The sequence below is a fragment of the Catharus ustulatus genome, chromosome 2 (assembly GCF_009819885.2).
Source record: "Catharus ustulatus isolate bCatUst1 chromosome 2, bCatUst1.pri.v2, whole genome shotgun sequence".
Lineage (NCBI taxonomy): Eukaryota > Metazoa > Chordata > Aves > Passeriformes > Turdidae > Catharus > Catharus ustulatus.
In genome coordinates, this window is record NC_046222.1 from 43,168,692 (window position 1) to 43,312,870 (window position 144,179).

At 39.6% G+C, this 144,179-nt stretch overlaps 2 protein-coding genes across 5 annotated transcripts; both read left to right on the top strand.

The window, feature by feature from the left end:
* Window positions 1–4,649: 4,649 nt before the first annotated feature.
* Window positions 4,650–25,190, top strand: CFAP300 (cilia and flagella associated protein 300). The gene is made up of 7 exons (XM_033052554.2): window positions 4,650–4,798; window positions 5,217–5,298; window positions 6,925–6,997; window positions 12,210–12,376; window positions 14,526–14,698; window positions 19,949–20,015; window positions 24,805–25,190. The coding sequence occupies exons 1-7, from the start codon at window positions 4,689–4,691 to the stop codon at window positions 24,934–24,936; spliced, it is 804 nt and encodes a 267-aa protein (XP_032908445.1). The 5' UTR covers window positions 4,650–4,688; the 3' UTR covers window positions 24,937–25,190.
* A 485-nt stretch (window positions 25,191–25,675) lies between these two features.
* On the top strand, window positions 25,676–112,925 carry YAP1 (Yes1 associated transcriptional regulator). Of its 4 annotated transcripts, none has more exons than XM_033052715.2 (9): window positions 25,676–26,317; window positions 29,247–29,494; window positions 76,416–76,531; window positions 84,804–84,917; window positions 97,075–97,268; window positions 98,772–98,819; window positions 105,838–105,968; window positions 109,978–110,090; window positions 110,703–112,925. In XM_033052715.2, exons 1-9 carry the CDS (start codon window positions 25,994–25,996, stop codon window positions 110,939–110,941), a joined length of 1,527 nt encoding a protein of 508 aa, XP_032908606.1. In that variant the 5' UTR covers window positions 25,676–25,993; the 3' UTR covers window positions 110,942–112,925. The 4 variants fall into 4 exon arrangements, with proteins under 4 accessions (XP_032908606.1, XP_032908607.1, XP_032908608.1 ...); XM_033052716.2 differs by having other exon boundaries at window positions 25,677–26,317; window positions 97,075–97,256; XM_033052717.2 differs by lacking the exon at window positions 98,772–98,819 and having other exon boundaries at window positions 25,677–26,317.
* Window positions 112,926–144,179: the final 31,254 nt, after the last annotated feature.

Genomic DNA, 144,179 nt, shown 5'->3' on the forward strand with positions numbered 1-144,179 from the left:
CACATCAGTAGCCTGGTTCGGCTGTGTTTAGGCACATACAGGGAGATAAAGAGCATTTTAAAGGAATTTGTAACAGAACACCTTGAAGTATGGCTACACAAATAATAAGGGAAAAAATTAGCCAGAATAAGTAAAAAACATTTAAAAATAGGACTTCTGAAGAATTCAGGCTTAAATCCAAGATTACTTCAGTATCTCCTATTAGACAGGCAGTCATTGGATAAAAGTAATAAAGAGTCTTTTGGAACTCAAATAAGTCCAGAGTTCTCCCCTCCTTCACAAAGTTCTTAATCAAAAAATTATAGGTACAAATTCATGTTTATGTTCTCCAGCTACTACAGTAAAATGTGATTTTCTACAAAGTGAAGCAGTTTCTGAGACACAACTACCCAGACACCTTGTAAGCTTTTGTATATAAATGTGCAGTAAAACTGTGTACACAAGTACATGTTTGGCTTGTGGGCCTAGAAGAAATGGGGTATACTGCTGAACTCTCAAAGCATAGGGTGAATTTAAAACCTCGCATCTCAGTTGTTGTTTGTGTTTATAGTAAACTCATGTATTGCTTGAAAAGAGGATTAGCAGCTCAGAAATCCTTTTTTTCTTCTGCTTGTTTTAAAAGTAGCAGCAGCCCATATCTAATTTAGAGAAAATGTTCAGACACCAGCCTTTGAAGAAGGCAGTGAATCTTCAGGAGAGTATATAAATTGTAACTGAGAGATGAGACTCAAGTGTGTGAATCCTCTTCCTTTCCCTCTTGAAGTGGGGGAATAGGCCTGGATAGTTTCACACACACTGTGTTGAGTTTCCTGGGCCTCACTCTAATTCTAACTGTGCATCTCCAGCATCTCATGTCTCTTTCTTGAGGACCAAAGAAAATCTAGACTTTGCAATGCTTGTTGCTTTGATACCTAAACTCACATTATTATATTATATTATTACACCTATTACTGTAGGTATTAAACCTTACATATTTGCTTTACAACTTATTTCTAAATACTTTTTAAGTTGCAAATATTAAATTATCTATAATTTAGATGCGTATATAACTTTTTGAATTAAGCTTCATAATAGGTTGTAGTGCATGTACAAAGCAATGTACCATGCACCCTTTGGAAGCAGAGGCTATTAATGGTGCAGTCACTCAGCTATATGAAGCTGATTAAACTAAGACAGACATATGGACAAATCTTCCATAAACATAACAACCTTTTAACCACACACTTGTGTGTCAGGCAGCTGCAAGAGGGGGTTGGTCTGTAAAATCAGCTGAGCTGGCAGCCAAGGGTGACAGTGAAGTTGGTAGGGCAGTGCCCTCCCTGATACAGCCCCATCCCATAGCACCCTAACCAGCAAAGCAGGTCTGGTGACAGTGACCATGCCCAACCACAAGTCCAGATCATGAGACCAGTTCAAAGACAGGTTGAATCTGATGTCAGGCTCAGGACTGGTGGGTTTATGCCCAGGCACAAGCATGCTGTCCATGCAGCTCCAACAAGAAGCTAAGGCAACAAGTGGGGCTGAAATGCAGTTCCCAAGCCAAGAGGATTAGGATCCCATTGAGGTGCCTTACACTTATGTCCCACCCAGCTGTCTAATCCAAGGTCACAGTAGAGTTAGCCTTGAGTGCAGCACCACTACCACTAGGAAAAAGTGGCTGCTGAGTCTGTGTAGGGTCCTGACACTGATCCAGAAATACACTTGCTAGGACAGCAGCAGGTTAACTCAGGATGTGACAACAGCCCTAGTAGTTGAGGCACTTGAGAGCTAAGAGCTTTGAGCTTGGATTTCCTCAGGCTGAAAGATGGTAAAATCCTGATCTTCCTCTTCTTGAGTGAGGCCTCCAGCTGGTCGTCTTTCAAAAGAAAAAAAGGTCTCTGCAAGCAGAGGTGTTAATTCCTGCCCTCACCTGCGGATCCAGAGTCTGACTCTGGAGCAGACAATGACTCCTGCCTTGCAATCTTGAATTACTGAAGAGTAATGTTTGGGGTAGTGGTGGAGAAAGGGGGAAATTCAGATATACCACAGATGATTTAGATACATTTTTATTTGGCTTCTAATTGGCCTCTGTCTCTCACAGACTTGAACTTGGAATCTTTTATTAGTGCGAGTGCCTAGAATTGGACACTGATACCCCATAAATCTTCTGCAGAAGCTGAACTTCACTGTAATGTACAGTGCCTTCTATGCTGGGTGGTTCTAGTCCTCATTACAGACTGGATGCAGGACCTGGACTTTAATTTACTCTCCATCAGACTTATCCTACAGTATTTTAACACTGGAAAAATTAATTTATTTCACAGATTAATATATAGGCTGATAATTATCCCTTTCCTCCTCCATTTGGCTAATTCACATGGCTTAACTATCCCTCAGCAATGCTGAAGACTTCTACAGGAGGGAGGGAGGTGCTGCCATTCAGGTTCTTCACTACCACCCCAACTGGAACAGGCTGCTTCTCTGTCACCAGCTGACCTTTGCCTTAAAGACTGATGCACTTCACAGAGGTACAACACGGTTGGTCCTCTGTTATTTGATTTTTGTTTGCCATGGAAAGGCTGGTTTGTTTGCTTTGCACTTAGGGCCTGCAGTTTATTCAGGACTGTAAAACTCTTCAAAATCACACATAAGTAAATAAGTGAAAAACAAACAATGCTGAAAATTTGTCTGCTTAAAGGGGAGTGACTACTATTGCTTAACAGTATATACTTACCAGACTTCATTTTACAACAGAAAAATGCATTTTCCAACATCCAAATGTCTTCTGTGAGATGAAAAAATCCTCAACATCTTAAAAAAACCAAGTTCAGTGTCTGTGTTTAAAAGAGTACTGTGCCTGACTTTCTTCTTCAGGCTGTTGTTCATGACATCAGAGGATACTGAGGTCAGTGTTTAAACTGAAAGTCCCAATTTAGCATTTATTATTGTACACTGCTTAAACTGGAACTACTGAATCATAAACTATGATAGGTAAATGGCACAACATTAAAGAAATTAATTCCATAGTTTAGAGTTTCCTGTCCTGATCCCTCTGGGTCAGTCCTGAAGTCCTTGCTCATTTCCTTACTCCTGATTCATCGAAGTGTTTAAACACTCTAGATTTCTGTGGGGTTTTGAGGGCATGCTAGTTGATTCAACTCTTTAATCAGATAAAATCCTCACTTAAGTCAGTAGGAATTTTCTTCCTAAAGACCTAAAGTTTCAGTCTTTTGTTTGCTTTTTAAATCCTGCATTTGAGTCCACACAACTTGAAATTATGAATTTATGTTTGGTAGTTGTTGCTATGCATCACTCCCTGCCCAAACCAGTTCTTTCACTTTGGCTATTTAATCACTGGCTAGTAATATTAGTGGCAAGAGGAATTTAACAGATGGGGTAGTGCTGGAGTAGGTGGAGACTTGTTGAGAAGAAGGTTATAATAATTTCTATCACATGCTACCACTTTACATTGTATTTAAACACTGAGAAGAAAGGCACACTTTTTCTCTATCCCCTCTTGAACTACCATTAAAAATTTTTAACCATTTAAACATCTTGAAGTATACCGTAGCTTTATTTTCCCTCATTGCTTAGGTATGAGCAAAATTTATTAGAGAAATAAATGGAAGTTGCAAAACACTTGGAGAAAACAGAATGGAGAAAACACAGGGGAATGGCTCCTTAAATCTCATATACATAGCTGCTATACAGCAACTTGGTCTGCTGAACTGCAGCCCAGTGCACTGTTAGAAAATTTAGTGAGTACATAGTGAGCAATGAATTCTACTGAAACTATGTTAACACAGGGCTTATGATTTCAATTTCTTCTGAATTCCTTTGGTACAAGCCTGTTTAATGAACATCTCACAGGTTAAATCTTTGGGAGTGTTTTAGAGGCCAATGAGACCAGTGATGTGCGTTGGCAGTTTTGACTTCTAATCAAAGATGTGGACCGGCTTAATTTTTAATTCTTTTAATTATTTTTTTTTTTAATTAGAAACCAACAAAAGCACTGCCAAACTTCTTAGACATGGGAATGCTGCTAAGCCTGAGGAATAGATTAATGAGAAAATTACAATTTTGGAAATTTGTGGCTAAGCAAGCACAGACTTTGGAGGGGGTGGGTTGCTGAAGGATATAGCATGAGATGTGCAGCAGAGTTAAATTCTCACTGCTTTCCCTGCAAAGGGCAGGAAATCCCCCAACCTGCGCAAGGTGTCCCTTGCTTTACTAGACTTGAAGAATTCATTTCCTGTAGTAACAATGGTCTTTCCTTTAATTTCGACTGGGAAGAGTTTGAAAGCACGGCTTTGCTATTCCCAAATGGCTCTGCATCCTGGGAAGCGAGCAGCAGTCCTGATTCGCTTGAAGTTCATAATCCACAACTTCAGCATTTTCCTTCGGCCTTTTAGGTTTGGTGTCATGACACACTGGGGTGGCCTTGGCTAAGGCAGCAATGGCAGACCCTGCCACGGCCTGCTGGGCAAGCCTCAGTTTTCCCAGCGGGGACACAGGAAGAGAGGGGAGAAGGCTGGTGCGGAATGAAGGGATTTTGTAGGGAAACAACAAGGAGAAGGGGGACGGCCGAGCCGGCCGCGGGGCGGGCGAGGCTGCGGGGCCTGGCGGGCGGCGGAACGCTCGGGGCGGGCCCGTCTCCCCGCCGGAGCGGCACCGCCGCGTCTCCACGGCAACCGCCGCGCCGCCGCAAGATGTCCGCGGAGGGCGGGCGGCGTGGGGCCAGCGTCCTGTTCCGAGCCCTGCCGCAGAAAATCTTCTCCTGCCTGCAGGACAGGGACATCGCGGGCCGGCTCCTCAAATGGTGCGGGGAACGCCCGTTGCGGGATGCGTCTGTCCGGAGGCGGCGGGGAACAGGGGCGGTGCTGAGGGCTGGAGCCATTGCTGCACCCGCGGGACGCCCGCTCCGGTGGCGGCGGGTCCACATCTCTTTCTCTTATTTTTAATTTTTTTTTAATTAATTTATTCCCTCAATCCCTTAATTTAAAATCCCCTCGATATTTTCCAGGCGGGCAGGCCGCGCCTTCCGAGGTGTGAGGCGTCTGTCCTCGCCTCCCACAGCGAGCCGAGATCTATTTCAGCTCCGCAGCGGGGCCCCAGCGCAGCTCCAGCCCTCCAACCGAGGCTTGGAGGCGCTTGTAACTGAGAATGGGGAGGGGGAAAAAGGTATAATTGGTCCGAATATGTGTTCAGAATATTTAATCTCATTTTTTTCATTTCAGGTCCATGCAAGGCAGGATCACAGCACAAGCATTCAGTTTTGACCAGCAGTTTAAGCCCTATCAAAAGGATGAGTTTCTTATGGTAGCTCTAAATCCTTTGTATTATCCCCATGAAATTATAGCTACTGCATAACTGCATAACAGCGAACAATGTAGCAGTGTTGAATGCTATTTGTCTGCTCACTGTCTCCTTGAAAGGAGGTGATTTAGGTGTGGTGCTCAAGTTATTGTGGGTTAACTGTATTGTCCAGTAAAAATATTTTAGTCTGTACTAATGTTACTCTGCTTTAAGAGGGAACAATTTAGCCTTTCAGGATTCCCAAGAATGGAAATACGAACTGGATGCTGATCTTGGCTGCAGTGCTTAATGTTGAGAAGTCCACCTAGTGTGACAAACAGTGTACACACTCACAGCTATCAGTAAATTTCTCACAGTAAATTCACAGTGCAATTAGATGTGCATGAGCACCATGTATCTGGAAATATAACTTTTGAAAAGTATTGGATACCATTGCTTTATACTAGAATTTTGACCTCCCAGCTTTTTGAGACTCAAATCTCTTGCTGATTTGGTGTCCTCCATTTCTGTTGTCTGCAAAGTTAAATCTCTTCATCTGTTTGCGGACAGTAAAAACCCCAAACCTAAGGTTTTAAAAACAACGTGATTTTTATATCTGTTGTTCTAAAAACAACCCTGATATTTTGCATGTCTACTTTATATTGTTATCCTGCATGAAGAATTCAGCCTCTTTATATCTTAAAGAAATTCACACAGAAATGCACCAATATTTACTTCATCTTCCACTGATAAACATTTAAATTATTGAAGTTTACAGAATACCCATTTACCCCCTCAATGCTTGTCTCCTTTAAATTAAAAATGTAAAGATATCACTATGAAGTTGTGAAATCTGAAGAGCTGTGAAGTAATTGGGAAAAAAAGGACCATTACATGTAATATCTGATCTCTCTGTATCCCAGAGGGGTGATAAAGAAATTTAGTGATACAGAAACTGAAAGAGCCATCATTTCATTTTCTTAGCAGTTTGTTCAGTGATTATTCACTCTGTGTGCATATGCATGTATGGGTTTTCTTAGTTGCCTTATCTATCATGGAAACTTGCCAGCTATCAACATTACTATGGATGTCCCCTTTTTTTAAATTGATAAATCAGTAAGACGGAATTCTTCAATTCTTGCTATGGAATATATGCTCCATCCCTTCAAAAACTAATGTATCTCCTCTGTATCTGTTTAATAATTTTTGTGTGTCTCTACATTTCATGAAGCTTCACATTTATTTAAAAAGAGAAAATTTTAAACTCACACTTGGCACTTCATTTTTAACTTCAACAACATTGTATGCAGAGATAGAATGTTTCATCTCTTCCTCTATTTTCTGTACCTCCATGAATTTCATACATTTTTGTGTGTTCTTGGAGTAAAATTACTTTACTATAAAACTTTAATTCTACATATATAGATATGCATCTGAAGATATCTTCTATGTAAAAAGACACTGGCTACACTGAGTTACAAAAACCCATGGATTTGGTGGTCTGATATTTAGTACAGAAACTGGTAGATCATATGGAATCTACTTACTAATTGGAGCCTTATAATTTGGATTGAAAGTGTCCAAGGCACTATAATTGATGATTCTCTGTTTGATTTCATTAACTTGTATTCTCTTATTTGCATATTATAGGCATTTTTTAATGATCAAAGTGTGAACTCCAGTTTAAAGTTGCTGTCAGCTTCAGGACAATGGACTACATTGGGTAAATTTAGAAACAATCTTAAATAAAAAAGTCTGTGTTTTAACTATTCTGCCCTAATTTCTTACACTTCATATATGTGTATTTTCAGCTAGTTGAAATATCTTGAAGAATTATTTCTTTTACTAAGTAATAGGATGACATCCTACTTCTGGAACATAATAACTAAATTGTCACCTTTTATGCCTTTTTTCCTTTTGACTTCTACATTGTTCCATAAATCAAGCACCTGAAGCTGTTTATAAATGGCTTGTGACATCCAGGTGACCTGATTATGTATCCAGACATAAACAACTGCATTATTTGTGGAACTATAGTAGTACCTTAGTCAGATAACATTTGGAGAAAGGCATTCTCCTATAGATGCAATGACCAGGGACATCTCTGAGAAGACTGCTCTGTTACAAATCAAAGCTGAGAGCAGAGGATTGGTAGAGCACACCTTGAGCTTTTGTGAATCTGCTGTCTGTACATCCGTGGTGATGGAGGCACAGAAGAGCCCCATGGGGCAGGTTGCTCCACTTGCAGCCATGCCATGAAGGTCCCTTCAACTTATTGCCATACCAGAAATTTCTGAACATGCTCCATTATGTCTGGAGATGCAGATGAGACACTAAAGCAGGAAGGCCAAAAGCAAACAGCAAATTTATGGCACCACTTTGAAATTGCATTTTTCATTACGTAAATGGCACACAAAAATTCATGGCAATTGCATGTGATAATGTAATGGTGTTTTATGCATAATGTGATCTCTGATATTGCCAAAGTGTTTTTTTTTCCATAACAGGAATATCTTAAAAGAGCGTAATGGGAAGCCTTTGTTTCTTTTGGTTTGTCTGCAAATATTACTGTGTGTAAATATTTAGTGAAGCTTTGGGAATTTTCTAACTTTCCCATTTCAGCTCTCTGGAATTTGCATAGGTTTTTCCCACTATATACAATGACATTAGACATTGCCACTTTTTTGTTAGCAAAAATCCATTTTCAAACACTTCACCCAACTGTTAAAACAATTGAAATATATAAAATGCAAAAAATATCTCAAGTACCCCTTCAGGTACCTCTTTCTCTAGCAAGCAAAAAGAAAATATATGTATTTAAGCCAATAGTAAACCTTTTCTTGCTTTAGAAAAGATTTTTTTTAGGCTATCTGTCTAGTCTACAACTTGACAGTCCCTGTAGTGGAGGTCAGTAGGTTACATACCTTGTGTTGAGAGTGGAGGGTCTCTTGCCAAGTAACCCAGCTTAACTCTTGGTTCTGCTCAATCTTCTTCTGCACAGAAGCAAAGCATTTTGTCCCAAGGACTGGAAGGGTTCCCTTTCTAAATCCTGAACAGCTGGTATACCCTGTTTGCTCTTAAAATTTCATCTTCCCATTCTTTGCCTATTTTTGGTGAGGAATGTTGGCACATTTTTCTATACTTAGTCTTCATGTGCATTTTTTGAAAATATAGTAAGAATCAGCTGTGAGTGGGAGGAGGTAAAAATCATCTTCTAGTGGTTTCTTCTTCAGGCGTGCTGATACATTAATCCAGATGTATCATTCGCTTATCACTGTGAAGTAACTTTAAAACAACATTCCTGTTGTTTAAAAAATACTGGAAACATGCTTATTTTGCTTTTTAGAAAATTTGAAGAAAATACATAGTCTACATTGATTTAAATACTGCATTTATTCTGTTGCAAACAAAAATGTTAGTAATTTTTTTTTTCTTTATGGGGGAGATAGTTTGGATGCATAATACAGGTGGAATTTAGATAGATCCATAGAAACTTCCCTTCTCCTGGACCCACAGAAAGATGTCAGCATTCTAAAGGAAATTAATGAAACATCACAGTAGTGTTTGTTTCATAATATTTTTTTTCTTTTTTAAGGCTGTGGTCCTCTCTCACCTTTCACTTACTATGTTTTTTGTCCTGGTAGAATTCCACAATAATACATTGTTTCAAGGACTCCAGCTTCAATTTTGCTTGAAATAAAACATTTTAGGTAAATGATACACAAGGATATTCTCTAGTCTGCTTCCTCTGATCAGAAAGATACTTTATGAGCTAGTCTCATACCAAACTTTTTTGCCTGTTGTAGTGGGATATTTTCCCCCTCCTTCTGCTGCATGGCAGAGTATCTGATATTTCTTACGTGCTTTAATCCACCTATTCATCTGTTACTCTGATATTTCAAAAATAGAAGCAGCAAAAGGAACAAATTTGATGCATACCCATTTATGTATTGAGTCTTGTGCTTTTTAAATAGCTGCAATGAGAACTAAACAGTCGTTTTTCCCTGGATACATTGCTGGCCTTGCACCTGTCAGCAGTCTTAGGGAGGCAGGACTGTATCTGCTTAAGCTCAATTAACACTTGAAAATTTATCTTCATGGGGTAAAGTTAACATCCATTTGCGTAAATAAAAAATTAGGATTTGGCTAAAAAAGGATTCTTGAGTTTCCATATGTGCTTGAAGCTTCAATGATTTCTGTCTGTTAAATGGTGTTTTGAAATCCGGAAGGTAATCTTAAATCAGCAGTTTTTAGACTACTGCTATAGCTTATAATTTGTGAAGAATTTTAGATGTCATATGAACCCATAAATCACTATCCTACACCTTTTACTTTTGAAGTACCCTATTTTTAATACTGACCACTGCACTTGCATTATAAATAGACTATTTTGTAAAGAGTAAGTTACAAGATATTTTTCTGACATAAAAAACTTCCTTATATTTTTGGAGGAATTCTAAATATACCAATCCAGGATTTATCTGCCCCATACTAGCTATGCAATGTGTTAATTTAAAAGTATACTGGCAGCACTATATAGATATTCCAGAGTTGGCTGTTATAATAAGCCTAAACTATTTCAGGATTTCTCAGCTCTTTGTTTTCCACTTGTAGAGTTGTCAAGGCATTTACTCTTCTTCTTTTACTGCTTACATTTATAGTGTTATTAAAGCTTATCACTCTTGTCCAGGAAATTCTGAATTTCAAATCTCACCTCTCAAAAAGAGAGTGGGACCTTCCAGTGTATTTAAACTTTTCCATGTGTAGTTTGATTTTCTGAACTACTGAATAGATTACAAAGCTCTTGATATTTATTATTTTTCATTATTAAAGTTTACATAAAACTTTTTTCAGAGCAGTAGTCTCCTTCCCTTCCACCAATAAAATATTTATACTTTAAGGTTCAATTTCTTATATTTTTAGTTCAGTAATTAGATCTTTCACTTTTCTCAAGTCATGTAGCATCTGATGTTTGTTAGTTGACTCAGGTTTTAATGTTAATTTCAAAATAATTTATGTGAGCTGATTTGAGTTATACTAAATCCCTTATAAAATAAAAATTGAATCCCAGTGAAAGGGAGATGTAGAATTAGAAATTAGAGGAAACTGAAAGTGTGGGGGTGGGAGGGAGTACAAATAAATAAATATAAATCAGTTTGGAGTTTTTTCATAGGTTGTAAGGCTGTAGTTCATGATTTTTCTGACTTTTTTGGTCATGTAATACAATTATTTTTTATAGTCACTGTGTGTACAGGTGTAGGAGACTGTACTAAACCTTTTATTCATTAATGAAAGGTACCCTTTTTCATAACCATTGTCTGTAGATAGGAAGCCAAGCAATTAAATGCTGTGTTTTTGTCTTTAATAGATTTTCTCGACGTCACAATGGTCCAATAAAATAATTTTAAAATTTTCTGTCAGTATTTTAGCTTAAGTAGGAATATTTTCAAGCTATCAACTTATAACTTGTCTTTATTCTTTTTCCTGGTATTGATTGGTTGGGTGGTACTGTTTACCCAGGTTTAGGTATTAAAATGCCAGCCCTTCTTAATCTATTAATAAATAGTCTATGTAATAGTATATGGTAGAAATCTCAAGACTTTCTGCAACTGTAGGGGCAAGAGAAAATTTAGGTTATGCTGTGCTTTTGAAGATTAGGATTGGAGTAAAATGGTAAGTGGTCTTGGAAGCATCATAGTTCATGCATCCCTTTTTGGTATGTTTCTGCTCCTGAAATATTGTCATGTAGAGGGACATTTGGACATTTCCTAAATAGTAACGCGTAGTGATCCCTTAGGCCAGTTTGTCAGGAAAGCACTGAATTTTCTCCTTAATTGTATGGTAAAAAGACTTTAGATACTGTGATGTTGCTGGCCAGTCTCCCATGAAGGGAGCCTACAGCGGAGAAGAGATAAGAATAAACTCATGGACAGCTGGAATGTTGTGAATATTCTCTCTGCTGGGACACATTGCCCTTGTGCTGAATGCTCACTTGTGCTCTCCTCCCCTCTCCTATTCAGAAGAACTTTGAAGAGTTTTCAGGCAGACCTGGAGATGAGTAGAGAACATGTTCTAACATTTGGGCTGAACATTTGGACTGTGGAGAGCAGACAGAACTGGGCTGAGTCCAAAGCTTCTTAAACATGGGGCCTAATGCTCTTTGAGATGCCTAAGTTATCCAACATCATGCAGACAGATTTGTAGATGTAACACTGTATATAGAGAAGATATGTGCCCTTACGGACTGATACCTCTTCATGGAAAATACTGTAGGGCATCTCAAACAGCATTACATGTCTGTGAGCAACAGGATCCAGCTTGGATTATTTGCAAGCAGAGAGGAAAAAAATTATAGAAAAACATATTCTGCATTTAATGATTACAGAGATAATATTCCAGATTCATACAGGAAGTACTGACAGTACCTTTTTCATATTCTGAAATAGCTAGTTAATAAAACTCACAGTGACTACATAAGAACTTTTAAAAAGTTCAATATAATACTTAACAAATCAAAAATTCTTTGAGGCTATGTTCATTTTGGTTTTTACTTTGTGGGGTGCTGTTAGCAGCTATTGACTTCCGTACTTCATCATGCCAAATTTGGCATTAGTCCTCACATGCTTTAAGGCTTAAGCTGTGGAATATGATTTTCTAAGGGTGTGATCTAATGTGATGCTGGGTTCACACGGTGTTCCATCTATCCGTAGTTTCGGTTGATGGTATTTACCAACAGGGGGAGCAGACACATGAGCCTTAATGGAAAGTAGTATTCCAAAGTAGAGTAATTTAATGTTTGCTTTACACTTGTTTCCTTCTTAACTTTCTTTGGCTATTTTTTTTTTTTTTAGGGACTCTGTGATTGATTCATGCTTACATGATCTGTGGTCTTTTTAAAAACATGAAACATGCAACCAGCTCTCTATATCCTTCAGGTTCCAAAGTGACAAAAATTGAAGCTACAGTGGTACCCTGCACACAGATTTCCATGTCATTTTTTGATCGCCTGTACTCTGAAGGAATTGTTAGAGAAAGTGGAACTATTGTGAAATGTTATGATGACTATTATGATGATATCCTTATTGCTGATGAATTAAGGAAGGTCAGTATAGTAATGAAAAATTTGTTATCATTGTTCCTATTTACTCTATTAGGTACTAAAAGGACAGGTTTTTCAGGTTGTTTTTTTCTTCTGAAAGTGGTAAAAACAAACATTAATAGCCATGGTTTACAAACAGCTGAGGCACTGCAATGCCTGAATATGTGAAAGCAATTACTTGTTTTCCAGATGAGCCCTCTTTCATTTTTAGGTAGGAGAAAAAGGTAAAGTCTTCTACCCGCCTTTGTCTCAGGCAGTCAGTGCTGGGAGATGTGTGGGGAAATGCAGCTGCTTGTTTGCTTAGGCAGGGGAAGAAAGGATGCCAAAGAGAAGGTGCTGTGATACTCAGAGCTGTAGTGGATGAAATTCAATGTATTCAATAGCTACATCCTGAAGCGTTCCTGGACAGGAATGCTGATCATATCATATGGGAAGGCATTTAAAGAAAGCCTTCTTAATACATTTTCTCTAAAGCAAGAGGAACTATGAAAGAGGAAATTATTTTTCAGTATAATACTGTAAAATGACTAAAACCAACTCCTGAACAGGCCTACAGTATAAAACTTTGTTATACTGTAGTGGAAGTGTCAGCAGATTATCTGAAAAAGAATCTCTAACAGTGGCACCCTTTTAATCAATGTATGTCTTTACTGTGTTTCTTTTGACTTCATAAGCTAAAACCATTTTTTAAACTTATGTTTGTGTAGCATTAGCAAAGCATAGTGTGGGAGAACTGGATTTTGCTCTTCCTTGTATATATAATCAACATAAGTACTAAATAATTATAGAGTTGCACTCATTTGCACTTGGCAAATCCTTTGAAGGCAATGTATTTGAACCAGTGACACTGGTTACAGGATGTGGCCTGAAATACTGGTCTGTCTTGTGAAGTTCTGGGAAAAGGTGAGAACTCAAGCTCATGTTTGAATTTCAGATGTAGTTTGTAGCCTAGCAGTTCAAAATACTATGTATTTATTTATAAGTTGGGTGCATGTGAAATGTTTTCTGAAAATTAAATATATTTTGTGTAGGAAGGTTAGAGGCAACATTTAAAATTAGAAATTACTGGGGTTTCAGTAATTCCCAGTTTTCTTCCCATGGAAGTGATGTGTGTGTCAGCATTTAAAGTTGAGGTTTGACATTGGTTTGAAAAAAGGTGTTTCCTACTCCTAAGACAGCAGAAAGAGTAAGTAAAAATCCGGGAATGACATCAAAGCTTCAAATTAATTAGTCAGGGCTCTAGGAGAGAAGACTGTAGGGGGCACCAAACTGTCTCCTGGTGTCAGAGGGTGGCCCTTGGCTACAAGACTCCATGTTTCTTTCCTACCTGCCATGTCTTCTCTTTTTTCAGCCAAGGAGGTTGGGATATGTATGAGGTTGCCCTGGCCCCTTTTTACTCAGGTTGGTAGTTTTGTTATAAAGAGGGCCAGAGAGCAGTGGGCTCATGTCTTAAGTTTGTCTTAACTGGCATCTGCAGTTTGGCTGACATGACCCAAATGCCTTGCAGCCATTGTGAGTTACAATTCCTGTCCACATTTACATGAACCAGTATTGACACTAATCTAGCAAGTCCTCTGTGTACACATAATACCTCAGCAAAAGGCAGGTGAGATGCATGAAGGCAGCTGGATGCACGTCTGGCTAATCCAAGCTGCAGATCAGGGCTCACTGGAGTCTGCCATAAACAATGATGGGAGTTTGAGTGATCTCTTGGAGATCCTCAGAATTCCTTTACAAATGTGAAATAACTGTGTCAATTTACAAGTGAAAAAGCAAATGTTACCAAAACAGTTACCAATTGGATTAACAGCAACTGACATATCAAATATAGGCAGATTATTTTCAGATTGATGGTTTCATTAGCATGATAGATAATTAACCAGTGAAATAAGAAGACTTGAAAAATATTCCTTTATGTCTTTTGGGCACAAATCTGTTAGTGATTCTGCTTTATATTATTTGTAAGAATTTTGAACCTAATGGCATCATAGGAAGAAGTATTTAGAAACATGTATTTCTGTCCCTTATCCATATATTTTATATGGACGTAATTTGTGTGTACCATGCAGCATACTAGTTGCATTATTTATAAACTGAATCTTAGATAATTTTTTATCAATTTGACTTTGTTGTTTTTTCCTTGTTCCACAAGGTCTTGCTTCTGGAGGATTCCGACCATTATGACTTATTCACTCAATTGGATCGTGAGGAATTTCTGTTCTGTCTTTTTAAGCATTTTTGCATTGGAGGAACTCTTTGCCAGTTTGAAGATGTAGTTGACCCATACTTAGAAACTACGAAAGCTTTTTATAAAGACTTGGTGAGGTAAATTTTATTCACTTTTTGTACAACTGTGTACATGTACTGTCCATAAATACTTTGCGTCGATCTGTGTAAATTTATTGTACATTACTGCTTAAAAAATGGGGCTGTTATTTAATCCACCTGCAAGGTTATTTTTGTCCAGCTCTCAAAATACCGTGGAACAACGGTAGTAGTTCAGTGGCAAAATATATGCAATTTTAACTGTATCAATCTCACATCAGAACATTTTCTGTATTACATTTATGGACATTGATGGATTATAATTAATTTCAAATTCAAAGATACTTTTTTCTGTAATCATCTGCTGAAAACATGGCAACAGATTGCATTCTCACTATCACTGATAAAATATCAACAAATAAGTCTTGCCTTGGGCTTGGGCTACTTTCAATTGGACTGCTTTCAATTAATTAATTAATTAAAAATGGAAATAATTTGCTGAAAATTTCAGTTCCACATATTTTTTATCCCTGCTGTTTTTGGTTGGTTTTTTTTAAATACAGTTGAATTATGGTCTTCCTAGTTCTGCCAATACACTTCTCATGATACAAAGCTAAGGGTGATAGAATCTTGCTGTTGATATGACATGTCAAACAAACACACATTTTTTTATCAGGTTTGGTGTAAGGAATTGTTTGGAATTTTATGTGAAGGGTTTTTTTCCCATTGAGATTAGAGGTAATTGATCAGATTACAAACACAATTTTTGCCGTGCTTTGATATATCCATATGCTGACTTCTCTGATTGTCAAAACTTCGTATATTCTCGTTGCTGGGAAATTGAATGTAGTTATTTGGTACACAGACTCATTTTTAGTTAAGCTAAGATTGTAAAATATATTACTAAAATTTTTGTTAGTATGAGTAGTTTTGCTATTTTCATCTCATACATAGATGAGAATCAAGTAGGTTCTTCAGAAATACAGCATCTGAGGTTAAAGAATCCATCAATGTTTAACTCTACCCTCCCTCTTTTTTTATATTGTTCACTCTGCACTTGAATCAAGCTGCCTGTTCTTTCAGTCCTGGGCCATAGGTGACTCTGCATTGACTGCAGCTGTTTCTGCTCTTCTGTTGTTGAATTAATCTGGGACAAAGTGCAAATCCAGTCGGTTCCTTCACTTTACTGCTCCCCTTTGCTCTTGAGTTGTTTTATTCTAAACATGTTCAAGTTCTGTTCTAAGCCACTCATTTTCTTTACCTCCCTATCTCCTTAAACCTCTTTCCATTCTTTTTTCTTTTCGTGCTGTAAAATTTGATAAGGATGTCAAGTAGTTCTTATTACTTAAAACAGAAAAAAAAAAGTCCCTGCCAAGAACCTCCCACAATTTCATCCTGCTTTCAAAGTTTACTTTTTATCCTCAATCTGTTCCCTATTAGCACTTTGTATTTTCCTCTTCTATGCCACTTCTGTCCTTTATAAAATATTTAGGAGAAAATATTTCAAGATCTATTCCTTTGCTGTTTGGGTTGGGGGGTTTTTTGCCAGTTGGCAGATTGCTTTCTATCCTCCCAAGTTTTGAAGTGATGTAACTGATCTTCAGTATTTGTGTACCGTGTGTCTCTCCATTCCTGTACCTGTAAATGTCTGCTAGTTTTTCACTGCCAGAGGAGCTGGTGTTAGCACTGGTTACCTGTTGAAAACAAAACTTACCATTTCATTGAATCTTTTATCTTTCTCCTTTGGTATTGAGTTCTTTGTCAGTCCCATGAGAAAAGCTTTTGATCTTGACATTTCAGACCTTTCCTCCCCCTTCAGAATCACAGTTGTCTTTTTCTTGGTCACATTTCCCCCTGCCTCTGGTTTATCTAAAATGATGCTTCTGTTTTATTTCCACTGTGTTAAGAGATAAAAAGATAATGACAGGCTCTGAATAGGGACACTAATGGCAGTCTTGACTTAATTTCTAATGTCTGGTCCATGCTGTGCCTTGTGTTACTTCATTCTTGCACAAATTGCACCAGAAAATAAAGCAATTAAAATTACTTTCTTTTAGCCTCTTGTTTTCAGTAAAAGATTGCTAATGATAATAGTAATCTCTTAAATTCTGTTTGCCGAAAAAGTTCACCCTCAAATTCCTATTGAATACCAATTTAAATTCTTTTTAAGACTGCTATCCTTTGTCTAGCTTCGTTGTCTCTTGGATTACAGTTGTATTGGACACTTTCTACTCTTTGTAAAGTGATATTTAAAGCTTTTCCATGGTATTAAAAATTCTGTAAACTGTACTGTCCTTAAGGTTTAATTTTTAGGTTTGAGGATCAGAAGGCTTGGTAAAAAACAAATGGATACTTCAATAATTATTAGCTGCTGGCTGATGGTGTGCATTGAAAAATTAGCTGCCACAGATGAATTCAGTCTAATAACAGTAAGCTTATGGATATATAAACTACCACTGTTTAGTCCTGTTACAGTATTCCTTATGGGCAAGAGCCTTGGCATGAAGACTTCCACAGAAGTACCTTTGCTGCTGGGAGCAGCAAACCTACTTGTCTTTGTTAGAGCTGTTTTTTTCTGGCCCTACCTGAATTCCAACTCCAAGGCACTAGCATTCAAAGTAGTGTCAAAAGTTTTGAGGTTTCATTTTGCTAAAGCATTTCTAGGTACATTGCTTTATTATGAGAGAATGCAATAATCTTTTTGAAATTAACAGCTCTAGAACCCTGTCAAGCTAGGGACTTCCAAATACAGCTAATAAATAGCAGACATTTTTTTCTTTGCAAAAAGAATGATATATTCTTACTAAAAAATTAATGCACAACTTTTGTCTGTTACTAATCCATCGGTAATTAGTCTGTGATCAGTTGAATCCATCCAAAATTCTAGTGTTTAGTGTTATATCCTCTATAACCTAAATAATTTCAAATCCCTTGTTGTAGTACTTTGATTTAAATAATATACTTACATGACAAAAACTTGTTAATTATAATAGAATCTGTGAATCTCTGTTGATATATCTTGTCCTCTGTATTTAACCCCTGATTTTTCTGACACTGTCTCTCCATGGTGACAGCTGCTGTAGCATCTTGTAGTGATTGTTTTCTTCTCCTTTCTCAATCTCCATCTCCATGCCCTTTCCCCCATAATGAATGAATGTATGTGAAAGCTTTAAATTGTTCTTTTATTGTTTGGAAAGCCTAGTAAAATATTGCCAGTAAGGTTAGAATATAAATAAGACTCAAAGTGAGGATGTTTGCTCTTCATAAAAAGAGCAAATTAAAATGATGAACTACCATATCCAATGAATAGTTTAGAAGTTAAAGATTTGAAAGAACAGGGGGCTATTAACATTATTTTTAAGGAAATACTATAGTCTTCAAAAGGACAAGATAGTTTTTCTAAAACCTTTTAGGGGGCAAAAAAATAAATAGAGCCAATGAGCTTTTCAAAGGCAACCTCTTGGTTTTCTTTCAAGTCAGCAAAGGAAGAATCTCATCCGATTTTAACAGACACAATTTTTGCCTTAAAAAATAACCAAAGTACTCGAAATAAACATTCTGAAAAATTACTTACAGGAAGCTAACCACAAGGGGAAAATTTCTCAAGGTCATGGAATAAATAGGAAGACTTACTCCTTGTCAACTCTTACTTTGGTATCCTAGATAGATATATATAAAATATGAAAGTTAAGGAACCAGAAATTGAAAGCTTAGTTTTCTGGCAGAAGAATCTGAAGCCAGAGTAACTTAAATACAACTGTTGCTTTTGGGGGTGATGGTACATGGTAGAAGGCAATAATGCCACTAATCCTCCATGCCTTGTTCTGAAAGTTGTCACTCTTTCCACAGAGATGAAGAGTTTCTGAACTGCTGCAGTTACAGCCTGGTGTGTCAGCATAAAGTGACACCTGTGTTGGTTTGCCTTAATGTGCTGGTCCGTACACTGCAGTGGTTCAGAAGCTGAGTCGTGAGTAGCTGAGCTGTCCTGCGGGGAAGGCAACCATCTCTGGAGGGGTGGGAAGGCAGACAGCTGGGGTCAGTACCGATTTCAGCAATGCTGTCTTCATCCACTGTTGAGTATGTCAGCATGTCAGATGCAACAAAGTTCTGAGAAAGCCTCATTACTGACTGACCACAGGGAAGATCAGCTTCACACTATAGGTTCAAACGTGACTGTGTCATTACTCTGCAGATGAAATCAGTTAATTGGAGAGTCAATCTCTTTTATTGGTTATAGAGATTGAATCAACAAAGGTGCTGTTGGTTGATTTGGGGTTCCTTTGTTCTTATAAAAAGAAGCTTTGCCAAAGCGCTGGTAACAGGGGACTGCTGTCACAGCTTCCACCTGGTGTGGTGTTCAAGTGGGCTGTGTTTCACACATTCTCTTGTAACTTGTCTGTACTGGGACCTTTCTTGGGAATGGAACCTATTTGTGACAAGGCAGGTTTTGAGCTATGCATTTCTTGGAAGTGTGTAAGTATGGAAGTTTTAAGCCTCAGCTGTTCTACAGTAATTTAATGTAAATGGGAATTTGCAAAATTAGATAAATTAATAGCAGTTGCATGATCTAATTTCTGAAGAAATGTAAGCATCACTTAAAGTAGACTTGAGGAAAAATGATATATTAAAATACTTTAAATAGGTTGAGATGCCTGGGTTCTTTGTAATAATATTCAGTGTTATTAATAAATGTGATTAAATAAATGCAATCTTCACAGCAAACAGTCTAGAAATATAAAAGCTCAGAATTAATTCCATCCCAAGTTGCATAGCTGACTATATCTACAAAATTCCAAAGGGGAAAAAACAAACCTAAACTATAATTATATACTAATTAAAAATGAGCTAAAGAATTTATTTCTTCACCAGTACTGCCACTACTTCTTGTAGTCTGCATTAAGATGCATTTCACTTTGCAGGATTCTTTCTCAAAGAATATGTGAAAAGATTTTTATGAAATGTTTAGCTGCATGATTTTTCATATCTATCAAAATGAAAACTCTGTATTTGGAATCATCTAAGTCTGGGTAATATTGCTGTGATTTAGTAGCTGAGAACAGTGAAACCAAGTCAGATGAGTAGATACATTAATGTTTTTCAGTAAAATGTCATAATAACCATGTTACTAACAATGGCCACATAGCTTTTCATGTTTAATATGACATAAGTTAAATTTTAGCTATAAATTTGACCTTCATAAAATTTGAGCAAGGATACAGTTCATATGTTTAAAATGTAATTAATAAATTAAAGTGGAATTATCAGTACTTATGATATGTATTAAGTATGTGTTATACCCCTGTATTTCAGTGTTCAAAAGAACCCTGAAACAAAAGATATACATATTATTTCTACGGTCTTCAGAGTGTCTGCATATGTAAGTATTAATTTTTACATGGGATTTTACTGGTAGTAATATAAATAACAGGAAAATAATGAATTGACAAAGAAAATGTAATATTCCATTGTAATGGGTTATTTTCCCGTAGTTGTCATCTTTTTATTCATTAACTCTCTGATCTCATCCTGTTTCTCATCCTCTTTACTAACTCTTCATTAGGAACCACCAGCTAAAGTTTTATTTGGTAGCTCCCTAAAAATAGGTTTACTGGATTACAGTGGAAGCCTTAATAGTCATTCCGAAACTAGTTAATGAAAGAAAGAAAAAAAGTCTGAATAATTCTAGGTTTAGATAATAATAAAACTTGAGTTAACAGTAAAGATCAAGGATTCACTCTTGGCTTCTTATAGTTCTGTTTTTTGAAATGTTGCTTTGTGAGTAGCTTGTATTGCATCTGTTTCTATGAAGACTGTGAGGAAGTTTAGTATACAAAATGGCTGGGGTGGTGAGATGACTACTTACCTCTTTCCCCCTCCCTTGTCAAGTCTCATTCCTATCTGTTTCCCTTGCAAAATCATGCATTTACCATCAAGATAAGTTTAAGAACTGGATGCATGTTTACTAGATTCAGCATATCTGTCATTGAAGTTGTTACAGTAGGATGAACTACTCCAAATTCTTCTTGAGTAACCAGAATATGTGATAATTAAATGTCAGATAATGTACTGACTTTCAACAGAGTAGCTGATGTCATTTCAGACTGCATAAACTTCCCTGTAGGTTGCCAATAGCTCAGTTGTTCATCTGTTGGTCATCATCTTTTAAGTACTATGTGTGATTCATAAAAGGCTTTTGAAAATAAACACTTTATGGGTGCATCAAAATTTGTCTTTCTGCTAGGTTGCAGGCTGTAATAAAAATAAAAAAGCAAAATCCTGGTAACTGGATGTTCTTCTGTTATTCCTGATCCTTTCCGACCTCTGAATCAAAAGCATTGATGTGAACTTTGCAGATTTCTATGTTTGGTAGGTAGATGGACATTAAAGACCTCCCCTAACTCTGCTGGCTGTATATTAAATATCATCAGTACTACAAAGAAAACAACAACAAACAAACAAAGCCCCAGCCAAACTGTAGGAATTTTTTGTAAACAAAATAGATGGACAAAAGAAGATCCAGTGTAAATGCAGAAAAGGCTATCCTCCTTGTAGCCTTGAAGGAAAATTGGGCATTACTGCACATTCTGAAAATCTGTGGGAAGAAAATTCTGAAATTATGGTTTCTGTTAAAGAACATCCTGAAGAATTTTCTCTCAGAAAACAGAAAGGCTTAAACAGCGTGTCTAGACCGTTTGATGGTTATGTGGATCAAAACTACTCTACTGGCACTTACAGGAAGGACACTCACTGGAGCACAAATGTCTTGTGTTTGTGATGAAAAGTTTTTTCAAGGAGGCAGCTACATTTCTGCAGTGGATTTAGTTTCTGAGTTCATTTGATAAATAACTATGGAGTGTTATTATAATCCTTATGTTGAGGTGACAGTTTTTAAGCCAAGTTTTCTAGGTTTGTATCTGGATGTAAATATATAAATAATTTTTAAAAGAAATAAATTTTTTAAAGCTGATTTCATAAAAGTGACTTTGGCAGCTGAGCACAATTAAAAAATGGTATCTAAAAAAGCACACTATTAGAGACGTATATATATCAAGGTTTTAAGTTACAGTTCACAGAATCAGAGAATATGCTGAGTTAGAAGGGACCCACAAGGAGGCTCAAGTCCAGCTCCTGGCCCTGCACAGCACCATCCCCAAGAGTAATCATGTGCCAGAGAGTGTTGTCCAAGCACTTCTTGAGCTCTGTCAGGCTGGTGCTGTGACCACTTCCCTGTTCCAGTGCTCGACCACCTTCTAAGTGAAGAACCTTTTCCTACCATCTAACCTAAACCTCCCTTGTCTCAGCTTCGTGCTGCTGCCTCGGGTCCTGTCCCTGTCACCACAGAGCAGAGATCAGTGCCTGCCCCTCTGCTTCCCCTCACGAGGAAGCTGCAGGCTGCAGTGAGGTCTCCCCTCAGTCTCCTCCAGGCTGAACAGACCAAGTGACCTCAGCCACTCCTCATATTATTTCCCCTCAAGGCCCTTCACCTTCCCCGTGACCTCCTTTGGACACTCTCTAATAATTTAATACCTTTTTCCTATTGTGGCACCCAAAGCTGCCCCCAGCACTGGAGGTGAGGCTGCCCCAGCTCAGAGCAGAGCAGGACAATCCCCTCCCTTGCCCAGCTGGCCATGCTGTTCTGATACACCCCAGGACAGGGCTGGCCCTCCTGGCTGCCAGGGCACTGCTGCCTCATGTCCAACTTGCCATTGACCAGGACCTCCAGGTCCCTTTGTGCAGCACTGCTCTCCAGCCTCTCATTCCCCAGTCTGTCCTTACATCCAGGGTTGAACCATGCCAGGTGCAGAATCCAGCACTTTTCCTTGCTGAACTCCGTATGGTTGGTGATTGTCCAGCCCTCTGATTTGTTGAGGTTTTAAGCATCAAAACCTGATAGACCTGGGCATTACAAGAGAAATAATTTTAGATCTTGTGACAAAGTACTCTGTTGAACTCCAAATACCCTTCCTTGAGAGCTTTGGAGCTTTGCATATAATGAAACATTTCTACAGCATAAGTATTGGAATGCTCACTGGTATTTTGGAACTTTCTTTACCTGTACCCAAACTGTGGCAGTGTTAGGAATCAGAATAATGCAAAGTTTATTCAAGAAGTATTTTTTTAAATTGTCAATTACATTATGCAGTTTTAAGAATGTTCAGCAATATTTTTATTTCTGGTTTATGCTATGCATATGTATTCTTAAATCATCAGCTGTGTTGCTACAAAGAAAAAATAAAATGATCCTACTCTAACACCAGTAAATCAATCATTACACCCCCTGCATGTGTGAACCAAAGTCCACACTGCAGATGGAATTGCAGTGATTGCAGATGGAATGGTATGATTCTTAATTTCGTACATGCATGATTGTAAATATCAGAGCCTTTATGTTCAAGCATTTAAGAGGTTTTATGACCTCTTTTGCTAATTAAAATGAATTTAATTAGGTTATATTTTTCATTTAATTAGATTATATTGATTATTTTCCTGATACCAAGTTTGGTATATTGCTTGAAATGCCTCATTGTCAGAACTCACATTGTTTTTGTTCTTGAGTTGTTGAACAAATTTTTAGTGGGCTCACACTGTCTGTAAACAGTCAAAACCTCAACTGCTACCCATGAATTCCACAAAGACTGCAGGAGTGGGATCCTTGGTAGCAATGGGAAAAGATTTTAACTAGAAATCACATCTTGATGTTGATCTTGTCCTACTTTTCTTTCTTCAGTTACATGCATGAACTTAGGTTATTTTTGGATCAAATTCCAAAGGCCTTTTGATGCTGAGAACTATAAAGTCTTGTGGCATTTGACCACCATTGGAAAAATCTGGGAATAAACATTATCAAATCTCTACCTGTCTAAAACAGTGCTTTTATGAGGTGCTTAGATTAATTTAAGACTTAGGGGTTTGAATAATCCCCCAAAGGAAGACACCAGAACATCTAATAATGGATTAATTCCCTTTGAAATAGCAGGAGAAAATGGGGTGCCAGTAATAGCTAAAGGATAAAATTCACAAATGGTCCTTGGTGCAGAAATGAGGACCCAGCTCTTTTCCTTCTCAGCTGACTGACTTAACCACTGAGAGAAGTTACAGTTTTCATGTTTCCTTGGTCCAAAATAAGACAGATTATTTTGTGCAAAGGAAGACAGCTTCAACAAAAGAATGCAAGAGATGTGGAATCCAGAATAGTCTGTAGTCTGTGAGTTTAAAATTTTCCTGGAGAAAATGAACAATATATGCAATATAGCAATTTCTCTCAAGCAAGAAAAGTGTAACAGAACCTACATCTCTTCAACTGTTGCACAAAGATGCTGGGGAGCAGGAAGGAAATTTGTATGTTTTAAAAGAAAGGAGGTGTCAGCTACATATTTATTAATCTTTCACATGTTCAATTACCACACTGACTAAATAAAAAAATCCAACCCTTTAAAAATCCCTCCATCTAGTTTCTGGATCCCTACTGGATTTGAAATGTGTCCAGCTGTGCTGCTCTGTCAGCACTGAAGCTTTTATTGACATGTGCAGATGCAGGATGTTAACGTGAAGAGTCCAGTTCCCATGCTGATTGTCAGCTGGATTTTTTTTTTTTCAGAACCAGGATTTTGCAGCTAGGTGTCTAGAATCCCTTCAAACACTTTCTGGGGAATGGCACACAAAATGTTTTCAATAATAGTCCAAAGTTATTAATGTGATCTGTAATGAGCATTTTGCTTAAATGCAAATATTGAAACCTGAACAGATGCATTAGCAAATGTTAAGGGATGGAACAGCTTTATGTACTAATATAGAGTACATGATTATTTTTCTCTTTCAAAGGAAACATGATGGGGTGTTGTATATTTAATCATTTGTATTTTAGGCTCTAATTGTGTAAACACATGCTTGCATGTTTAATTTTACATTTTATATTAATATTACATTTACCTCAAGGTTCTTTGATACATCCAGCCAGAATTACTGTGCATTTTGTAGTGTTGGGATCCTCATGGGGACGTAATACCATTTAAATAAATGTGGTGTATTTGTTCTATTTTGCTATGCAATGAACAGTTACAATTGGAACAAAATTATTAACTTCAGATTTTATTAATTCTCTTACAGATATCCCTATGGTCCCTAATACTGTTTTGGTTTTGTTTTTTTTTTTTCCTTCCTGTCAGGATGCTAATGGCCTGTGCTACCCTTCAAGCAAAAGCCACCTACAGACTTTTGCCTACTTGATCGTGGATCCCTGCAAGCGACACGTGAATATTCTGTATCACTGTTTCGGTGGAAGCCTATTTACAAACTAGTTATAAATCTGGCTGGTCTCCAGTTTTGTAATGGAGGTTGCCTTCTGTATGTTGGGCTCAGGTAGACATTGCATAGTTTTGTGACGAGGAAAGCTCTACTCCTTGATGACACGCTCGGAAGTGCTTCCCTTCACTCATATGTTACTGTGTGCTTAGTGACAAAAGTTTTCCGGTATTTATAGTTCTTGAAGCTGTTTTCTTGGCCGTTTCCCCCTTCCCTCACCCGTTTTATCTAATAAAAAAATATTTCTCTAGAGGTCTCGTCATTTTTATGAGCCAACTTTACAGACCCGCGACGCGTAACTGCAGGGGAGGCTCTGCAGAGCCGGGGAAAGCTCTGCGGAACCGGGAGAAAGCGCGGGAGGGGAGCGGCGGGAGCAGTCCCGGCCCGATGCCCCCTCCGGCCCGGGGGAGGGAAGCGCGCCCGCCCCTCCCCATCTCCTCGCGGAGCGGCCTCCTGGAAGTTGGGATAGAAGTTAGAAAGAAAAAAAAAAAGTTCTGGTTGGCGACTGCGCTCCGTGGCGGCCGCGGGCGGGCGGGCAGAGGGCAGGAGAGGCGTGGGCGGGCGCGAAGCGAGGGGCGGCACGGTGCCGGCCGGGCCGGGGCCGCAGCGGGGGCCGGGGGATCCGAGGGATCCGGGGGGGCCGCGCAGCGCCCCGGGCGGGAGGCGGTGCGGGCGGGCGCGCGCAGGAGCGCGGCGAGCACGGGCTCCCTCGGTCGGATACGGTGCGGGCGGGCTCAGGAGGGGCGGAGCCGGCGGCGGAGAGTGATTCGGGCGGGCGTAACTGCGAACTTTTGTTTGGTGTGTTGTGTGAGTTAGTTTCCGCCGCCGGGACAGAGGCGCCGGCCGGGCTGGGCCGGGCTCGGGGAAGCGCCGCACGGCCGGAGTTGTTTTGCCAGTTGCCGCGGCCGGGTCGGCTTCACGACCGAGGGGTGAGAAGCACCGGCGACAGCAGGACGAGCCCGCGGCCCGGGGAGCGGGGCATGCGGGACTGGGAATCCGAGCTCTGAGTCGCCGAGCCCCGCCAGGGAAGCGCCGGGGGGTCCCGACGGAGCCATGGATCCTGGGCAGCCTCAAACGCAGCAGCCGCCGCAGGCAGCGCAGCCCCCGGCCTCGCAGCAGCAGCAGCCGCCGCCGCAGCCCCCGGGCGCGGTGTCGGGGGCCCCGGCAGGCGCGGCGCAGCCCCCGGGTGCGGGGCCCCCTCCGGCGGGGCACCAGATCGTCCATGTGCGGGGCGACTCGGAGACCGACTTGGAGGCGCTGTTCAACGCCGTGATGAACCCCAAGGGCGCCAACGTGCCACACACGCTGCCCATGCGACTGCGGAAACTGCCCGACTCCTTCTTCAAGCCGCCCGAGCCCAAGGCCCACTCCCGCCAGGTGAGGGGGAGGGAAGGAAGGGGCCCGCGCCGCAGGCGGGCGGGGGGCGGCCCGGCCGGGCCGTGTTCCCCCTCCCCGCCGCCAGCTCCTCCCGGGGGAGGCGTGTGGGGGAGGGGGCCGGGGCGGGAATCCGCCGGGCCGAGCGGGGTGGGGGGCGCCCGCCCGGGGCTGTCGGGGCGCTCTCTGCCGCCCCCACCCCCCTTTATTTATTCTTCCCCTGGGGCAGGGCCGCCTCCCGCGCCCCGGGACGCCGACAGGGCCGGGGCCGCGGGGGGAGGGCGGGCGAGCGCTGGCCCCGTCCCGGGCTCCAGCGGGGCCTCGAGCTCCACATCCGCTCCTTGGCTATCTCGGCCTCACCGGGAGGGCGACAGTGGGGGCGAGCTCCTAAAACTTGGGTGAAAACGTTTCGCTTGGAATTGCGGTTCGCGGTCCAATTCCCTGCCCTCTGTGGAAGGGGTCGATGAAGTGGTCCCAAACCTACACCCCCTCGCTCGCCCCGTCGGACAGTAAATATGGATGTTACTTTTCCACCATTTCAGCACGGCGCTGGGTTGAGTAGGATTAACCCCCCACATACACACGCACGCACTTCCGAAGTTAATTCCCGATCCAGACGCCAGGTCTGACGGCGTCCAGGGTCCGCCGGGCGCAGCGCCCGCATCCAGGGCAGCGGCGGCAGCCTGGGGCCGGGGCTCGGAGCCGCGGGGCCTCGGCCGAGGCGGCCCGGGGGAGGGAGGGAGGGATGCGGGGCAGGGCCGCGCAGGGAGCGGGGGAGGGATGCGGGGCAGGGCTGGGAAGGGGCGGGGCAGGGCCGGGGGGAAGGGGCGATGCGGGGGCAGGGCCGGGGAGGAGCGGGGTGGGGGATGCGGGGCAGGGTCGTCGCTCGGCCTCCGGGAACGTTTGGCGCTTAAGCAGCGGGACTTGTGTACCAAGACCTGAGTGCTGGTGTGAATACGAACGAAAGCTAATGCTATTACCAACTTTTTGGACGGAGGTTGTGCCTACCTAGTCGCGTGTTATTAAGTAATGAACTTTGTTGCTAAGCTATAAACCAAGTTTTATTATTGTCTATTGTCACTTTATCTGTGTAGCCAGTAAGAGTGAGACTCGCTGTATACTGGTGCCTGGTACCGGTGTTGTTAAGGGTCTGTCAACATTTCCATTATTAAACTTCTGTTTTGAACGATTTATAACTTGACTTCAGAAGTTCATTCCAGACTGAACCTTGGCATGTACTCTCTTAGCCTAGGAGTTAATTCGTTTTCCAAATACTCAAAGTAGTCTGGCCTTTATATAGGAAGACTGAGAAGAAAATTGGAAGGGGTGGAGCTGATCTGCTTCTGTAGTTTTGCTAGCTTCTGAATTGCAGATCTTTAATAACATACTGAAAACCAACAAGGAATTTACATATAGTTTACATATAGTGTTCTCCCAACTTGTGCAAATCTCATCGCAGTTCCATTGTGTACAAATCTGAACAGGTAGACATTTGTCTAACATCTGGTGCTGTCTTGTTAAATACAATGACTGCAGTTAAATAGCTATCGTATTTGAAATGCACTTAAGGTGTGCGATGGGCATACAACTTTTGGTTGTACTTTTAGGCTTAGCCTTATATTCCTTGTGTATGTTAATCTTCGTTTGTAAAGGATATTTAGTTGAATCACTGTTCCTTGTATCACTCAGTGGCTCCTGAAACACAAACTTGAAATCCAGCTAAGGCAAGAGAGAATCATTTGCTTCATTGTGGAGTGTTTTCATTTTGTCTTCTGTCTAGTTGTGTCACATAAACATTCTGGTTAAAGAAAAGGTCTCTATTTATTTTCTGTGATTCTCAGGAATTAAAATATTGCAAATCCACTTGATTTACTCCTTGCTTATTTTGTCTGGATGTAAGTACAAACTGATTTGTTTCCAGTTGAGCACATGGGGCTTCATGTGTGCTTGCATACAGATGGAGTGAAGCAGGACTAAAGTATGTGTAAGTGGGGCCTCAAATGGTGCAATACCTTGTGTAGAGAGGTGTGACAGGGACTGATACATGCATCTCATTATAGGTGTCGATGTTGTTCTTGTCTATTTATGAAACCAGTTAATTAGTAAATATATTTTTAAAGCCACTTTTACTTTAATCAAGTTTTCAGAGCTTCCTTTTCTGTTCCCTGTGTGACATGTATTTACTACTGGCAAGGACGTTCAGTGAACTTCGGAGTGGTGACTCCAGTGAATGTGTTTGTGAGTCATTTTGATTGACTGGTTCAACCGTTTGCTGAGGCCTTGCTTTGGATAAAGCATGGACAGACTCTTTGTACCCTTAAAAGTTTGAGTTATTAGCAAATGTTATGTTCAGTCCTCTTGTATAGTTTTTTTTATGGTTGAATTAGTGAATCTTCCTCCATTGGAACTCACTGATGCCAGTTGTTATTTCACTATTGCTTTTCTTTTTGTGTGATCTTTTAAATCTCTACGGGGTGGAGGGTGGTGTGTGCATGTACTTGAATCCCCGCACCCCCACTTGAAAAGGAGAGTGGGAAATTAACTCCTCCAGCAGAAAGTGGGAGTGATGGTAGTGTGTGGGTGCAGTCCAGTAACAAACCACTTAGTGTGCTGGAAGAGATCTCCTGACTGCAGGCAGGTTTGTTCTTAATCCTGTGCTGAGAAGTAAGAACTTTAGTTTTCAGAATTAAACTAAGGGCTCTCAACACATACAGTTAATGTTTATCGACTTGCACAAGGGTTATTGTCATGCTGGTTGACCAAACTACATGGAGGCTTGCTTGAACAGTAACAACTGGAAAATAAGCAGAATTTTAGAACAACTGAGCTATGAATTTCTCCTGAAATGTTCCTTTAAAGTGAAATGTCTTCTGACAGCTGTATTTCTACTGAAATATAGGAATCTTAATAAAAATGGTTTCACTCCTGGCAGGCCAGCACTGATGCCGGGACAGCAGGAGCCCTGACCCCACAGCATGTCCGAGCTCATTCCTCTCCAGCATCACTGCAGCTGGGAGCTGTTTCTCCAGGGACACTTACACCCTCTGGAGTAGTGACTGGACCTGGAGCTCCATCTTCTCAACACCTCCGCCAGTCTTCTTTTGAGATCCCTGATGATGTACCTTTGCCACCAGGTTGGGAGATGGCTAAGACACCATCTGGACAGAGATACTTTCTTAAGTAAGTAAAATTTCTTTTAAATTAGCTGTGTATCTCTCTTTTTTTTTTGGTTGGGATATGTATTTTGTTTTACAGTCTTAGAATTTCAGTAAATTTAATTTTGTTTAAAATATGTATTTTTTGAAACACACTCCTGATTCTAAGTAGGGGACCCTACTACTTCGGTATCAATTCTGCTGTTTCTGAAAACAGTGTGGTAGTCCGTGAATATTTGTCCTCTCTTAATCTAAGTAAAGAATGTCATCCATTATAACGTGTACTAAAAATTCCATGAAATGAGCATAGTCATTCTTGAACAGTGAGACTTTTGGATTTGCTGAATACTGTCAGAGTTTTCACGCAGGTCAAGATACCTAATACAGATGTGAACATGCAGTGTTAACTTTAGAGACTATTGTAGTAACAATATGTCAGGACTTTTCATCTTTTGTTTAAGGACAGTCATCAAATAACACAATCAAAATGTTTTTCCCTGCTCTCTCTTCCTGAGGTAATTAACATATGTGCTTGATTGCAGTATTTGTGTTTGTAATTTGACTCATCTGCGTTCCTGGCAATGAAAAGGAAATTTCAGAATTTCTAACATTGTTTCATGTTCCTAGAGCTGTAACTTTTCTGCACAGTGCGATTAGTATCACCTTTTCTGTAACTGAAGAAAAGTTACACGTCATCTATTTGAGACCCAGTCCATCAGGAAGGATTTTCTTTTATGCTGTGCAGTTTTCTAAAACAACAGGGACTTGTCTTTCTTTCTGAAAGTGTGCCCACCAGGACCATAACTTGCCCTCAAATATTTTGACTATAATTTGAACTTTTTATTTAGCAGCAAGTCTCGAAATAACCCATTATATGTAATTTGCAGGGTGGGGAGAGGTAACACTGTGTTACTTATGCAAAACTTGTTTCAGCCAAGGAAAACATATTTATCCTTACCGTTCTCTCTGTTGTGATTAATACATGCATGTGATTGAAGTAGTTGAGCTTATAGCCTCAAAAACAAATTTACATTGTCTGCAATGAAACTTGAACTTACAGAACATCTGAAAAAAGTTTCTTGTTTCTGTAGGTGTGCTATTTCCAAACAGAACTTAGCTTTTTTCAACTAAAAAGAGGTTGCAGTAGTTGTCTGAAATTATTTGAGCCTGAAGGTTCCCTTTTGAGAACAATAAATCTCTATTAGAAATATGAAAATAAGCACTAGCTATACATCTTGAAGATGTGATATTTTCTTTGGTGAGGTTTAACAGATCAGTGTGTTCTAGAATATGAGCTCTTCAGCAGGCACAGGTAGAAGGGTTTTTTGAGCTGTGTAAGTTTCTGCCATTTGAGAACTGTAACCTTGAGGAAAGAACAGAATGAGTTTTGAAATGAAAAGCAAACTTTTGGCTTAACTGTGTTAGTGAGAGCTCCTAAAGAGCAGGTTATGAAGCATGAAAAATAGGTATTTGATTTTAAAGTTTTACTGCCACAAGTGTTTGTTCTTGATAGCCCTGTCAGTTTTACAGAAGTTGAAACAGTTTAAGAGATGAAAAACGTCTTCCTGTTCCTAATGAATTTTTAAAATTGTGCTCATTCAGGTGAAATTAAAATGAAAGATTTATTCTTGGAAAGCTTTTTCTACTGTTTGAATATTACCACAAAAATCTTTCCTTCTTCTGCAAGTTTTTTTGTCCTTTCTTGGTGTCCTGGTATCCATTTCAAAGGGTCAGGTTTCAGCAAGAACAATAAAGAGCCTGAGACTGGAAAGTACACACAAGTCTGGCAAACTCATCTGCATGAGCAAGATCGTTTGTTCTCAAGCAGACATCCAAAGTAAATGATTGAAAGAACTGCTAGCTGTGAAGGATGTGTCTTGAAGGGGAAAGGAGTGGAAACAAACCAGGTTGTTAGGAAAAAAAATAAAGGCTGTGCTTTTTGAACCTCTCCCTGCTGGGTCACATGCTGACCTTCGGAGATTTTAAACATTGTAATGGGCTGTTTCCTTTTGGCTTTCCTTGGGTGATACAGTGGTATGGGAGAGTCTAATAAGGACAGCTCTGTTCACACTTGAAGAACATTTCTTCATAAAAGGTTGCTTAAGTTTATCTACAGGTGAGATCCACCAACTTAATTGGAGTTTGTTAAGATTTGTAAAAACCGTTTAAAGTACTGGCGCAATGTTTGTTCTATATGTGTAGGAAACTCAAAGAAATTTAAGACTAGTTTTGAGTAACAAGTATACTGAAGGTTTTTTTCAGTGGTGAGTTGTAAGTTCTATCTCACACCTACAAGCCCCCTATTAAAACTCATATCTTGCCTAGTTATACTTTAAACATTTGCTTGAAGTGTGAGTACTAAGATTTCTGATTCTAAATACCTTTAATATGGTTCCTTCTACCATACGTAGATTTTTAGTGTCTCTTCCAAGTATTCAGCTTTTTTTCTTGATTGGCTGCATCGCTCTTTGTTTCCACTTGCTCTGTTCTGTAACCACTCCGTGAGCAGTCTGGTAATCAGGGTCTAGAAAGATCTTTGCAGAATAGGTAACAGTATTAGATTTTTTCCAGATGTCAGTAAGCCTTATGGTTATAGTTATCATAATATGCTACAGTGCAAAGAGAATAATACAAAATTGAGTACCATACTTAATACACTGTGGAATTACAGTCACTTCCACTAATCAGTGGGTCAAATGCTGCAAACATAGTAATTTGTGCAAAGAAATGAAAAGAGAGAAAATATGGGAGAGAAAATACTTAATCATCTCTCTCTGTGTGTATATATATAGAGATAGATGCATAGAGTTGTTTGGCCGGATATTTTATATACACACCCCATGTATCCATACTTACTAAAAGAAGGTGAGAGTGGTACTATAGGGTTTGAACCAGAACTGCTCTTGTAAATTAGTCTGTCATCTGGATGAATAGACCCCTTTTGTATGAATGCCCAACATATGATTTGCCAGAATTCTTCTCATTAGCATTCATCTCACTGTTATGAGTAGTACTGCTGAGTGTAATTTTCCCTTAGTGATGATTTTGAGCAGTGGGTTAAGGCCTGCTTACTGTACAGCTGGTAAAACTATTTTTTACTGATACTGCTCCTTCAGTGGAGCTCATAAGCTGAGACTTGCCTGGTTAGTAAGTGGCCACATCTGAGTCATCTCTCACTGGTGTGTGGTAGCTTTAGTCCATTCTTAAACATACAGTAAGAAGGCCGAGCTCGGTTTGTGTGGTGATGTCAATTGCATTGCTTTTTAACCGCTTCCTGTTAGCCAGCTGCTGCTTGACATTTCGGTGAACTGTGCAGAAAGATAGGGGATCGCTCTCGAGGCAAAAGATAATGTACAGTGGGAGTAGCAGACACCAGCTTGCAGAAAGAACAAACAAATTTTGCTCAGTTTTAGAATTACTCTTGTATCATTTTAAATTAGAGTTATGCTTTTAATTCTTACAGAGCTTGTGTAATACCCCTTCTCTTGTTGTAGTGTGAGGAAAAGTTAACTGATTGTCCAGCAAACAAGTCTTGTAATTATTTTTCCTACAGGAAGTAGTTCTTGCAAGCAGTTTATCAACAACTTCCTATTTTTTCTGTGAAGTGTTGAATGACTTCCTGAAGGAGGCCAAGGTGGTTTTCATTAGTATTTGTGGGCGTGTTTGAGGTGTTCATCCATCTGGCAGAAAAAGAGATTGCTGTTACACATTTCTCATGTGCTCTGTACAGAGGTATGGCTTTGGATGTTATGAAACCAACTAGTTTTAAGACAACAGGGAAGCTATAATTTTAATTTTTTTTTTTTTAATTTCGTCATGTCACACATGAAAAATATTCAGTGATGCTCTTGCATCCTGTTTTTACCCCTGACTGGTACTACCCACTACACCAATATCCTCTGCTCCCCTCAGTCTCCGCACCCCACCAAAGTAATGCTAGTTTTCAAGGACAAAAGATGTTCATTGGAAAAACTGCAGCCACAGCTGCATATTTTATTGAATACCTTGATTTAGTGTGGAGGTGCATGGTCAGAGTCATCAGTATGACTTCTTGTGTTTATAATTCTGGCAAGCTGGTCAGTAAAATGGCACTATTGTTGGAAACCAGAACTGTAACCACTGCTTTTGATGGGCTTCTCCGCTTTTGAAGATCTTCGGTTGCTAAATTCTATTGGTAATATGTCAAGTTACTTGCATTTTTATATTGATTGTTTGACTGTTTAAGAAAATACTCAAAATATCAAAGTTCTCCCTAGAAAAAGTCATGAAAAAATGGCACTGTGGACACTGTCAGTTTCAGAATACAACTGAAGGAAAAACACTTAGTTAAAACACTTTCAAAGGAAAGCTTTCTGTGGTATGTTTTTGACAGTTTAAAGGAAGACAGTCACAGTACTACTAAGTGTATATTTTTCCTTCTGCCTCTTACTTTGAAGAGTTCTGTGAAGGAACAAGTTATTTTGAATTCACAATTCTGAAGATTTCAATATCTTTGAAAGGGCCGAGGAAGAATAAGGACAAATGTGCCTCATTTGTGTTAGCACTGAGACTGGGGATCAGTGAAAGCAGTGGCACAGTTTTCCTGTGTTGGGTAAAACAACGCTATCCATACATTCAATACCCTGCTGTACAATATGATTTTATAAGACAATTCCAAAAGGCAGTTTAAATATGATTTCAGGTAAACCAAAAACATCTTGTGGTTTTCACTAACGTATTTTTTTTTATTTATAAGCATATTGACATTTATTCTCTTCAGAAGAAAATAGAATTGGGGAAAATACAGTATCCGTGGCACCTAGTTGGAAGTCAATAATTAAATTCTCTCTGAGGATTTTTTTTTTTTAATTAGTTGTTGATCTGAACTTTTCTTCTTCCCATGGGTTTTGTCTTTCACATGTCTCTCATAAAAATAGTCTTTGTGCTTTATAGTGTCTGATTTTGGGTTTATATGCTTTAGGTATCTTGTACTGCTTTGTGGCACTGCTTTCCTATCTCCTGAATCAAATTTGAGATCAGTTTTATCTTACTGGTGATCTGAAAACTTTTTATTATGTTGAAAGTTGTAATTGTGACCAAGTCTTAAGCTGAGTTTTTTATAAAGTACAGTAATTTCACGACTATAAGGCGCACCCTTTTGACTAAAATTTTCCCTCGAACCCGGAAATGCGCCTTATAGTCCGGTGCGCCTTATCTGATGTACAAAGTTGCGAAATTTGCCAAACCGGAAGTGTGAGCTGTGAGCCGTGGGGGGAGCCGGAAGTGCCACGGCAGCTGGCTGGGGGTGGGCCCGGAGGCCCACGGCACCGCCCCTGCTGGGTGGAGGCGGGCCAGGGGGCCCGCGGCACCGCCTTTATCGGGTCCAGGCAGTCTCGGGGGCCCATGGCTGCCGAGTGAATTCCGCCCAGAGGGGCCGTGGCACCCGCCTTCCCGGCTCCAGGCAGTCCCGGGGGCCCATGGCTACCGGGTCCAGGGGGGCCCAGTGGCTCGCGGCACCGCCCCTGCCGGGTGAAGGCGGGCCCGGGGGCCAATGGCTGCCTGGTTGAGGCGGGGCCTCAGCCAGCAACTGCGCGGGGTGAGCCGGGGGCGGAACCTCGCTGCAAAAAAAAAAAATGCGCCTTATCTGATCTACAAAGTTGCGAATTTTGCCAACTCCGGGCGGGTGCACCTTATAGTCCGGTGCACCTTATGGTCGTGAAATTACTGTAATTTATAATTAAAAATACTGAAGTATCTCTGATTAGTAATAAGAAGAGTATTCAAATAGAGGTTTAATCAGAATTTCTTGTTTTTAAAAAGATGTTGCTGCAGTTCTACTTATTTAATATTTCATCTGGTTATATTTGAGAACTGTGGCATTAAACTCTTAGTGTAGTTGCACTGCTATGGAACTAATTCTGTTTTCTGAGGTTTTGACTTCTAAAGACAAACAAGAATTTGATATAAATCAAGATGAGCATCTTCTGGATTTTTATCCTTTTGCATTTTTTTTTCTGTATGCAGAAGGTGGTAAAGAATTACAGTAGTGGGGTTTTTAGTAGTCATCTGGCTTGTAGCATAGGGTAGTCTTAACCCCTCAATCACATGATGGAAATTGCTGCCTAATAGAAAGCAGTAAAATAATAAAAGAATGTTAATTTGAAAATTCCCATGAACGTGAGACTGAGCGCACTACCACATCCTATTTTTGCAAGAAGCTTCTAATGGGTAAATGCTGTTGAAGTGATCAGTGGCATGTTCAGATAAAATCATACCAGCTTTTACAAGATTCATCTTTTACTCTGTTATCTTTCTTCTGGATATGAAAAAATAACAGTAGCTTTGAAATTCTAAATGTAAAGCCATCACTTATACTTTGCTCAATTTCCCTCTGCAGTTGTGGCACAGTAGCTGCAAATTTTTAAAAGCTAACACAGCAAGCAAATTGGATTTTTCCCTCTGTCTGATTTTGACTAAACCCTCAGAGAAGGTCACTTATTAGCAGTGGGAGTGCTGAAATATTTCACATCAGGACCTAAATTAAGTCACATATAAAATTGAAACACAGTTCCTGTTGTCCTCAAAGACTCATTTTCCCATATTGGCTGTAAGTACTGGACATAAACACTTAGGAAGTGATACCCAGGAGAGCAAGAGATGTTGCTCAGGGCTGAGGGACAAGGTTAACTATTAAAACTTGTCTGAATTACAAGCAATCTTGATTAAGACTAAATACCTCTCCTCTGCAACCAACCAAAGAAAGAAAACAAAAATGAGGTAAACAGCAACAGAGATCTGCCATCCAAAACTAGGGATGTTTGTCTTCTTTTTATATGTGGCCAGAGCACTGCATGTGTTTATCTTCACAGCTGGGAACAAATTCAGATGATGTAATTAGATTTAGTTTAACCTTTTAAAACTGATTGCCACTCAGTTCTCATTAATTTGTGTCCTTGTGTTTTTTATAATTCCAACATACTTGCATGTATTGTTTGTAGAGTTCTCATATACCTCTGCAGTAAAACTCAGTAATTGTGAGTGGAACTTGCTGTCTTTTGCTATTTGAGTAAATGTTCCTTTTTTTAAGGTGTGGTTTTTTCTTTTTTTTTTAATCTCTCCCCTTGGCAACAAACTGTGAGTGATTATGTAAATGCTAATATTTACCTGACTCCATTTCTCAAGTAAATTCTAAAGAAAATTTCACTTGGTTGAATGCAGGAAATTTACAGGAGATTTCTGTGAGTAGCAGTCCTCTGGTAGGTGCCCCTAAGATACGGGCACCATGTAGTTGGCCGAAGAGAATGACAGAATTGTGTCTAGGGGAGATCTAACAGGGTGGGAATCAGCAGGATGGAAAACATTCTTGGGGGAATGTTATATTGGAATGCTAACAGATAGATGCCATGTGGCATGTGTCCATTGCTGGACAGTGTCCCCAAACAGTTAGCTAAAACCTGATTTTGATGTCAGGCTCTATTGGGAAATTTACCTGATGAACTGTGTTTTTTGTTAGGCATTTGAATAGGAACCTACAGCATGGAGAAAATTTGTTTTTAATATTAAAACAATACTTCGTAGCTGCTTTTTGCTAAATAAAACTGCAGTTTTATTTGGAGAACAAAAGTTTTTGTAAGATGTGACTAAACTGTGTCCCTGTTTCATGGCCTCCTGAAGTGCTTCTTGAAGTCTGTTTTCTGGGATTCACTATGTTGCTGTTTTATTTGGCTTTTAACTAAGTTACTTCAGGCTGTGTTTCAGGCAAGTATTCTAAATTGCTGGGTAAGTCAAAGTAATAATACAAAGCTGCCTTGTAAAGTAAGACTTTTACCAGTATACTGCCTGTCAGTCATGTCAGTTACTAAGGAGACAAAGCTGTCTTGAAAACAGTCTTGGACTTTGCTTTAATTTTGCTAACGAGGCTTTGCTGCGTCACAGTGAAAGACCTGATCTCTTTTGTTAAGTCTCTGACTTGCTGTTTGATAACTTAGATCTGTGTTAGGGCTTCAGTTACTGATTATTACACTGAGGTTGTGAAGCCAGTTTTTTTCTGCTGAATTGTTTTATAGGAAAGTCAAGTAAAGGTCATTTACTATTGCTAGTTTATCTCCAGTGAATTCTGATTTGTTGAAAACTTTGTTGGAAGTCTGTCTGCGTTACACAGACTTGTTTAAACAGTGTTACAACTTCAAGGATGCCTTTCCCTTTCTGATTCCCTTGTTACAAGTAAACTTTTTGCCTATCAAGTTAGACATCTATGGCTGAATAAAGCATCTGAAAGCAAAGAAGCATAGGTTTATAGGCAAAATGGAATTCTTTAAATAAGGAAATAAATTCAACTCACAGGTATATTTTCTTATTGGATCTCACTTCTCAGTTATTTTTTCTAATTTGTTGTACTTACTTGAAAAGCTGGGTTGGCAAGTTGATTACAACATTTCACGTAGTCTCTTTAGAATGGTGAAAAATAGAGTAAAAGAGAAATTTCTTCCTGTGTTTGCTGACTATGCTGTTGGTGTATTTAATATGTTAATAGACCTAAATGTCCAATGAACGCATAATTCAGTAGTGATTTTTATTTACAAAACTTTTGTCACTCTCAGAGCAGCCAGCTTTGCATGAGTTAAGGATATGAAATATATATTCTTGAAAAGGTGTAATCCTCTATATAAAAGGCTGTGACAAAGTTGCTTTGAAGCATGTTCTATGCCATCTTTAGAGGCTGTTTTTGTATATGTAAGAAAAACATGTTTGCAGAAAAAAGTAATACTGTACTGTTGTCTTGGGTTACTCCAAACTAAGACAACTGTAACTGGAATTTAGGTGTCCATTGACTTCAGGATGGTCTTTGGGTCATGATGAATTATACTCATTTAATTGTTAAATGTTTGAAATACTTCAGTTTTCAGTGAAAACAGTTAATAGCACATTCTGTGGTTACAGGATTTTCTACAAAAGAACCTGGCTGCGCTAAAATTGCCTGTGTTCTTGTATGGGTAGATTTTTGAGAACTTTTTATTATTTTGCTGTTGACAGAGTTATGTTATCATCAGTGTGGACCTGTGTTTCATTTTTATACCTTCAGCCTCTAAAACCATGCATACTTAATTTCTGTGTATATCACTTGTGGCTAGTGAGTGCAACATTTTGAGCTGAAGTAAGCATTCTCCTTCATAACTGGTATTTCAGGTTTTCACTTTATGAGATTTTAATTCTAAAACTAAGCAGACCTTAGATTTTGGAACCAAATAATCACTAAGTAACAGAGGGCAGGAACTTTCAGATTTGTAGTGTTAGTACTGTTAATCTTTGATTGTGAGGGTTTGGCTTTGTCTTTTTATTTTTCCTGTAATGATTAGTAACAGGAAAAAGGTGTATTGGATATTTAACAATATCCTGGTAATTTAGACATTGGTTAGGCATAAGGAAGAGAAAATGTGAAACATTAGCATGAACAGTTAGTTAAGAATTAACATTTTAGCATCCATATTAACAAGGTCAAAGGAAGTCTTAATTACAAGCTTTAAAAAATTTTCTGCAATTCAGAATTGTCCCCATTTTTTATTATGCTGTCAGACAGGTCCTGACATGATCAGCTTTTTGTTATGCAAATTTGCTGAGGAACTTGGACGGTTAATTGTTTTTTTAATGAATTAAATTTCAATTTTTTGTGGTAATGTCGCCAGGAAAAAAGAATCAGTCGATCAACTTCATTGTTGTGGTACCCATTTTCCAACTTTCAGTTTCAGTGTTGCATTGGAACAGGGAAGCAGAAGGGGGATGCTTTTGTTTTCTTCTGGCACAAGTATTTGCAAGTATCTGGTGTAGCTTCTGCTGACAGCTACGGTTTGAATCCTGTTTATGCAGCTCAGAGATTGTGGATGAACTTTAACTGATTCCTTTGCTCTTCAAACTTGGAGCAGAAGTGTAGGCTCCTGTCTGTGCCAAACTTTACCTTTTTTTAATGGCCTCAAGTGAAACCTAAGGAGGATGATTTTAAGTGGTTTCCAAGCTAAGGTAACAACTAGCTTATCAAATAGTTGAGGGAGTGGCAATAAAGTGGAAATTGTTAGCTTTTGTCGTGGATATAATTTATGTATGTCAGTTTATGGGAAGAAGTCTTTTATATTCGCAAGAAACAATTGAACTCTTGTGTTGTGCATGCAAATGTTTGTATGGAATTGATTTGAAATAGAGGAGATTCTGTATTGATGCATTTTACTTTGCCAGGATCTTGGCATAACTTGACTATAACTTTGTAAAATTCTTTATGTGAAAGGTATAAGCAAGCCTGCAATTTTGCTAATGTGTGGTGCTTTTACTTCTTAACTAGCTTATGTGACTTCTTTCTGATTTCTCCTGATAAATATATTTGATCATTATTGAACTTACACACCTTTAAACACTTTACTGAAGTATATAAAAACCGAATGTAACTATTCAGTTACACATCCACGATTGATTAAAATTTTCCAGCCTCAACTACCTTATGCAGGTATTTATGTATGTACTGTGTCTCTTCATGTAGTCAAACTGCAAGATAGACTTTAAATAAAAGCTGTTCTTCTATTCTACAGGATGCGGTTCAGTTCTTGACTTCCAGCTAAAAATCTTGTCTGTTCTGCAAGTTGCAGAAGACTAAAGAAGATGCAAACTCCAAAGAGTTATATTAAATTACTGCCGTGCAGTAACAACTGGTGCTGGCACACTGTGCTTTTTACCACAATCCTTTCATTTGCACTTCATTAGGACTAGTAGGTTTTCCTTAGGTTGGTATAAATCTTGTATACCATTTGAGGCAGTATTTCTGCTAAAGAAAAAAATATTTGTCTGTTGTCTAACAGCTATTAGGCTGTTTAGCTCATGTTGATGCCCAGCATTTTAGATGAGTGCTGGTGGATCCTAACAGCAAGACTGAACTACAGAATCAGATAATAGTGTTGTGTTATCATAGAGGTATCTTTCTGAGTAACACATCTGAAATATACTTAAAATTATCAGGTTAAGAAAAAGAATCAGAAGGTGATATGTGATAGAAGTGGAGATAAAAACCAGCAATACTGGCAGTAGGGATACAGTAGAAATACTACGCTGTACTCTCTCAGTGTCCTCTTGCTTTACGTGAGGTGGTTTAAAACCTAGCAACTGCTGGGCCCTGCTAGCATTGCTTCTGTAAGAGAACTTGTTAACAGCATCACTTGAAACTGCCCCCATTTATACAAACCGAGTCCAGGTGCCTGTTCAGGTAGCTGTCTTGTTGCTAGCAGTGGTTGTGGGCAAATTTCTCTCAAAGACTAAGCAGGGCAGGCATGTACAGTAATTTCACGGTTACAAGCTGCACTGTTTTGACTAAAATTTTGCTCCCACCCCGGAAATGTGGCTTACATTCAGGAGCAGCTAATATGTGAATAATTTTCTGACATTTCCAACCCCAGAAGTGCAAACCGAGGTGCCGAGTCGAGCACCTGCCAGTAAAAGCTGGGACTGCGTGATTGTTACAACTTGGTTACTCTGTTGTGCCGCGGGTGGAGCCGGGCTCTGAGCAGGCAGCACAGGGTGGGGAGGAGGCGGGGGCTCCCTCCTGCTGGCCCCGCGGCTCGGGGGGAGGCGGGGGGCTCCCGTCCCTGCCTGCTGCCGCCGCTGTGGGTGCCAGCGGGCTCTGTGCCCCTCCTGCCACCGCGGCGCAGCGCCGGGCTGGGGTGACCGAGCCCAGCGCAGCAGCGGCTGGCCCCGAGCGGCCCCGCCGAGCGCAGCACCGAGCTGGGCCACCCGACCCCTTTGGCAGCCCCGAGCCCTCACGGCCCGAGCCGAGCCAGTAAACCCCGCCATGCTGCGATTCTGTTACTATTTGGCAACTTTGTTGCACGTGGGTCCTCCCTACGAATGACAGAGCGGCTTGTACTCGGGTGCAGCTTGTGTATGGACAAAGAATGAAATGTTTGCCAACACCTGGCGATGTGGCTTATAGTCAGTGCGGCTTGTAATCGTGAAATTACTGTAGTTTTCAAGCAAATATTCTTCTCTGAGAGCTCAGCTGGCTTCCACCTGCCTTCCAAGACTTGTGCTGTCTCTGCCTGAAGGCCTCTTTTAGCACGGCTGCATGCTTTGGCAAGGAGTCTCTCTCACTAGTCGTCTGTCCACTTCATGAAGAAACGCCTTCCATCTCTGCTAAGCTTGGCTCCCATCAGCTGCATTCAGTGGTGCCCAGTTCAATGTGACAATGAACAGTTGGTTCATACTTGTTCTGTTAAAGATTGCTGTGTTTTTCTCTGGAAACTGCTTCTTTTGAAATTTGAAGAGTCCTAACCTGCTGGATCTTCCTGGAATAGAAGCTTTCTTCAGTTAACCCTACAACCCATCTTTTTCATGTCCTTAGCTCATGTGTTTTCCAATTTTTGTTATTTTTCAAGTAAATTGTTAGGAATGTCTTGCAGCATTCACCATTCTGAACCTTCCGTCTCAAAAGTACTCAATTTATTCTTACTGCCACTTGTCCTTTTTCTCTATATACTTGGTTTTTTTCTCCCCAGTTCTTTGCAGTTAGCAGTTGACCAGAAGTAAATTTCTATCACTGGGGAACTGTGCTGCTGCTGCTGCTACTTTCTCTTGGATAGATTCCAGTGTAAGTTTGTGAGAGTCCCACCTCTGGTGCAAAAGCTGTGGATTCCTCCTTACTAGTGCTGTGTATTTGCTTTATAATTTCTTACTTGTAACTATTTCTTTGTGTCCTATCAGGACCTATCTGCATCCCGTAGCTGCCTTTTGTTTGTTTTAATAAAAACCTACAATACTTGCTGTTCCTAATTAGATCTTGTAATCACTAGTTTCTGAATGCATACTGTGGTTGCTGTGTCTGCAGATGGATAAACGCTGGGATGCAAATACTTCTGTTGGTGCCTTAACCTTGAAAGAGAAAGGTCATCTCCATTCTCTCTGGCTTATATTTGGGAGCTGTTTCAGCCAAATGGAAGTACGCTGGTGTGATAAAATGAGGTGTATGTGCTTTAAAATACCCAAGCAAGATGAATTTCTAGAACAAAATACTTTGTGGATAACAGTACACATGTACTAATTGATCTACTAGGTGTACTGAACCTACTGAGTATGTAGGTCTTGAATTGAATGGAAGTGTGATTAAAGAAGTGAGCAGTGGCAGTGTATTTGGAAGATGGCTTATGTTTCTTCATATACTCAGTTTCAGTGATGCTGAAACAATGTCAGTCTCAACCATGCTTTGAAACTGTCATTTGATATTCTACTAAATTTTGCTACAAAACCACTTCTGCCTGTACCATGCTTTACTTCCTAGTATCTGAATACCAAATACTTACACCATACTTTTCTGTGTCATGCAATATGTCTACATAGCACAAGAGTTCAGTCATCAAAATAGAAGTATTTGGCTTTCCAGAGTTGTGATTTTTTTAAAGATTGTCAACCATCTGTAACTGATTTTGTGATACTGGATATATTGTTTCAAATGTAGCAATTAGTAAATAGATAATAAGGGACAGTTGTCCGAGTCTGAAAAACTCAGTGGAAGCTTTCTTCTCCCACCAGTAAAGGTTGATTGATTCTGCATAGACAGTTCCGCATTGTTCGGGTCTTAAGTTGATGGGAAGTACAAAGAACCATGAATCAACAAGTGATCTAGACATGGTTTGGGTTTTTTTCTGTTTTTCCCATGAAGTTCACAGCCATGGCCATTAGTGTCACTAGCATTATCTGTCCAACCTAGTACTCAGTGAAGGTTGACCATCCATCCAGGCTTCTGCTGAAAGCAAACAAATGTTGCTAAAGCTTAATCAGGTCAGAAGTGATCTGTTGAGCCAAGTAGGAAAACATCCAAGGTTGGAGATACTCCATCCTCCCTTCCTCCTATGAAAATGATCCTTCATATGATGATTTCTCTGCAGCAGAGCAAAATATCTAATGTTGCTCCTGATGAACACAGTGATTTTGTAAAGGGGCTGAAGTTTCTCTACTAGCCAAAAAAAAGAAATGTTCTTTAGGTGATATGTGCCTAAGATTAAAAAAAAAAAAGCATTTAAGGAAGTTGCTATATTGGGTTTGCATAGCAGGATTTGGGTAGTAGGGGGGTTATAGATTTGTTTGAGAAGTTACTAGAAGCTTCCTCCATGTCTCTGAGAGCCAATGCCATCTGGCTCTAAGAAACTGGCGAAGACCGAGGCCATCAGTGACAGAGGTAGTTCTTCTGGAACAATGTATTTAAGAAGAAGGGAGAAAAGCTGCTGCAAAGCAGCAGCAGTAGCTGAAGAGAGGAGTGAGAGTATGTGAGAACAGCCCTGTAGACCCAGCGCAGGTCAGTGTAGAAGGAGGGCCAGGAAGTGCTCCAGCCTCTGGAGCTGAGATCTCCCTGCAGCTCCTGCTGCAGCCTGTGGTAAGGGAGCTGTGCCCCTGCAGCCCATGGAGGTCTATGGGAAGCCCACACTATAACAAGGCTTCTGGCAGGACCCGTGGAGAGAGAAGCCTACACTGGAGCAGGTTTGCTGGCAGGACTTGTGAGCCAATGAGGCATCCACCCTGGAGCAGCCTGTTCCTGAAGGGAACCCCATGCTGTGGGTAGGACCCACACAGGAGCAGTCTGCAGCCCACGGGGGCATCTCATGTTGGAGCTGTTAGTGAAGGACTGCATCCCACACTCAGGGGCCCTGAGTAGACAGCATGTGATGAACTGACAGCAGCCCCCATTCCCTGTCCCCCTGCATTGCTGTCAAGGAGGAAGTAGAGAAATCAGAAGTGAAGTTGAACCCAGGGAGAAGGAAGCATGGGGTAAAGGCGTTTCTTTTAGATTTTATTTTTATTTGTCATTATCCCACTCTGATTTGACTGGCAATAAATTAAACTTGTTTCCCTGCATCATGTATTTTGCCTGTGATGGTGACTAAACTGGTGAGTGATCTCTCTCTGTCCTTACCTCAACCCATGAACCTTTTGTTATATTTTCTCTCCAGCTGAGGAGGGCAGAGATAGCACAGATTTGGTGGGCACTTGGTGGCCCACCAGGGTCAGCTACTAAATTTTCACTGTCGGTTTCTTATACTTAAGTTAGTCCTGTGTTGTGATATCCCATGACTGTCTTACTTTGAGTAAGTTCTCCAAATACTGTGCTGTACTCTACAGTGTACTATGTATTCAGTAATTCATCCAGGGATCTGCCTTACTGGAATACCTGGTTAACATATATCAGTTTTCTTGGTTGTTGCTTACAGTTGTGATCATATTTATGCAATTTCTTTTAAAGCTCTGACAGGTTACTGGATGTGTAATACAGTAATTGCATTTCAGTCTGAATGTGACATGGTTTCTTAAATGCATATGGTGAGTGCTAAGTCATAATAGCAGGGAATCCTATTCAAAATAGAAGAAATTGCTCCTTGCCTGTGAAATCATCCTCTATATTTGTACTGTCAGTGTACACTTAGTGTACTGTAATTATGGGTTTCTGAACAAGCTACAACTGAGAAGAGGAAACTAGATAGAACAAAGAGAAGCCTATTTCCATTGGGAAAGCATGTCTTATAATGTAGTTTAATTTTGGAAAGAAGCCTTACAGCACTGACTTCTCATCTGATTTCCAGAGTGTGGCTGTAATGTGAGTTCATCACACTGGTTCATGGGGGTGGTCTTTTGTCAGCAGTGGTACTCCCTGATTCTTGGTACTACAGTCAGTCTTAATTTTTCTCTTTTGGTTGTTGAACTTGTCATGGCAGATGGGATGTGAATAAGTAAAGTCATGGAAAGACAGCAGAGCCTAATGAGGTTAAAGACATTAGAAGAGGTTGAACTTGAAGAGCAAAAGCAAACTTTGTTCATAGATTTTGTTTTAGGCACCCTGTCTGTGTTTTGTAGCTGAAGCTATGCATAATTATTGTGTAGTTATGTATAAGCCATATATCAGCTTTTTATGTGATTATATTTTTTCAACTAAACTCATTCTCTGATCCAGGTCATGGTATGGCTGCTCAGAGGAGGAAATGAGGTAGATGCTTCATGTGAGAGATTTCATCTGACATCAGAATCTAGTTTTACTTTTCTGTCAAAACAATTCTCTATTCCATAAAGTATTTCATTTACACTTGGGTGTGTGAGCTAAATTCAGCTGAAATCAGCAAGGGATGTGTGGTGGTTTTGTGGTTGGATTTTTTTTTTTTTTTTTTTTTTTTTTTTTGGTTTGTGGTTTTGAGGTTTTTGTTCTTCCTTTAGTTAAAGAACTTGAACATTGAACTGTGCTGTTAGCTCACATGATGCATTCTATTGAAGATGATGTGCTAATAAAGCTGAAATAAAATTGTATTGCCGTTGTATAGAATCTTTTGTTCCTTGTAATTTATCAGAGTGTGGGTTTTTGGAGAAGTGCTGGGAGGAAGACAACTTGGATTTTTATCACTGCATGTAAGTGTTGATTTTTGAGCCTACAAGTGCTCAAACAAGTTTCAGCCTGTTCAATCCATTAACGGGTTCTAAAATCTGCACAAAATGAATGATGTTACTGTAGTTAACTTTCATTGAGGGAACAGAATATTAATTTTAGTTTTTTAACAGTGTACATTTTGTGCACCTGATATTAGAATGTTACTGTAAAAAGAAATGTATTGAGCTAAATTAATGACTGATCAACAAGTTACTTTTAATCCTGGAATCATTTAAGTTGGAAAGGACTTCTAAGGTCATGGAGCCCAACTGCTAACCTGACACCACTGTGTTCACCATCCCAAAGTGCTAGTACATGTCTTTTAAATACCTCCAGAGATAGTGACTCCACCACTACCCTGTGGAGCATGTTTCAATACTTGAAAATGCTTTTGGTGCATAAATTTTTCCTGATACCCGATATAAACCTCCTGGGCACAACTTCAGGCCATTTCATCTTGTCCTCTTACTTGTGACCTGGGAGAAGAGGCTGACCCCACCTGGCTACCCCCTCCTTTCAGGCAGCTGTAGAGTGATGAGGTCCCCCCTGAGCCTCCTTTTCTCCAGGCTGAACACCCCCAGCTCCCTCAGCTGCTCCTCACAGCACTTGTGCCCCAGACCCTTCATGTTCTCTGGACACGCTCCAGCACCTCAATGTCTTTCTTGCGGGGAGGGGCCCAGAACTGAGCACAGGATTGGAGCTGTGGCCTCAGCAGTGCCCAGCACAGGGGGAGGTCACTGCCCTGCTCCTGCTGGCCACACCACTGCTGATCCAGGCCAGGATGCCATTGGCCTTCTTGGCCACCTGAACATACTCTGGATCATGTTCAGCCACTGTCAAGGGGCAACCCCAGGTCCTTTTCCACCTAGCAGCTTTCCAGGCACTGCTCCCAGCCTTTAGTGCTGCTTGGGGTTGCTGTGACCCCAGTGCAGAACCTGGTACTTGGCCTTGTTGAGCTTCATACAGTTGGCTTTGACCAACTGTATCATCAATCCAGCTTGTCCAGATTGCCTTGCAGAGCTGCCAGCAGATCCAACACGCCTACCCAACTTGGTGTCATCTGCATACTTGCTGAGTAGACACTTGATCTTCTAGTCCACATCATGAGAAAAGACATTAAATAAAACTGGCTCCAATACTGACCCCTTGAGAACCCCACTTGTGCCTGGGTGCCAGCTGGATGTGACTCCATTCACAACTCCTCTCTGGACTCAGACATTTGAGCAGCTTTTATTCAGTGAACGATGTACCCCTGCAAGCCACAAGCAGACAGTTTTTCCAAGAGAATGCTGTGGGACGTGGTTCAAAGGCCTTACTGACATCCAGGTAGATGAAAGCCACAGCCTTTCTCTCATCCACTGAGAGGGCCAGCTGGGCACAAAAAGAGATCAGGTTGGTCAAGCAGGACCCACCTTTCGCAAACCTGTGCTGGCTGGGCCTGATACCCTGGTTGTCTTGCATGTGCTGAGTGTGTTGGCACTCAGGGTGATCTGTTCCATGACCTTCTCAACACTGAAGTTAGGCTGACAGGCCTGTACTCCCACAGCTCCTCTGTCTCTTCTCGTGGATGGGAATCACATTTGCTGACCTTTAGTCAACTAGGATCTCTCTAGTTCCCAGAGCTGCTGGTAAACAATGGAAAGTGGCTTGGTGAGCATTTCCACCACTGACGTGTCAGTGTGGTGTAGCAGCTCTCTGATGGTTTCTTCTTGGATTATGGGAGTTTCATTCTGCTCCCCATCCTAGTCTTTTAGCTTGGGGGACTGGATACTCTGAAAACAACTGGTCTTACTATTAAGGGGAGCTGAGCCAATGAAGGCATTAAGTGTCCCTTAGCCTTTTCATCATCCTTTGTCACTATGCTTCTCCCTGTTTCCAGTAAAATATGGAGATTCTGCTTAGCTCTCCTTTTTTGCTAATGCATTCATAGAAACATTTTTTATGGACCTTAGCAACAGTAATCAATTTAATTTCTAGTTGTGCATTGGTCCTAATTTTCTCCTTGCATAACCAATGACATCTTTGTAGTCCTCATGAGTTGCCTGCCTCTTCTCCCAAAGATCATAAACCTTCTTTTTATCATTACTTCTGGCTGGGTCTGTCTGTTCAGTCAAGCCAGTCTTCCTTAACAGCTTGTCTTTTTACCACATGGGGATGGCCTGTTTCCATATCTTTCATATTTCCTTCCTGAAGAATGTCCAGCCTTCCTGCATTCCTTTGCCCTTTAGGATGGCCTCCCAAGTGACTTTCTCAATCAGGCTCCTGAACAGGCCAAAATCTGCCTTCTGGTGATGCCATAATCTGGCAGTTCTGGTGATGCTTCTTGTTATTTTGAGAATTGAATACTGTCATTTTGTGAATGCTGTGATCAAGACAGTCTCTGACCACCCATCAGTCCTTCTGCACTGACAAACAGATGTTCCAGGGGCACACCTTCTTTAGCTGGCTCCATCACCAGCTCTGTAAGGAAGTCTCTTTCACAGACTCCAGGAACATCCAGGACTATTTCCTCTTTGCTGTGTTGTACTTACAGGAGATGTCTGGTAAATCAAAGTCCTCCATGAGAATAAGGGTCAGAAATGGTGAGACTTCTCCCAGCTGCTTACAGAATATTTCATCTGCTTCTTCATCCTGATTGGGTGGTCTATAATAGACTCCCACCAGTGTATCTGCCTTGTTGGCACAAAACTGCGCTCAGTAATAATTTGATCAAAGCATGCTAAGAATGAAATGGAGGGAGGAAAAAAAAAAAAAAAAAGCCTTTTCCAAAAGCCAAGTGGTTTAGATCTCAAGTGAGGTATTGATAAATACTATGAGTTTTACTGGATCTAAGTGGGATATTTAATGCTGTAACTATTGTACTTAGCAGCCCAACTTTTAAGTAATAGGTCTGTTGCAGCTCTGTCTGTTCCTGGTCCAGGTACAATCAGAACAACTGTTTTCTGTTCTCAAAAGCTTTTTGTTTAAGTACACCAGTGCAAACAAAAGTCTCAGATGGTCTGAAGGTCTGAGTCACAAAAATAAATCACAGAATGCAAGCTTTATTAAGAAGGGTAAATGCATAAATTTGTTCATAAGTGTATCCACACCACTCTTGTTTCTTGACTGGATTTTTTTGATGGTGAACATGTTGGAGATTTTTGTTGCTGAACATGTTGCAAGTTCTTGAAGCACACTGTTGAGCACAGTGTTGAGCAAGGTTCAAATTCATACAGCAGGTAATGTGAGGGAGGATTTAGAGGGAAAATGAAATAGAAAGGAACTGAAAAATAATGCAGTATTGGAATTTCTTCATTTATTTCTTGTGTTAAAGAGAAGTTGTTCAACAGGAACAGTAAAAGATTTATGATTTAGCCCACTTGTAAATGGTAAGGACAGTTTGAAACTACAATTGCATGCTTATATAGTACAGTCTGTTATGCTTTTTAATGACAAAATTAGCATGCTACTGCTTTATGTCCTATAATAAAGTTAGGCTTGGTATGGAAGCCTAGGAGTAGGGATGGGCTTGGGATTTTGCTGTGGTTTTTTTTCTCAGAAAATACACATGGCTGTTTTGTTTGCTGTAGGCTAAACAGGGTGATGAAGAATACTGGGTGTCAGACCAACAAGAATTGATGTAGGGAAACAAGAAAACAAGAAACATGTAGGTACAGGTCTACTACTAAAGGAATTTGTCATGGTTTATTCCTGGAAGAACTGATACTAACAAAGAATTCAAGCATGTACCATTGTCTTCAGATATTCTACTGAACATTTGAAAGTGTGAGTAAACAGTAATATAATATAAATTTTCTAAAGTTCAATCCTTTTCTAAAATCCCTTGTTCCTTAAGTAAATAGTTACTGCAGTTGCAGTTCATCTCAAACATGAGAATAAAAATTGACCTTGCTCCTTGCTGCACATAGCTCCTTTTTGATTTATGACTTGTTATTCCAGTTGACCAGCTTGGTTTAACTGCTGTGCTGTGTAAAACTAAAGTAAACTTTGAATGCTTTAATTAACTGTTGTACTGTATGAGGATAGAGCAAATAGTTTCAGTGTATGTTTCATTACAGAGAGGTGTATTCAACTCATCTGTGAACCTTTTACTCTCCCATATGTATATAATCAGATACACAGATCAAAATACATACAATTTAATTTTAAGCAGAAGTCAGTCTTGTAACACAAAAACATATTTCAAGACATAAGTGCCATTAAAATTCTCAGTGCTCAATTCAGAACATGAATGGCTGACACATCCTTGGAACAAGAAAGCACAGCACCTGTAATATTTTGTGTAAATTCAGTCAAGTTCTTTGTATAGCATGACATTTCTCTCAAAGTAGAAATTATCAGGTGTGCCTGAGATCAAAAGGTGGTAGTTCTGATTCTGGAAATTTTCATATTTTAAGTAATTTCATGTAGTTTTTAATACTCTTTATACAGTAACTATACAACTTAGCCAGTGTGACAAAATCAGAAAGAAACAAATCTCAGTTCTGAGTTACACACTTTTTTTACACTTTGGTTGTAAGCTTTTTTGTTTCTAGTAGCACTAGATTTGCCCCTGATGGTAGTATCGCCCAGTAACTACAGAGAGAAACAGTAAAAATAAACTACTTTGATTTCCTTTTTTAATATTTTTGTTTCATAATACAAGCTTTTTGATTGTAGGGTTAATTGAAGCTGATCTGTAGGTTTCTAGAGGTTGGATACTGCCTTTTTAGTGAATGATTTGGTATTTAATAGTATTAAGATTGATTGCCAGGAGTTTAGTATTTCAACCATTTATTCAATCTGCTTCTGTTTGGTGATTCTATTTTAATTCCAAGATCATGTTTTGCTTTAATATGAGAAACATTGGGAATGGAGTAGTGCAGTAAAGCTTCCTTTGAAAGAAAAGGGGAAGGGTCAAAAGGATAATTTCTTAAATTGATCCTTCTAGCCTGCTGTTCAGAGGCAATCAGTGGATCTCTATTGATTGGGGCAATTCAACCATTTATAAAGAAAGCTTGTGTTTAGTATTGGTTTGGATTTGGCCTCTGATTGAGTTTATCAGTAGTTATTTTCTGGTCAAATATGTCAGCAGTGTAAAAGAAACTGGCAGTTAAGGTTCCAAAAGCTCAACATTATGGTAGGTTTCAGTCTAAAAATAGTTACATAATCACAATTCCATTTTTTGTTTCTGTGTGTGAGTGGTTTTATATATGTTAAATAGAGTTCATATTAAATAGCTTCAGTTTTTGTTACACTGAAAGCCTTGGAACTCTTACTGGTTGCTTTTGCAAATCACAATCACAAAATTTGGTTTGTTTATTTTACTCGTTCATCAGATTTTAGATTAAACACAAATCCAACCTGGCTAAAACAAGTGATGCCCTTCTAGATAGATGCACTTTCCAGCGACAGCCAGGGAATTGGAAACACTAGAGACATCTGTCGCCTACTTTGACCTTCTTGATAAAGGCTATATGATGTACAGTAATTTCATAACTATAATGCGCACCCTTTTGACTAAAATTTTCCCCGGAACCCGGAAGTGCGCCTTATAGTCCAGTGCGCCTTATCTGATGGACAAAGTTCAAAAAATTTACCTACCTGGAAGTGAGAGCTGCAAGCTGCGGGGGATGCCAGCAGGGCCATGGCTGCCCGGTGGAGGCGGGGCGGAGCGGCGGCAGGCACACCCTGGCCCTGTGGAGGCGGAGCCGCCCCTCCACAGACACGTCCCAGCCCCATGGAGGCAGCACGGAGGGGCAGTGGCCACAGCCTGGCCCCAGAGGGGCGGCAGGCATGCCTCGGCCCCGCCGGATACAGGCAGGCCTGGGGGCCTGCGGCACCGCCCCTGCCGGGTACAGGTGGGCCCTGGGGCCAATGGCTGCCGGGTTGAGGCAGGGCCTCGGCCAGCAACCGCGCGAGGAGCGCTCAGGGCGGAAACTCGCTGCAAAAAAAAAGTGCGCCCTATAGTCTGGTGCGCCTTATCTGATCTACAAAGTTGCGAATTTTGCCGACTCTCGGGGGGTGCGCCTTATAGTCCGGTGCACTTTATGGTCCTGAAATTACTGTAATCCATCAGTTTTCCTGTTGACAATATGTACATTTATTCTTAACAAATAGTGGTCTGTTTAAATGTTGGCTTCCAGTGAAGTCATGTAAAGACCATGCAGGAGAAACTGTGCCTGAAATGGGGCTGCGATTCTGAAATTGATTTTGCTTTTGAGAAATCCGACAGAGTATTAGATTCATTTTATTAGAGAAATAAAAAAGTAATGGAAAATAATTGGAAGTAATGTTTGTAATTCTGTTTGTAATTGTAAAACTTACCCTTTCCTCTGCTGAAGGTATAAACATACTATTGCTTTTAGTGCTCAAACTTTGGAGAACTGAACCTGCTCAAATACAGAGACCACTTTAGTTAAGGAAAGAAAAGGCACAAAGTTTGAATATTTCAGAATATTTCTTTTCTTGAAAATGGTCAGAGAACATGTGACAGATAAAAATCAGTCTCTGCAGTATGTTTATTGACATTGCAAATCAATAATCTATCAAAACACCTTGTAAAGCCAGTTTTAATTGGCGTATAGGAATTAGTTTGAAACTTCCCGCCTTCTTGTGGGGTTAGACAGTCATGTTTTATTAATTAGTAACATTTAAATCGAAAAAAAGTTAGTTACTTCACAACTGTTTGTGTTAGAAAGAGGCAGTGAGTGGAATAAATCTGAAGCCTAGTTTTTTTGACAGGGATTTCATAATATTTCTCACCCATTACTGTACTTATCTCGAGCTTCAGATAAATGTGTGCCTGTAGTTCCAGGCTTCAGTAATGGCCTGAAACTCTGGTTTGGAACTTCCTTTAGCAAAACTTTACAAATTCAAGAGGTGGGTTATACACTGGATTGTAAGAAGAAAAGGAGCACTTCTATTGTTTTACCCAGTTTTAGTTATCAGTAAATAGAATTGAAGATCAGCATCTTACAACACTGGTAATGGTTGCAAGTCTTTTTAAAATGTACACTATAAGCACTTATCAGCTATTTGAAAGGAAGAAAGACATGTACGCTGCTTCCTGAAAGTGAAACTGGGACTAATGTTTATCAGGAAATTTGGTTCTCTTGTGGTTGTGCCAGTCTGCTAGGTATGTAATGTTTCTTTCTTCCTGAGGGAAGCAGAGGAAAACAATTGTACCACAACGTGTTTTAACAGTATCTTGCTCAGCATGGCAGTGGTTAGCCATGTTTTGAAGCCTTCTGGGAAGTAAGGGCCTGGGCATTATCTGTGAGGCCAGATGATGAGAAACTTGAGTAAATGGTGTGGGGAAATACATGCTACATACTGAAATTATTATAAAAGTTATTACTGCCTGAGGGAACACTTCACAACAAAAGCATTAATTAAAAACAGTATTATCCTGGCAAGACATGGAGAACAAGATCTGTTCTTATAACAGCAGCATAATTGCAGTCTTGTCAAAATATCATTAGACCCTGTGGCGATTGAAGGAGTGTCTTCCCAACATGGTTTGGCTTTTTGGAGTCCATTTTTTATACTTAAAGTAATTTAGTAGTTTTCTATCTACATTTTTTTTGATTTTTACACTCATGTTGAATAATGGTGTTTTTGTGAAGATCAGAAAAAAGTGAAACAAGTGGGACCAGATGCCCTTCAGCCTAAAAACCCCTTCAGATCAAAAGCAATCATACCTTGTTTTTACAAAGCTATTTTATCCTCCTACAGTATAAACCTGATGGCTTTTTGGTATGGGAAAATTAGGAGATGTGTTATAGAGGAAAGCCGTGATGGTTGTTAATTTAACCCTCCAGTGTTTTAGAAGGCTGTTTTCAGCTTGAGTCGATGAAACATGAGATATGGAGAGACTGTCTAAAACAGGTTTTATCAGCAGTGCTTGGCATGTCATTCCTGCTGTCGTGGTATTTGAGAAACATTGCATGTATGTAAATATATTCTTTTAGAGGCTGTCTTTACAATGAAGCATTGTTGTTTGAAGAGGATGATTGTTTTGGTTGTTGAGTGCTATCCCGTTGAGATACTAGCAACAAAAAGAGGAAGTTCAAATACAAATCTCCATTATATTAGCTATAAAAATTTCAAAGGTAAACTCATTAAACAACACATCTGTACCAAAAAATATAAGTACATCTGTACACTGATGTCTTTTAAAGTTTATCTTGACTTTCAGTCTCTGTATTTTGATAACTGTTAGGTGTGTGTAGTTGTGGTTTATAGGCATTTAGAGCAGCTGATCATGATTGACTTAAAGCACTCAAGTGTTCTTGTCAGAGTTGCTTGGCAATGTTATGAAGACACTTCAGTTCTGCTAATCGCTTGCATCTGGCAGTAGTTTGAGAAGGCACAGCTTAATTATTTTTTGTCTTTGTTATTTTTCTCCTAAAACTACTCAAGAAATTTTGAGATTTAGTAATGTTGTTCTCGAAGTTGTATCTTTTCATCAATTTCAGGCTGGGGTGGAGTCAGAAGGAATATTTAAAAACCAAAACAGTTTGATGGATCCTAAGATATCAAAATTCAGCTTTCTAAAGATGGTTATAAAAGTGATTGAATCAATTTACTGTTTCAAATAAATAGTAATTGAATCACTTCAATTCCTAAAATTCATCAATTATTTTGATAGTTGGTATGCAAATATTTAAAAACTTGAGTTCCTTTTCATGGCTCAACTACTTAATAAAACTTGTTTACTGTGTGAAACTAAGTCTGCAATCCTGTCTGTCTGCAGTATTCAGGGTAATTTTTGTTTAAATTGGTTTTTAATTGTGAATTTGTCAGACTTTAAGCTAATTAGAAGTTCCCAAAACCTTACTCTTGGGAAGTAACTTGAAACAAATACTTTTATAAGGTGTCTTAGTCAAAAGTGCGACGTGAGAGCTGCTGCTCCATGCTGACACGAACACGCTCCAAGACTTTTTCTTCCTTTGTCTCTTCCATCGTGCATGTCTGAAACAACAACTTTAAGAACCCACTTGCTCCTGTGTTCTTTAAGATACTTGGACTTTCTGATTACTCAGTTTGCCTATGGATATGTGAATTTTAGTGGTAGTCAGTATCACAATGTGTGTGTCTGTATGTGCATGTGTAGTTTGAAGTTTTCTGATTTCAGAACTGATGAAAAAATTAAAATGTAAAAAGCTTTCATGGTTTGGAAAGTGTAGCCTGTAGGAAGAGATTAGTCTTAACAATGCAGCATTGTCTATTGAGTCAATTAAGCATGTAGGTTTAGCTAGCTTGGGAACAAGTTCCAGCATGTGACATTATAAATAGCACTCTCTCATAACAAATATAAGCTTAGTAAGTGGGCCATAATTTCCTCTGCCACTTTACCAGGATTTTTAGGCAACTGTACTCACAAAGAATTTCAGTCTTTCTGATGACTGTCTTGGGGTGCTAATACTATTTACCTAGGGAATGTTGGATCAATGTAAGGCTGATTTTCTCAAAGTGCTGCCTGTCTTCCTGACTTTCCTGGGCACATGACTTTTATTTGTTTTTCCTGTTTATTCATATATAGAAATGGAACTTTGTGGCCCAATGGCTCAGAAATCACTTAGAGTATTGCTGAACCTGTCCGTCTTCTCAATAGCTTTAATTCACCACCTAATTCTAGCAAAAAGTAATAGCATTTAGAAGAAATAAGTATTTCTGTAAATTATTATAGCTGTTTTCTTAATAAAGCATCATCCTTCAAGCTGAAGTCAGCATCCTCTGAAGTGATAGTTTTTAGGAGGTGGTCAGTCACTGTCTGTCTGGTCACTTTCTAGACATGAATTGATGTTAAAATCATGGCAAACCAAAGGGTTTACTGTCTGCAGCAGGCAGCAAACGAAGGAGCCTTGTCTTTGTAGTGTATGGTGCCTTTTGCATCAGACCTGGTTTCATTGCTATGTATGATTTTGTTTTGTCTTCTGGATTTGGACTCGGCTTTGTATTAGAACAATCTTTTTCCTTCTTTCACCCCTTCTCTCAATCCTGTTGTATTTGGTGGAGAATTAATTCAGACTGAATCTCCTTCAGCATGAACCTCAGATCAGATTTCTCTTTGCATTTATGAAAACAGGCAACAGAAACTCCAGCAACTTTCAGCGTAGACTTCTAATTTCAGGTAATATTTGTAATGTGCCTAAATGGATTCCCAATTTGGAAAGGTGAAACTATGCAACCGCCTATGAAATAGTATTTTGCACTGTAAAATGCTACCAGCTTTGTCTTGTCTCCTCCCTACACTTCTGGAAGTCTCAAAATCTTCTGGTAGAATGTAATGAGTGTGATCCCTGTTAAAAATAAAAGTGTGTTGCAATCAAAACATGTGTGATTTTAGCCTTAATTTAAAGTATAGCTCTCATCAGCCTTTCCAATAGTTGTTCAACTTACATTTAAAAGACTGAGTTCTGAAATTGAGTGCATTTCAGAAGGATGACATTAGTCTTTCCGACAGTATAAGCTGGTGGTCTCCAGCATGGGATCTGTATAACCCAAATGCTGTGAAAGACAGTCCAGTGGGGTGAGGAAAATGTGTATTGAACCATTAACAAATAAAAATTAAGAAGTAAAATAGTGCTTTGTTCATCTTTACTACATCCTTTTCTTCTTCCTGTATTTATATGTTTTATAATGTACATCATGTATTACATGTATATTATTTATAAATGTACATACATTGTGGGCGCATACTCAAAGTTATTTTACTAATAAGGTTTGTGGTAAAGAAGTTTGGAGACTACTGGTCTAAGCTACTTGTAGCAAACATTCTGTCATGTGTGAGTTTGTTTTGTTCTTTGTCCTGCTCCCCTTTCCTATTGGAAAACCTCTGCATTCTCTTGCAACTTCATATTTAAAATATCAGGAACAAAGGAGTTTTCACTTTCTAGTAGATCAGATTTACATCTGTGAGTATATGTGACGTTGTCTGGTGTGAACAATTAAATTGTAGTAAAGATTGCTTTGGTTCAGTTGCTCTGGGTATAAAAATCTTGGAAGTTGCACTTCTATGTTTATGACATAATTTACCAAGAAATACTGTGCACTTTTAACAACATAGTGCTAGGTTTACTGGTGTTTATAGACTAAATCACAAAATAAGGCCTGTCACAGTTTAAGCTAAAAACTTTGAAGGTCATGTGTCATATTGATGAGTTGAGACATCCATATTACTCAAGTGGAAAACAAAACAATTATTTTGATCTTCATCCTCATTTTTGTCTGTATTCTTTTTCTTTTATGTTTTATGTAAATTTATGTATTTTTTTGTTAATTTGAAAATTACAAGCTTATTGACCTCTTGGTTACATCGTAAGTCATAAAATGAAATGAAGCTGAGGTGCAAATTAAACATTTAAGCTTTTTGCCATAGATAAAGCTCTTTTAAATTCAAAATTTAAGGAAGATAGGTGTTCAGGCTGGTTTTAATAATTTTTCTGTAACTTGCTCAAAAAACACAATAGATCTGCACATATTTCTTCTGTGCAGTTGCAGGATTGATGTAGGACACTTGGTTCTACAACTACTCCAAAGATTCTTGTATTGCTTGAGTCTTGTATGAGGGAATTACTCAGCATTTTTGTAAAGTGTGTTTTTGAAGGGGGTTGCTTTCCAAAACAGTCTTGGACGTCCTTCCTATATTACATACAGCAGAAAGAGGCTGGTTACAGTGCATCTTTTTCTTGGCCCGGTTGTGTCATTATTAAAGAATTGCAGCAATCTGAACCTTTAACATAAAAACTTACAAAACCATTGTCCTAAACTTTAGCCTTTTCCCATGTTACAGATTTGAGTGGTATCGTGGTCTACTGCAGCTTACAGAGAGGGTTTTTTAATTCATTTATTAGTGTCTACTGTTTTGTTTTTTTCACTTTTGGATGTTTTAGATACTTTGGACCAAAGCTTTTTCTTTCCTCTTAACTGTGGGCACTGTAAGAACGCAGGAGCTGCAGTAAGCTGATGTTGCTCCACATTTTTCAGATAATAAATTTAATTTTGTAGATAGAAATGGGTTAATATAATAATGAAGTAAATATTTGTCAGAAAATGTGATGACATCAGCAGAGCCCCCTAGTGTGGTTTGGGTAGGTGGTGGCATAAGAAAGGGTTTTTTTCTTTTCCTTGTATTGCCTGAGTAACAAAAAGCAGGTGAAATACCTTAATGTCATCACAACATATACCATGGGAGGCTTCTTGTCTGCATAGCAACATCAACCAGAAGGATAAGAATTTCTGTTCTGTACTGAGGGGGTCAAAGATGCACTTGGTAGCAAAATAGCATGTATTCTTGACCCAGTTGTTTCTCCTCTGAGGTTTTATTTTCATGGCAAGTTCGAAAGTTAAGCGATGTGTTGGTGTTGCAAATGTCTCAGGTGATCCGGTGTCTGCTTTCTGCTGGCCAGCACATTGTGTACCTAATATTTGTATGAGAGTAGAGGAAGGCTTGGGTTTGGTAGGTGTTAGGTGTGCTAACCTTTGTGGCCCACCCCTAAAGAGGCTTGAGAAGTTTGATAAAGCTTTTTGTCAGAAGTATTATACCTTATTATACTTGCTAACAAAAAAATGGCAAGTGTTGATGATAAAAGCTCTCCTGCAAAAGTGGAGAAAAACAATTTGGTATTGTGTTATTGTACCTCTTTAAAAGTTTCTCCAGTAAATATTAATGATAATCAGATGCAGCTCTTTCCTACATACACTTTTTTATTTTTATTATGATATGGCTATTGTATGGATTTCTCCTTGCATCTACATCTAAACTTGTTGAGCTAGTTCTGGAGACCCCATGAGGTGTCTTTACTTTCGTTACATCATTTTACAGGAGAACAAATCCAAGTAACTGAGTCAAAATCCCACTTACACTTCTCTGCTTTTGTATGATCTATAATATTCCTTCTTTAATTTTGTATTTTCTTGTTTTCAGCTTAGGAATCTGGCATTCAGTCTTTTATTGCTGTGTCTCAATAGAGAGGCTTTGCTTTCCTTAATGTTTTGTGGACAGAGGCAACTGATTGAGAAGAGGAAGCCTGTTGATTCCACCTAGGAAGATACAGCTGCAGTATGAGCCTCTCTCTAAGTATTGATAAGTCTTGAGAGTACTTAAACAGCTTGAAATACCTAGTTAGTGGGGCTGCAGATCTTGACTATTCTGGAATTACTTTTGACTCCTAGTAACATAATGAACTCAGAACAGCTGCAGAGATAGGTTCAGCATCAAACACACTGGCTGAATTTTAATTGGCTTCATCTGTCCAAACATATGGGTGATGGCACTGGAGACAGAACTTGACACCTACAGTTATACAGAGAGTAAAGAGCCTGGCTTGACTTTCAGGGTGGTAAGAGTTTTTTGAGCAATGCTGAGAATCAAATTTTATTTGTAAAGCAGTATGAAATTGTGTCCCCAATATATGAAGCCTCAGAAAGTTCATTCTTCAGTACACAAAATGTATGTACTTTCCCCTACGTGTACCAGTACTGATTGTTTTGCTGGGTATCTCAAGATGTCTTCATTACTTAACTTTAGGACCTAAAAGTAAAAAAGTGTCTTTGGTGTGATACTGCTCTGGAGCTGGAAAGTGCTACAAATCTGAGTCCTGATTAATTGGTTTCCTTTTAGTCTTCCTTAAGATGGTGGAACATGTGGGTTCCACTTGTTCAAGTCCAGAGATGGGGCAAGTAAACATCTTAAACTTTTTTCAGACCAAGGCAGACTAGTATCCATGTATTTGGATGCCAAAAAAGAAGCAAACTTTGCGGATTTTCCTTTCAAAATAGAGAAGCTGGCTTGCAGGCTGAAATTTTTGAGTTTTCCAGAAAGAAATCAAATGTTTTAGAATGCTGTGTTTTCAGGCTGCTCAAACAAGTAGAACTTCTGAGTGTTTTAGAATGTGTCTCCATAGAAATTCTTTCCTCCCCCACCAAGTTCTTTCATATTTAGTTTCCATAACCAGGCCACTATTGTGAAGGAGGGGAAATGCAGGGTAACTGCAGGGAAGCCAGCCAATCACTCCAGCATCAGAGCAGACTCCAGGGCTTGTGGAGCTAACCTTTTTGACCTTCACAAGGGGCCTCTCCAAGGAGAACCGTTTTTCCTGCCTTGTAATGGTAAAGAAAAAACTTGGCAACTCCTTTGATCAGCAAAGCAAAAACAAGGAGAGCAAGGAGCAAATGGGCAGCTTTGTGCACAAAACTGCTAAGTCAGTACTGGCATTCTCTGTGCTGAGAACAGTGTTACCACCTTACATAAAGTATGTGCACATTTCTATAGGGTACTGAGATATTTGTTGCATGTTTAGAAAACCCTTCAGTTCAAAACTAAGGGAAAATCTTTGTTGTTACCACTTACGGTGAAGTAAAAGTATTTCATCTAATAATTTGCAATGTGAGAGTGAGGAAACTTTTCTTGGAGGTCAAGACTTTCAAAAGAGGATTGCACAATGCTAAAAAAATAATTCTACCATTGGGAAGTGATCATTTCGTGTATGCAACTGGCATATTTTTTTTACTGTAAAACACTACTTTGCAGCTTTTGATGATTTTTTTCTGTTTCTCAGTTGATGCTTACAGTGAATTTCAAATGCATGCTTAGAGAAAGAACTGTAGTTTTACTTTGCAAGTATGTTAAGTTTTGTTTTGGCTTGTGCAGATTGAAAATCAAACCTGTTCTTAACATTGGCAAAATTTTATATCGGCTCTTAGCTTCTCTTCTCCATTATGTTCTTTCACTGTTTTTCTGCCACTGATACACAAATGTCCTTCTGTTACTGTTGGTATTCTGATAAGTTGTGTTGCTTATCTGTGGTAGTTTTCTGCTCAACAAATTGGGTTCATTCTTGCACCTGACCTGAAGTGCTCTGTGTTCTTCCTCTGCCTGAGAGTAGGAGAGGGTTCATAATGTTTTTATTCAGTACTTCATTCTACTCTGGTGAGAGTCTGCCTCCCAGTTTAATCTCCCAGATGAGAACATTTCTGTGCAGTGGATTCAACAACTCATTCATTCTCGGCAAGAATTCTTCCTGTGGTTTGTAAATTTGCAGATTTTGACCTCTTTCTTTGGCGACTATAGCATTTCTTCATGCAGCTTGGCTCCTTGGGAGTTGATATTACAAGATTGCCAGATCTCTCTGCAAGACATTTCTTCTTTTATGCTTACAGTATTCACTTTCTTTTGATGTTTCATCCTTTCCTCTGCCGCTTTCTAGTACTGTGCTGAAGTGGTTCACAGTGATTTTCTTTTATTACATAACTGTAAATAAATAAATAAATAGCAGTTACGGAGTCAGGTAAACCATGTTTTAACATCTGCCATTTTGAAGTGTAGTCCCCTTCAGTTTTATGAAAGTACAGAACTTACTTAAGTGAGTGTCATTATCTCACAAAACAGCTACAGGTGTTCAGTAATTAAACAGTTTATTAGATCCTTCCATGGTTCTGGATGGGATGCAAATTAATTTTTAATTTAGTGCAAACTGCTCTTCAGAAGCTTTCACCTGCAGGACATTTTTATTCTAACATATACAATGATTTTCAGATAAGGTGCTAGATAACTTAGCATCTGATGAAGATATTCAGGAAATTGATTTGTTTGAACTCCCTCATCGCAGATTATTTTCTAAGTGTGTTGTAGCAGCATGAGTCTATCAGCAGATTTGTCTTGTGTGTACTGACACTGATGTGGTCTCACTACAGTTACTGTATTTAAGGGACAAATCCCCCAGTGATTGTATCCACAGAATCAGCATAGAGCAGTTTGGCTGCTCTGTGAGCAGGATGAGGGTGCCCCAGGCCCTGCTCCTCCCGCATGTGGGAGCAGAATTGGCAGCAGCAGCTTCCAGCCAGCTCAGTACATGCTTTAGCACAAAAGGTGGTATTTGGCTGCTTGGGTGATGCTTGCTGTCCAAGCAGCTGTTCCCTGTAGTAGAGTAGGAGAGTTACTGGATAGGCTGCAAGATTACGGGACTACTGCAGGTTACTTAAGTAAGATTGCAACCTTGACAAGCCCAGTGTATATGAGTAGTCAAGTCAGAGATGAGAAGAAATGTAGCACTAAGAATGGGACTCTGAAATAGAGCCAGTCAACTCCAGGGCCTGGTTGGCTTTCTTTCATATATCCTCTCCAGTATATTCTTTGCTCTTGGTGTAGTCTTAAATTTTGTTGTTCTTGATATACATGAAAATGTAAGTAGATTTCTTGTAAAGAAGCATGTTATATCGTCAGACATGTAACAGTCTTTTTCCATTCTCATTTGAACAATTTTGTAACAATTTTCTAAAGGAATAGATATCTGAAAATACGTTTAAAGGATAACAAGCTATCAGAGAAGAGTGACCAAAATGTTTAATGTTCCAGTTTATACAGCTACAATCACAGTATCTAGGAATAGATTTATTTCTTTTTAATGTACAGTTTACTTTTAAAAGGTTTTGAGATAAAGTTTAAAATTATGACCTATGTAGTGATAATGAAGTGATTGCAAAATAAATTTCAAGATAACACTAAACAGTGAATGTTTGCTACTAAGCTTTGAGTGATAAATTCTGGAAGGAAGTTGTTGTGTAATTACCTGGAACTATAAAGTGCTAAACCACAGCTTAGAAAACATTAGCCAAGTAAATGTTTACTTTTTGGTTTATTCAAGCATCTTAGTTCAAACCTAAGAAACTTGGAAATGAAGAGCAGAGTGGTTTGTTTCCTTCTTCCGTAATTCTGAATGTAGAAATGATGTGGAAAGAAAAAGACACCTGTTACAATAAGCTTTCTTTACTAGAAGCAATCAATTCACGTTGATAAATACAGTTCAGACATTTTATAAGAATATCAAAGATTACTGGAATGGGACAGACCAAAATTATTTTATTAGGTCAGTGTTTAGTTTTAGCAAGCTAAGTGTGGAGGACTATGAACTATTATGAATTAATAAAATATATTGGGAGTTTCAGTCTCCTTGATATATTATTCATCTTTTGCCTTCAGGTCCGGTTTACATCCTCTGATCTGAAGATTACGATTTAGAGTACTGAGTTTAAAGGGCAAGAGTGGATATATTCTGAAGTTTGCAGTGACAGTGAGTCACTGAGTGTTGTAATTGTTCATATGCACTTTAGGCGCCTTGCCGCAGTGGGTGTGTATCAGGTAACCTTTATACAGACTTGCTTCCTGAGAGCTTGGCATAGAGCTGGGATCGATACGGTTCTAATAACTGTTCTCTAATCTAATGCTTAAATTTCAGAAAAGCTGTGTCTTATTGCTCAGCTGTTGAAATTACTGATATCTGATAGTGCACACTGGCTCTTCTGACATCAAGAGCATTATATTTTCCAAACATGGATTGTGGAACAAATATGTTTTGTCTTTGAAATTTTTTATGCTAACTACTGAGTGAGCTAAACACAAGCAAATAGACAAAACCTAGACAACCTTCAGAGCTTGCACTTAGAATTTTGTTTGAATTGAAAGTTTCAAAACAATTTTGGCTGCCTAGTTGATGGGCAAACTTCTGGCTATAGGAAGTCTTACAGAAGAGATTAAAGGAACTCAGTTTGCCCAAGAGTTCAAAGTGACAATGCTCATAGGAAAAAGCTGTCTAAAATACTTTGTGAATTTGCAGGCAAAAATCCTAAAAAGCTGGAAGCTTTTGGAACTGAAAGGGAGTGGAGGAAAGGGATGGGTCATAGGGAAGTGCTGACTAATGGTGAGCAAACACTCACTGTAAGAGAGTTCTTTTATTAAGAAGTGATCTCACTTCCTAAAGGAAAACAAATTCTGTATTATCCAAGCATAAAATGGGCTGGGGAAGTCTCTAAACTGGACTGTTAGAAAGTGGGGAAGGGCTATGCTAGAAGGAAAGCTTGATTATCATGATGTTAGCCATCAAAAAACCCACACAATTCTCTTCTCAGACAGAAGTTACTAAGCAGTAGTGTGTTACCTGTAGTTTGAGCTCTTGTGTGGGTAGGATGTATTCATATCTTTAGAGAGGCTTAGTTATCTGGATTACTGTTACTAGTGAGCATGATTTTAAATGCTAAGCATATATTTGGTGAGTATATGTTTTTTAAAAATGTATGACAATAAGTAATACAAAGATATTCCCCCTCTCTCATGACAGCAGCACAGTCCCTTCACCATCCACCTCTGCCAAGGACAAATGCTGATTTTCATAACTAGTAAATGAAGACTACATTGATTATAAATTTGGATTAATTTATACTAATTTATACTAATTTAAGGTGAAAACTTGAAATTAATTAGGATTTATTTGTAACTTCAATTCTTACCAATCTACTGAAATTTAGTGAAATTCGGAGATCTCTGATTTTTGCTTTGTGATCTGTTTTGCATCTAAGGGTAGAGTTGAGCAATTTCTAAATGAGTACTTCACTATGTTTATTGATAAAGTGTGGAAGTTGCTAATTTTGGCAAAGACTAAACTGTTAGTACTTTAAGAATTGTTAGTAATTTAAGTGATATGCTTTTAAATAAAATCATGCACTTGGCATATTTTGTCATCCCTGTTTGTAATTCCCTCTGTACCAAAAGATACCCAGAAAGCAAGTTATATTACTGCAAATCAAATACATAAATGCTGAGGTATTTATTATGACGATTTAATGAAATAAATAAAATCTTAAATTGAAAAAAACTTTAATTTCTAGAAAGCTAGGATTTGTTTTGCTGATGAACATTTTACAGTCAAAGTTGTAGTTGCTATTTGGTCCTGGACTTCGCTATTACAGTAATTTCATGACTATAAGGAGCACCCTTTTGACTAAAATTTTCCCCTGAACCCAGAAGTGCGCCTTACAGTCCGGTGCGCCTTATATGATGTTCAAAGTTGCGACATTTGGCACCCCGGAAGTGTGAGCCGTGAACCATGGGGGAAGCTGGCAGTGCCGTGGCAGCCGGTGGAGGCGGGCCCGGGGGCCCGTGGTACCACCCCTGCCAGGTGGAGGCGGGCGCAGGGACCCAATACTGCCAGGTTGAGGCGGGGCCTCGACCAGCAACCGCGCGGGGTGAACTGGGGGTGGAGCCTCGCTACAAAAAAAAAAGTGCGCCTTATAGTCCGGTGCGCTTTATGGTTGTGAAATTACTGTACTCTGTTACTTGCTTGAGCAGGGAGGTTGGACTGGATGACTTCCAGTAATCCGTTCAACCTTTCAGTTTCTGTGAATCCCCAAATTTCTAAATAGTAAACCAAAAAGAAAGTAATTATTTCCAGTTGGTAACTTCTGAAACATGCGGTGAAATTTGAGTTCAAAATTAGTTTTCACTTCCTTTGCTTGTTTTACAATGGACCTTTGAATACTACTTAAACTGATGCTCCTTAAACTCTTTGTGAATAGTGAAGAGAAATGTAGAACCTGAAACTTCGAAATTCTCAGGTCAAAAACATTTTAAGGTCACTTTTAAAAGTAAATATTATAGCTATTATATTTAAGTGCATTGTGCATTTAAATGATGGCTATAATAATTAAAGTTATGCACTAAGTAATTTAGTTTCTTCTCAGGCTTTTGCTCTGTTGGTTTTTTTGTTTTTGTTTTACTACTCTAGGTTAAATGGGTAAATAAAAATAAGTTCTCAAGGCATAGCCTTCAGACAATATGGTGTGTCTCGGGTCAAGAAATCTGTTGCCTCTGGTGGATTGCAGCTTGTGAAATCTGTCTTCAGGGAGTTGAAGGGTGGGGGAGGAAAAAGAATAATCTGCTGGCAAAAAACAGTATACAAAATTGCCTAGGGTTGACTGAGCAGGTATCTTACAAGTACTGACTCAGGCAGCAACTTGCTGTTGGAAGATTCTCTTCTTTGTTTTACTTAGCATTCTGCAGTCTTTAGGACAGAAATAATTACCTCCTACCTCAGCAACACGTGGTGGTTGTCTGAATTGTAAAAATAAAAAGCTTTTCCCAGAGTCATAAGAAGGAAACAGATGACTTGGAATTTTTTATGAGACAAAGTGCAGCCCTCAAATGAGGAAAAAGTCCATAAGACTACTTATATGACTAAAACTGAGAATATCTGAACAGATGATCAACTTAAGGTGTAAAGTGTGAGCTCTGAAACAAATTAAAAAGAGATGTCAGTATTAATTATTTAATGGCAAGTAAAGCAGGTTCACTTTGCAGCAGAAAACTGTGCCTTCATCTCCAGTAGGTCCTACCTAATGGTTCCCTAAGAGTCAGCTCATCCTGTCAAGGCCATCTGGGAGTGATCATTGTCTGAACACTCAAGCAACCAGTTTGAGCTGCCCTCTGAGACTTCCTACTTAGAGCAATAAGGAAACAACCTTAAAGAATCTTTTTATCTTAATATTTTGTTTTCCTTAGCGTTGGCTAGCCTCAGGGTTAATTGACAGGATTGCTAGGAACAACCCCCTTTAGACACTAAGACAGCTGGCTCTAGCAGCTTTTATTGCAGCATGCTTAGGCAAGCCTCTCTGACTTGAAATCCTTCAGGCAACAAAAGTAGAGTGTTTTGAGAGGGGCGTAAAATTGCCTGGCTTCTCTTCATGCAAAGAAGCATTTGATTTCCCTCTTGCTTTCTTTTTCTCCTTTTAAGAGAGAGAAATGAGATAGAATCTCAGAGATAAAAGGACACAAAAGTGATAAAATATTCCATGGCCCATCTCTTCTGGAAATCCTCTACCTTCCCTTAATAAATGTGAAAGCTAGTGTTTGTGTAATCTTGTCTTTAGTGTTACAGAAGGCATCCTGAGGAGGTCTTCTGCATTTGCTAAGCAGGAGTGTAGGAGGGTATCTGTAAAGTCAAACAAATATAGTAATTTCACTTGAAATAGTAGGAGAGAGAGTTCTTCCTTTAGATTTGCCCTCCTGATATATTTTTATCTCTCCCATTGAAAATTAAGGAGAGAAAAAAAGATGAATTCTGCACATGCTGAATGACTTAGCCATAGAAAGCAGACTTCTTAACTTTGGGGGTAGGGTAGAAAGAAAGGGAGGTTTCCTTTAAAAATAGTCCTTTTTTCTGCTGGGGAACAGGCAGAGGAAGTTTAAATCTGGTGATACAGAATGTATCACAACATTTAGTCCTTTATAGACTTTGGAAAATAATTTAACTGGTAAAAAAAATGTAAAACCAGGACTTTTCTTTTTAGTCTTTATAATACTGTTGTCTTCTAGTTTTCAAAGTAATGGGAAAAGCTATGGAAATGAAAATGTCTTTGTACTCTTTATTTGTTCCTGAAACTCAGAAAATTATTTTGTTTGGGAAATCCAGAGAGGAATCCAAGAGTAATACTTTCAGGAATCAATTTTAAAACTTGTAAGCATTGTGATACGAACCCTGCTTTTTCTGTGTGGAGTCCTTCACTGAAGGGCAGGAAAATGCAAAAATAAGCATATTATTGCTTCCATTTTTTGCTTTGACAGAAAGTAGTTGTTTCAAGAGCACATTATAAGGAAAGTGGTGCTATCTTGGCAAACCTTTGAACACCATATCATGTGTTCATCTCTTTCTGTTAATCATGCATGTGTGGTCAGACTGCGTAATGCCCACACATCCATTTTAACATTACACACTCTGAAGTGAGGACCTTTCTGTGTTGCTTTCCTGAGAAGTGCAGTGCTGTTCTGCAGCTTCCAAACTGACTGGTCTTTATGCTCAGAACAGGAAGCTTAGTTTTTAAATCCTTGGTGTATGTATTGTGCACTATCTACAGGTTGGCCGGTGCTAATGAAGGCTGCGTTTGAATACCTGAATACTAAATACTATGTTTTGTGTATCTCTAAAAGCTCTTTATTTCATTTGTCAGTGTCCATAACTTCATGGGCGATGCTTTCTGGAATTTCTGGTACCTTATTAGTATCTTGCAATATTCAACCACTTTTGGAATAAATTCCAGAGGGATTTGTAGAAGAGCTTGTCTGACTGGTAATGACTGTGTGCAAAATCTGTTTCTTGACGAATTAGACTTTTGTCAGATGCATTTAAGTTTCTCTTACTGCATTATTCTAGTTCAGATTCAAACCATTAATTGCTGGGAGAATTTCTACTGCCTAGGACTGCAATTTCGTAGGATAGCATATGTGGGTTTTTGTCATATTTAGGTTAAGGAGCTTGAACTCTGACAGGCTTTCTTCCCACCTGATAACAGGATGCTTGTGCCTACCATTCTCTTATTTTTTGCTTTTGTTTTATTTCAAAGTTAATGAAATCACAGCTGTGGCACCACAGGATTGCACACTGAACATACTTGCATGTCAGTTCTAAGGTATGCTTTTGCAAGCTGAATGAAGGTTAGAACTGTCTATTGTCATTTTACTGGTGAGCTCTCTGGCATTGTATGACTGTGGTGCAGTTTGATGAGAACATGATCAGTGGTGCAGATGGAGTAGTCCAACACGGGCTTTGTTTACTTAATGCATTAAGGCTGCCAAGCAGAAGAAAGAATAAGGAAAACTTAAAAATATGGCTCTTTCGTGTATTGCAGGAATATTCAGAAAATTGTATCAATGTTTCTATTTCTTTCAGGCAATTAGACCATGCCTGGAGACATTACAATCCTCAGGAGATAAACTGTTACAAATGTTAGGGGCTTGTTCTGATTTTGGGAAACAGTGAGATTAGGAATCTCTGAATTTTACTGCCATGTGCTTTTATATAAATTAGGCTGTAACAGTCCTGAAATGTAAGGAAATACTGCAAGTAAATGGACAACACAAATGGAGAAACACTGCTTTCCCCAGCAATGGGTAGAATATAATCTTTCAGCAGATGAGATTTTAATTGCTCTGTAACCAGCCTTTTTTTATTTGTTTGTTTGTTTTGTTTTGTTTTGTTTTTGTATTTGCTGGATTTATTTTTTTATTTTTTTTCTTTACAAAACCAGTTGGAAAGTTCTTAAAGGGTTTAGGGATACTTTAAGTGTGTATTGTTGTTTAAGAATGGTGCAAATTCAGGGAATTGTATATGGAGGAATGAACTGAGGGTAGAGGTAATTGCCAGCTGAGCTGTCTCATCTCCCCTTCAGCCTTTTCTCTGTACTGTTGCTACTTGGAATTGAAATAATCTCAAATAATATATTTAAAGTATATATATCTGCAATTCTGTTACAGCACCTACAAAGTCAGCTACACTAATTAAAAATGGCCCATATATCTGAAGACTTAGATTCATGTTTTAATCCTTCCCAATTCTCAAAATCCCCTGAATAGGATAGAAAAGGGTGCATGCACAAAGAATGTCACACCTTCTATCCTCAGGCAAAGCTGAATCCACTCCATTGTGTGCAAATATCCTAAGATCATCAGCAGCCATAACCCAAAAGTCTCTGCGTGCTACACTCCAGTTTTTGAGAGTGGTAATTAGACCGGTTCATGTCAAGGCTCCTTATACTCTAAACCTTCTTTTTCATCCCATTTCTACATGCAGCTATGGAAAATTTACCTGTGGGAATCCCCCTAGCTCATCAGCCCTGGCAAACTGATCTTGACCTTCTAGCTATTGCCACTTTCTTAGGAATATGCATCTATTCTTGAATTAGTGCATACTGCCTCTTTAACAGCTGCCCTGTGGTCAGACCACTGCACTGGTGTTGTAGAGCTCAGAGCTTTGAAGAAGTAGATACTCTGATTTCTTTTCTGCCTGCTAAAAGGATAGCTAAGTGGGTATCTTGGTATACCCTACACTTCCTGTGTGCAGGACAAGTTTGCATAAGATTTGGTAAAGAGGTTAGTTGATTTTTTTGACAATTTACGGTAGTTTCAAGAGCAGAAATACAAAGTTTCTCCTGGCATTACCAGGAAAGCTAACTTTCATTATATACATCCAGACCTGATGTGCTGAAATATACTGGTGAGAGCTCTCAAATAAATCTGGCTTTTATGAGGTGACACTTTCTCTTTAGTAGTCCTTAAAGTTATTAGAAAAATATAATTAAAAAGAGAAAACCTTTCAGAAAGTGATGCATAATGTGGATTAAAGAAACTACCTAGCTGGTTAGGAAGACAAAAGAAAAATGAAAGAATAGAATGTACATCTCATTCATTTAACGCAAAACAGAATCATAGGTGACATGCTTGTCAATGGAGCAGCTGACATTTGGGATCTAATGAAAAGTTTAAGTTTTTCAAACCAAAAATAGAACATAAATTAGGTTTAGTTTCATTTGTTCACTTGCTTGTGTTACACAGAGACTTTCCTAGCTATCCCCAGAACAAAAAGTACTCACTGCCACGTCAACAGCTTTGGGAGGTCTGTCATATTGTGGTCAGTGGTATGTGTTCTTGTTTTGCTTTTCATAAAATGTGATTTCCAGTGAATTCTTAACAATACCAAAAATCTGAAAACCAAAATCCAAAGATAGTCATGTCAAGTTCACTAGAGACTGAAAATAATTTTCTCACAGACATAAAATACAAGTCTTGCCTAGATTGTTAAAACACATTATGGAGAGATGCTTGCATAGATTTTACAGTGATGCTTTTATACTTAGGAACAACTTGTCTTTCTGTGTGTTTGAGACTAAATTTCTGAAATGTCCTTTCATGAGTCATGTCCAAATGTACTGAGAAGCAATGAATTATTTATTCTTATCTATTCTTCTATGTGTAGATCAGACCTCTCATGTTTTTTTGCTATTGCAGAAATTTCATACAGTATTTTCATCTGGTACTGAGGATTAAAATACCTGTTCATTCTCTTTTGCTTTTCTTCCTACCATTACATTTCTATTGCACACTTCAGTAAAATAGTATTGAGGTTCTGACCTGTTTATGTTAATAATGTATGTCCTAACAATGTCTTTTTTTGTGAAAGGGAAGTTCTAATTACAAATCATGTAGCGTATATAAGGTGACTCTATGCTAATAAAGGCAAAAAGGGTAAGAAAGACATATAGTTTTGTAATGACTGGGAATTCTATTGCACAAATGGAGTTCTCAGCATACCGTGGAAAGTGTACCTGCCAACGGGAACACTGTAGTTGCAGATACTACAGAATATCAATTTTGAAGGCCTCTGAGATAAGCCTTTCTTGAACCATTTTAGTAATTCTTTGAGTATCTTTTTTGTGTTAGTTTGTTTCTGACATGGCTTTTAACAAACAGTTCATGTCTTTTCAGTGCTGCAACTGGAGAATGAATGGGAAGGTATATTACACTTTGTGCAAGGGGAGATGAGTTCTTTGTTTCTTAAATGGTGTTATTTTATAAGTCTACTAGGGTCCAAAGGGTTTGTAAAATAAAAAGTAAATTTTTTTCTTGCTTTGGTCTCTAGATCTGCATCTTTTCCAAAGTACTTTAAAAAAAAGTAAAAACAACACAAACAAAAACTCAAATAAAAATAGTTAACACCTCTCCCTCAAAATAAAAAAAAAGTGAAACAAGCCACAAAACAAACCACCACCACAATAAACCCAAACCTTAAACTCTAAAATTAGGTTAGAATTTGAATCTGACAAATCTTCAGGCATGTGATAGTGTTTAATGTCAATAAAGATTTCTTTCAATTGGAAATTCTGATTCTTAGTAACTGCAGAAATGCTCTTTATGTACATAAAATGAGAGCATTTTACTTTTTTTGAAGTTGTTGTCAAAATGCAAATAATTTGTATTTGACTGTAGAACTTTTGGATGGGTAAGGAGATGCAGCTTGTGCTCTTCGTAATGCACGATATTTTGAAAGTCCTTTCTGGTGGAGGATGATGGGTGATGTATCTTGGAGCAGTCCCTCTTCTTGATACTATTGATGTAACTTTCCTAACAAATGCTTAGCACGTGGGGTTGTTTTAGCTTTGTTTTTCTAAGGTCTGTTGCCACAGACCTACATTTATGGTACAGTCTAAATTGATTTCTTGGTTTATACTATGTTTGTCCAGTTTAACAAAGTTTTGCTTCTCCATGATATAAATGAACAATAATGAATAGTGCCAGATAGATAGATTTGAGAATTTATTCTGTGAAATAAAATTTCTTGAAATGCTGATTATCCTAGAGATTTTGATTTACCTCCAGGAATATTTACTCACTTTGTTCTGTTCACATAGTACAGAACTATGTTTCTTGTTCCTGAGTAGATAGAATTTTAAGTTCTAATTTGATAATACATACTACATATGGTAGCTGATTGAAGGTTACATTGATTTAATATAATTTGCTAATGTTTCTTAATCTTTTGTGTTGACACTAGTTTCTTACTGAGATATGGTGAAGCTCATGTGAAATAGAAATCTTGAATGTAAGGATTGGGGTAGTTGTCATGTAATTCAGCTACTATGAGAAAAAAAAATCTACTTAATTCAGGGAAAGATAATGTAGTGTTGATGTCAGTTCTTGTTATGTCCCTTGAGACCTTTTCTGTGCTACTGTTCAAAACAGAGGGAAAGATCTTTACCTGTGGAGAATGTCCTGTTTCAATACATAACTTGATATTTAAAAACACACAGTATTTATAGTAAGTTACCCTGGTCCACATGCTGCAGATCAGAACAAAATTAAGTTCTATATTCCTCCATGTACTACTAGGATTTATTTAAACATTTCATCCCTGTAAGTGAGGGGCTTGCCTGCTTTGTGTTCCATCAGTTACTGAGCATTATTTAGAATTTGTAGGAAAGAACTGATCTGTTGTGATGTGTTTTGGGTGGTTTCTTAGTATATAGCATTCGAACACTCAGGATATGGAGCAGGTAAGATACATATGAAGACTGATTTGATGAAGATTGAAGAGAAAGGTTTTGAGGGAAGGTGTAGAGGAAGTGGGTGTGTAGGTAATGAGGCACTGAGATGAGTGGGAGGGAAAAAAAGTTTGCCTTATTGAACCAATCATATGATCAGCATGATATTAATAATCAGCTTGCTTACTTTAAGGCTTTTCCTCCATGGCTCTTGACTCTAAGACTACTGATTGTAGTTCAGTTGGTCATGTAAGGAACATACTGACTTTTCTGAAGTGATACTAAGCTAGGGAAAAGCTGGAAGCTGCTGCTGCCTAAAATAACTATCCTTGTTAACAACTCCATATGTACATTAACTGTACTTCATGAGGTGTGCTTAAGCTGTCTTAAGGAATCAATAATGCTGTCCTTGTGCTGAAAATTGGATGTACATCTAAAACTGCTTCTTCCATAGTCCATTCATCTGTCCCATGTTCAGATATGTTTTGAAAAATTGATGAATGTTGTTTGAATGTGTTCCTCCACTTAACTGTAAAATGGTTCTGTAATGCAGGGAGAAAACATTTTTCCTTCTGTTTCTTACTCTGCACTCTTATGCTGCATATAAAAACAAGGGCTGTACATAATGTGCCTTACATTTTGTTAGTTCACAGTGTTACATGTATTTGTATAAGAGTTAAATGGAAATATATGAATGTGCTATTATGAGTACTGTGGTGTTTTTCCAGTTTCCACTGTTGCCAGAACTTAGTTGAGCAAATACAACAAATCAGAAATGTAGGAGAGGAGTAGCACATGCCGGTACAGTAATTTAAACATACGATCTGTGAAGCATTACAGTGCACTGTTTTTACATCTGTATTATCTTAACCTGTTTTCACTGCTTTGCAAAACTCACCAGCAGAAAAGTGAAAAATTTTCTCTAGTATGAAGGTGTATGTATAGTCCAGTATACATAGGGCAGTCTTAATATGCATCATATTTTATAAATAAATAGGCTTTAAAAATAAATAAAGGAGTCTTGTTGTATGTGGCTTATTTCTCAGTGAAGCTGAAAGTTTGAAAACCTGTGCAGCCAAAGATGCAGTGTGTACCTTGTCAAGGTTTAACCCCAACCATCAAGCAGTTTTATTTATTGGTGTGATGATCAGAGTTGGTCAAGTTCATCCAAAACATAGCCCAGTACTAGTCATGGTGCAGAAAATAACCTCTACTCCAGACAAAACCAACACATACTGTATTAAATGAGCTGCATTGTGACCCTACTATAGTGTGTGTGTAGCTCTTTGATCTGTAATTGCTTGTGTGCATGTTTAGAGAGGGTAAATATACATATCTTAAAACTTTTTTGGTATGTCTGCCTAATCTAACAGAAGGTTAGATTAGAATGTGGTAAGTAATTTCACATAAGTAATATTTTGGTGACTACTGCCTCATTTTATCTTGTTCTGAATTTGTTACTTGTTGTGGTTTCTCTGATGTACAGTAATTTCACAAATACAAGCCGCAACAATTTGACAAAAATTTTGGTGGAAACCCGGAAGTGCGGCTAATAGTCAGGGGCGGCTAATCTGTGAATAATTTTCTGACATTTACAACCCCAGACGTACCAGCCAGGGCGCCGAGCCAAGCACCTGCCAGTAAAAGCCGGCATTCCGCGATTGTTACAGTGTTACTGTGTTGCCCTGGCTCCCTGCAGGCAGCACGGGGGGCGGGGAGAGAGGCGGGAGAGCTCTCTTCCCTCCTCTGCCGCAGCCCAGGGGAGAGACAGGGGGACCCCGCGCCGCCATTGCCGCGGCTCGGAGAGGAGCGGGGGGGGCCGCGCTGCCATTGTCGCGGCTCGGGGAACCGACGGGGGAGCCTGCGCCGCCTTTGCCGCGGCTCGGGGAGGACGGGGGAGGGGGCACGCCGCCATTGCTGCGGCCCAGGGAGGAGAGGGGGGTTGCTGTACTCTCTGTGCCCGGCCAGCACCGTGGCGTGAGCGGGGCGCTCTCTCCGTGCCCGACCGGCCCCGCGGCGGGAGCGGGGCCGGGGCGAGCGAACCCAGAGGCGGCGACCAGCCCCGTCAGCAGCCCCTAGCGGGCCGAGCCTACACAGCCTTAGTTGAGCCAGTAAACCCCCCGCCATGCCGCGGTTCTGTTAGTATTGGCAACTTTGTTGCATGCGGGTCCTCGCTGCGAACGACAGAGCGGCTTATATTCAGGTGCGGCTTATTTATGGACAAAAACCAAAATATTTGCCAACACCCAGAGATGCGGCTTATACTCAGTGCAGCTTGTATTCGTGAATTCGTGGGCATTCCATGTAATCCAGAAAAGCATAATTTTAAGGATAATTTATTTAGGGAAAGAATGGTACCAAGTTAATAATGCATTGGATTCTAATTTAGAACAATACTATCTGAATATAATTTTTAATTGATACCAGTTCTAAATGATTGGATAACAAATTTTGTTGTCAGTGTACGTGTGCATATGAGTTGTATCTTTGTCCCTGTGTACTTCTTAAAACAGTGTTGCTTAATGGCATCAAGATAATGTTGATGCCTGTTATGAATAGACTGCATTTGTTGCTCATTAGCAAAACATGCTAGTCACATATTCCAAAAGTAAAATAATGATTCATTACAATTTTGTATTTTCATTGAATTGAATACTTCTGTGAATGACAGCCATGAATGTATTTGCCATTTTTTCCAAAACAGAGAAATCTAAGCTTCCAAATTTTGCAAAGGGCTGGATGGGTTACTTGGCAGTCCCACTGTCCTCATCTTTTTGTGTGAAGTTGAAAGGCAGCTGTACATCCCTTTCACGTTGCTGCTTTAGTGTGACTGGTTACTTCAGCTACTGTGGACAGATTGTTCAGGTGTCAGTGGGAAGGAGAGTAGCCTGTCTGATAATCTGAAGATGTGGTCTATGCAGAAAGTTTGGCAAGACTACAGTAATTTCACGACTATAAGGCGCACCTCCGGGGCCCGACAAATTTAGCAACTTTGTACATTATATAAGGTGCACCGGACTATAAGGCGCACATTTTTTTTGCAGTGAGGAGCTGCCCCCATCTCCCCCCGCGCAGTTACTGGCTGAGGCCCTGCCTCAACGCGGCAGCCATTGGCCCCTGGGCCTGCCTGTACCCGATGGGGCTGGGCTATGCCTGTCGCTGCTCGGCACCACCTCCCCAGGGTCGGGTTATGCCCGCCGCCACTCCGTGCCACCTCCACGGGGCCAGGGCATGCCTGCCGGGGCGCTGTGGGCCCCCGGGCCCGCCTGTACCCAGCAGCCGCGGCCCTGCCGGCTCCCCCCACGGCTCGCGACTCACACTTCCGGGTTGGCAAATTTCCGAACTTTTGCCCATAATAAGGCGCACCGGACTACAAGACGCACTTCCGGGTTTGGGCAAAAGTTTTAGTCGAAAGAGTGTGCCTTATAGTCGTGAAATTACCATAATGATTGTATACTAGCCAGTTCATTACCATTCTCTAGGCCCTGAATATGAACTCATCATGCTGAGGTACTGGACTATGCTTAAGATTCCAGACATGGCTTGGTTTGAAATCTGTGAAGTCATTTAAAAATGGCAAATAACTGATCAAAGAGAGAAGGAAACAGATGTTTAGTTCCAGGGTACAACATCTAGTTATGGTACAACAGTTTAGATTATGGTATTCATTATGAACCTTATCTCATCATTGCCCTAGCTCTGATTGCTGCAGCTGTTGGTTGGGAAAGTGATGGTGGCCAGGGTGAGGGTTTGAGAATCTGACATACAGTGATGCTTGGAGAGATCCCAAACAATTCTTGTTTGGTTTTGAATGTTGCCAGGCTTAACTATTTGTTGTTAAACTTTCTGTGCTAGAAGGTCGTTGTTGTGAATGCATGACTGTCCTAACTCTTTCTTTGTTTTGTCTTAGTCACATTGATCAAACAACAACATGGCAAGATCCTAGGAAGGCCATGCTTTCCCAAATGAATGTTACAGCTCCCACCAGTCCTTCTGTGCAGCAGAACATCATGAACTCAGCATCAGGTAAGCAAATTTGTATTTATGAGAAAGATCATACAAGTAAACCACAAGCTGTTGTAATCAGGGGGGAGGGAATCTGGATTTGATAAATGTTCTTCTAATTGTCCTGGTTTGAAACTTTAAATCTGTTGATGCCTGCTTCATCAAGCAAGAGGCTAATAGTTGAAGTAAGAGAATTTGTATAATATTTATGTTGTCAATACAAAGTACACTGTAGTTCTTTGATTTGTGGGTTTTTTTTTTTCAAATGGATGGTTCAGACTTTTAAGGAAGCAGAATTTTTGTCTATTTTCTTCTGACTAGAAGGTGCTGTTAAATTTATGAATTTCCATTAAATTAATATCAATTTACATGAAAGCTGTTGTGCTGCACAGTGTTCTTCTGCCTCCATTTGCTCACTGACTAGACATGGTATACTGCCATTTGTTTACATTTCCTGCATTTAATATGAACATACAATTTTTCCTGTCCTCCCTGAAAGGATCAAGCAAATACCTTGAAAATCTTGTTTAGAAGCAGAGGTGTTTGGTTTTACTCTTACGTTTCTAGTATTTCCAAAATCCAGTATCATGGTCATTATTGCTCTAGCTGGGGAAGTCTGATGTCTTTTCCTGGAATATGGAATTGTTTTTCAGCTGGCCTGGTGGGGGGCTGTCACTAGACAGCAGTAAAATGTTTTTGATCTTACTATAGAATCTACGGTATGTTTTCAGAGCTCTCTAATTATGCAGAAAGCAATGAGATAGATTTGGTGCCATGCTAGTTTGAGTGCTTGGTCTTCCTCTTGCTTTGTCACCTCCTGTCTGTCACTGAGGTTCGTGTTATATTTATTTTCTCACAGTCTGACTGTATTTTGTGTGTGTCTGCTGTTCCTGTACTTCCCAAGGGTTATTCTCTGGTGCTGCTTTTTGTGGTCTGTTTAGACAGCTTTGTTTCATGCTGCAATTCATGTGCTGCAGACAATACCAAAAGATTAACAGGCGTGACCAAACTGTGCTGTTCATGACTGAGTATTAGAGGGGAAGTTAATCAAACTTTTTGCTGGCTAGGCCAGGAGGCTGGATTATCCTGAAACAAATGAGTCCTGTTCAAGTTCAGGAAGTCATGATTCACAGCAATTAAGGTCTCAGGCTCTGATGTGAAAATAAAATAGTGTGATTATTTTTCCTGTAAATTTATCCCAGGAAACCTGCAGCAATAGAGGTGGCATGTTTTTTGCAGGGACATTTGTTAAGGAGGTGAATAGGAGAAGGGAAACAATTCCCTTGATCTGTCCTGCCTTTTCGCTTATTTGTACTCAAACTAGATGCTTGCTGTTTCAATATTGACATAAATTCTGTGTTTTAAGATAACTCCTCAAACCTTCTGTTGTACCAAGAATTGACAGGAAAAAATATTGATAGTAAAGTAGGAATCACTTTATGTACTTAGAAAGAAATGAAAGGTCCTTAGCAAACAAATGTACTGTTAAATTGTAACAGGGTGATAACAAACTAGAAGAGAATCTAGTGCTAGCAATCTGGACACAAGGATTATTTTTAAAACAACATGAAGAATTTACATGTAATTGCCTGATGTAAGCATGTGAGAGAGTGATGCTGCATAGATATTGTTGTTCATGCAATAGAGAACAGTTGAAATGTACAAGGGGATTGTGTTATGATTTGAGAAAGCACTTACTTGGATACAAGTTCATCAAACATTTATTTTTAATTTCACTTATGATACTGTGTTGAATATCAACTGAAAATCCTGGGAAGTTTTGTTGTTGTTTTTTTCCCTAATGCTCTGAATCTGATAAAATGCATGAAGGAGTCAGAACTCTTGTGTATACTCTTGTGAATTGCACTACATGTTATGTGGTGTTAGGTTTTTTTAAACTTAAGGCAGTTGAGGTAATTGGACTTGAAACTGGCTCTTTGGATGAACTTGCCTACTCCTATTTGCTATTAACAAAAGTCTGCTTTGAATTAAATAATATTGAACCTGCATTTTATTGGAAGCTATTCTGTTTCTGATACTTGATCTGCCAATGTTTATGTACTAATTTTAAATTATGACTGTAATTAAGGGGTTTTTTTGTTTTTACTGAAGTCTATTATACCTAGTTTTGTTACTTTTTATTACTAAGTTCATGGTAGCTTATGCTTCCTTGGTAGCCTCTTGAATAATCTTTGAGAGAAATGGAAAAGTCAAGTAACCATGTACCACTTCAGCACAGTGGAACTTACAGTCATGATGCTGGCACTCAGATTTAAGACGACTTAATGTTCTAATTTGGGTATTCATCCTCAAGAACCAGGAAATCAAGTTGAGACCTTTAAGACAGAAGTTTCCTGTTGTGAAATATTGCTGGCAGTGAAACATACCCTACTGCATGAGAGCCTTTCATGAAATATATTGGGAAAAAGACAGCTACAGATCACTGACTTGCAAAAAAAGTGTCTGAAATACCACAAAGAAGAATATTTTTCTTTCTGTATAGACCTTGTATGGTGCTCCTTAATTTAAGCCCTTATTACTGTCCAAGTTCTAATGTATTGCCACAGAAGACTGTAAGAAAACTTACTGTGCTGAAACATAAGAAAGATTTCTCGGAGCTGTCTTGAGAGCCTTTAGAAGTTTTAGCCATTTAGCCAGAATTAGAGTTCTTGGCATTAGCTAGAATTAAGAACAAGAAAACAAACTGAAGATGCAGAGAGACACAAGAAATCTGAAGAATGATGTGTGCATATTGGAGATAAACTTGTTGTCTTTTTGGATAAATGGGGGAAGAAGAACTCAGGAAAGATGTGAAAAGGGCAAGTCTAAAGATTGCTAAAATATAAAAATGGGAAAGATGTAGTTTAGCATGAGATTGAAATCTTCAGGTTATCTGTCTTAAGAAATTCCATCTCTTGAGGCACTGAAGACTGGATGAGAACCCAGGTATCTTGCTGCAAATTACATTTCTTCAAGGAAGTTAATGAACATCTGAACCAGTTTTATTTGTTCCAGGCATGATTTTTGTGAATGAGTTATTCTATGAGTGTTAGTTAGCTGCATCCTTTATAGGAAGTTATCAGTGTATGAAAAGTGAGGGGGTTTTTGTCTCAGTCTTTCTTAACTTAGCTTACTACATGTAATCAACTAAAACAGCTTGGGCCTTGTGTATGCAGAGAAGGAGCACAGTGCTCTTTTAGATGGCATTTGTTGGTTAATCTGTGAAATAGGATTGCATCTTCAATAGTGAAAAGGAAATAAGACTGTTACTTGTAAATATGCCACATGGTATATAGAAATTCATTGTGACTGTTCTGATATTTTTGCGCTATGTTTCTCACCATTTTTTCCCTAAAGGAAAGCAGAAAGAACAGAAAAAAAGAATATAGTTTCTTCTGTGTTGATTTCAAACAAGCAAGCAAAAAGGTAGTTACAATGGTACATTGTTCTTCTTAGGAACATCTCCTATACATTTCCTACTGAGGTAGATTTATACATTTGAAAATAAACAGTGGCTGTTTCATATACAATTACAGTTGATACAACAGAGATGGGATAATTGTATTTATATACTTCTCTTCTTCAGATACTTTAACTTCCTAAATCATGCTTGAATCATGCTTGACAGCACTGCATACTTTAGCCTCTTCTGCTTGCGCATAGACCTTAGATAATTTGCTTTGGAGCAGATTATGTGTTTTTGTCCTCTTTTGTCTTCATTCTTATGTGGCAGTTTTGAACTGAGTTTTCCAGGAAAGTTTGTAGACCTAGTGTAATTCCATTGTCTCTTAAGGTAAGTTGTAGTGTCATGTTAAATGTTGGTAAGAAAATGAACACTTGAATTTGCAACTCTTGGGACAGCAAGGTAGAAAGGAATATGCCATTTACTAAAAGAGGTTCTAGCTCTTCTCTTAGATCCTTACTCACTTCAGTTGCAGATTGCTCCCATGTAGCCAGTCATACTACAAAATTCTGTTTTGTGAACACTATTTCTGTAGTCAATTCTACAATCAGTTGTGAAACTCAAGTTTCTGAGTATCTACATGGCAGTAATGTTCATTTATTTCTTCATCTGCAAAACTTGCCCTTTTTTTAGATAGCATCTTTTTAAAGGTGTACTTTAAGTAAATTTTGTAGACTTTGATATAATTTTTGGAAGTTTTAGAACCACAGTGCCTGACGGGAAAACGTACAGCTTTCACAGAGAAAGATTAGGAAAGATCTTGGAGATCAGTGTTTGTATTAGGTGAAAGTGGTTCCTACTGTTGAACTTAGGTACTCTAGTTCCTAGGTTGTCCATGGATATTCAGTTGGTGGATAGATACAGATACCCTCTTACATGCATTGACCTATTGATAAAATATGTCTTTCTTTACATTTGTTTTAAAATTAAGTTTTAGGAACTGTGGAGTCTTGCAAGACTCACTTATCCCAGCATAGGTTGAACCTCTACTACATTTTTGCTCTTGTTACTCTTCCAGTTGCTTTCTATCTGTCAGCAGCAAACTCTGCTTTGCACTCCAGATTCCATGGCATACGGAGTTGGAAAAAAAAAAAAAAAAACCTTCATAAAAAATGGAGACATGCACCAAAGAGACATGCACACAGGCTTTTAAAATTATATGTTATTTATAAGAAGTTACACCATTATATAAATATTTAGTTACAGAGGTATGGCTTATCAGTAGTTCTGTAAAGATGGTTTACATTTGGAAATTAGAATTTAATTTTTTGGTAACTTGGTCCTTAAGAGCACCGCCAGTGCAGGCTGAGTTCCCACCTAGAAGGGTTGTCTCCCTGTGCAAATTATTTCATAGACTTCTGAACTTAAAGTTATGATAGTTTTCGATTGTCACAAGAGGTACCAAACAGAACTAGAAGGGGACCATGTCACAAGGATATTGTTTGTGCTAAATATTTACAAAAGTTGGAGGGGAGACTAGAGAAGTACTTGAAAGAGAGATATTTTGACACTTAGTAGACAGAAACTGCCCAAGGAATAACTGGTGACAGAATCACAGAATATCCTGATTTGAAAGGGACCCACAAGGATCATCTAGTCCAACTCCTGGCCCCATGCTGGACATCCCCAAGAGTGACACCATTGAGAGCATTGTCCAAATGCTTCTTGAGCTCTGTCAGGACTGGGGCTATGACCATATCCCTGGGCAGCCTATTCTAGTGCCCAATATACTTGGAAGCCAAGTGACTATTCATAGCCTCTATAGCTTTTAGGTGTCTATATGTATTTGGTGCTTTATTTAAAAGTTTATAAGAGTGTGACAGTCACTAAAATGGGCTACTTTCAGCAACCAACAAGATCTGTCCATCACCCCAGGCTAGATGCCTGGACTAAATGGACTTTTGGTTAGACTCAGTATTACTGTTTCTGAGTTACAGTAGCTCTGGAAACTTTAGTGAGAAGGTCTTAATAGCAGCAATATAGGACTTAGCTTTTGTGATGTAGGTTATCTAATGCTGAAAATTCTGTTCCTGTTGAGCCTTTTGGGGCAAAAATGAGCATGTAATTGCAAAGGAGTTTTCCTATATGCTCTGGGAAAATGTCTCCTATTCCTCAGCATCGGTTTAATTCTCTCCTCTGGTACTTGTGTCTAATACAGAGTTTATCAAGTGACCATTTAGAAAATCAGACCTGTCTTCTAGAAGTTTCACAATTACTCACAAAACCAAACAGGAATTACAGAAGGCAATAATTTCAGTTTTTGAACTACCTTTTCAATATGTAAGGATGATAGCAGAAACAGGAGAGCAGTTTGTTGTCCAAGGAAGAAGAAAGTTATTGATGCCAAAAGTTTCTAGAGAGAAAAGCTCTGCTTCTGCAGTCATTTGTGGCACTTAGCAAGGAAGGCTTGCTGCTGTGACAGCCAGGTGAGCAGATAGACCTTTCTTTTCCACAGCTGTGCATTGTATTTAGGAAGAGAACCTTGCCCAGGTTTTTCTCTAGTAGTAAGCTAGTACTCATCAGATCACTGAATCTCGTAAGTAGCATTATTCCACCAGGTGGATGGACTGATCAGCTCCTGGCAGCTTTCTTCAAAGGCATTTTGTTTTTACTTGCTACAAAGGAATGTGCTGGACCAGTACGGTTTTCAGTGTTCAGCAGGACTGACACCCCAAGGCTGTTTTTTTTTTTCTTAAGGCCCCAAAGAGGGTTTTTCTGGCTTTGCAGATCACAAATAATTTCTTGCTGAGTTTCTGCTAGGAATATGTGACTTAGCAGGACTGTGAGGAGAATGGTAGTGAGAAGGTCTGCCCACATGGCTACTGTGTTGGCTCAGCAGTAAAGGAGTGGGTTTGGTTCTTCATCGGCTTCTACGCTTGGATGACAGGTTGTATGTCTCTGTGTTCCTGTACCCCAGTTTTATAAAAAAACATCTCACTGACGGCTGGCTGATCTTTGGGTATGGTAACAAAATACAGTGTTCTTTCCTCTGGAGCTTTCATTTCTCCATCAAAGTCCTTTTTGTGCAGTGAATGTGTTAGGGTTTAAGAATTATTTGCAGTATTGTCACTCTTTCTTGCCTGTTTGTTCACTAGCTTCTGATAAAACCTGAGGTACTCATTACTTGTAGGCAACATTTAAAGCTTATGAGCGTTACAGGTGGGAAGAAAATGTCTAGTGTTCACTGTTTTTCCTGACTTGAAAATCTGTAGCTCTAATTATGGAGTAGTGAAGTTGTTAGAGAAGGGCTTTGTTTTCTGAGCCAAAATGAAAGTTTAAATTAGAAATTTAATTTGCAAGGGATCTTCAAAGACCACAGTAAGAAATTCTTGTCTTGGTTATGCCTTGGGATATTACTGGAATGCAATCGAATTATTTTTTTACTCTTTTTGACATTTCTCCAAGAACATCTTTTGCGATTAAGCAAACAAATCTATCCTCCCCACCTCTTCTCCCAGCTTTAGACTGAATTCTTCATCAGGAGCATGACTTCAGGACAAAGTTATAGTCAAGAGTTTATGTAGTTTGAAGATGGATATAGTAGGCATTTATCAGATAGATGCATATTTTTGAGTATATATGAATCTCATGTCTGAAATAATGTTTGTGTTTACTTAGTGTATCTTACATTATACAGAATAATCTGTTAGTCCAAGTCTAACAGCCAGATGGCTTCTGCTGTTGTATTACTGTATTACACTGAGGAAGAGTAGGAGAATTTGAAATACAATGGCTTGCTGCTACCACATGTTTTGTTCTCATTTCTGAACGTGTAGTGAATCTTTTGTTGTATAATTTGAGGATTGTACTTAAATCTGAAGTACAGGGAAGATCTTCCTGTATCTCATTTAGATATTTTTAAAAGTCTGTGTCAGTGTGAATATAAAAATTCAAAACCATGTATTTGTAAAGCACCTGCCAGATAAGATAAGTATAATTTTTTTAAATAGTTTTCAATCTAAGCAAAGTATGGGTGAATGTACGTGATCATCTAGAGATGGGAATAAGGGGTTTAAGAACTGTATAGAAATGAAAGGTAGTTTTTTGAAAGCTGCTGATGGGAACATATGGGAATCACTCTTAAGGCTCTGTGTTCAGACATCAGCTGTGGACTCCACAACATCATTATGTACCTCCCTTTGACCATTTCCTAGAAGTAGTTTTTCCTGTGTGTGCTTTCTGCTTGTAGAGGCGTTGCACTGCTGTTCATGGCACTGTCTTTGTGGCTGCTCATGGTGTTTTCTTGCCTTTGCTTTGTCATTGCTTGTCTACCTGCCTTGTTCTTCAGGTTTGCATTTTTGTGTGCTTGAGCCTTGAGTGCTTTCACTGAAAGTTAGAGTATGAGGCAAAGACAAATGAGTTTTGTCACTTGTTTTTCTAATTATTTGTGAAAGATGGGAATATTTCAGGATCTCCTCAGGGTTAGCTTGTTGCTGCTGCTGTGTCTTAATCACTAGATGAACATTCCTATGAGGGGTAGAATTATTCTATGCTTCTTTTTCCTGGTGCTCTTGCTGGTTTCATTCTGGCAGGCTTGACTTATTGCTGGTTTTATACTAGGATGCTATAGCAAAATGATGTGTCAAAAGCATATGAAAGGATGCAAACAAGTTTGAAAATTGAAGTCCAAATCCTAAATTAAAATTATAGAAGTGTTTCCTGTTCCTTGGTTTTCCACCCAGCACTTCTTTGCACTTAATCCCAGAAATGAGCTTGAAACTCTTCTGTTTCATGTACTGTTATATATGTAAAATGTTAAAAATTTTTTTAGATCAATTTCAGCTGGAGCAAACAAGAGCCCGCCATCAACTCCTTCCTTCTATATTGCAGGCCCACTCCCCGATGGATGGGAACAAGCTATGACCCAGGATGGAGAAATTTACTACATAAACCATAAGAACAAGACCACATCTTGGCTAGACCCAAGGCTTGACCCACGCTTTGGTAAAAGTTCATCTCAATTCAGAATTCTTGATTTGCTTCAGTTCACTCAGCTTTAATTTTCCAGGCATATTTTGAAAACTTTTTATAGTACGATTAAAATATATTTTGATTTATAGAGGCCTTATTTAAAGATTTTTTTTTTAAGATAAAAACTATTAGCTTATATCCTTCAGGACTGTATGTTACCCAAGTTTCTAATGCTACGGGTTGGTATTTTGCCATATGATATACAGTTCCCCAAAGTGGTGACATTCAGAAATTATATATTGAGACAGTTTCAGTCAAGCTCACTCATCCTTTTAAATTAGCAACGCTTTACTACAGAAGAATCTTTTAATTTCTAAACAAATATTTACTTTCCTTTGTGCTATCTTAAGAGATATTGTCAAATAATAGTTTGTGCTATTTAAGTACACTTAAAACATATACCAGCTTATACTTCCAGCTTGTCACAGTGATTATCATGACAAAGCGTTCTGTTTTAAACAATATGATAAGGAATTGTTAGTTTTATTGCTTTTACTTTAATAACCTTTCTGTGGGGTAAAAACTATATAATATTGGAAGTAGAAATAGTAACTTAATGATCACTAGATGGAGAAGAAGTCTAAAGTCTAGATGGAGAGATTCAACAAAACAGAACTTTTATGTGGTTTTTTCAATGATATTTTTGATCTATATGAAGAGCAGAACTGCAGACTTTTCAATAAAATATTGGCACTGATGACCATGAATAGAAATCACATATAATGTGAAGACTCTAAACTACTTTCTTACATCGTCCAAGTAATGTATTTAATATGGCATTACAATTTCTGTTTTTTTGTAAAGCCATGACCTGTGTGTGTCAACCTTATTAGCTTGCCCTTGATTTGTTTTCCCAAAAACTTACTATTTTCAACTCCTTTGGATTTTAGTTATTTTTCCAGAGCCATGGAAAAACAGTAGGAGTAAAAAAAAAAAGAGATCATTGTGGTTTTCAGGCTTTACTTTTGGACTCAATGCAGCTAAATGAAAACAGTGTGCAGATCACTGAGTAGGTCAGGCTGAGGGGATGCAAAACCTTTGAAGCTTTACAGGGGTTGACCTAACAACAACTGTGGGCCCCTTTTGGGAGAGGCATTAACTCCATGAATGCCATTTAAATACACAGCTACAAAACTCAACAGTCACTGTTCTGTTTTTTTTCCTTGAGATGTCTGTTAGAAATTCTTCATTTTTGGTCTGTAGGCTTGAGTGCTTACTTACAACATCTGTTTGTTCTTATGGAGAACACCAGATTGTCACACTGTTTATAAACTGCTCACCAGTTTGTAGACAGGTTGAACCACTATGCAACTTGAGCCCAAAGGTGGGGTGTCAGCTTTGGCAAATGTCCATGCTGGCTTTAATACCAACCAGAGCTACAGACCTGTTTGCATGTTGCAAGAGGAGTGTGTGGGTAATTTGCAACTTCACAATTACTTACTATGTGAATAAGACTGAAAAGGAAGCAGTCATTTTGAAAATCAGTGTTGCTTTTTGAAATTATATTTACTCAGGTAATCTTGCAGGGTATCTGTTTTTCTTTACATGCATTACTCTATAGTTTCCAAAGATGAGCTAGAATTAAAAAGGGCTGTGGAAAATGCCTTAATGGACAGAGGCTGTGAGTGAGATGAATCTTTCTTTTCACAACTATTTTGTATTTTGTATTTCTGTAAATAGAGTGGTTCAATTGTAAGGTGAAAAGCTTCTTGTCTTGTGCATACTGAAACTCCATCAAATGTTAAGGCTGTGCAGTTAAACTGAAAGAAGTTAGAAATGTCCAAAAGACTGATTAAGGGTTTCTTGCTGCATAGCTTCCCTTTTTGGGCCCACTGTGTATGTGTATCCCAGACAGGCTTGAGTACATGCCAAGGCTCTTTATTTTGTGGTCGGACTTTTAATCTGTTCCAGACCTTTTCAGTCAAAGAACTCAAGTGTAACTGAAAGGGGCAGGAAAGGAAAAAAAAGCATGTGGGCTCTTCTGATCTAGAGTGACGGCAAATAGAGACAAGCTGCTAGCTGCTGTTGAGCTTGAAGGAGTTTTCCTTGAAAACCTCAGTTATATACATTGTATTGTGGTTTGTGTTTTTATCATTTGAGCCAAGAAAATGCAAAATTCTATTCCTGTTGCTTTACTTGCAACCTCTTTAAGTCACTCCAGTCAAGAAGAAAAAAAAAATCTATTTGACAGAGTTAAAATACTGAGCCTTGCATTTATTTACCATGTGGAGATCCTTGACAAATATGTGCTGTGACCCTAAATAGCATGTGAATGACTCAGAAGTTTACCTTTCTGTGCTTAATATAGGTTGAAACTTCTTTTGGTATTTTACCCCAGAGGATGACCATACCCTTTTCTGTCTCTGTACCTTAATAGAAGGGCTTAGTTTTCAATATTTTTGACTACTAATACTTCCAGAAGCAGGATGAATTCGTCTTTGACCTGTTGAAGCTTTTGGCTATTACAGTGATCCTAATGGTGATTGAAAATGAAGGAGGAGTTAATTTGTCTCTCTGCCACTTTCACCAATCTTAAGAACCATTGAAGAAAACAAAGTTCTTGAATGGTATGTGCAAACATTCTCCTCTGTTCCAGTATTCAGAAGCAGAAGGTATGAAGACTCTTTGCCTTTATTGCTTCTGAATTCCCAGCTTCCAGGGAGGCAGCCTTTAAGTCTCTATATGTTCCTCATCAGATGGAAGCTCTTCATTCATCTTTATTTTCTCTAGTAGGTGTGGATACAGCTCTTTTTTAAATAGTGCTTGGAATTTTCCATTATTGTGGCTAGAAAAGAGACAGGGGAAGGAGAATCAGTCGGAAAAAATTATTTTAGGTGGACTGACTTGGCATATAATGCATTTTGGTATAGTGTTCATGCTTTTTAACAGAAAATAAAAGAATGTAGTAAGTATGTATTCTTTCTTGGAGCAGGCTCATAGAAATAATGCATTAGAAAAGAGCCTCTGTCAGAATAGCTGTGGGGTAGGCTGGGTCTAAAACTTGAATGCTCCAAGTGGAAGATAATAACTTCGTTCCAAGACTCGAGTCTAACATATTTGAATTGGATTTGAGGTCTTCAGCTACACCACTTAAGTGTCAGTGAAGTCCTCTGGCTCAAACTTTCATCTTTCAAGCCTACAAATATAACTTTAAAACAGTTTTGTGTTAGGGCAATTCACAGAGTTTAATATCGGAAAGATCTGTGAAAGGAGGGTCTTCTTATGCCAAGCACAGGCAGTCATAAAGGATGACATGGGATCAAAGGAGTGGGGATGGGAGGGGGTTGGTCCTTAGGCTGTGTCAGCAGGATTCTTGTCTAGTGGAGCATCTGGTAAAAACATGCTGTGTTACCTTCTCAGTGCCCTTGCAGGCCTCATAGTAAGATGCTTCAATTTGTCTTGGTTTTTTAGTAGAGGAGTTTTTTCCTTGAGGGAATTGGACTGTCAGGTTGAACTTGCCTCTTGGACTGTTTTGTCTTTTCTGCTATTGTTCCTTGATTATTCTTCACAGATCCTACTGGATTTTTGAACCTTTCAGATAACATAATGCATTTTCTTGATACTCAAAGAACATCTGGATAGAAAGCAGGTCAGCTTTGCATTCAGAGCGGCTGGAGTTGGTGAAGTAGAAGAACATGTGCTTTTCCTATAAAATCAAATTTCCTAGAACGAGTTGAAGTTTTAAAATGTTCAGCTTTTTTGCTGTTTCCAAGAATTGGCTTTTGCATCAAAAACCATTAAAGAGATTTTAACTCTTACTTAAGTTTGGCAATTATAGGACTTGGTTTTCAAATGCAACCTTAAATAATTTGCCCTTTAAGGTTGCTTAATATGTTAAATTCAAAGATGAAGTTAGAGTGGGAAAATACTGGAAACTGGTAGTTGATTTCCATGTCTCTGCTGGTTTAAGTTTGGTGTGGAGACCTTACTATTCCAGCAGAGTAGTCAGACAAGAGTCTGTAGGGATTGGAATAAAACAAGATACTGTTTCAGTTTTCTTGTTATTTTATTCTAAACTTGGGTTTTAAAGGCTTGTAACTAGTGGTCTTACCAGTGTTGCACACTCCCAGTCTCTCTCTTTCTGGTCTTTCAATTCTTGGAGCTGCATTAATGGGGTATGAAGCAAAATATGTGACCTCAGGTTGAAATCACTGCCATGACTTTATCACTCCCACTTAGAGATAATGTTCTTTGAAGTTCTGCATGAATTTTGGATGAGGGGGAAAGGTAAGGCAAGACAGTGTTTAATATCATTATGGAAAATGCCATAGGGGCTCTGTGTACAGTACATAATTAGAAAATGAAATAAAACTGATGATGACAGTATGATTATAGAGATTGCACACCAGGTTTTTATGCTTCCTTTGTTTTATACTATAAATACATTGCACCTTTGAAAAAGTGAAAGTAACTTGCTCAGAAACACTGTGGTAAAATGTACATTTCATCAAAACATATATATATCATTTCTGTTTTTAAAAAAAGCAAGCAAACACACAACAAGCTTAAAATTCAATTAAAAACTTAAACTTCAGAGCATCTGCTAATTTTTAAATAGTGGAAATTAAAAGGAGGTATTCCATAGTGTTGCTTTCTTATTCCTTACCTGTCTAGCACTTTGTTTAATATATGTTCCTTCAAATTAGTTTGTAGGAACCTTTCAAGATGTAGATCTTTGGGCAAGATAGAACTGGAACTCTAGATTGGCAAACTGGGGTTTGGCGTTTGCTAGTCATTTAAAAAAAAAGCCCAGACCTCGTATCTGATTGTAGTAGTGTTTTAGATTTCTTAAGTTCCAGGTCTGCCTTCAGTTTTTTGCACAAAAAGCAGAGCATGAGCCACAAGTGGTTTTGATCTGCAAATGCAATGGCATATCCTCTTTACATACTCTATGAAACGGAAGAGGATTTGATTCATCTAAAAAGGTCTAGTGGTATTAGATTTTTCATTTCCCTGTCTCTGTTTTTCCAGAAGAACAGTTTCAAGAGATCACTTAGGATGGGGTAAAGACTCTTCTGTATTATGTATGTGTGTCAGAGATTTGTACAGATGAAGCAGCATCAATTTTCAGTGAACCAGTGACTTCTGTCAAAGCCTGCTGCAAATCTGCAGAGGCAGATGAAGTTTCGCTCGTAAGCATCCCTTTGTAAAAGGCAGGTGCTGCCTTATGGTAATGATGATGAATAATTATTTTTTGTGTAATTATTTTCTTATTATATCAGAAAGTGAAATCTTGGTTTGTTTGAAAGCAGGATGTATTTACACCTCATACCTGTTGCTTCTTCAGTTCACTGAAGAAATCACTAAATCTGTCCACAAGTATTGTCTGGATGCAGTTACCTACTTTAGAATACTTATAGAGTATAAGAGTAGAAACACACACTTTTCTTAAGAATTTATCAGGACAGTAGGTTTATGTAAGTTTATACGTGCTTTGGGGTTTGTTTTGTTTTCAGAGTAATTTAATCCTGTTTGAGAAAGGAGATTTATTGCTAATGATGTCTGGGTGCCAGTAAAAATGCGTGCTTGCAGTGTTGTGCCAAGCAGCTGTGATAGTGAGAGGAAACTGCAATCCTAACAGGAACACTTTTTCCACCATACCCTTCGAATACAGAAGTTTACACTCCCCTGTTAATGAGCATACTGTGTTAAAAGTTGAAGGTGGATCGTTTTGAATAAGATTCATTATCTGTAATCTATATAGATATACACCCAGTAATTATATAGTCTATATGTAATCATATATGATCTTAAATTCAAAGACACATCAGGTTTTTTGTCTTTGAGTTCAATTTTGTTAAAACTACTTATGTAGTTTCTTTACATGTAGAAGTGTTTCTTGACAATACGCTGTGGGGGGTTTTTTACAGTAGTTTTTCTGGATTTTTGTAATTTCTGTTTAATCATTTCTAGTGGGAGGAGCCCATTAGACAGAAATTTTTAAAAATAGGAAGTTGCACAGATGCATATATACAGGGTTTGTTCCACTCAAATAAATTAAAGGAAAACCTGCATTTAAAAAGTTATCACATTCTTTTATAAGAAATTGTGAAGAAGCTTGTCTTTTGGTTAGGTAACCCAGGAAGTATTATGTGGTGATTAAACAGTGAAACTGTTCACAGCTAAGAGCCTCATGTAGACTCTTCGCTGATTAAACTTTGATATGTGGACTAGCTTTCATTAAGTGTATTTTGCCAGACAGTCAGTGGACAGATATATAAGGCCTTGGTGAGCTCAGATTCCTGCATTTACTGTAGTCTTCAGTGTTTCATACATAGAATTTCAATTTAAATACCATTAGTCCAGGTTTCATCTCATAATCTGTCCAGTGCAGTATGTTTTACATAGTTCTATAGTACTAATACTTAAGGTGTCAGTTGCATTCTGTAAGTCAAGTAATTTAAAACTTGATTAGCCTTCCAGAATTAAAATGGATTTCTTTTTAAAAAGTGAAAAGTATTATGTAAAGAGTTTTGGTAAGAGCCCATTACTTAAAGAGTTTTGGGTTTTATGTGTACACTGAGCAGAAGTTCCTAAAACCTACTTATGTAACTGACTTTACTGCTGAATATCATTTTTATTTGCTTTTCTGGCTGGACAGAATATTTTAGTTCTTCTGAAACTGGCATACATTGAGTGAAAGTGCTTTCTAAATACAGCTGTTTACTGTGGTGGGGAGAAAAGAACTGACACAGCATTTTACTCCAGTTTAGTTACCAGTGATTCAAGAGTCTGTCTGTACATGCTGCAGAGTCTTAATGGTGCTCTAGTCAACTCGGCTGTTTCACATCTACATTTGACACAGAAAGACTTCAAAAACAATGGCAGATTTATCAAAAAGAAGGAAACTTAATTTATCATGTTTTAACCAGCAAGTGCAATAGTTGTAGTAAAACAAAAAGAAAAATACTAATTTAATTTGAATGAAACTAGTTGATATATGCAGAGTACCCAATCCGTAGCCTGGACATGATTCTGTAACAGTATTTTCATTGGATATATTTTGCTTTAATCAAAAGTTCAGCTCAGGAGTCTGTGAATATTTCTGTTTGCCTAAGACACTAAGATTTGTTTGTACACTTAAAGCAGCAAAATGAGCCCAGAGAAAAGTCTATTTGTGGTTTCCCTCATACTCTTAAGATCCAGGATTGTCGGATTAATCAGAGACTGAAAGCAATGGAATATTTTATTGTGCTAATTTTTAGGTTGTTTTATAACAACAGCATTATGAAACTGTGACTGGGATTTCCTTAGAGTAACGTAGCAATACATTATAAAGAATACAGTCCAGAAACATGATTTACATCCTGATTAAACAACAAGTTGTTGTACCAAGCCTTTCTGAAAAAGCCCTTGGAACATGTTTTTATTACTTCCGAGACTCTTTCAAATCCTGCTGGTAGGTTTTTCTTCTTCATAGATCTTTTAAATGTAATCAAAGAGGATTTTTGCCTTTGTTGATGTGTTGCAAGCTAGCACCAGGTAGAAACCTGACTGTAGCCAAAAATGATGCACAATAAGCTGTCTAGTTTCAAAATGAAGCTGAAGTGGACACGTTCTATTTTTTTTTTTAGTTCCCTCAATGAAAACATTGATTTTTATTAGTAAGGACAGTCAGTTATAGTATGCTTGCATCCTGAACTTTTTTGTTGTTGTTTGTTCAACTAAATCATGTCTTTGAATTTGCAAATTAAAACTAGGTTTAGCTTTGAAGGGTGAAGTTATAAGTAGGAAAAAAACAACATCAAACATTCAGCTGTGTCTACTAATAATTAAGGGTGCAATCTCTTCATGTAATTCTGCATAGGGGAGAGGTGCTGTGTTACTGCAAACTGTCACTGTCTGGGACTTGAGATTTTCGACTGACAGAGGATCTTGGGAGAGAAGTTAGCCTTTTATGTTTGAGTTGTTAAAAATTTGTTGGCCTTTTCTCTCTAGCACCAATGCCTGGTGATTGTTTCTCTTGGTTTGGTTTTTTTGGGTTTTGGTTGTTCGGTTTGTTTCATGTATGTAGACAGCAGTCTAAACTTTTTTCAGGATTTGTCAGGCATTGTCTGGTACAGTACAGTACAGAAGAGGCATTTCTCCTGTTGACAGTAGAATATTTAATACGTAGCATTTGAAGATCAGTAATTTCCTCAAAAATGTGTTGCAGCAATTGCAATTGACTGTATTCTGCAGACTGTGAAGCCATATTTTAGGACAAGATCTTTTTCATTGTCTTAAGTTGCCCACGTTTTTTAACTTGTCTGCCCCTCCTCCTCCCTCAAATCCCCCTATTCTAGAAACAAAGACTTGTTTGTTCCTGCTCTGCCTGTGAGGTCTTTGCAGCCTCCGCTGTGTGGGTGCAGAGCCCCTTATTTAAATGCTTTCCATAGCCATGGAAGGTAAGGAACAGGATGCGTTAGAAACTGGTAAGTCCTAGCTAACAGATAAAATGAAGCTCTTTACCTTTGAATTCAAAGTACTTGAAAAGAGCTGTTGCATGTCAGGATCATTACAAATGCGGGAAGTGTAGAAAAAATAAAATCTGCGACCTGAGATTACATTAATAAGCATATTTTATAGACCACAGATTTCTGCAGTTGTGTCCTGCTTAGTAATAGGGAATAGGAATGTAAAAAGAAAAAACTCACCCACAAAATAAACAAGCACAATAACCTCATCCCCAAAGCAACAACAAAAAGCTTTAAAACCCTCTGGTTTTCTGTCACTTGAAACAAGATGTGCTCCCCGCCTCCCATCACTAAATACTGTGTTGGAAATTATAGATAATCATAGAATATCATATTCTTGTGGTTTTTTGCACTGGTTCTTCACTGGGATATGTTAAGTCAGTAAAATTCAGTTAGCAGCAGCATCTTCTTCTAATATCCTAGTTTAAGGTCAAAAAGAATTTATCTGCATAAATACCTGTTCTGAGGACAGTTTAAAATCTTAGCAATTTGAAGTCTTTTGCACTTTCATTCTTGAAATAATAAAATGTTCAGAAACATCCTTTCAATGGATGTCTGAATAATAGTAATTTAGAAACTGTAATTTTAGATGCAGTTTCCAACTAGTTGCCAAATCATATCATTAAGTTATCCCCTAATATTTATTGATGAATTTTAAGTATACACCAGCATCTTAATATCTTACTATATTCCTGCTTTAGGTATGCTTTTAGTTAGAAATACTGCTTTCTTTTTTGCTTTTCATTTTTAGAAAACATTTTGGGAATCTAGGATGAGGGAATAAAATGAAAAACATCAGAGAAACGTGATTTCTTTAATAAAGTTAAAATTGCAAAGTCAATAGATGAGAAGAATGGAGCAAACAGTGGTCAGAGAGAACAGGAATAATACAAGCAGCTGTCAGAAAGACACACATGTATGAAATAAAAAGAGCAAAAAGTGACATGACCAGGAAATACAAAACTGCCTATTTGTGGAAAAGAGATACTTGTATGGTGCATGCAGGAAAAGCAAATTCATAACATGCTGAAGGAATGTTAGTGATATTGCACTGAAGTGTTTAACTAAGGTTAGACACTGTTAAATTTTTATGAGGTTATCTGTAACATGACTTGGCAGTGAGCTGCACTGAGGTAGGACTCTGAAACCATGATTATATAATTGGGGACTAGACTACAAAGGGAACCTTTTTAACCAAAAGAAAATTGACATTTTTCACTTTTGGGTACTTAAATTTTACAAGCTTTTTTTTTTTTTTCACTTAGATGTGCTCATTTCAGATGATTGTAATTCTCTAATTTTTCTCTCTCTTGACTTCACACTATAGTTGACCTTCCATCTTGTTTAATAGCAGGGTTTGGATCCTGGAACTTCTAAGGGGTAGCACAGGCTTTGGATAGGGTTGCAGAATTAACCAGCAGGAGAAGACTGTTTTCTGTTGTCCCATACTAACCCCTTCAGTTCTGCTTATAAGGTGAAAGAAAGTAAGATTGAGCAGAAGACATGGTCCTGGTTCCAGATTTGAAGAGAGAGAAAGGAGGATATCTATTCCCCACACCAGCAGTGTTGTTCTAGCTTGTCTAAAACTGCTAGATGGGCTGCCTTTCTTTTTGCATTGCTTTCTCTAGCTTCAGCTTTGCTTCAGCTTTGATAAATGAAGGTTGTCTAATTGCTGTAAAGCTTCCAGCAGATACTGCCCAGTGGAGCTCCTGGTGTTTGTAGGTAAACGTTCACTGCCCACATCCTTACAGGATTGCTGTTGATGCTGTTAGAACTTTTGCTTTACAGTTTCTGGTGTCTTGGGGCCAGTCTTCCTATCACTAGCCCAGAGACCATAGCTCGCGTGACAAAGCTGGTGAATTGGCTCTCTCTGGTCACCTTCTGTCCTGAAGTTCAGTTCTGATGGTGTACGTCTCATCAAGTGCTTGAATTTAGGCTTTCATCCACAGGAGCGTCATTTTCCCACTATTTTTTTCATGCTGGATCAGGATGAGTCTTGTAGGTTGGAGCTGAACTGCAGCCCTAGTTGTTTTTTCTTTCTACCGGGATCCAGTTTCAATTCCTGCTTCACAGGTTCACTTACCTTAGAGAAAGTTTTATCATGTCAGCAATCATATGTATTAAGCTCTCCAAAAAGGTTCTGCATGAAATACTGTTTCAAATCACTTTAAGCTGTGTGGCAGCATTTTATGTTGACTGCACTCACAAAAATATTAGACCCTTCGGCCCATTTGACTGTGCTGGACCAGTGGATTGGTTGGAAGGGTAGGCTGCAGAGTTGGTTCTCTAACTGGTTTAGTATTATGTGAAAAATATATATTTACTTTCTTGGAACAGGACAACAGCACTACCTTAAATTGAACATTCAAAAGACAGTGGAGTCTGAAGGGCTTTTCACTGAAAAAATGATGCAGATTTTTTTTTTGAGAGAGAATTCTCCTTTCTTAAGGTAGTTAGAAATGTTAATATTCATGAATCCTCTACATGATGAAGACATTAATTCAAACTAATTCTATAGATGTGGGGTTTTTTGCCCCACTTCACCCTGTCATCCTTAAAGAAACTCTCCCTTTTTTTTCCCTTGGTTTCTGCAAACCATAATCCTCATTCCCAGAAAAACAAGAAATCCCTGCCACTCTCCCATCACTGCTTCAGCAAATGCATTCTGCAGAATACTGTGAGTGTTAACAGATTCAGTCTGTTACAGAGAACATGATGGAGAGCTAATTCCAAACTGAAAGCCCCTAAAAATAGTGCCCTTGCAATACAGTCAGCTTTTCCCACCCTCTCTTTCACTCTGGGAATTCTAGTGCCTCTGTTGACATATTGGTGTCATGGGAGGAAGAAATCAGGCTTGTCAAATAGATGCATCCCAGTCATGTATTATTTTATAAAATAAAATAGTCTTTGGCCTTGCTTTTATAGGGGAAGGGAAGATGGGTTCTCACTGTGCATTATGCTTACATGGTTACCTTTTTTCTTCTCCACTCTCCAGGAAAAATGCGATGTATAGTTCTGAGGGGTAAAAGAAAATTAAGCACTAGTAAAATGTTTCCTATGTTGATGTCAGTATTCTGACTGTATAATTTATCTGCATTTCTGTACCAACTCTTAATTTTGTATGTCAAGAAGCTTTAAATGAAGTCTCTAACACTGAAAGCTTGATGTGGTGAGGATGTGAGTGCTGGTTGGGTGACCTTACACCACAAGAGATAGTTTTTAATTGTTTTCAATAAAAGTGAAGTGATCCATTTTGTTATTATCTGTGTTCTCAAGTTAAATGAACCTAAGATTTTACATGAATAAAACAAGTTATTTACTGTTTGTGTCTGCAGTGAGAATAGTTTATTAGAAAGAACAGAGATTTTTCTAATTCAACTTGAAATATTTTACTACCGCTTTTGAATTTTTCGCCAGTTAGCATATTAAACTGTTTTCAGAAACTTTTAGAACAATGTAGTCTTAACCATGAGACTGTTGCATTAATTTTATATGCATCGATTGCTCACACATGAGCATAATTTCACACTCTGAACACCAGTGTAACTGCACGTTTTATATGCCATGACTTGTAATTTTGTAGATTTTTTAATGTTTACCTTTCATGGATAATACTTCCCTTGCATGTATTTGTTTGGATTTATTTTAAAATGTTTATTGTTTTGGTTCCTTAGCCATGAATCAGCGAATCAGCCAAAGTGCTCCAGTCAAACAGCCACCTCCTCTGGCTCCTCAGAGTCCCCAGGGTGGTGTGATGGGAGGGAGTAGCTCCAATCAGCAGCAACAGATGAGACTTCAGCAGCTACAGATGGAGAAAGAAAGGCTGAGACTGAAGCACCAAGAACTGCTTCGGCAGGTGAGGCCACAGGTTAGAAACCTACTTCCACTATTTCTTTTGTATGTTATGTTTTGATTTTTCATAATTGTTGTTTCAATTAAAGATCAGTGACTGTACAAAAAGCTTTGAGATCTAAAAAGTCTGAATTCATTCTCTTACTGACATCAACTTATTGGTGAAAGTATCTGATTTTTTAGACTGAAGGATTTTGCTTTCCTCCCTCTAACAAAACCCTTTAAAGAACAGGCTTCACAAACTGTAAGAATGACAACATGGACTGTTAATGTGATTGGATATTCCTCCTAAGAATATATTTCATATTCATTGAGTTCCAAGTCATGCAAAAAGTTATTTCCCACAGATACTCTAGTTCTCCCTTTTAAGTGGAGGAAAATCTTCAGGTTTAGAACCTGTTGCAGTTCATAAAATTTTGAAGTATTTTTAAAGTTTATATAAGGAACATTGAGGAGGTGCCTTGTTGCCAAAATTTTACCTATTCAACAGTGGAATGAGCATGGAACAAGTGAAAAACTTGTGCTGCATTTTGTACCTGTGGTTTTCTTATGCTGAAGAATTTCAAACTTCATAATAAAGCCGCAAGCTATGCCTTTTCAGTATTTTCTACTGTATGGATATGGCTGTATTATCCACTATATGGATATGACTAGCAGATGTCAAAGTGTAGGGCTGGACTTTGCAATCTCTGGATTGGAATTTGGGCTTGATCTCCTTTTGACTCTAAGTCTTCTGCTTCAATTGTTCAATCTGAATGTTTTGAGTTACTACCATCTGTGCTAGATGCTTAGGATATTTCTTTGGGTTTTGGACACTACCAGAAAAAGTACTAATCTTTTCCTTGAGGAAAACCTTCCAGAATCTTTCCCTTTTCACTTTGGGTGATGGGCCTTGTATCAGAAGAGGATAATATCTTAATGTCCTCAAAGACAGCTTTTCTCTTTCTTCATCACCTGCAGTATTCTGTCCTGGAATCTGACTCCCGTTATCCCCTTTCTAGTCAAGGACTGTTTTGTAGGAATCTTCAGCATCTCTTGGTGTAAGATGGGTCATCTTTACAGCCATTACTTTTTATAGTACTCTAGGTAAGAATACATTGCAAAGGTGGCATCAGGACTTTCTCTCCGCTTAAGCACCTGGGCTTCTGCTGTTCCTGCTTTGCAATTAATCCACAAACAGACATTTTACCCTGTGCTAGCATGCTTCTAGGTAGGCCTTCTAATTGTCTTCTTGCCTCAGTTGTCATTGAGAACCTGACTAACTTTGGAGCAGGTGACAACCAGTTCTCTTCATGTTGTTCTCCTTAGTCGTTAAGCTTATCTGTCAAATACGCATCCTTGATAAATCTGTGAATTTTGTTTCACTGTGTCATAATTTTCACAGTTTCTTAACTCCCTTATCCTGTCTCATCTGGCCTGTCTCGGGGGCTTGATACTACAAGATGGTGTTTATAAGACAGCCTGCATAGGTCAACCATGCAGCTAAAGTAATTTTTATCCATCTTATTTTTACTCTTAGGCATTGCGGAATATCAATCCCAGCACAGCAAATTCTCCAAAACATCAGGTAGGCTCTTAACTGATGTTTCAGCATAATTAGAAAAATAAAAGCATTAAATTAGGCAGGAAACTTTTTGCTACATGAAAACATTCTGAAAAAAGAAAAAGACAAACACAAAGCGAAGATCTACCATGCACATTTTTCAGTCATTTTTCTGGTCACAGCCCTAACACTGTTTTTAGGAGTGCTGCATTACCACAACTTTATGTCAATATTTAAGAGCGAATGAGGAATTCATTGCACATTTTTTTACATTGAAAACAACCTTCTTGTTTAGCATTCTTGAGGATACTGCTGTTCCAGTTGTGATGTCATCAAGATATTTATTTAAAGCAAACTATCTAAGGTAGTAGTTGGTGACTTTTAAGTACTGTTCAGATGAATGTTCTTATCAGTTTGTTTAAGCAGGTATGATCTTAGAGAAGAGTATCTGTTATCAGTTAATGAAAAGTCACTTGAAATAGTTATGATTTTTAAGCATGCATAGTTAACAGAATTACTTAATAGATTAGACTAACAAAATAATTACTTTGCAGATGTAATTTTTCTATTTTGACATTTAACTGGCTCTTGCACAGATACATTTTCTGTATAGGAGACAACAGTTATAAAGAGCCTTTCAAGCTCAGACCAAAATAAAAGTGTTCAAAATGTGAAGCATAATAAATGGTCTTCCTTTAGTCTCTAAAGAAGTTGAATATAGACTGAATCACTGGAATGGTGGATTTATGGATATATTCAGAGAACTTCATATTTACTATTGCTAACAGTGTTTTAATCTACTGGGTTCTTAATACAATATTTATATTGGCTTGTACTGTACTTTGTTTTTTAAGAAAAACCTCTGTATGCACTAGGCAGGAAAAACAGAAGAAAAGAAAGTATCCTCTGCTTGGAAGCCATGAGTACTGGTATGCTGTTGCATTCTGAAGAGTACCACAAAATTTGTATGTTACTAGTTCTGAGAAAAAGGAACTTCGGACCTTAGTGCTGACATCCTGGAAAAAAATACTTTCTTGTTTGGCAATCCCAGAGCAGCTCTTTAACAGAAGCATTTTAATCAATATGTAGTAATTTGATTCATTTACAAGGCATTAGCCGCATAATGATCTTATAAATCAATATTAGATCCTATTCTGGAGGAGAAAAAAATTTTCAAGAATTGTGGGTATACAAGAGAATAAATAAAGGAGGACTCCTCCACACCAGTTGAAAACACCTTATCTTCTGGCATAACTGGGTCATTCATAGGGGACATTTTTCTTACGGAATACCAAAAGTGTATTCTGTTTTCTTCTATGCCTGAAGCCCTGTCATACCATTTTTCACGCTTCCACTAATTTCATCCTATTGCCAACTCAAAAAAAAAAAAAAAAAAAACAGGAAATTGAGAAGTTTGTTATCAGTTTCATACTTAAGTCTGTAAGATGAGGTTTTGGAAACTTCTTGAAATTATGGCTTTAAATCCTAAAAAACTGGAAAAACTCAAAGGGACTATACTGATAATTCATTAAATTTATGTGTAGTGGTCAGTCTGCTTTATTTGGAGTGGGAACTGATGAAAGGATTTATACAAAAATCAGAATTCCATTTATATTTAAACTTGCTTCCTACCATACATCCTGCCTGGGATCAGTTTTTAGTCTGCAGTTGCTAATGAGTCAAGTTACATGTGAGTGATCTGTTAGGTAGAAGAACAGGCAATCATGTCACCTTTAAAGTTCTGCAATACTAGACTAATTTGTGTTGCACCATCTGAATGTATTTCTTGTGTTTTCATATCCCCTCAGCAGTGTAATGGGCAGCCACACGTGGAAGAAAGTGCTTAGAGAACTGCTTCTGGGTTATTGTTCTCTAAATGCTTCTTGAGGCCTTGTACTGTACAGGCAAATGTAGTCTGTCTTCTCTGATGATGCTGCTATTGAAGTCCCAATCTATACATCTAATCAGATCACAGCAGACTTAGTGAATCTGGAAAATTTGTAGAAAGAAGAAAAATTTCAACTTTTTCTTTCTGACAGGTCTTTCTTCTGAATAAAATTAATGAAGTTTGGAGGAATTATCTGCTTTCTTGATGATAAAGCTGTGCTTTGTGGCAGCGTAATTGCTTCTCTTGCTAAATTTTAGATGTTCTTTTCAGGAATACTAAAAATTAAATCTTCACATGTTCAGTGTTCTTAATTCTGGGAAGGCTAAGTCCGTTTCAGAGAAGGATTGCTAAGGTCTTTAGTTTGTAAAGAAATTATGTAACACTTGCATTCTTGAAGCTTACCTCCAATGAAATCTCTTGTACAGATCAGTTAAAAACGTCTGAGAAATGTTCCTTAACTTTTAACTGGATCTCTGAGCTTTTCATGTCACACAATAACTAGGTTGGAAGGGACTGGTGGAGGTCATTTAGCCCAACATCCTCATCCTTCTTGACATTTTTCCCCATGTAGTCTGGATACAGTACCATGGTTGTATTGATCTCTACAGTCAGGTTTTTTTGGTACTGGGTAACTGTAGTGTCCACAGCAGGTTTTTGTCTCTCTGCCATGATACTGTAGTATCCTGTGGTGACACTAACACTCCAGGTGTTATGTATGGAAGCCTTAGCAGCTTCTGGAATGAGTAAATAACTGCTCAGCTTCATTTTTTATAGCAAGCACTTCTTGTTTGACTGAGGATGTATTTTACTGAAATTCTAAAAATGTCAAAGGTACCTGTAGCAAAAATTATAACTTTCAGACTTACTGTGTATCAGCAAGAACTGTTGATACATTCAGGAAATTTAAAAACACCAAGCATCTGTTCAGTTACTTGTGCTTATCATCATCTGCTATTTGTGAAACCTTCAAGATGCCCATCTGTCTTAGTGAAAAGATTGAATGATGACTTTCATTCCATCCCCACTCTCTTCCTCTCTTTCCAGCTCTCTTTCATTTTCATGCAGTTAGCGTCTGGTTGTCAGCAATTTCTAATGTAGAGCAGATGTCAATCAAGTTTTGTATATGTCACAAAATTGAACAGATGTTAAATAACAGATTTCTTCCCTTACAGTATGCTATGGAAAGAAATAGAGGCAAATAATGTCGAGGTACTGATGGCATTATTCTTGAATGTTGTGCAGACTATTTTTTATGCTGAGAATGGAAGATTCCTTATTTATATTTATCTGCTGCTAATATTAGAGTATTTGCTGGTAAGATCAGCATACTACACAAGTTCCTCTGTATATGCTTGCTCATTCTGTATCTGCTGCTTGTTTCTAAGCTTTAGAGATCAACAAAATAATTTTATAATTGCTTGTTCATGTCTGTAGATCTTCATGGATAAATACCTTGTTTAAAAGTCTGTCTAGTAAATCAGAACTGCATTCACTGGCTGTGCTGGTTGTTGTGATCGAAGCAGTGAATGGTCTGTTTCCTGCTTAGTCCTCACAAATTGCTCAACTCCTCATTGCCGAGTTCATTTGTCTTCCATCTGTCCACGTGTCTTCCCTGTTTCTTTGTATGTGTGCTGTAACTTTGTCACCCTACAAGAATGCAAAGTAAGTCTGCCCATAAGTGTTATGGCCTTCTCTTTCCCCTGGAACTTCTCTCCCATCCCAGGAAAGCCTGTGGATCGTTGGAAAGTTGAGCAATGGTTGGGGCTGAACAGTTGGCACTTTCAAAGTAAATTTGCAAAACCAATTATCAGGATGTATCAAGTCAAATTGACTAGCATATCACAGGTTTAATACAGTAGGAATGTGAGTTGCACAAGTCACCTACCTTTCCTCAAAAGCCAGTGAAGGGTAAAAATGCTCTGAAAAGGGTAGTATTATAAAGTTAATTCGGATATGGTGTGAATGACCTGTGACTTCATGTAAAACTTAATCTGTATGGAGTTATGAAGAAAAATGTGGATGGGTTCAGCCAGATAAATTACACATTACTGACCTTATTTTTAAAATTACTTAGAGGAGATGACAGATCATTTTGGTCTCTGTGTAATAACTAAAATTCTGCTTTAGTGCTAACAATAGGAATACTAAGCTTTTCTTTTCCCAGAGGTACTTAAAACAAGTTTGACATACTTAAAAAATAGGATGAGATCAATTCATGGAAATCTAAACCAGGATTTTGTCATAGTTTTATTTTTGCCTCCAGACTTCTAATACTTCTAATAAAGCATATATTTTAAAGCATGAACTAAAAGCCTAGAGTTCACATTGCTGTGTTTGTAGCTGGGAGAAACTTGGACACTCCCATATGTTTTTTAAGTATAGAAATCATACAACTTTTTTATTGCAAAACAGGTTTGTAAGGAAATAGAAATGAAAAGACTGTTCTTCAAGCAACACAACTTCAGCTTCCATTTTATACACCTTTTAGAAAAAATAGTCTTAACATGCTCTTTAGACCTTTAGGAAGCTTTGCGTATCTTGCAGAATGATTAAAAATTGCCCTGTATTTGTTTCTCAATAGCTTGTCTTTTTTGGTAATTCCTTTCTCTTTCAGACTTTTAGAATGACATAAATTTATTACTTAGATGAGTAATAGCATTCTTTTGAGGGGAAAGTGCTTCTAACTCCTGAAAAAGTAGCAGTATTGCTACTTATAAATAGTTAAAAATAGTTGCTGTTTTGCATTTTTAGCAATGTTGTTGAAACAAAGACAAAAGTAGTTTTAATTTTAAAATACTAGTTTCACTATATAGTACAAACCAAAGAACAGGCAAAATGCAGTTCTCTCTCCTGGTTTAATGCATCTCTTTGGTGGACCTTTAAAGAAAAGAGATTTTTTTGGTTTTAGCTGGCTAGCATCTTGAGCTACATCTATTTTTACCATACTATTTAAGTTCATGTATTGACAAAACTTCAACCTCTCCTACACTAAAGATTTAAAAAAATACAAAGGTAACTTCCCTGTGTTTCCAAATTTCTTGTTCCTTTGTACTGACTTTTCTTCATGATAATAGAGGAAAAAATGCAGGGTTTTTTTTTCTTTCCTGCTACCAGTAGCTCTTGAAGAAGAGACGTGTATGGATTTCTTCTCTTCCTCACAATTGTTGAATCAGGAGGAAGGTCCTGACTGGAAAGGCCACACAAAGGCGATAAAATGTCCCTTACGTTAGTTCATATACAGAAATGACTCCATGGAAGTTTTGCTTTGTTACCACTCTTTGTGGCACTGGTGTGTGATTAAGCTGCTTTGCAGTCTTCTGGCATTTTTGGCTCTTCATCCAAATCAGGAACTGCAGCCCAAGGAAATAAAGATGTAATGTACAGATCAAACCAAGGGGGAAGGGGAAAAGGACAGAGCATATGGGTGGGCAGTTCTTGAGCCATCTCTGGGATAGCTGCCCTAAGACCTTCAGATCACTGTTTGGGAAGCATTCCAGGAAAGAACACTTTTTTCTTGCTTTCTTTCAAATGGATGAGACTACCTATATATCAGGTAACTTGTGACTGATACAAAGTTGCAAACTTATTTTTTAAGTAAGTTGTCATCATATAGGCTTTACACTTTGTTTTATTACATAAGCAAATGAAAATCATATGGATAAGCCTTTAGAAATTATTAAAAGATGCTTAACATACTGTGATCTGAAAATGGAGATAAGAAGTATTATTACTGTTTGTTAGAACAGAGGCCAAATAAGTGGTGATGAGCAGAGGGCTGGATTTACTTGAAGTAGTAATTGGGTGTGATGAACACAAAAACCAGTGGTATGCTTGTACACTTTCTGCAGAGATCTAATCAATTGTAGTGAGAAAATTTTCTAGTGCAAGACATAAAACTTAAAGGAATATGTAGAGTAGTAATCCACAGGAATGCGAGTTAAGCATATGCAGATTAGAAAAGAAAATAAAAACAGGCAGTAGGGAAGCTTCAATACATGGTCTCCTGGAAATAAAATAAAATAACCTTAGGATTTCTTAAAAAGAAATCATTGTGAAGAAGCACTGGGGAAAAGTTACTTTTATATACTAAAAGACTACAGTATAGTAGTCCTTAAGCTTATCATTGAAAATGGATGAAGACCTCTCATTTTACAACTGAGAAATACTCAGTAGTGCAAAACTGACAGGATTGGTTTTGCCTGAGATTTTCTTCCTAGACAAGATGGTCAATAGGTTCACCAGTCTCTGCAGTCTTGGTGAGACATTGATGGTGTTTGAATAGAGTTGCTTGAAGAAAATTACTGTATTTTCACATGTGTAACTCATGGATTACTCGTTTAAAAAAATTATAAAATTACTTGTTTAAAGGGGAGAGGGGTCACTGGAAATTACATAAAATATTGCTTATTTCCATCCACCTTTAATGTAATGCTTTTTATATTAACACTTACTTTATGAATTAGTAATTAAAAACATAATGGATGGTTTGGTGGTGAACATTCAGATGTGTAAAAAGTTGTATGAAATTTAGGTTTGTAACTTCAGAGGTGCAGTGTCTTGGTCTTACTAAGAAATTACTCAGAATTTGAAGAGCTTTGAAATTTACTTACAGAACAAATCACTGGTTTGACCAGTCAGAAATTTCAAATGCATGCCTCAAACAGGAGTGAATGGAAACTTTTAGGGAAAGACTTTAAAGTTTGCTGACTGAAACAAGAAGGATACAAAGGAAGCCAGGAACTAAATCAGAATTTAAAAGAAATGGGGATAAAATGCTATTTAGCAGAGCTAAACAGGTTATATTAGGGCTCAGATAGTATTAACAATTCCTGGTTTGGTTTAAGTATAGACTTAGCAGAAAGATAATGAAGTGAACTAGAAAATATTTGTGTAAACATACAGATATTTATATCCATAAATACATTTACAGTGTAGTCTCTGTAATGTTGGGCATGGCTGCTAGAACCTGCATTTTCATTGAAGCCGGTACAGATTCTCGATTTGTCCTCAGAAACTTTAGTTTAATTTCATTTAAGTCTTGTAACTGGAAGCAGTAAAAGCATCAATTATCTATAATGTCATGTGTTTATGTATCCAAAATGTGTGTTCAAATGCCTAGCATGATCTCTCTTTCTCCCTCTCCTGCTGTTCTAGGAATTGGCTCTCCGTAGCCAGCTTCCAACAATGGAACAAGACGGTGGATCTCAAAATCCTGTGTCATCTCCTGGAATGTCTCAAGAACTGAGAACAATGACTACAAATAGTTCTGATCCCTTTCTTAACAGGTTTGTAGAAGTAGCTACTAGAGGAAAGAAATTTGATTTAAAATTCTGTTTGGTACATGTAATAGTTTATTTTGAACATCTGTCTGTGCCAAGAGCCACAGCTGTAAATGAATCTTTCCTTAAATGGCAAGTCTAGTAAAAGTGAAGATTAAAAGCTGTCTCCTGTGGGAGGAAGTAGTCTGTTCAGACTTGCAGGAGGGTTTTTATTCAAAGTCATAACATGTTTGCCTCTGCATAATCTGTTGACTAACAGTCATTTCAAATTACTGACTCAAAGAATTTGTGAATAGCTTGCTGTGAGATCAAATGAACTGTGAGGCACATTTAGGATTACAACTTGAGGTTCATTTTAAGGTTTCTCCATTCACCCCTCCCCTCCACTTCAGGTATTTCGCAGTATTTTTACTCTGCTAATGTTAGGTCTACAAATAGTGGCATGTTTCATTTTAAATACTGTATTATTTTGAAGTGGGTATTTTCATTCAAGATTTAGAATCTTACAGTACAGACTAGTCTTTCATAAAATTTTTTCCTAAGTCCCTCTGAATTGAAGTTTTTATTTCTTTGGAATTACTGTTCAAATTTCAGTTTGCAAATGCTTCATACCAAACATTACAACTTTAGAGAGCTGCTGCAGCTTGAGATAAATGATATCTGTATTTTCGGTAATCCTTTTGGGAATATTTATGTCCTACATAGACAACTATGATTAGAAAATTTGATGTTTTTTGGAGGAATTATCCTACATGGAATTCATCCTGTAGGGTGTTCCTGTGTGAGCCTTGACAGTGCTTTGTCCTAAGAAATAAAAGAGGCCTGACTTTAAACCTGACTTGCTCTCCTATGGGAAACCTCTGTAGATAGATGATGGTATTGATGTGGTTTAGCAATATTCTAGCTTGAACTTCTGGAAGGCTGTTGCCATCATACATCATACAGTCCTCACATCTTCAAAACCCGTTTTCTGACCTGAAGGAAATGCATCTTTAGGTTTCAAATGGCTGTGGCAGTGGACTGATGCAGTTTATCCGTTGTGAGTCTACACACATAAAATATAAAGTGATGGATCTTTGGCATTAACTAGGAACATGGGAAAAAGCTAGAAAGGGCAAATTTACATTTTGTAATTTTATGGCAGGTTGGTATTTACTGTAAAGTGCAAAAAGATACTGCTTGCCTAGTTGCATATATGTTTAACTGGGTTTTTTTTTTTAATGTAGCCCTTACCCTTGTAAAATACTGAAAATCTGTATTTGACCTGAGTTGAGATTATCTTAATTTGCATTTTGGTCTGAATATTTGTCTCCTTCTAGGCCGGTGGCACCACACATAATTCTGTCATGTGGGTGTGGGAAAGGGATTTTTAAGGAAGGACATTTGTGAATATGCATTGCTGTCTCAGCAGTCCAGTAGTTTTGACTTAAAAGTCTTGTTGATATTCCTTATGTTAAAGTTCAGACTTGGAGAATTTCTCCTTTCTATCTTTACAGGGTGTATATGAAGTTCCTGGTGAGACAGTACTAAATCTAGGCCCCGAAGTTATATATTCATAGTTAGGTTGTTTAATACTTCCTGCTGCCTATATAACAGAAGCATAAAAAAAAATCTCAGAAAATCACTACATTGGAGCAATTTGAGATAATGCTCAGTAGTGGTTGAAAATGCATGATCAAATCTGCCTGCTATCTTTAGTACTGACTGTCACTAAGGTTTATTTGATTTTTTTTTTTGAATGGGATATTCATCAGTGCAGACATTATTAGACTATTTCACCTTTTGATTTGCCACACTTGTTTATATATTTTTGTCGGTTAGATTTATATTGGTAGTGATGGTAATTCTCTGTTTAACTCCTAAATTGGTATTTCTTCTTTTGTATACACATATTTTAACAATGATTAGTTGAAGAAAAATCCATTCTATTTTGGGTAATGCTGTTTAGTTGCATGTGGTAATTTTGGGTGGTGTAACTTCTAAGTGAACAAACCCTTGTTGAAAAAAGAGGAAATGTGTATTAAGGAGTGATTTGAACAGAACTGATGGACATTCTAAGAGGGAGAGCAACAGCCAAAAGGCCTTCTGCACTGGAGTAATTTAGTTCAGCATAGTCTCAGTTCTGTTTTTAGTATTTTGTCCCATAAAGTAAACCAGCATTTTTGTTCACAGAAGTTCTAAATCATTTAATTGCTAGGATTGTATTGAATGTGGTGATTCTGTTTTTAAATCAATCTAAAAAAAAGAGAAATATTTATGATTCATCTATAAAGAAATGCTGGTTCCTTTATTGTATGGCAAAGATGTCCTCATGGAATCAAATATATATACATATATATATATTTATATACGTGGCTATACACCTGTACTGGCATCTGATGTTGAGTAGTTGTTCATAATTGTTTTTTGTTCCATAGCTGTTCATAATTTTTTTGGTTCTTCATATTTGACCAAAAGACATATACTATATACTTCACAAGTACATCATGAGGAGGATCAGTCTGTCTTCAAATGATAATTTGAACAGTAAATCAAGTTGATGTTCATTTAAGATGCCAGGAGGAAAATCAGTAAGGATTCTCAGTGAATGCTACCATAATCTGAAGAAATACAGATTTTGAAAATGTTTTGTGAAGAGTGAATATTAGAAGATGCAGAGGGAAGGGAGGTGATGGTGGCCTTCAACAGCTGCCTATGCAGGCCACAGCTCCTGCCAGCAAAGCTGCTCCAGCATGGGCTCCTCTCTCCGTGGGACCACAGGTCCTGTCAGCCTGCTCCAGCACAGGCTTCCCATGCGGTCACAGCCTCCTTCAGGCAACTCCTTACTCTGACACGGATCATCCATGGGCTGCAGATGGATCTCTGCTGCCCCTTGAATCTCCAGGGGCTGCAGGGGCACAGTGCCTCACCATGGGATGTGCACCATGGGCTGCTGGGCGAATCTCTGCTCTGGTGCCTGGAGCACCTCCTGCCCCTCCTCTGACACTGACATTGGGGTCTGCAGGCCTGTTTCTCTCACACATTCTCACTCCTCTCTCCATTCTGCTGTTCAGCATTTTTCCCTTCTTCCTAAATATGTTATGACAAAGGTACCACCATTGTCACTGATGGGCTTAGCTTTGGGCAGATAGACCACTTTGTAGACAGCTGGAAGCAGCTGTCTGACATGAGATCAGCTCCTCCTGCTGTGTCACACAGGGATCCCTGAAGACCCCTGCTACCAAAACTATGCTATAGAAACTCAACACACTGACCTACTTCCCCTCCCCATCCCGCTTTATCCCATCCCGCATTTTCCACTGTGGCTCTGCGCTGGCAGGAAGGAGATGGCAGTAAGAAAGTGAAGGCATGTAAGGCCCCATGCCATCAGTTTGGTTAACTGTTCTGTCAGCAAGATCATTCTGAGCAGGGTTTGTTTATAGGATGGCTTCTGTACCAGTATTTGATTTATATTTGGGTGCTCTCTTGCCTTGATGTGTGACTGAACAAGTAGTAATGCAGCAGTGGGAAGCAATTGAAGAATTGCTAAAGGAGTTCCAACTATTTATAACAGCAGTGACCTAAAAATACACTTCAGTGGTTGATTAAACATGGGAACATTAGTTAGAAGTATTTTTTTATCCTTATGGAAGCATAAAAGGGTGCAACATAATTGTTATTATTTTTATGATCATTATGGATTATCTGATGCACTCCAAAAGGTTTCAGCTGTGAGTGGGTGGGTGTGAAGAGATTAAAATTGTGCACAGCACAAGTAGGCAGTTTCTTAAAGCTCCTTAGGTGTGTTCTTATGAAGTTAAATTGAATCTAAATAATACGGTTTTAATTGGAAAAGATCTGCAATAAAATAAAACCCAGGTGTCTCATGCAAACAAAGGCTTCAGTTTTTTATTGGAATAGAGGATTTCTCATGGTAGCAATGTTTTCAAAGCCCATAAATTAGTTCAAAACAAGCATCTGGTTTATTTTCTTTGGTGCTCTACCCTCATTTTTTTCCTTCTTTTCTCTGTTACAGTGGAACATATCACTCCAGAGATGAAAGCACAGATAGTGGACTTAGCATGAGCAGTTACAGTGTACCCAGAACCCCAGATGACTTCCTGAACAGTGTTGATGAGATGGATACAGGTCGGATTTTGTGTACATTTTTAATGCCTATTTTCCAAATACTCTTTTATCCATTCGCAATGAAAACAAGCAACTCTGAAGAGCTGTGCTACTTTCTGCATTGTTTGTCTACTTTTTTCTATTTCCTCTGTTCCTCTGGTAGAAACATTATGGTTAGATTTGTGAAAAAATATATTTGTAATCGACTGTATTGGGATGGTTGGGAAATTGCTCCCAAGTAGTATCACTCCTGTTTTTATAAGGAATTTGAGTGTGTTTTCTTTTTGAAGTAATGTTGTTCAGAGCTAGGAATAGTATGTCATACAGTGTTGTTAATACAACTCCAAAACTATATTTGACTCAGTATTGTCTTTTTCCTTCAAGTGTAAAAATTAAATTCTGTTAAATGACATCAAAGATCTGTAAGATTTGGGTCAGTAGGTGAAAGCTGGAAACAAAGGCATGTTCTTTGTACATCTGCATGCAGTCATGTTAGCTTTGGGGTTTGTGATGGATTTCTATGAGTCACGCTGCTTGTATAATGCAAGAGGTACATGATTAACCAGTTGTCCTGATAAATTGTAGGTTTGGTACTTCCAGTATACTTAATATTCATGTTTGTGTTATAACTAGGTGACAGTATCGGCCAAAGTAACATACCATCCCATCAGAACCGTTTCCCAGACTACCTTGAAGCCATTCCAGGGACAAATGTGGACCTTGGGACACTGGAAGGAGATGGAATGAATATAGAAGGAGAAGAACTGATGCCAAGTCTGCAAGAGGCTTTGAGCTCTGACATCCTTAATGACATGGAATCTGTCTTGGCAGCCACCAAGCTAGATAAAGAGAGTTTTCTTACTTGGTTATAGGGGCCTCAGGGAGACTGAATTCTAAATCTGTGAAGGATCTAAGGAGATTAGGACATCTGTATCTGAAGTCCAGAACAAGCCAGTGTGGTGCACTTTGGCTTGTGTTCAGAAAAAGTAAATGAACAAATACTCAACAAGATTCTTTGGGTTTGCTCTTCCTTGTCCATCGCTGCTGTTATATATTGCTGACTTTTTTCCACAGTTGACTCTGAAGAACAGACATCTTCTTGATCTTTTTCTATTGCTGTTGCAACTACTGTTTGGGGGGGTGGGGAGGGATGATGAGCCTATTTTGGATGACGAATGCCATTCCTTTTGTCCTAGTGTGCGCTTGCATATCATTTTATCTAAGTACTCAGATTTGAGATTTAATTTCTGCATGTCACTGCTTGTAGTTTGCTCAGCTAGTTGTCTCCTGCTGCCTGTGGCAAGTGGTAAAACATGACATACTGGGGTGACAAGCCAAAAATGATGTATCTGGTCAAAAGAAGTCAATACTGATTTGGAGATACGACGTAAAGGAGGGCTGAAGACTGTTTGGCATTAAGTGTTCCTACTAGTAGCTCTTGCATTAGCCACAAAGTGCTCTTGTTTCTATTTTATGTTATAGTAAATCATGAGTCATTTTACATAGAAACATATATGAATTTTGATTGTTGCCACATACTCTAGCCTAACTTCCATTTGCCAGAAATACTTTGATTATTTTTGTTAGTTGGTTTAACTGTAGCTGTAGGATGGGAAGTAATTATAGGTGTTCTGGGGTTTTTTTAATAGTGAAATCTAAGGGTTTTTTCTGATTTCACACAGTCTTATTTAAATCTGAATTGTCTGCTTTTTTTTTATACTTAAACAATGCCTATTGTAGCCTGATAAGCTAGTGAGTACATAAAACCAGTATGTTTTGCCTGTAACTTTTTTATTTTTTTAAAGGCTAGCTTTGAATGTAATCATTAGATTTCATGACCAGTGGCTTATTTTTCATGTGTATTTACAAGACTTTGAATTAGAACCTGATTACAGCAATGTAAAAGTTAGAGTCCTTTGTCATGTGTACAAATTTTGAATGCATTTTAAAGTAGCAGAACCATTTTAAAATTACACCCAATCTCTCTCCTGTTTTTCAGTTTTGGTCTCTAAGTGAGTTCAGATTTTAAAATTTTAATGGGAAAAAAATTATAAAAAGTTTCTCTGAAGTTAACACAGACAAAAATTATCAACTGCTAATATCAATATGCATTGCAATGAAAAGGCTAGGACACCAAAAAACTTCTCAATAAAAACTTCTAAGTGTAATAGTTATCAAGTTCTGTTTGGTGAAAAATAAGCCCTGGACACTATATGTAGAAGAATGTAAAGATATGTGTTAGATGGTGACATGAGCAGGTAATGAAGTGTATATTAGTAGTAGAGCTTAGTGTGGGGTAGAGGTGAATATGAATAATTTTTATTTTAACAGGAAAAGATGTATCACTAAGTTGTCTGCAGGAGTTGACACAAGTTTCCAAAGAGTATTTTTAAATGAACAAAACGAGCATGAATCAAACTTTCAATATAAGCTATGAATTTTTGTGGGGCTTTTGAGTTTTTTTCTGATGAAAAATAGTGTCACCAGTTAACACCTCTATAATTAAGGGCCTGTCACCATTCTCAACATGGAGCCTTTATTTTCAAGGGTGTGTAACATGACTATAAAAATACTGTAAGCGTGAAACTTAGTTTTGGAAAAAAACTCTCAACAGGGACTTCTCCTGAGGAGAGATTTTTTGAGTTTTACTGTTTTGCATTTTTTTCAAAGACTCAGATTATTTTTTAAGCTAGAAACAAAACAGCAAAACAAACAAAAAACCCCCATCATATTACTAATGCCATTTGGATTTCTTCTGTGCTTCAGAAATAATTCTGATTCAGGATGAATGAAAACTCTTAACCAAATCCCATTTTAAAAACTGAAGCAGCAGAGGCAGAGATTTGAAATTTGCCATTATAGACATATATTTACTACTTTACATAAATGTATTAGTGTTTGAAAAACACAACATTTTATGACTTGTTATGGGATACAGGCAAGTTTTAAAATACCAATTTTTAAAACACATTCACAATTATATATATTCTTCTACACCAATAATTCAATGATTAATAGGCCACTTATATTGTGCAATGACACAGTAGCTCCTAAAGCAGTGTATTGTGTCCAGGATAGGGATTTTAGTAGCATTTTTGCAATTTCATTATGAATGCCTCTCTCTCCTTCCCTTCAAGAAAAGACACTAAGTTTTCCTAACTTGAATGATCTGACATAAAACCACAACAGCAAGGAAATTCAGAGTTGATACTATTTCAGTTGTCTTCCACAGTTGTATTCAGGTATCATAGCACATAGAGAATCACAGAATAAGCTGAGTTGGAAGGGACCCATCAGGATCATCAAGTCCAACTGCTGGCCCTGCACAGGACACCCCGTGAGTCACACCCTGTGCCTGCGAGTGGTATCCAAACACTTCTTGTACTGTCAGGCTGGTGCTGTGACCACTTTCCTGGGGAGCCTGTTCCAGTGCCTGACCACCCTCTGGGTGAAGTACTTTTTCCTAATATCCAACCTGAACCTCCCCTGACGAAGCTTCAGGCCATTCCCTCAGGTCCTGTCACTGGTCTTGAGAGTGAAGAGATCTTATCTGTGCCTCCTCTTACTTTAATGAGGAAGCTGTAGAGGTCTCCCCTCAGTCTCCTCCAGGCTGAACAAAGTGACCTCAGCCATGAGGAGTGGCTTCCCCTCAAGGCTCTTAACCACCTTCATTGCCCTCCTTTGGACACTCTCCAGTAGCTTAATATCCCTCTCACATTGTCACCCAGAACTGCCCCCAGCACTGGAGGTGAGGCTGCCCCAGCTCAGAGCAGAGCAGGACAATCCCCTCCCTTGCCCAGCTGGCCATGCTGTGCCTGATGCCCCCCAGAACAGGGCTGGCCCTCCTGGCTGCCAGGGCACTACTGCCTCATGTCCAGCTTGCCATTGACCAGGAATCACAGGTCCCTTTGTGCAGCACTGCTCTCCAGCATCTCATTCCCCAGTCCATGCACACAACCAGATATGATGCACTGAGTGCAAACGCCTGACATGCTGTACCTGGCTACAACAGAAATGAGTACAGAACAAATTATCTTTCCTTGCTTTTGTGTGTTTGTCTCAGCTTTAATATTTGAATGTTTTATTCTCATTGTAGAAACACTAAATGGCTTATACTGTATTTGGGTAGCACTGCTTAGGGTAGATACTGACAAACTGGGAATCCTTGAACTGCTCTAACATTAATTATGTTTTGTGATACTTATTTTAATTAAGACATTTCCGTTCTCTCACTTATTAGGAAACATATCATAGAGATGTTTTACTGTTGGCAATCAATATTAATTTGGATTTTTTTAAATTCTGCAAATGCATTGTTTGATGAAGTGGTTAAAATTGTTTGAAATGCAAAAGTGTTTTGGGTAGTATTTTATACTGATGTATATATTGAAACAGAAATCATTGTAATAATTGTAATAGCTGTTAGTTTTAAATACACTATATGCAGACAGATGGGGCTGTACAGAACTGTACTGTTAACACCCAGGCAGGGCTACTGCTTGGGAACAAGTTGCAGTGTCAGTGAACCATATGGATCAAATATTGTACCATTCAGTGTTGGCGCTCACCAATGCAAAAGGAGAAAAGTTCAACATGATTAACACTACATGGTAAATTAGTACTACAGTGACCTTTTCACTTACAAGCATGTTTTTTATACAAATTAGCAGGTGTGCCTGTATAAAATAATTTGTGTTCTGTATCATGGAAAAGTACTCTCCACATTTAGAATCACAGAATCATGTTGTATGTTAGAGAATTATGTCCAAAATTATATATATTACTTAACAATGTTATTTTTAGATATGAGCATGACTGTAAGCTAGGTACTTAAGTACATTCTGTTACATTATTTTTCTTTATGTAATACTTTTTCAGTTGTTTTATTTGGTATAAATATATACTTTGTGCTTAAACATCTTTGTTCGTTTTTAACATTCAATAGTATGTGAAGATATGATTTCCTTCAGTAAGATAGATGCATTGAATTGTTGGAATGCCTATTGTAGTGCGTCTGTTCTTGTCCCCCTTGTCATTGCTTTTGTAGTCATAAACTCCAGTTCTGCAAATATGGTGTGCAAGCTCACCTGAGAGACAAACGAGTTCCACTGGCTTCAGTAAAGGCTTAACATTAAAGTGTACGTCTGTGTGCTTGCAGTAATGAAGTGACAGTGACTCTGGTCAGTGTCATGCAGCTTGTGCAAAGCAATACTTTACTTTAGCTGCAAATGGCACTATAGTGAGACCTGGTAACAGAACATCTGGGTATCTACTAGAAGAAAGCATCCACTTTTTGCAGATAATGCTTGCCATGTTCGGATGGCAGATGCATTTTTGGCTAACTCTTAAGTTTATGCATTAATTTGTGGCAGACTATCAATAAAGACACACTATTTTCATTTCCAAGTTTTGACTTATGAATTGTGAAATATGTAATGACATACCTTGAAAATGCCTGAAGATTTTAGTTTAAAATATCTTGACAGATTTCATTAATTTTGACCTTCTGTATGGCAGTGTGAAAGATGGGAGATTTTTTAAATGTAGCGCAGTTTGGAAAGGCCAAAGTCAGACACTGTTTGCATTTTAGCAGTTCCAAAGTTGTTACTATTCAGTACCAAGTGCCCTCACCCTGTGGAATTCAGCACATTTGTGTGTTTTCTTAGTTAAGGGTACAGTCCTTGATGGATTTATCAGTTTGTCTTGTACTTCTGAGTTCATAGCCAGCCTTAGTCACCCAGATCCTTTACATTTAAATGTAACATCACACCTTCCACCTGGGAGTATGCAGCCAGTGCCAAGGAATGATAAGGCACCAATTTTGTTTGCTGATATCACTCTCATTTATAAGGTGGTGACATATTGCAGTTAGTTGAAGTATGAGTGACCTTCTGAGGCAGCCCTAAATAGACTGTATTACTACAAAACAGGGTATTTGGTTCAGGTATTACAGGCTAACTTTGAAATACTTTCAACATTTAGTTAAAAATAAAATTTATTTGTTTCAGTAAGCCAGAAATAATACGCTTCCAAGGAAGCAAGTGCAAATTATCAGCCAAAGAAAGCATTTTTCATCTTGGATCATCAACAGAATAATTATTTGAGATCAAGCTATGATCTGTATAGCACCTCTTGTTTTGAGGTTCATTCAGAGATGAAGCACTGATTTTATTTACAGTATCAACATCCAGAGTTTATATGTTCCTCCTGAAGAGTAAAGGTGTGCTTTGTGACCTTTGTTGTCACTACGTCTTATTGCTAACAGGGGTTATCTGCAACCTCTAAACTTAGGTATCATGAAAATAGGAAGATGTTAGTTCAGGATGAGAGATCTTGGTTGATGAGAAATGGTGAATCCAACTCTTAAATGAAGAATTTAATTGTCTTTAGAATGACGGTACATATTTTAACTTCATACCAACTGCCATATCCATATCCATACTATCCATACTACCATATCCAGAATGCCTCTTAAATTAACCAGCCAATGTGCTTTTCTCTAGGCACTGAGGGAGCGTGCTGAGTGAGAAATGTATAGATAATGACACATCTAATGGATTTTGTGGAAAACTCATGTTTTTTTCTTTTCCATACTCCTATGTCTTTAATACAAAAGTTGTAACAGTGAATGCAGATCTGGGCTGTCACAGACTGGTTTTATTTTCTCTGTGGAATGCAGTTGGTCACTCTGATGATAGAATATTCTGTATCAAATTGGCTTGGTTTAGAACATGAGAGGCAAAGTAGTTTTATGGGATTTTCCTGTCTATTAGCAAGTGTGACTGCGGGGAGAGGATCTTGTTTAGTTTTGTTTTTTAAGGGAAGGAGTCAGGAGCAGCCCAAGAGACTTTTTTTCAATGTCCTGCAAGAACAAACTAGAGCTCCATAAAAATGGTGCATTCAATCTCACCTGAAATGCTCCTTCTCCTGCTCCCATATATGTCAATTCTGAGCTGCTCTAGTGTGTTTTAAATTATTTCTTGTATTTACAGTCTGTGAGTTTTGCTTTCCTAACACCTAAAAACTGGAGTTTAGTACTAGGTGCTGTTTGTCTCCAGAGGAGAGTAGAGTTCCTCCATTCTGAAATCCAGCTGCCATCGTGTTTGAAGTCTGTACTATATACACAGACTTACAGTCTGACTCCAAAAGTGCTGCTGCCCAGCTCCAGGTACAGGATGGTTGTGGGCAAGCATGATTTTTTTGAACGATGGTGGATTCCTGTTGTTATTTGAGACTGGAAAAGTTTGGTTGTGCCATTGCTTTGATTTCTGCAGCCAACTGTCCTAGCAGGAGCAGCGAGTGCCATAATGCCTGTTGGAGGACTCCTACCCAGCACTTAACCTGATGTTAGCCATGATGGGATTTTTTTAAGCTGATGGAGTAGTTCAGTCTTTCTCTCATAGTTTCATTGTTAGACATGCAAATATGATTGTCTCAGCTCTGTTGACTGACAAGGGACCCTTTTCAGACTTTCCAAGCACTGTAATCCTTTTATACCCGTCATCTGCTGTTGAAGAGTGACCCAGAGGCCTCTGAGAGGTTCAGCCACAATCCTGGACTGTCAAAGTCTACAGTCAAAACGAGGTAACTGGTTATATTTGTATGACAAAATCCCAAACCGACAGTGCTAAGAAATGGTATTACTTAGGTGGTGATACCTCACAGCAAGTGGCAGTAACTGTGAGGTACCTTCTGGTTAGGCCAGTGGGAATCAGCCTGAAAGTGGTTATCAGTAGCTGTGTAGTCCAAGAAGTTGCTGGCAAAAGCAAAGCCAAGCATGTGGGACAGCCTGACTCTTGCCATACAGGAGAGATTCGGGCTGTGGTTGAGAAAAGTGTCAGTGCTACAGAAGGTGACAACTACTGGGCTGATTAAAGCTCCCCTGTCAATGCAGCCTGTACCTTCCACCCCCTTGATCCCTGCCTACAGGTGATTCAAGCAACTGCTCTAAAGGCCTGAGGTTCAGATTTCTATTTGCCAGCATGTAAAACTCTGACTTCCTTTATTTTTCAAATGTTTGTTTTTCACTTCAAACATGACACTCCATGAAACACGCAAACATGCTCTCTGTGAACAGCCTTTCAGGATCTGATAATCCTTCTGTCGATAAGAGTTTTCTAATTAATATGAATGTGACAAGCGCTAATAGAGCACTGAGAAATCGAAATTTTTCTTTGGAGCTTAGTGGCATGAATGCTAGAAAATCTGTCACCCTAACAGTAGTATCAGCATCCAAGTTCCTCTCATCCATATACTAGCCATGGTTTGGAAAACAAGCTGGTTTTACATGAAAATCCATTACTGCATTAAGGCTCAGGTCCTTCACAACTGTCATCTCTGCTGGTGAAGTTTCGCTATTGCACGATGTGAATTCTGCTTTATCATCACCTTGAAAAGAAAGTAATGGAGCCTGGTGAGGTTCATGAAAATAGGAGGGAAGGAGATGTGCACTGCTGCAGCATGAGGACGGTGTTTCTTAGCTCCCCTTGGAAGATAAGACATCTCACTTTGAAAACATCTGGTGGTCTTGGCACTTCACATTCACTTGCTTTTTATTTTCAATGTCACTAAGATCTAACAGATGACATTATTGAAGTGATTGCGCTGGTGACATCTGAAACAGGATAAGGATGTTTTTTAGAATGTAATCAGGTACAATCTACTTGGGTACACGCTGCCCTGGATAAAGACAGTTCCCACCTTGTAATGGCACATCTGACTTCCTGCTGAGCCTTTGAGTGAGTCATTTTACCATTTCCCAGGAAAGCTGTGTGCATGGTTTTACTTGTGTCATGGGAAATGTTAATGTTTGCAAAATGCTTTAAGCATTAAGTGCTTCCTATTAATTCATTCTCAAGCTGTGCTATTCTGGGGCTTCTACTCAGTGACATCACCACATATGAATATAATCTTTGCAATGTAGTATAAGGTAGGCATTTGATTCTGCAAGTTTAAGCTCACAAATGCATTGTAGGAAGGTCATATATTAGTGCATACCAAATGATGATTTTCACTAGCATGTGAACACCCAGTAGGAAGGGTGAACTGACTCAAGTTAGCCCTCCTGTGCTGCTCACCAGTTAGCTTCAATTCCCTTCTGCTTGGTAGAAAAGAGTGCAGAATTACCACTGACAGATGAACATGCACCACTTCTTCCTTCTCTGAAAACTTTTGTGCCTAAGTCCTTAAGCTTTTGTTATTTTCTTAGGTGGAGCTTTCTTGTTGAGCTGCTTCTGGGAAGCCAGACTGACCTGCTAGGTGTAGAAATACATTGAATGATCATGAATGTGAGGGGGGAAAATCTTGAATCATTATACATAAATACAGGCATAGTGGATTGTTGCATGCATTTGTGTATGTGTCTATATATAGATACTCTATATATAAACACTGATTTCCTGCCTAAGGACAACTCCGTTTCTCATGAGCATTATATTTGTTTTAGGCTTCACAAGGGAAAAAAAAAAGCAGTAGAAGTGTCATCCCATTTACAAAGTCTGCATGGTTGTTGCTTATTTTAAAATATTTAGACTTTCAGGTGTGACGTAGAACCATTTCAATAATTTCAGGACAACCAGAATGAATGAATAATGAGAGAATATGAGCACATGGTATTCCATTGTGCTGCCTCTCAAGAAACTGGTCTTGAGTAGTCAGCTTTTGGAGACTTAAGGGCACCTTGCACACAAAAATCCCCAAACCAAAATGCTGGGTAAGAGAAGTAGTGTTGCCAGTCTCTGCCCCTGTGAGAGAGCATGTTTTGCTTTTAAGCTGGGACCAAAGAGAAGTTGGCTGGAGGTCAGATTTGTCTACACTGACGTTTACCTTCACATTTAATGCATAATCCATGCTTTGCATCTTAGTGTGTGTGCGTTCTGTCACTGCACAGTCACAAAGAGAGATGTGTGTGTGGCTTTTGAGACATGAACTGGTACATTATAGAGCAAAGAGTTTACTCATAGCAAGGATTAACCCCTAAGGTGTGCCTAATACAATGGAGTGCCATGTTCAGTGATAACACAGCACATACTGTGCTACTTGCTTGAGCTATTCTCTTTAAATAGAGATTAAGATTATTTTTTTGATTACTTCATTATCCCCTAGATCCCATGGCAGTTGCTGGGGTTTCTTTTGGTTTTAAAGGTTTAAGATGCCTCCATGGGTGGGCCTAGACTGTTTTAAAATTTATTAACGTGGATTTACTCTGCATGTGAGTGTAACTACTTCGGTGCTCCAACTTTGTTGTTAGGCATGTCTTTGTTAGAGCAGCAGCACTGGAATATGAGATGGCAAGTAGATGTCCAGACATTTGAAGGATGCTTTTGAAACCAGAAGTCTGAGAAGCATGGGGTTAGGAAAGGCAGGTCCTGCTTGATCAACCTGATCTCCTTTTATGACCAAGTGACCTGCCTGTGGATGAGGGAAAGGCTGCAGATGTTGTGTGCCTGGACCTCAGTAAAGCCTTTGAACCATTTCCCAAAGCATTCTCCTGGAGAAGCTGGCTGCTCATGGCTTGGCCTGCTGGGTGCTGAAGAATTGACTGGATGGCCAAGCCCAGAGGGGGCTTGTGACTGGAGCTACATCCAGCTGGGGGCCAGTCACAAGTGGAATTCCCCAGGACTCAGACCTGTTTAATGCCTTTATCAATGATCTGGATGAGGGGATGGCGTGCCCCTCAGCACCCCAGGGAAGAAGTGGGGGCACTATCCATGGAGGTGTTCCAGAAACAACTGGACATGGCACTCAGTGCCATGGTCTAGTTGACAGGGGGGTGCTTGGTCAAAGATTGGACTGAGGGATTTTGAAGGTCTTTTCCAGCTGTAATGATTGTATGATTATGTGACCTTAGATCTTGAATCAACCCTTTGGACTCCATGCTGTGCTTGCACTGGACCTAGCCTGCTACTGAAACAAACAGGAGATTTTTATATCCCATAATAGTCAACCAATACTCTGACTGCTTCTAGAATTGACTCCAGTGGCTACTATCTTAGGCTTTTCTTTTCTTTTTCTTTTCTTTTTCCTCATTGTGTCATCTGTAAAAATGGATTATACACTTTCTATGTTATACAAATATTCAGATCACAGATGTTTACATTGTATGCATTTATGTGAACTAATACTTTGCACATATTTGTGAACTGTATTTGGAAATATACACGCAAAATTCAGAAAGGCTTTGAGTATGCCACAAGAGAGATCAGACAATTAAGTGTTTGTAGAAAAAATGGACACAAACCAATTGAGACAGACACACATGTATGTACTAAGTAGTCAGCTACAGGAATCATAAATTGGGACCTACCAGCACAGCAGATAAAACTGCTTTTGTGGCTCAGGAGATCAACACAAAACTGTTATTTGACTGACAAATAAATGTATATGCTCTCATGGGATGCACAAATGCGAATAGAACAGGCACAAGGGAATCCTGTGCTGGTTTGTGTCAGTGAGCAGCTGGAGTGCTGGTCAGACTTTTGGGTACAGCATTTGATGAAAGACCAGCACTGAACATGGTCCAGAGGCAAGGAGTGATGGTGAGGAAAATGCGTGAGAGAAAGATTAAAGTAAGTGGGCTGTTTATCTACAGAAAAGCTGACTAAATGGGGAAAGATGATCTTCAAGTAAAAGGCAAGTGCTACTATGAATCTATTGTCCATGGAGTAAAGAGTGAGAAGTTACACTGGAGTAAAGTACAGTAAATTCACGAATACAAGCCGCACGGAGGATAAGCCGCATATCCGGTGTGTTGGCAACATTGATGTCTTTGTCAATAGATAAGCCGCACCCGGAATATTAGCCGCAGTTTAGTACGCTGCGAACTTTCACAAAGTCGTCATTTAGTAACACAATCGCAGGATCGCTGGGGCTTACTGGCTTACTGCCGACCTCGGAAACATTGTTTCCAAGTGAAAAAAGACACACCCTTTATTTACAAGCCGAAAAAGACAGGAACAATAGTGTGGTCATTTTGCGAGTATTCCCAATGGATCTGCGTTGCCTTTAAACAGCCGCTCAGCCACGCGGGCAGGCAGCTGAGCTCCGAGCGGAGCCACATCTCCGTGCTGGCACAGGAGCGGCCGCTCTGGCCCTCACAGCCCCGCGGGGCGAGCGGCCGTTGTAGCCCTCGCAGCCCCGCGGAGCAAGCGGCCGTTTTAGCCCTCACGGCCCTGCGGGGCGAGCGGCCGTTGTAGCCCTCTCCCTGCGAGCCGAGTGGCTGTTCTACCCCTCTCCCTGCAGGCTGAGCGGCTCCCCCAGCCCTCTCCCTGCGAGCCGATCGCCCACTTCATCCCTCTCCCTGTGGGGAGAGAGGCTCCCCCAGCCCTCTCCCTGCGAGCCCAGCCAGCCCCGCAACCGCACAAGACTGAAAACACTTTAAAAAGTACAGAGAAATATCACACACTTTTATCGAACTGCCGAGGTAACTCGCCGAGGTAACTCACCCCGATAACAACCCCCGCCCCTCAGTAACGCCGCCATCCACAGGCAGGCAATAAGCTGTTCTCTGATTGGGTCATCGTCGGAACAACGGGAAACCATGGATTTCAAACTGTTTCGGCTCGGGACTGGACTGGCATGATACTAGGTAAGGGCAGATATCACATTTTTGTTCATAGATTAGCCGCACCCAAATATTAGCCGCACTTCCGGGTTTCCACCAAAATTTTTGTCTAATTACTGCGGCTTGTATTCGTGAAATTACTGTAAATTTTAGGAAAACCTTCTTTTACTCTTCTGGCTGTTCAGTTGTGTTGCCTGAAGAGGCTGTGGTAGCTCTGCTGTGGCAGCATTTGAAGAACAACTTTGATGAACATCTCTCAGAAACAGGATGGAGCTGGCCTGGCCTCAGGGTGCCTGAAAGATCGAGCTGACCTCTGAGGTCCACTCCTGAGTGCCAAGTCAGAGAACTGGGGCCACTGCTAGAGCTCAAGGACTGGGTTAGAAAACACAGGCTCCTAGAGTTTCAGATCAATTGACCCCTTCCTTATGTCAGCTAGTAACCCCTGTTGCTCCTGCCGTTTGTTGTTAATTAAGGAAAACACCTCAGAAAGGTGCAGTTCTGACCTTGCAAATTTGTCTGGTGATTCCTTACAATGGTTAATCATACTGATGGCCTAAAAATGTAAAAAAATTAAATCCAAAGAAACTTACTTGCTAGTTCCATTTGTCCAGCTTTGATTATTTCTCTGCTTAAGATGTCATTTGGTAGCTCCCCTTTTCTTCTATTGAAAATATTTGCATGCTTTAGATAAGGTCAACTGCTTTAATAAACTGGACAAAATATTTCCAATGTAGTAAGGGGCGCTTTATTGCTATCTGTTTTCTAACTAAATGTACTGCATGTGTGCAATTTGTCTGTGAATTAACCCAGCAAGCCAAGTTCGAGTGTGGCCAAGATACAATAGATTGAGCACAACTCCCACTTAGTAGGAGAAAAACCCCCTGCAGAGAAGTAAAATCATCCTGAAAATCATCCAGCCTTTGTGGAAAAGATGTATTTTTGGCTGAAACTCTAGGGGCGAAGTACTGATGAGCTTGAAGCTAAGCCCAGATACCAGTCTTGGCAAAAACAAAAGCATCAAACTGGGTAAGAGGGGAAAAAATCCAGCCAAAGAAGTGTGTGGTCTTTTCTAAAGGAACAGTCTTTTTTGCACGTTCTCTGGTGTAGAGCAGCGTGGTAAAAATGATGGCCTGCAGACTTACACATCATTTATTTACTGGTATGTATTTTCCTTAAGGGAGTGGCATATTTCCCACCCCCTTCACCTCAAAACTTTCTCTCTATAACACTTATTTTTCTTTTTCCCCCTACTGAGGAAGGTCTTCCTTGTAGCTAACTTTCTGCCGTTCATACTTGTGCCCTTGAATAAATAAGCTTCAGAAGACTTGAAAGGGAATTTTGTGGAATATAAACATGTTTGGGAGCAATTTCAGTAAGTTAAGATGAAATGCTCTGTGTTTGGCTCAGAGTCATTAAATAATTCACTGTACTTATTGCCAAGCAAGGACTGTTTCATACGCTGTTTTCCTGGCTAAATTCCAACCTGGCTATTTCATGTGCCCACCTAAATTCCTCCTGTGTGTTTGAATAGAGATGATCATCTTCACTTGCCTCTTTACCACACTTGTGCCCCATCTGGCCCGTGCAGCCTGCCCTGCCTTCCACAGGTGCCTGCTCATGGGTGGGTTGGTGATAACTCCTATTATGTAAAATACTGCAGGCTCTCTCAGGATGAAAGGTGCTAAATGTATGCAAGCCAGTTATTATTTTGCTCAGAGCCTGAGTTGAAGACATGCACAACCTGTTCTGACTTCTCCAGAACAGGTTTTAATGTGCACTAAACCCATTTGCCAGCACTGCTGCGCTGCCTTTTGTTTCTAAATTTACCCTGTTGCACAGCTGATTAGGGAGACAGGAAGCAATGTATCTTGAAGCTTTCAGGAGACAGCCCCTCCCTGGAGATGTACTTCAGTGACCTAAATGTAGAACGAACAACATGTGAGAGGTGGGGTTTCAGGCCTGGGCATGCCAACTTAGGTGATACCATCAAAGAGTCTGTCACTTCCTTCAGAAGTTCACTTACATTTTTTTCCCCCCTCAAATGATTTTATTTCAAAATGCAGGCAAGATAATGTTGCTGTTTCTTGCTTCCCCCCACAGGTGGGATGGGACTTCCGAGAGTTCGGGATCAGCAGTGTCAGCACTGGAATAGGTAAAGCAATGTTCTGGTGAGCTTGAAGTATTGCTGGGAGTGGTTTTTGTTCATCTCCCTTATCATTCTGGCAAAGGTCTTAAGGAGTATTGTCTCTCCCTTTTTGGAAAGAAGGTTGGGAACACTTTGTTCTCTTCAAGTAGTGTGTGAGTCCAGTTGGCAGAGACCTCCTTAGCACCGTACACGTCCATCTTGCACAAAAGACAACACACCATCTTTCTGAGGTTATTCACTGCAACTGCTGCCAGCAATCAGGATACCTGATCTACAAAATGCAGTAATTCTCTTGGTTCCCTGATATGGAAAATTAGTTATTAATAGTATAGCCATTTTATACAAGCAAGTTCTTCTAGTTTGCTTTGCGTGGAAAGGCAGACCAGTCATTTGATACTTCTGAGTAGTGAAGTAGTCACTGTGAGGGGATGGGCAGGGGTATTACCCAGGATCACAAAACAAACCCTGAACTGTAATAGAACACAGACTTCAGGCAAACCTCCTCCCCTCACATGTCTGTATTAATGGGTGAAATGGGTATAGTTAATTTACCACTGTAAAAGTAACTTGCTTTATCAAGCCATTTCAAGATTTCTTTCATATTACAAGCTAACAAGTCATTCTTGAAAGGCACCCACAAAAAATATACAGGGTTAAGAACTCTCCAAATATTTTCTGAAAGTGCAAGTGCCTTCTCTGGGAGCCTAGCTCTTCAACAGTGTCACCTTGTTGGACTTGGCAATGCTTACACCTGCCATGAAACTCTGCGATGCCAGAAAACTGCCCTGGCCAGCCCAGGATCTCTCATTTGTACCAGAGGGTTCGTGAATTCTGTGATGTTTTAGAAGCTGCTCAGATTTTTCTGTGAAAAGCAAGATCAAAATGCTGGCAAGTCAACTCACAGGTGTAGAAATGAGTTACCACAGGTAGTACAGACCCTGGAAAATTCTCTTTGGGATGTTCTTCATCTGCATTCACTGTTTGATACAAACCTGTTAATGCCATTCTGTCTGGCCAGGAGAGGGGAACAGAAGCCTGTAGTCAGCCCCAGGACTGACAAAAGTGGTTGCAAAGGTGCCAGTAATGATGCAGTCATAGCCTGTACAATTGACTTAAATGAGAGCATGTTTGCCATTCATCTATTATTTCCATTAAGTTTACTAATCCTCTAAAGCTATCTTAAAGTGTTTTTGATGAAAGGTGAATTGCTTGATTCATCCATTCAGTAGGTATGTGGAGTCTCTACATCATTTACCAAAAAAAAATCATGATGTCACCTTTGCTGTGTTTTTTTAGTGGAGGGTGTGATAGCCAGGTGTCAGAAATGAATCCCATTCTCAGGGTGTAGTTCAATTATCAAAGCATGACCGCAGTTAAAACTTAAGAAACACTGAATTAAGTGCATAATTCCAGAATGTGGACAGATAAAAGCAAATAGAGCCAGTAATCCAGCATCCTTTTGGACAGCTGTGCTATGCCATAAATTGAAAGTTAATAATGGGATTGTTGGTTTAGGTCCTATCTTATTTTTCTGTCAGAGGAAAAAAAAAATTGAAATGCTGCTGGCAGGGCAGACGGAGATGCAGCTCCTAAGAGAGATTTCTCCATTTAGATGGATTTTTTTCGCCTGATTTATAATAGTAATGCTTTTAAATCTACTACCTTCAAATTGCTCCTTCTTTTTGGCTTTAAATAAAGTAAGGGAATAACTACAGTTGATACCAGCAGAGCCCACTCTCAGCCGACCTTGAGCTGTCCTTGGGTTGTCCCCCTGCCAGTACAGGCCATGGGTTTTCATGTGTCTGAGTGAATCACCCTGATCCTAAACATACAAATCATACTTGTCTGCTACAACTTTAAATAAGCTTGGAGCTCTGCACAACATAATTGGGAGCCATGACAGGGAACTCTAAACGTTGCTTTCAGCCTACAGTAAATCACAGATCTGTGTGCAGGACCTTCAACAACAACTGAATAGAGTTTTCCTTGATGAATACTTGCATGATTTTAACCTTTCTTTTACAGGGTAAATTCCACCATTGCTTTAAAAGATATGGGAGGAAATGAAAAGTGATCCAAATGCTACAATGGCCAACCTGGTTTGAACCATCTGTGTTCCTGCCAGGGTGTCAGATACTCCAACAGCCCTTTGTGCAGTGCTCCTCTCAGCACAGATCCCCCCAAACCACAGGGAACTACACATAAAAGACTGGGATCTCCAATGATTTTGTGACTCAGGCACCAGCGCCCTTGCCTGAGCAAGCCCTCTGAAGTCCACACATCCACAAAAAATCCTGTGATGATGGGATTAACCCATTAAATGCACAAACAAAAGCTGGGATTCTGTGGCAAGAGAACTTTTAAAGCTAACCAGATAGCTTCAGGAAGTGTGTGCTGAGAGATTTGGTTTAATTGGCTTGGAGAAGTCACCAAGTAACTCCAGTGAGTGAGATGGTCCTGGTGACACTCACGCTATTGAAACTGCCTGAGGACTGTTGCTCTCTAGCTGAAGCTGACTTTCTGTATTTTGTGGCATTTATGTGATTAGTTCACAGTTGCCTGGGAGAGAGAGCTCATAAACATCAAACTTGGGGTTGAATTTTGCTGTGTTACCAGCTGGGAGAATCTCAGCTTTTCACTGACAGACACAAAAAGCTAGGATTTCATCTCTTCTTCTCCTTCATAAGAAATGAGCAGTCTACAAATTATAACTGATTTTTTAATATTTGGGTTTTGGCTCTTCCCAATTTGTCTTCTGGTCTCATTCTGCTACTTTTTCCAACCCAAGGAATTTGAAACTGACACAGCCAATCCTATCTGAAGCAGTAGTCTTTCCCCTCCTTCTCCCAACAGAATGGTAACCTCAACCCAGCATTATGGAAAATTGAGATAAGTAAAAACTATATCCCAGGAAAGAAGAAAATACTTGACAACTGATCTTTAAAGAGCTGGAGTTTGCACCAGCTGCTTACATTAAAAAAAGAAAAAGAGAAAGGAAATGTATCCTACATAGTGTTACCTAATTCAGAAGCTTTGAGGCTTTATGGAGAAGTGTTGGTAGGAACCACACTCATTTTAAAAAGGTAATATATAAGCATGGACCCCAAATATACAATCTGAATATCAGCTTGCTGATGTTTTTTAAATCAGAAGAGATTCTCATAATGGATTATATTAGTTATGTGACTGAATGATGTTTTTACCAAGTGTGAAGTAAATGGAAGTATATATCCCTTGGTTTTCTTTAAAAATGTTATTATTCAACCAAAATTCTCTTATGCAGAGCAGTGCTTAGCTTCTGAAATGGTTATGTCTTAAACTGAAGAATTTCTATTGTCCTCAATCCTTTGCCTCCTGAAAAATGCTCTAGATGTGACAGTCAATTGGGAATGTCCATTTCTAAATGCTAAATTGCTTCTTGAATGCCTGATGCTAAACATTTGTAAAGGCCAGAATCTCAAAGAAGAAAATATATAGATGAAACCTCAAAAAAATCCTATCTTGGTATAAATCTGAACAGTGTTTGTGATCCTGAAATAACTTTTTAGAGTCAGAGCAAAGTGGGGTTATTTTAGCTTAACATTTCCTGGATCTTAAATATATTTGATTTCTGTTAAATTTAACTTCATTATTTTTAGGTTGTGTTTGGTTTGGAACGATTCTAGCACTCTAAGCTATTTTTATGTTGTTCACAGTGCATACTTACAAATTTGATGTGGTTACTTTAGCTTTTCTTGTTAATTGTCAAAACTTTCATGCCACCAATGTTGAATAGCAAAAGGATGTGTCATTTGTAGTGATACGAAGAAAATCACCAGCCTTCTAAGTAGATTGATTTTTTTATGATAGATGAACTAAATCCTTGGCAATTGTATTCTCTTTTGCAGCAGTGAATAAAGAAAAAATCTCTCTGGCAGCTTTAATTGGATCTTCAGCTGCTTCATCCCCAGAAGTGGGCTCAGTTTCCTCCTTCTTTCCCCCTTTCACTTGTGTGTGAAGAAGAAGGAGGGGATGAGCTGGGGAGCATTAGGAGATTTGCTTCTCTGCCAACTCAGGCAAACCACTGCCTGCCCCTTTATAAAAGGAGGAGAAGCCTTTGCAAGTCCCTTGGGAAGTGGGTGATGTGCATTAAGGACACTATTCCTCAGCGACGGTGGGCTGCTGCTGGAATGCCATGAAGAGTTTCCCACTCAGTGCTGTTGCAGAGGCACTTTGAGGGGAACCTGCAGAGCCTATAGTTACAGGTGATGCCTCTGCAGAGGGACCCAGTAACAGACAAGAGGAAATGGCCTCAGGGGAGGTTTAGATTGGACATTAGGTGAAAGATGTTCACCAAGAAGGTGGCAGGCATTGGAACAGGGTGCCCAAGGAAGTGCTATAATTACCATCACTGAAAGTGTTCCAAAGGAGCATGCAGCTCTTGCTGGGCACCATGTCACCCCCTAAAGCACCAGAAAAAAGAGAGAAAAACCTCAAGAGGTTATAAAGTTCTCTGCCAGCCTCCAGAGATACTGTGACTCAGTGCACCTCAACAACCTTATCTTGTGCAGAAACTTCCAGGAGACCTTGAAAATTTCAATAGTTTTTGATATCTTTGTAAAATAACGTTGGAGATTTGACAGCTCCATTTTAAACTAAACAAAGAAGATTTTGCAGTATGAAAAATCATATTGACTGAAACTCTGGCATTCTGACAGCACTTGGGACCTGAATGGAATTAAAAAGTAAATACTTTCAGCACTGTGTAGGCAATGAAAGCCTTACCTCGGGATTATTTGGTTTATAACTTGTCCCACACAAATTGCCAAGTTAGCAGTCAAAGGAATGACAGATTGAAGGCTGCCAGGCAATTCTATCTTGCCTTCTCACATACATTATTTATGCTTATTCATTGTAATATAGTCTTCAAGTAAATAGGGCGACAAATTAACCTCCCTACAGAAGCACAAAATAAAAATATTCAGTGAATGAGCAACCAGCCTATGGTGTGCAAAAGCAGTTTGGAGCTGAGACTAATTTTTGAAAGACAATGTTACTTCAGATTTTTTTGTTTCAATACACACATGCACACACACAAAAAAATCAGTTTTTCTAATGTAAAACTTGAAAACAACTGTTTAAGATCAACTGAAAAAAACTTAGATATATTTATCTACATATCTATGCACTGTGTTTTCATTTCTGAATTTTCATGTTTAAATTCTATCTTTTTCTCCTAGAAACACGTAGGGCAAAGCTCTGCAGAGGCAGGTGCCCCCTTGCCAGTTGTGGCCAAGAGCAAAGAGGCTGGAAGCACTGGGACACACGCATGCACACACATCTGTTTGAAGGCCAAGCACTGACACACTGCACACTGTGAGCGTGGTGTCGGAGCCCTGAATGCTCTCCTGACAGATGTGAACATTTCAGTGCCCACTACATCACATGGCAAGGAGTCACATGCCTGATTAACTCGTGTGAAAATAGCCATTGCATCTTACTTGTCTTGAACTTGTTCTCTACAAATTTCATTTGATGTCTGATTTTTTTTTTTTTTGTAATGCATGAAAGGGTGAGGAGCAATTTCTTGATCACTTTATTCCTATTTATATTTCATCTTTTTCTCCTTAGTTCTCCCTATTCTTGAGCAGAAAAACTGTAGCTCATTCAAGTACTCCTTGTGTGAAGTTGTTCCCCAGCCTCTAAGCCTTTGCATCCCTTCTTTGAGCCTTTCCATTCCTACATTATAATTTTCAACAGGGAAAACTGCCCAGAGAATTACAGACGTGAGCCCAACCTGGAGTTCTCCAGTGCATAATGTTGTCGTCTCCTCCATTCTCCAGGTTCTATAACTTTGAACCAACTATTCTGGTCAAGCTGATCAAACTGAAACATACTGACCTTAACAAAAAAGAACACTTAAATGTGTTCTAAAAAACACCCTGCTGAGAATGGTGTGTTCTAGGAATAAGGGTGGAATTGGTAGAGAAATCATTCCTGGAACTTTCCCTTTTTTCTGCTTTTCAATAACTCTTACCACCCTGACATTTCTGTGCCCGACAGTGTTGTGAGCAAAGGACACATCTAAACTGAGTTACAGTAATTTCATGACCATAAAGTGCACTGGACTATAAGGCGCACCTCTGGGAGCCGGCAAATTTTGCAACTTTGTACATTATATAAGATGCATCGGACTATAAGGCGCACTTTTTTTTTGCAGTGAGGAGCCACCACTGGCTCCCCCCACGCGGCTGACGGCCGCGGCCCCGCCTGCCCCTGCCAGCTGTGGCACCGCAGCCCCACCTGCCCCTGTCGGCTGTGGCCCCGCTGGCCACGGCACCGCGGCCCTGTGGGGCCGCCCTCAGCTCAGGCCGCCCGCAGCTCGGGGCCGCCCTCAGTTCGGGCCGCCCTCGGCTTGGGCCGGCGTGGGGCCACCCGCTCCCTCCCTCCCCGCGTGGCTTCTGCTGGCCGGGGGCTGCCGGGTCCCACCCCCCCTCGTGGTTCGGCTCATGGCTCGCACTTTCGGGTTGGCAAATTTAGCAACTTTGTCCATTATATAAGGCGCACTGGATTATAAGGTGCACTTCCAGGTTTGGAGCAAAATTTTAGTCAAAATAGTGTGCCTTATAGTCATGAAATTACTGTAATTCTTCACTTAGAGTGATTAGAGAGGTAATGATTCTTTCGGGGCAGTCCAAGTAAATATCTAAAGTGAGGTAGTCAGTGGTACCCTAAAAGTGTCCAGCTATCTCCATTCATCACTGTGAAGGGAATGGATACCCACTGGACAGAATCCAGGGTGCAAGATGAGCTGGCAGGAACCCCAACCCTGGGGACAGTGGGCTGTATCTAGAAACATGTTGTGCTGCTTTGCTGGTGAGGTCTCTGCAACCACCTCCTCCTGCATGAAGAGGAGGAGGAGGAGGCTGGAGAAGGTGTTCAGGGTGACATTGGGAACTAGACCTTGGAGTCTTGGGCAGCACCAGGGATGAGGGGAGTGTTGGAGAGGGTCAATGGAGGTATGGGGTTGACTGGATCGTGAGTGTCTGGAGGCTACCGAGTAACAGAGCTTAATGCACAAGCCAGAAGGGCTTCAAGGGCAGTCACTGGATTTGAGCTGTCAGGAAGCTGCTGGGATATTCAGATGTTACTGGAGCTGAGGCCTGAAGGATAATAGTCACTGGTGGCAGTGGTATTGCGAAGATGCTGAGGTGCAGAACAAAGACATGCTGGTGTGATAGGGACAGAGTTTTAGCTTTATCTTGATTGAAAATATTGGGGTGAGGAGCTGGTAGTGTTGTGAGGTAACACTGACTCTTGTCTTGGCTGAGGAGGAAAGAGATCATTAAGACCCAGGAGTAAGGAAAGGGTTAATGGCCATTGCTTCTGGCCTTTCTTCAGTTCTTCCTCCATTACTTCTCTGCTATGCCTCAGGGCTGGAAGCAATGCCTGGCCTGGCACTGGGGCCTTTTGTCACCTCTGTGCAGCCCAGCCTAGGGACAGCTGCTCTTCCTTCCCCACCAAGCAGCAGAGAAGGGAGCACAGAGAGCTAGTCTGGCTCTGCACCACCTCCCACTCCTCATCTTCCCTGCAGCATTTGGGGAGAGCGTGCATGACAGATGGCAGAGATGTTTGTCCTGATCCCAAGCTGAGATGCTCCAGTGAGAAGTGCTAATCCATCTCTCTGCTGGAGAATTGATGCTATAAACCTAATCAAGGAAAAGTGGTTACAGGTTTTCAGCCAGTGCAGAAGACCCTGCAAGCAGCAAAAATCACACATGCCAGTTGACTTCCAGATTTCAGCTGGAGGTGACCTCAGCTCTGCTCTGGGTTCTGGAAAGGACAGGGTAGCAACCACCAAGATGTCTTTCCTTCCTTCCTCATCCTCCTGACCACCCTGCACCTCTTGTCCCACCAGTCACCCTGCTTCAGGTGCTGGGCTCTCTGCTAGGCTGGGTCATTAGTAGTCATCTTTCCAGTTCCTTATGTCATCACAGTCTGATTCTCCAGGGTTTGTTATCCAAGTGCCTTTTTACCTTGGCGCCTCAGCCCCACTTCCCTGCTCACACCCACCTCCAGCCTTGAGGCCCCCAAGGCAGCGGCAGCCTGGGCACTCAGAGGCAGCTCCTGCCCTGCTCAGGGCACCACTGGAGGCAGGCATCATCCAGCTCTGCTGGGGACAGTCCTGTGAGGGCCTGGAAATTGGCAGGGGACACACTGCGCCCTGTGCTAACACACCCCTCTGAAAATTCGTCTGCCAGGCTGACAAGTCTCTGCTAAACTCCATGAGCTGAGACTTTTTAAAAAAACATTTATAACTTGGCTGTGTCTTCTGGCATCAGGGTCACCTACCTCCCTGTTTTGCTAAATTTCAAGCTCTTGCTCAAATAAACAGTTGCCTAATCTTGCCCTGGAAACCACAGAACCATTTTTACTGAAACTGCCTTCCCCTTTCCTCCTCCCAAAAGAAAATGGAAGGGGAAAGAATCAGCCCGAGGCCAAGCTTTGCCAAAAAACATTTCAGCCTGGACGAGTAACATCTAACAAACTTAGCAGCAATTGAAAGGAGGAGCTTGCAACAAGAACTGTCAGGCAATTGCAGTCACTGCTACCAACTCTATCTGCAATGTGCATCACCTAGAAAAGGGGGGAAGTGCATAAATGGTAAAAATCCTTTTACGTAACCTGAAGAATTGGATGCATGCCTTGGAGTGTCTGTTTCTCATCCCCCTTCATCTATGGTTAGCTTCCCTTCACTGCTTCCCACAGCCGTGCTCTTCCTCCTTTGCAGCTCCTGCCATCTGGAGCAGTGCTCTTGTATTCTCCTATCAGCTCTAACATCAGCTTTGGGTGACATTTGCACCTGAGATCTCTTGTCTTTTGCTCTTTTCTCCTCATTCTGCTAATATTAATTTCTGCTCAACTCAGATGAGAATATTTGGGGTTCATTTTTAAAAAGGATTATGAAAAGGAGGCAGATCTACAAATCCATGTGATCCTGACTACATTAACATTTATGATACTGAGTTTCATTGGACAATGTATGTAAAGCTGCTTCCAGATCATGAACCATTATTTAAAGGAAGAAGGCAAAAAAAATCAGTGAGGATACCATGGACATTTTAGATTTGAGTAGCTCCATTTTAAGGAGGCACTTTTAGTACAATCTAGTTTCTTCCCAAAATCAGAAATATTATCAGATGTTTCATTTCACTCCCTGCCTATTTTGTAACGATTTTTAAACTCCTGATGCTGAGAAAAATATGCTTGTGAGAAGCAAGAAAGAAATATTGACTTACAATTTTGCACATGAATGAGCTTCAAATAAAGGCAACTAAAAAACTTGCTTGTGTATAAACCCGTCTACAGACACTGTTTGAATCTCCTTTATATCACCTTCAGATATAAGATTAAAAATAAGATAGTAGATACGGTGGCATATTTAGGAGATTTGTTACTCATCAGTGAGACGGGATAAACTATCTACAGGAAACTTGGTTAGCCAGCTCTACTTTGGATTCACAGAGGGTTAAGAATCAGTTGTGGAAAGGATTCAGCCGTTTCACAGCTGTAAATCCAAGGGAGGGTTCGTTGTTATCTAATCTGATATCTAGCATAACAAAGGCCGTGGGGCTTCCCTGGATTGATGTTTACTCAATTAGACCATAATCTTCATGAAAAAGCAATACCCAGGCACTATTTTATGGTAGCTCTAGGTACTTCTCACACTGAGCCCCCAGATATGAGCCCCCAGGTTTTGCATCTGTAATGCTCTCAGGTTAACTGTGGGTGTAACTTGAGAGTTACCCAAATCGTTGGCGCCTGCTTAATGGTGATGAATCCCTGTGATGTGGAGTTACCCAGCTGCTGGGTAAATCCAAATGGACATCTCCGGTGGGATGAGAACTGCTCCACCAGCTGCAATTGTGGAACAGGAAGGTTTGTTTCAAAAATAGCCAATTACATTTCAATAGCACGTTCCTATGCATTATTTGCTGTTAAAGTAATCTACAGTCTACACTAATCAATGCAAGTGCCTGGGTTTGAGGAGACGACTGCCTTTGCACAGCTGCTGAATCCTGCTCTGAAGATTTTTGCCGATGTTGTTGGAAAGGAGACCAAGAGAAAAAATCAGAACTGCAGGGAATCCACAGTTTTCTTCATTTATGGGTTCGATTACTTTAACCCTTATTTTCATGCTTTACCTTTCTGGTTTCCTCCTTCACTGTCTTCTGGAAAACGTGCATGAAATCAGATGGTTTGGTAGGTGGCACCCTGGATTAGAGGGATGTGGCATGTTGTGGTGTGATGCATGTGGGGTGTGGGGACCTGCTAGCTGGGTCTTGTCCTGTTTCCTTTCCATGTTTGTTTTCTGTTACTCAATTAGGGAATGGTGTTTGTGAGAAACAAGCTCAGAATGAGAAAGTTAATTGCTTGTTGGTGCCTCCCGGGGCGGATCAGATGGTCGGGGTGGGGGACAGGGTGAGAAGCTGGTTGGTCCCCAGGCAGGGAAATGGTGAGTGCTGTTAAGTCAGACAGGTTCAGGTCTCTAGGCTGCATTTCCATGGAAGTTCAGTTGGGAAATAAAGCACATTGCTACAGTTCTGAACAGAACTGCAGTAGGTGAGAGAGCCTGAGAGTTTGAGTCAGCTACATGGCAAGAAGGGTAAGAGAGACCTGAGTCATATATTCTGTGCTTTTTAATGCTTTTACTCCTAGTATGAAAATCAAGGCACAAACTCTTTGCTTTCCTTAACTCGTTGCCACAGCTGGGTGAGCTGGAACAATGACTTCATTGTATTCAAATGCATTTGTGGTCCATTTGTATCTTTTCCCATTTCTGGGAGGTACCAGGACAGCTGTGAGATAGCACAATCTCTCCTTTAATCAGCTTATTCCAAGGGAGGCCTGGGAACTGCAAGGTCACAGATGCTGGCTTGTGAAACTGCTGAATGAACCTGGCAGCAGCAGCTCTGTTTACACAGAAAGCTGGTACACAAACAGCTGGGCAGTGCACAGTGAGGAGAAACAAAATGCAGGCCCTCTGCTCCAGCCAGAACCAAGATCAAGTGTGCTTTCTAAACAAGCTCTAAAATAGATCTCCCAGACGTTGAGAATCAGTTGTTTAAGGATTTTCCCATTCCAAATGGAGGTTGGACCCTGTGTTAAGCACCCACCTTCCCTGTATGCAACATTTAGGGGGACTCAAATGATTCAAAATGCCAACAGGTAAAGCAAGAGTGGCCTGGTAGCCCACTGCACAGCTTGTGTACCCGGATACAGAGGGGCCTGTTGTGAATTCCCTCCTTAGTTTCAAGTGTTAAATGAGTACCACCAACATGTCTGGGTTATAGATAACTTGCAATAATGCCACAATTTGCCAATCTTCCTATAGATGCTTTGACTATCAAGCAGCCAAGGATTACAGAGTGCTGAGGCTGAAGACATAAATGCTGTGTCTGGTATGGTGCAGTGGCAGGTAGGTAGGGGACGGATTTTCTTCCACCAAACTACCCTAAACGTGCAAAATACTAGCCAGAATCCTTCTCGCTTTCTCTAGGCACATGACTTGTTGTATTTGGCTGAATTATTTTGGATTCAAGTATTCTGATGTCTTATAAAGAGCTGGGAAATCTACTGCCATGATTGAGACATGATTGAGCAGTTCACTTGACCCTCAGAGCTGTGTGAGTGGGACAAAGGAGAAGTACAAGACACAGATTAGCAAGAACTACAATTTGCACACTTGGAATCTCTGAAGGGGATTTTTTTCTCTCCTTCATTCAAAGCTGAGAGGACCTGAGGCGTCAGCTTAAATGCTTCTATTTTAAGCAGGCTGTGTGTGATAAGCAAGCAGCGAACGTGCTGTTAAATGTGGAATTTGCAGAAAGGGTGTGTGTAGTATGCCCTGGAGCTGCTGCCAGGAGAGATCTCTTGGCTACAGCAGTGCAGTCAGGTATCCCAGAGGACACTCACCAGCCACCCAAGTGTTATCCTTTTATAGGATGTATTTTGGGACCTTTGCCACTCCATGTCTCCCACATTAACCCGAAGATCTCCTCTTGGAAAGGAGCTGCTTTCCACCAGCTCGGTGACGGGGGACAGGGGCCAGCTGCAGAGTGCCCTGGGCTTTCACTTTCTCCCTGGCTTGTGTCAGCCCCAGGTAAGCGCCCCCCAAAGAGACAGCATGTGCATTTGTGGGGCAGCACAAAGGGCTCTCTGGGCTGTAGTGTAATCCAAAGAACAGATCCGTGACAGGTAAGTCACAGGGCACAGAGCTGGCCAAAGCTTCAGGCAGAAGTGTGCCAGTAAAGCACATAGAATACAGGTGGGAGGGTGAGAGCACTTAATTCAACAAACTATCTTATCTGGTGCCAGGGGAAAGCAGTTCCTATGTAGCTGCAGCTGCTACATGTCTTCATATATCTTCTGTGAAGAGCATTAAAAGCTGTCCAAGGCCAGCCACCCACAACAATTACTGTCCAAAAGCCCACGGAACAGTCAAGGTGTAAGAAACACTTTGAAACACTACATTAAGCAGGGCTTTTTCCCTGTGATTTAAGGAACCCACTCATTTACCTACCAGGGTGATGATTTCAAGGGAGAAACAGAACTGGCAGAAAACACTGAGGAGTGTCTGGACAATATCTGAGCTATTTCTGAGGCAACTGAAATTCTGAATTAGAAATTATAGATCGTGTTTGTTTTCTGTGGTGGTCATATTTATTACAGATACTATGTTTGTATTTGCAAATCTAATGTTTTCTGGAAAGACTTTCCAGACTCTGGGATCACATGCAGTGTAACAGAAGCGCCTAATTTGGTGAAGAGATGTGTGAGAACTTCCTGAGATACTTGTCAATAAGAACAGCAGGGGTGAGGTTGGGACATTGCTCAGGGCTCCTGCTCCGAGGTGGGACTATTGCCTGCCAGGACACCCATGCACAGAGCCTCGAAAATGAATTTTTTTTCCCTTATTTGTCCACCCGGTGGTGCTAAAACACCACCAGCCCCTTTCTGGTGTTTCCTCACTGGCCTGTCAGGCAGAGTGTCTGTGCTCTGTGCCATGTTCAAGTCACCACTTAAAAAAATTACCTCTGCAAATCCGAGGGTCAGGAAACTAAATTAGCTCCCTGGGTCTCTGCTTTGTACCCTGTTGCTACGTTTCCAGCGGAATAGAGATAAGACTTGTCATGCCTGATTACATAGGACAAGATTAGCAAATCGATGATCTTTTTCTCTGATGTTGATCATAATCTAATTAATTTGGGATTCTGTGTTAATTTTAGAGAAAAAGTGAATGAAGCATGGTCATTACTTCTGTTTTCAAAAAGAGTTGGCAGAGAAGAATTTACTCTGTTAGGCAAAATTGAGGGGGGAAATATTTTCTTTTTCTGTTAAGCAACTGATACAAAAAAAAAGTGAAAACCCCCATAGTTTAGTCTGTGATACCAAGTTCTCTTCAGGTTCAATTTCTTTTAAACTAATGTGTAGCTGAGCTGAATCTCAGCATTCAGCAGAGAGCCTGCTGTGTAGAGTGGCACACTATGAGAAGGATTGGCATTTGAACTGCCAGGAATTTTTCCTAGCCCTAATTTTCAGAGTCAACACTCAAAAAATGGCAAGTGGCTGAGTATGACTGATGGGGAGGATTCTCTGAAGTTAAAATCATTGAGGAAAAACCTCTATAGCGTGTGATGTACTGTAGAAGGTGGGCTTAGATTAGATATTAGGAATTCTTTCCTGTGAGTGTGGTGAGACATTGGCACAGGTTGCCCAGAAAAGTTGTGGATTACCCATCCCTGGAAGCATTCAAAGCTGATTAGTGGTGGTTTGAGCGACCTGGTCTAGTGGAAGGTGTCCCTCCCCATGGCAGGGCTGAAGTGATGCTTTCCAGCCTAAGCCTTTCTATAATTCTATGAATTATTGTATGGAAAAGTGCAGTAGTACCTCTAAACTCTGGTATGATGAAAAAATTCTAGGCATCCTCAGCACTTGGCACAAGGGCGGTTCAACCCTTTCAGACAATGCTGTATTTTGTTCTTCCTATTTATATTAATTTTTACCTCATTAACTTCCTGTGACCAGAAGCAGCCTTGGAGATTCATTGCTCAAGTTACAGCCCATGACCTGCTGATCTGCGCACATGTGCAAAGAACCATCTCTTGCTCCAGGAATGTGGCCACATGGCAGGGACATGACCTGCACTGGTTGTCCTTTGAACAGGATACAACACTGATGCATGTGGGTGACACTGAGTCAGGCAGTGTCTGTGCTCTGCCCAGGCTGGATCTCTTCCAGTTCATAGGCTGCCCAGGCAACACAGATTTACTTGAATCCTGGCTTCTCCTGTGCTGCAAGTCAACAAGGTCATGTAAGTTCTCTTTCAGGGACAGAGACAGCTGTTTGCAGCTCCCTTTTGGGGTACAGATGGGGGAAGCCTTGTGGGCTCTGCAGTGCCTGGGTGCAGGAGGTGGTGGGGAATGTTAAGGGGCAGGTGAGATAGTCTGGCTGTGTGGCTTCCCTCCCTTCCCAACAGCCTTCCATTGAAGTGTGTGGTCTGCAGCACTTAGGATGGACTTTGTCTGCTGAATACACTTCACTCGGAATAGGAGATGCTCACCATAGAAACACTCCAGCTCTGCAGCAGTGATGTGCATCGCTCCTGTGAGTCCTGGGCTCCATGGACTGGAGAGATCCATATTCAATCCATGAACTCCCACATCCCTTCAGACTCAAAGACAATTCCCACAAATTTTGAGGGTAATGCTGTCAAATATCCTGCCCTCTGGAAAGTTCATTTCCCAGAAACCAATTTGAAACCTCACTGAGGATTCCACTGAAGCCTCTTTGGCAATAAAATGTGTCGCTCTGGCAAACACAGCCTTTGGTGGGAGCAGCCAGATAATTTTGGCTATCATGACTACTTGTTTGTGAAATTTGGCCCCATGCCGCACTTCATAAGTATGTCAAAGCTTCTGTGCTTTCTGAACCCACCTATGGATTGCTCAGCTTTCCAAAATTCTGATGTGTGAAATGTACTGCTTCGTTCTTCTGCAGGACCACCCTCCTGATGAGCTGTTCATCCCTAAGCCTTCTCTTCCCTATGGCTGCCCCAACAGCAGGCACCTTCTGCATTTTATTTTACCTCCTGAACATACATAATGAGGATGAGATGGTCAAACTGCTGCTAATGTGAAATGCAGCTGCCATGGCTGGTGTGCACCTGGATTTTCATGCTCAGATGTGACAATAGGGACAGTGCAGTGCATTAGCCCAACCCAAGGACAGGTGCTTGCTGCTCAGCAAAGGCTTTTTGGGACCAGTGCAAGTGGCTACCCAGCCTAGGCCTCCTGGGCTGTGGTTTCATGAGCTGAGGCCTGCCAAAGGACAACTGCAGATCGTGTCCTCCTATGGAATATGTTATTGCCATAGCCCATTATATGTAATTGCATCAGTAAAACAATGACCTTTTCCTGATTAACTTCTAAAAAAAAAAAAAAAACACTCAAAAACAGTGCTTTAAAAAAGAAACCAAAGACACTAACTCTTGTTCTGATCTTCTGCCCCAAAAGGAAGAATTTTAGTTTTGCTTTTTCCTGTTTTTAATCAAATGCCATCCCTGATGAAACAGAAATGAAAAGGAAAAAGCATCTGAAGTGCTGCTGTGTTTACTCATAATTTCCTGCCATAGGATTTCTTGTATTTTCTGTGGTTCTTAGAAATCACAGCAGACCACAGGTCTGGTTTGTGAGAACAACTATTGGGTTCCTGCCTTTGCTACATGCACTAGAAAACATGTATATCTGGAACAGCCATTGACCCATTTATCATTTTCCCTTGTCCTCTGATTTCAGTTTTGTTTGCCTCCTAATGATGTTACAAAAATGCAAGACCTTGGAACAACCTCTCTAGTACCTTAACACTCTCACCTCCTTAGTAATCAACAGAAAGAAAAATGCACTTTGGGGTGATGCATGTAATCCATTAAATGTCTATTTTAGCATTTAATACAAAAACATAAAAGCGTGTTCTTCTTTTCATTCCACTATAAAGACTGACCAGCTCAGATATAAATACCTATTCTATAGCCCTTACACATTTTACTAGATGATTCTCTCTTGGCAATTGCATCATTGTAACCTTTGTCCCTCTCCCTCCTGACACTCAGATTCTGCACCCTTTTTTGGTATTTCCCAAGAGTTTTGTTGGTCAGCAGCTCTTTTTGTTTTCAGAGCTGCTGTGGCATGCCTGCCTTCTCTAGCTCACTGCAGTGCCTGCCATAGTGTTATGTTACAGAAGACAAACACACATTGCTTTGCAGAGACTTTTGTTCAACTATTTATTGAACAGAAGAAATTGGTTTACAATGAATTTTTTTATTTATTTTTGTCTATGAAAAAGCCATAGTCTTTGTCTCTGGGGCTGGGCAAGTACACTGTAATGTGGGAGGCCTGACAACCTGCAAACAATGCAGCTGACAACCTGTCAGCTGAAGAGTACTTGTGTGTAATAACTAAGGGGACAAAACAACGTTTGACAAACAGGATATTGTATAAATGCACTCATTTTCTGCGTGCAGGAGATTAGCACTGGATAGAGAGGAGTTGACTGGAGGGGGAAAGAGATTTGAAAGGACAGAAAGAAAAGAATAGCGCTCACAATCACAAAGTACCTGTATTCCAGTCTACCAAGTCTTGGCCCACAGGTCCACATGTCTGGATGCAGGATTGAGTAGCTTCGTGTGTACAAGCAATGTTTCACTTTAAAACACACACATTTTTTAATTACTCTGCAGGAGCCAGCAGAAGGGAAATCACTGTGGTAACACTGAAGTATGCTGCATCTTTTATAGCCATTGCTGCGCACTGAGAAACACAGCCTCAGAAGCTGTAACCCCATGAACTGCCTAGGCATGAATACCACCATTGTTTCCAAGTAAGAAAAACAGAATCACAAAACCCAGAAACTCCTACAGTCCTGGACCAATGCCAAACTCTTGTATATACTTTCAAAGGAAGATAACCTGCTTAATTTTGGAAATGTTCTCACAGTAGCTTATTTTGTGCTTATAACTGTGTGGCCAGGTGAAAGAGAGAGTGTTCTGGAGACCTAGAGTATGTGTTTGACAAAGTTCAGACACAAACCATGTTTCTAGTTAGATAGACATTCAAAACTCTATCAGGAAGACCTTTGAGACAGGATAAAAGGTAGTTTTCTTTAAAATCAAACTAAGGAAGTCACAGGGAAGTGGCAGGAGGCTGGTATCAAGCCTCAAGACACTGGTACTTTATTCAGACTTACATTTGTACTTCTCAATGTGGAGGTGGTGCTAGAAATCATTCTGTGTGCCTAAGGCTTCAACACATTCAATATTGACATTTCCTGTATGCCAGCCCTTAGATGGTAATTCAATCTCCACTATTCCAAACTCTGAAGGGAGCACAGCACCTTGTGTCTCAGAACTGGTGGTCTAGTCTGTTTTAAATATGTACAGTAATTTCACGATTATAAGCCACATCATTTTGACTAAAATTTTACTCCCACTCCAGAAATGCGGCTTACACTCAGGAGCGGCTAATATGTGAAAAATTTTCTGAAATTTCCAACCCCGGAAGTGCAGCTGAGGTGCCAAGCCAAGCACCTGCCAGTAAAACCCAGGATTACATTATTGTTAAAAATTGGTTACTCTGTTGCACGGCGGGTGCAGGCAGGCTCCATGCCGGCAGTGCGGGGCCGGGGAGGCAGGGGCTCCCTCCTTCAGGCCACGCAGCTCGGGGGAGAGGCGGGGGGCTCCTGTGCTGCCATCCCCGCGGCCCGGGGGGGAGGCGAGGGCTCCCTCCTGCCGGTCCTGTGGCCCGGGGAGGAGGCGGAGGCCTCCCGCCCCCGCCTGCCGCCACAGGAGCAGGCAGGCTCCATCCTCGCCTGCCACGGGAGAGGGGGTCTCCTTCCCCTCCTGCCGCCATGGGTGTTGGCGGGCTCCATCTCCACCTGCCGCCGCAGGGCAGCGCCGGGCTGGGGCGAGCGAGCACAGCGGCAGCGAACCCAGAGGCGGCCAGCCCTGAGCGGCAGCACCGGGCTGGGCAACCTGGCCCCGTCGGCAGCCCCAAGCGGGCCAAGCTCACATGGCCCAAGCCGAGCCAGTAAACCCCGCCATCCCGCGATTCTGTTACTGTTTGGCAACTTTGTTGCACATGGGTCCTCCCTGCGAATGACAGAGCAGCTTATAATTGGGTGCGGCTTATTTATGGACAAAGAATGAAATGTTGCCGACACCCGGAGATGCAGCTTATAGTCAGTGCAGCTTGTAATTGTGAAATTACTGTACATTATTCTCAGAGCAGTATAAAATCCATCTCATGTCAACTCATGACATTAATGTTTTTTAAAGTAGAGACTTACAGCCTCAGAGGCTGGGGCTTAATTTTTCAGATGCTACACAAGCACATTTTATCAAGTTTTTCTTTTTTGTTCAAAACATGTTGTTACTGTCTTGTGTGTTAGGAATGGGGTGCATTTTCTCTTGAATCCTGCACAGTGGAAGGATGGGAGAATCTTAGCTTAATCCTTTTCACATTGTTTGATCTCTGTGATCTTTAGGACAGTGCTTTTTCAGCTGAAAAAGGTCTTTCTGCTGAAATTACTCAGCAGAGAAACAAAGGACCCTTTGCTTCTCCAAGGCTCCTGAACCCTCTGTCTCAGCAGCACAGTAGGGTAAAGAACAGCATCTAACTCCTGCTCCCTAATCCAGCTGTGCTCACTGCCACTCTGAATTCCTGACCCAAGAATGTTTCAATTTCCATGCAAACTTCATTCCCCCCCGCCCCCAGTCTTTGGTCATAAGGACTGGAGTGACCTTTTGGATTATCACAATTAGTAGCATTGAACTTCAGATAATAGGCCCGGATTATTGTACTAGAGGCTGAGATGGTTTTCATTACATAAAGAGATTAGCTGATACCAGGGATGTCTGGTACTGGCTGGTACTGGGATAGATGGATTTTAGGTCAGTGCAACAACTGGTTGATGCTAAATTAAGCCCTGTCAGTATATTCTTTGTTTTCCGAGTCTGAGGTGGTCCTTCTGAACAAGTACAGCAGGGGCAGAGCAATTTTTCTAGCTAGTTCACTAAAGAAAACCAAGTGAGTATTCAGCATGACATCTCATGTCATTTTACCCTGATTTTGGCATCTCATTTATGCAATCACTTTTTTCTGTATAAGAATGTATCTGTCTGTCCACTCCACCCCAATAACTTTTCAATTCTTTGACCAATTTAGCAGCAAATCTGTCAAAATCTGACAGCACATTCCAGCTTCCAGAAACCCAGCCTTCTAACCTTGTTGTAAATAGCCTTTTATATTCACTCAATTGGCATTTGTTCCTTACCCGAATCCTCTCCCTGTTACATGTATCCAGTGGG

Excerpts from the sequence above, each read along its gene's own strand:
- CFAP300 (XM_033052554.2), top strand. The coding sequence starts at position 4,689 with ATGTCCGCGGAGGGCGGGCGGCGTGGGGCCAGCGTCCTGTTCCGAGCC. Across the intron at positions 6,998-12,209 it reads AGGACAATGGACTACATTGG|GTTCCAAAGTGACAAAAATT; the intron begins GTAAATTTAGAA and ends TATATCCTTCAG. Across the intron at positions 12,377-14,525 it reads TTGCTGATGAATTAAGGAAG|GTCTTGCTTCTGGAGGATTC; the intron begins GTCAGTATAGTA and ends TTGTTCCACAAG.
- YAP1 (XM_033052715.2), top strand. The coding sequence starts at position 25,994 with ATGGATCCTGGGCAGCCTCAAACGCAGCAGCCGCCGCAGGCAGCGCAG. Across the intron at positions 26,318-29,246 it reads CCAAGGCCCACTCCCGCCAG|GCCAGCACTGATGCCGGGAC; the intron begins GTGAGGGGGAGG and ends CACTCCTGGCAG. Across the intron at positions 29,495-76,415 it reads GGACAGAGATACTTTCTTAA|TCACATTGATCAAACAACAA; the intron begins GTAAGTAAAATT and ends GTTTTGTCTTAG.